This window comes from Astatotilapia calliptera, chromosome 14 (assembly GCF_900246225.1).
Source record: "Astatotilapia calliptera chromosome 14, fAstCal1.2, whole genome shotgun sequence".
Classification (NCBI taxonomy): domain Eukaryota; kingdom Metazoa; phylum Chordata; class Actinopteri; order Cichliformes; family Cichlidae; genus Astatotilapia; species Astatotilapia calliptera.
The window spans coordinates 7,676,601-7,820,779 of NC_039315.1; the positions used below are offsets into that span (position 1 = coordinate 7,676,601).

The 144,179-nt window shown below is 40.1% G+C and overlaps 5 protein-coding genes across 6 annotated transcripts in view; 2 read left to right on the plus strand and 3 right to left on the minus strand.

Moving 5' to 3' along the window:
• Nucleotides 1–2,485: 2,485 nt before the first annotated feature.
• Nucleotides 2,486–4,975, plus strand: lpar6a (lysophosphatidic acid receptor 6a). The gene has a single exon (XM_026193408.1). The coding sequence runs from the start codon at nt 3,300–3,302 to the stop codon at nt 4,353–4,355; it is 1,056 nt and encodes a 351-aa protein (XP_026049193.1). The 5' UTR covers nt 2,486–3,299; the 3' UTR covers nt 4,356–4,975.
• A 12,153-nt stretch (nt 4,976–17,128) lies between these two features.
• nek3 (NIMA related kinase 3) lies at nt 17,129–27,002 on the minus strand. Its single transcript, XM_026193096.1, has 13 exons — nt 26,655–27,002; nt 26,229–26,322; nt 26,019–26,116; nt 25,853–25,936; nt 21,927–21,994; nt 21,759–21,845; nt 19,613–19,667; nt 19,334–19,543; nt 19,023–19,137; nt 18,718–18,885; nt 18,511–18,630; nt 18,299–18,416; nt 17,129–18,081 (listed from the first exon to the last, which is right to left on the minus strand). The coding sequence occupies exons 1-13, from the start codon at nt 26,784–26,786 to the stop codon at nt 18,015–18,017; spliced, it is 1,416 nt and encodes a 471-aa protein (XP_026048881.1). The 5' UTR covers nt 26,787–27,002; the 3' UTR covers nt 17,129–18,014.
• An 11,616-nt stretch (nt 27,003–38,618) lies between these two features.
• LOC113035882 (LHFPL tetraspan subfamily member 6 protein) lies at nt 38,619–86,286 on the minus strand. Its single transcript, XM_026191720.1, has 4 exons — nt 85,945–86,286; nt 84,558–85,069; nt 42,707–42,805; nt 38,619–39,414 (listed from the first exon to the last, which is right to left on the minus strand). Exons 2-4 carry the CDS (start codon nt 84,940–84,942, stop codon nt 39,296–39,298), a joined length of 603 nt encoding a protein of 200 aa, XP_026047505.1. The 5' UTR covers nt 84,943–85,069; nt 85,945–86,286; the 3' UTR covers nt 38,619–39,295.
• A 1,316-nt stretch (nt 86,287–87,602) lies between these two features.
• cog6 (component of oligomeric golgi complex 6) lies at nt 87,603–110,950 on the plus strand. 2 transcript variants are annotated; one of them, XM_026192108.1, is made up of 19 exons: nt 87,603–87,829; nt 88,266–88,409; nt 91,537–91,608; nt 91,786–91,844; nt 98,076–98,187; nt 98,585–98,667; nt 98,895–98,965; nt 99,856–99,949; nt 102,526–102,654; nt 103,635–103,726; nt 103,992–104,056; nt 104,137–104,228; nt 104,618–104,735; nt 105,922–106,053; nt 106,206–106,373; nt 106,874–106,981; nt 108,600–108,653; nt 108,742–108,821; nt 110,430–110,950. In XM_026192108.1, the coding sequence occupies exons 1-19, from the start codon at nt 87,695–87,697 to the stop codon at nt 110,575–110,577; spliced, it is 1,956 nt and encodes a 651-aa protein (XP_026047893.1). In that variant the 5' UTR covers nt 87,603–87,694; the 3' UTR covers nt 110,578–110,950. The 2 variants fall into 2 exon arrangements, with proteins under 2 accessions (XP_026047893.1, XP_026047894.1); XM_026192109.1 differs by lacking the exon at nt 87,603–87,829 and adding an exon at nt 87,881–87,989.
• Nucleotides 110,951–142,100: 31,150 nt separating this feature from the next.
• Nucleotides 142,101–144,179, minus strand: part of foxo1a (forkhead box O1 a) — a 25,418-nt gene continuing 23,339 nt past the window's right edge. Inside the window, exon 3 of the mRNA XM_026193523.1 lies at nt 142,101–144,179. This exon is cut by the window's right edge and continues 2,106 nt beyond it. The gene's annotated coding sequence lies outside the window, so the exon portion shown is untranslated.

The window sequence follows — 144,179 nt, forward strand, 5'->3', positions numbered from 1 at the left end:
CTTGTAGATGGCATCACAGCGTTTGTAAAGTCCCTGTTTCCAGAGAGAGAGTGGAACACAATTAGATGAAAGCCGTTTCACTCTCAGACTAGCCACTCATCAGAATGCGCTCTTGCTGAGACATTAGACATTATTTTCTTTTGGATTGCTCTCTTTTCATCTTGAGGAACTCAGAAACAAAGTTTTGTGGCTTACAAAATGTGTTATTTTAGATATTTTTTAAAGACTTTGAATTAAAACGTGGCCAGGCTTTCTGATTTGGATCATTGTTTTCAATGTATTCTAAAATGATACAGCAATTTAATGATATTTAAACGTCACTGAAGTGAGCCCTAGTCTCTATCTTTTGATTCACACAGACTTTAGGCTTGTGACGTGATGTGATAGACAGTTAAAAAATAAATTCAAGTGGTATTTAATTTTTTTTTTTTTTTTTTTTTTTACAACATGTGGTTGTCATTGCTACTCCTGACCACATTATACAACAACAACACGTGTCATAAAACTGCTTTTATTTGAAGACTTGGCCTTGGGGGTGCCAGACAATTTCCTGGCATTGTGAGAAATTTAACAGTCCAGGGATTTCAGGCGCATGTTTTTGTTTAGTGACCACATACTTGCATGTGAAGAGCTTGTTTTTATGTGCTCCATGGAACAACTTTGAGAGGGAAAGACAATAGTACAGGTTTTTCTATTTTCTCGCACATTGCATGCTAGCCTTGATCATGTTTGCTTTGTGGTAGGCTGACAAAGAGACGCACGCTGAGCCATAAAACAACCTCTTGTTGGACTATTTTTGGTAGCTCTCAAGTCTAAATTAACCATCTTTGGGTTCTGGGTCATGTTTTTGTCAGTAATATCAGGAAAATGTTATGGTAACAGTAACGAGCGAAGTAGGTTATCTTATCTTTGCCTGAGTGTTTTGAATTACAAAGAGTACATCTGGCAGAAAAACAGTTGCTTGATCTCACAGACAAGCATTTGTTTACTGGCAGGAAAACTAACCAGGTACTCAGTTTCCTATTTGACACAGTAGAAGCCAACACAAATAGACTCAAAGGGTTTATAGCATTTGCTCACCACAGGCCTGATCAAGGGGCTGAGAACTCTTTTAACCCTTGTGTGGTGTTCGTATTTTTGTTACTCAGCCAGTGTTCATGGGTCTGGTGGACCCGCTAGAGTTTTGGCTTTCCAAATTAACACTATCAAACAATTTTATGTTAAATTACTCAACAGATGTATACTTCATCCCAATTACAAGACATATGAACAGCAAACATGGTTAATTTTTTCCCTTTACCTTTGTTAGATCACATTTATGAATTAATGTGCTTCTCGTTTTTCTTTTATATAAAATGTTATAAATAAATCAGTTATAATCAAGTGGAGTGAGTGGAAAGACACAACACATTTACACGTGAAAAAATAATTAATTGTTTAATTTTTCTTTTGAAAAAAACTGAACACGGGTCTCACAGACCCGAACACCATACAAGGGTTAAGTTGCCTGAGAACAGTTCTAAACTGCACATTCCCCCGTACTAAGCTACTTCATTCACAACACATACCCCAATGTTTTTTACTGACTGCCAAGGAGAGAGTTACTGCAAAAGGATAGCCAGAATGCCCCAAGAAGAGAAGGTTGTGTCCATGGAGTGACAGGGGCAGGAGAAAAAAAACCTGCTGAACAGAAGGAGAGCTTTCTGTTCGTCCTCATTACTAATGTCGTTTTGAAAATAAAAATCGGTTCTTCAGCAGAAGCTTTAGCTGCCCACACAGGTCGTCACAAACAAGAAGAAGACAGCTGAATTTTCCCATACTTTCTGTCAGATGAGTGGAGACCCTGTGGGGTTTCAGAGAACTTCTCAGGCACTTTTGGCCTCCTGCTGTTATTAACAGCTTAACTAATGAGGGGAAAAATAATAAAATCAAGCCTTTTTAAAATGAAAAAGTATATTAGCAGTAAAGTGTTACAATAACAAAAGTAATAGCTCTTATTAAGCTAAAAAAAAAAAAGTGTTTCCAACATCCCAACTCAATTTCAAAGTAGGTAGTGATGAGAGGAGGTGAAGTGCAGTATTTTTAGCTGTAGACATGTTGTAGCCTATGTTGTACAGCGTGACATATTTTATTATCCAAACATGGAACCCATTTGTAGAAAGCAAATATTTTACCTATTTTTCTTGTCTCAATAGATGAAAATTTTTATGTGCTTTTACAAAAACAAATATTCAGCAATTACAAGCTTAACATTTTACTGAAAAACGGGTCAAGAGAAAAACTTGAACCTTTTCTTTTAAATGTATTTCAGTGATCTGTGTTTCAAATTCTGTGACAGTATTTTAGAGTAACTATGAGCTCATTTTTTAAATTAAGTTTCCTCTCAATGCACTTCTGTTTATGTGGTTGACTGTAAAAGCAGACAAAGGAGTAGGAGGACCAGAGGCAGTGGGAGGAGTTACTACAGCTTCTCTCTCTTCTACCCAAACTGCAAAAAACTGCCGGGTACAAAGGAGTAGTCGAGCCTGAGTGGTGTGATGAGTGGTGAGCAAAAGACCCCGAGGCTGTATGAAGAGGAGTGAGAGAGATACTGGTTGAGCAACTAGGTTAGTAAAACAAAGAAGGGAAAGGAAAGAGAAACTGAGGGCAGACAGAAGACAAAAACACATTGAATTGTCACGCTGAGAGCTCTGCTTGGAAAGAACCATGGTCATTTGTGGTCATGACCATGTGGGAGATGGAAAGCTTATGACGACTTCACTGATTCGGAGCTGAGAAGAACAAAACCACAAGGCTGGGTTTTGACAAAGAACAAGAATCCTGCCATGAGGTCACTTCTCTAATGGACCTGAATGTGGATTTCCCATTTCTCTCTTTGTGGATTGAGCAGCTCGTGATTATTTGGGACCTTGAGAGCAAAAAGGTGGCACATTCATGTGACTGATTTATCTGAGTAAGTAAAGCTAACCCTCTAACTTGTGGGGTGCTGTCTGGCCGAGAGACAGGGCAGGGGGAGGGGAAGACACTCCAGCCTGGATCTCTGTCCTCTGGGAGGGGTCTTTTCAACTGAGGTAACCCCCGAAATAACATCCAGAAAAGGGAGGGAAACATGCAGCAATATGCACCGCTGTGTTGAACAAAAAAAAAAAAGTTGCTCTAATGGATTGAGCATCTCTCAGTACTGAACTGTTCTCTTCTTCATAATTCATTCATGGTCAGTTGATCGTGCTGGAAATACCTTTCCCTGAAGAGCTATTGCATAACAAACACTTCCCATCCCTGCAATCTTAAAACTGATAATGATAATGTACAACAACTCTTCAATATCCAACTCATGCATCAAGAATGATGGGTTCAAATATCCACTATACAGTACGGTCTTCAGCATTGTATTTGTTGTTGGACTTATCACCAACGTTGTGGCCATCTATATATTCTCCTGCTCTCTGAAAATGAGGAATGAGACCACAACCTACATGATAAACTTGGTATTGTCTGACCTTCTGTTTGTCTTCACCCTGCCGCTACGGGTCTTCTATTTCATCAACCAGAACTGGCCTTTTGGAGGGATTCTCTGTAAATTGTCTGTGTCACTTTTCTATACCAACATGTATGGCAGTATTCTCTTCCTCACCTGCATTAGCGTGGACAGGTTTTTGGCCATTGTGCACCCCTTTCGCTCAAGGACGCTCAGGACCAAGCGCAATGCCAAAATAGTATGTGTTGGTGTATGGGTGCTGGTGCTTTCAGGCAGTATCCCCACAGGATTCTTGTTGGATACCACCTCAAATGAAAAAGGAAATGCCACTTACTGCTTTGAGAATTTCTCATCCAAGCAGTGGAAATCATCCCTCTCTAAAGTGGTGATTTTCATAGAGACAGTAGGCTTCCTCATCCCCTTGCTACTCAACGTATTTTGCTCCATCATGGTGTTACAGACTCTGCGCCGTCCCCAAACTATCAGCCGTGGTGGGAACATGAACAAGAAAAAGATCCTGCGTATGATAATCGTGCACCTTACTATTTTCTGTTTTTGTTTCATCCCCTACAATGTAAACCTGGTTTTCTATGCTCTAGTCCGTACTAAAATTTTAGGAGGCTGTTATGAGGAGTCGGTGGTTCGAACCATCTATCCAGTAGCCCTCTGCATTGCTGTATCCAACTGCTGCTTTGATCCCATTGTTTATTACTTCACCTCAGAGACCATTCAGAATAGCTTCAAGAGGAAGTCTCAGACCACTTGTAAATATGACAGCAAGTTCTCTGAGGCTCTGCACTCAGAATCCACCACCAATCTGCAGTGTAGTCTAAGTCATCTAAAAGCTAAAGTCTTTCATGGTGAGTCTTCAGTGTGAAAATGGGGTCGCTACGTCCAGGGTAAAAGATAAAACTCATCCATCCATTAAAAAAAAAGACAGATCTGATTTTTTGTTGTTTTTTTGTTTCGTTGAGCGCTTTATCTGTTTTAGTCTCAGGGCAAATGTCCGGATCTGGTCTTCACAGCCTCTGTTTTGCAGTATTAACATATGAACTTTTTCACAACTGTGGTTTTAATGTTACTACTTTCTAATTTTCATTTCCTGTGGAGTGAAATGTAATTATGTAAAGCACAATTAAAGTCGTCTATGACGTTTAAGGGAAAGTGATCACTGAACAGCAGGACAGTTATGAAACTGACTGCTTCATATGCTTGTGCGTTTGTACATTTCCGTGGTAAGTTGTGGTGCTAACTTTAGACTGTTATCTATTTAATTAACATAAAGGTATATCAAGCTATAAATGTGCAGGGCTTTTTTTTTCTTTAAATGTACAGATAGATCACATAAGCGCCCTGTTGTGTTTGGCTGGTATTTCATGTTTGGACTCGATGTCTTTAATGACCTTAAATGCACTGACTGAGTTCCTCATGCTGCACTCATGCCACAGCAATGAATAAAAGTTATGTAATACCTAAAACAAATGATTGCATCTGAAACTTTTTGTCATTTGAATCAACAACATGCTCTTAATGCTAAAATTTCTGTGGTTTGTATTGTTAAACGTGGCAGCTCCGGAATATACAAATATGTTACTGGCACATTACACGCTTATTTGCATTTAACTGTCGTGACATCGGACTTCCAGTTCCAGTTCCAGTGGTGACTAAAAAGTTAAAAACTGTTGTAGCATCCTGCACCAAGCAAAACAGAGCAAAACCTCTTGTTGCTAAAAATGTTTCGAGGATTAGTCTTGCACGCAAAGAGGTTGTACAATTGTGGAAGCAGAAAGTCTTTTGGAGATCGGTAAAAAGAAGAAGTGTTTTTGTTGCTAACTGACAAAAACATACTCTTAAAATTTGTCACCAAACAACTTGTAAAAGAAATACAAGGAAATGTTGTATTCAGAAGCATTAAGAACATCAAAGCTTGTGTGTGCCAAAATGATCAATGTTTAAACACTGTAAGAGGATCAACAGGGGTTCAACGAATGCCATTTAGGCTTTTTTAAAGTTAAATAGAGATTACATTTTATCATCTTGGAACATTTTATTTTCCTCATCTACAAGGGCACAAAGTGACTATAATACAACCCAGAGGTCTGCCACAGAATCGTGCAATTTGTACAGTGAATCAGGATGTCTTTGTTCAACATGAGATTACATTTCTACCAGCCAGGCAGCATAACAAATAATCGCTCACACATTTGTGTAAATACAAAGCCTGTGAAATATTTTTCACACATGCTCACTCTTGCTGTGAGCAACTGCACCGATGATAAGACATGAGCGAGGAGCACGCACAGCATGTGAGAACAGCCAGCACACAGCCCCCTAACTTTATTGACATAGCCTGAATTCGAAGGTCAGTCGACTGCACTTTATTTATACGCCCCATACCCCATCTCCGCTTTTGAGGCCATGTGACTGAGTCAAGGCCAGGATTAAAAACCTGGGATGTTATGAAGACAAACAAGTATCTACGCAGAAGGCCGTCATCATGAACACATGACCACATGCTTACTGAGCAACATTGTAACAGTCAAAAAACCACAACGGCACGTTATGGATCTGTCACTGTGCGTGACTGTATAAGGTTGTGTAATTAGCTAATGCACTCTAACCATCAGGTTTTCACAGCACTTGATAGACGAAGCAAAGGTCAGCACAGATAGAACAGTGATGTAGGAAGCCATACAGGAAGTAACATATTTAAACCTGATTTAAACGTCTCATATTTTTATAAGCATACATTTTGCACATTGCTTCACACCTTTGTCTTTCTGTATCAGTGACTGATGCAACTTGCCATTTTATTGAAAATTTCTAAGTATGCTGCTTAATCTCATGGGTTGTGTATAAGAAAAAAAGTCAAACGCCGGTGCAAAGTCACTGTGTCAGGGATTAAACCCCTCACATGATCCCAGCAGGATCCTCTCCACAGCAGTTATCTAATCAGCTTGACCTCTCCTTCCCAGCAGGCTGCAGGATGAGAAAACACAGACACGGCACTGCTTGTCAACACAAACTGTTCAGGATTGCTCTGGTAATTTTGCATGGGAGCATTCATCAAAGCATACTGCAGTGTGACCTGTGAGTTTCTTATGCCATTGATGCAAAGATAATGCATCAATAGCAGTACCACTGAGTCTTAGACTGTAACGTGCAAAGAAAGTTTGACAAGTTTTCACATTTACCATAAAGTAGAGATACCATAATGTAAACAAGTAATTTAGGACTAGTGGTATCGTCCAAGGTCATACAAAACAGCAACAATGTTTGGGCTGTTGTACTGCCTGCATCAGGGTCATTACAGTTAATGTCAAACTGCAAGTCTTAGTAGAGACAAAAACGAGTCTGGATCTACACTTTAGCTTTAGGTTCATGTTCCCATGTGAGAAATCCAACTGTTTTTAAAATAATCCTCTGAAGGGGCTGTGTTGATGTTCTCTCAGTCTGTTTTGAGAGTCATTTCTGCTCGGACACCTACAGAGGCTTCACTGTGTGTATGTGTGTGTGTGTGCTTTTTGGGTGGGGTTGTAGTGAGATTTAGGTGAAGTTGTCACATGACAGTGACTAAATGGATGTGAGGAAAGAGGGTCTCTGTTGAGGATCATCAGCCGTTTTCCCCCCTGCATGTCTTACAGGAAACATTTAAAAAGGAAGTCGCTGTCGTGATATGGACACTGCCTGTTGTATCTACTCCAGTTTCCCACAATTCTCTCTGAATCAGCCTCATATACCATATATATCATATTTTATATTTTCAAACTCATCTTGGTTTGCTTTTTTTCTTGGAAAATTGGCATTATCATCATTATAAGAGAAGGTGGGGTGGGCACCAGGCTACTTGTCTTCAAGGCATTTTTCCTGCCTGGGAAGGAGATGGTAATAAAAGCAAAGTTTTAGCTAATGAGTTGCCAGGATGTGGTTTGAAAAAAAGAATGTTACTCATAACTACACAAGAACTTCACTCACTTATCTAAAATCAGAAGCAGCACTTAACTAATAACCAAATGTGGAATGAGTACAGTGTGTGCAGGGAGGCAGGCAAGCAGGCTAAATAACCAGACAGAAATTATCTTCCTTCACTCTCTTGTCACCTTGGACTATAAACAGGCGTTATCAACCCTTGGAGGAGTTCTGTGTCCAAATCAGCTTTTGGTTGAATAATGTCTTGGCAGTAACGTCTTGGGAATGAAACAAAGCATGACCAGCATGTTGATAAAACACTCCCTTCGTCAGGGTACCATGGTGTCTAGCAAAACATGCAGCACAAATAGCATTTGGCTCATTAGGGGAGGAAAGTTCATTCTGGTCTCCCGTATATTTCAGGAATGAAGGCAGGAAATTAAATAGAGACAATTCGACTGGATTTAACTGAAAGCGTGTGCACAAGTCACATCACTGTTCTTGTCTTTAATGACTGCATGAGTCTACCTCTAGGAATGAATACAGCCTGTTGCAGCTTGTTTTGCATTAGTACAGGTGGCAGGAACCCTGATGCAAGATGATTCATGGACAACAAAACTCTATTGCTCAAACTGGGAAAACCATGCCAGGAGTTTTGGGAGAATACGAAAGGGTTAGCAAATTCTGTTACTACATTTCTTTACTTTTTTGTTTCTATGTGTGGGAAGATGCTGGTGGAAGTGTGATGGTCCCTTAAAAAATGTTGAAATACATTAGAAATGAAGCCACAGTTCAATTTCCTGTAAGACCAGAAGCAAGTCCCAGCAGGACAAGAGACATTTTTGGGAAGGGTTAACATTCTGACAAATCCTTGCAAAATCACCTGGAAATTCCTGTAAACATTAAATCACTTGCTTAGACTGGTTGGTGACAGTCAAGTATTTCATAGTTTGGGCTGACAGATTAATATCTTGGACACACCCTACTGCCTCTAAAGCTCAGTAAAGTTTGTCCCTTTCCCATGCAATAAGTGCACATACATGTAAGCTGTAACAAAACATTCAATTTTCAGCCTTTGTGTCTTAAGCCTGATCTAACATGGTGTTACAGTGTCTTTGAGAACGATAAACAAGACATTAACACTGGGTGTGTTCTGCTTGATGGGATAAGTTTGGGTTTCCTTTGCTGGAAGACCTTCCCCTGGTGACTTCTGGGGGCACGGGCAATGTCTGATCAGTCAGTGTAAAGGCATTAATCCCCACCTACAGCTTCTAACCAAAGGAAACTGCTTACTGTTGCAACTGACTATCTTGTGGGAGAAAGTAAAGGTCACTGGGCCATGCCACACACAAGACTGTATGTACTTTTAAAGTGCCCATATAGCAAATAATAATGTGCACTTAAAGACATTCAAAATGATTTCATGTCGTTATTGAATCCTTTTTTTTAACTGTTGCAAACTATAATTTTCTGTTAGAAAAAGCAAAGTTTTCCTAAAGCATTACAATTTTAAAAAATAATAGTAGCTCTGTCCTTTTAAATTCTGTCAGTGAAGTGAAGCAACCTCTGCGGTTCACGAATAAAGCAAGCAATCACATACAAGAAACTTTAGTTCCTCAGCCTACTATTTGAGGAAGGCTCCAAAATGAGTGACTGCACATATGCCCAAATTTAGAGCAGACATAAAACAAATTTTCATTATTCAGGTGGCCTGCTAAGCGACAGGTGCACGCTAACTAGGTATTTAGCTGTCTGCCAGGCTTCACCTCAGCTAATTCATTAGAGTTACTGGCACTAATTAGCAGGTATCTGGAGCACATCTGTGCCATGCATCCATGTATTCTATGGATGCAACTTACTAATCAGCTTGCAAACTTGGCACACTGTACTCTCATTGCAAAACTGGAAGTCTAAGTTAAAAAATAAAAAAAAAACAGCCCACAAACCTGTGGGTGATGTCATTTGTTCATCATGTGCATCTTTCATTTCCTTTAATCTTCTGTATGTATACTTATCAGCACATTATTGAATTTCATAGTACATTCTATAGATTGAACATATATTAGTTTATTTAGCTTTTTGTAGTAACAGGTTTATTTAGTTTGGAACATTTTTTTAAGAAGCATATGGTTACTTTTTTTTTCACAAGTTTGTGAAATTGAGAGCCCTGCTATACACTAACAGCTGTGGTAAGAAGATTGCATGTGCTCATCACTGGTGTGAATGTCCTAATATCTGTGAGCTTTTTAAAAAATAAATTGTTTGTGGTTTGGTGTATGTTGCCCAGGCTCATAGAAAACAGGTCTGGCCTGAATCCGGCATCAAGCTGGCACTGCTGACTGACTGGTGTCATGGCAGGGTGTATGTCAACCAGACGTGGGCCAGGTCTGACAATGATGGCACTATTTATGTTCCTATTTTATTATTTTAGTTAGAAGACTCAAATGCTATGTTGCAATACTATAATGATATGGTAGCCAACGTTTCAAATGCTGCTCCAGTCTGCATGTCAAGAGTGTGAATGTGTATGAATGTAGTTAGGAAGCACTCAGTTTAGAGAAAGTGTGTGATTGGGTGAATATGGCATGTTATATAGAGCACTTTGAGTAATCCGGGAGAGTAAAAAAGCGCTATATAAGAATTCAGCCATTCACTGTCTGAACAGAGTTTCGTCATGTTTATTTTGCACTATTATGTTCCGGCACATGTTGTTATTACATGACTTGATTAAGGTACAAACTAGGCTGACATCTGGGTCCAGAGCTGAAACTGTTCTGGGCCAGCACAGGGCCACCAGTGTGTCTGCAACTGGCCCGTGGCTGCACACAACTTACACATGGCCCACATACCGCAAAGAATGACGGCCCTTTGGTGGCCCAGATCTGGTTTGCCAGAGGTAGTCCACACATGGGCCAGTACAGGACCACCAGTGTGTCTGCAACTGCCCTTGTGCTGGCCCATGTGTGGGCCACCTCTGGCAAACCAGATCTGGGCCACTAAAGGGCCCACATTCTTTGCAGTATGTGGGCCTTTAGTAAGCACATTGTGTGGGCCAGATCTGGGCCATACCAATTTTGTTATGTGGTTCAGTCCATGAGAGGACTCAAAATTCTAAACAGAGCTGCAAAAAGGAGATGATCTGCAAAAGTTTTACTGACCTGAAATCCACCATGAACTTTTACACCTTAGTTCCATTACGCACATGACACTGCTATTATCAATAGCCCTGCAAATACCTCAGTAGGCATTCTCGAAACACATCCCTGTAGCTCATTCCCCAGTACATCCACACATAAAAGCTGACACTGACAGGTCAACTTTGAGGTCACCGTGTTCCACATAAGGAATTTCCCCAGAGCCTCTCAGAGCACACAATACCTTCCCTCTCTTCCTCAGCAGAATTTAGTGTGCTGGAGCCACAGAAAATCACTATCCAATTCCACATTTAGCTGAACTGAATTGCTAAATTTAATTACTAAGAACTGTAACAATTCTTAGTAAGATCCTGTTAGGTTTATTGTTTAAGTGTTGGAGTTATTTTTTTATTTTATTATTATTATTATTTTTAGCAATGATTCATTTGTCATACAAAAACATTTCAAGTTCCCCATCGAATTTAGCATGGAAAGCTTAAAATACAGCTTCCACACCCTTTTTAGCTGCGATCTTGCGGAGACAACAGATATTCTGACTTCAGATTGTGAAAATTAGGCTCATTGATCTTGCTGAGGTTATCGTCATTGCTTCAGAAACATGAGACACAATTAACCTAAGCTAAAAGACAGATGAGACGAAAATAATTCCAGCGGTCACAATAGTGACCTGAAGCATCATAATGCGCACGATCATTTCTGCTTGTTGTACATTTCCACTGCACGAGTAGCCTAGTCTGAGTTTTTCTTTAGCTTCTTCATTGCTGGCTTATATCATTTGAATAAAGTAAATTGTCTATGGAAATGGGTGGAGACTGAAGAAATACACAAGAAAACCTGAAACATTGAAGCATTCTTGTTATGCATCTCAACCACTATTTTTAAGCAAATCCTCACACAGAACAGTACATTCTTATTGTAAAACATTTGCTCTGATGCAAACACTACTCAAGCAATGTGTCACCAAAGTTACATGACTGATAAAAGAGCTTAGCCATTAACTGTCTTTCTTTACCAATTTGTGCAGGAGATTGCACTATTCTAAACTTACATAACACACATTGACACAATCAAAGCAACGAATGTTTCACTTCACACGAAGTGCTTTCATACTTGAATGGATCTGTTTGACACATTAAACCAACTTTAGTTTTTCTTAGCTAACAAAACTTTTATGTGAAAGCCAACCCAAAGCTTATTTAAAGGTAAATGAAAATTGTTACCTATAGTCAGATGAATGCACATTCTTAAGCTAAGCTTAAGATGTTTTAGCTAAAACTGTGTATGTCACCACCAGCTAGCATTATATGGAAATCATTCTGACTTCAGATTCAACTTCAAGCTTTATTAATGTTTCATGAAAAGACTTGTGAACTGTTGGGACAAGATATTTGAATCAGTATGATTTGTGTCTTTGCAGTTCATGAAATGAACAAAAACACTAAATACCAGAGGCTGCAATCTTGCTGATGATGCTGCAATTACTGCTCAGTTTTTTCCCCTTTTAAGCTATCCCTGTGAACTGCAGACTTAACTATGAAGAAAACACAAATATGATTCAAATCCATTGTTGATCACAGTGATTCTATCACTATGATTAATGAGAGTATCTTAGTTGTGTCAGTAATTTGTATAATATTCATTTTTTAAAGTCCAGTAGTGTATGAGAATCTATGGGAATCAGTTGTTTTTCATGCCTGAAGAAATGTTTGTATTTTTCTCATTCATCGAATTCAGTGTCAAACATATAGGTCTGAGGCCCTCTTCACTGTGGGTGTTCACAATGAATCATCTTCACAATTCGGTTAGTCACATGATATAGGCTAAGCAGTGGGTGATACATGCTGCTTCATTCAAGAGATGTAGAGTATGCAAAAACATAAGTGTCACGTTAAGGTCAGTGAGGTGGAAAAAAAAGAGCGTTGTTGAAGGTGTTGTTTCGACAGTGTTTTTTCAACAGTGCTGTTTCCGCAATATCAGAAGTGTTGTTCTTTTTTGTCAAGGGAGACCAGTGCACAAAACAACAGCCACATAATAAACATTATGTATGATTGCAACATGCAACATGCAAATATGTGAGTATTAGGGACACCTTGCTCATAATGGGTCGGCCCCTCTTTTGCCTTCAACAAACCAGTTGGTCTGAGCTTTGTGACACGGACTGTGCTGGAAGCAGTCATCGGAAGATGGGCACACTGTGGTGATCCATAAATGGATGGACATGGTCAGCTTTCGCTCAGGAAGTAGAGCATGTCATCTACAAACTGGGAGGTTGGTGGTTTGATCCTCGGCTGCTTCAGTTTGCATGCCAAATATCCCTAGGCAAGATACTAACACCAAGTTGCTCTCTGATGCATCTGTTGGAGTATGAATGTTAGATAAAAAGCACTTAGAATAAAAAAGTGTTATATATTTTTAGGTAGCATATATATTTGTGTTTATTTTGGACCAGTCTCTCCAAACTCTAATTGGAAAACCACATCATTTTCTAAAATATTCAGAGCAGCCTGTCCGGCCCCAGCAACCATGCCACATTTAAATAACTGAAAATTCAAAATAATTTAAATAACCTTCCTTGCTCATTCAGATGCTAGCTTCAACTTCAGATGGTCATTTAAACCACGTTTACACACCTAAACCTACAGTTCTTCTGCCATATGATTGGCTGGTATAGATGTTCGAATTTAAGAGCGGTTGAACAAACGTGCCTAGCAGTGGCTGATGAGAGGATGAGAGAGGAGACAGCAGAGCCTATGACCTTACTTAAAGGTGGTCCAACTCATCAGGAGTTAACAGGCGTTTAAGTTACGAACAATAGCAGCATTTATAACAACAAATGACTCTCCAACCTGCCTGGAGCCAGCAGTGTCCCACTTCACATAACCCGGGATCCAGATTTAACTGTTCTTGACCTTTTTACTTTGAGCAGCTGATGAATTGTGCAGCTCCATGACAAAGCCCTGCTTGGCTACGCCAGTCTCATATTGTCTGATACATCACTACAAAACACAGGCAAAAGACAATGGAGGGTCACTGCAAAGGGCTTGAAATAATCATAACAATGACAGCTTCCATATTTATAGTTGCAAAGAGACTCCCAACTGCAGCGCCTAAGTGCTTTGTTATTAACAGGAAGAGCGGCTCCCCATGAAGAATAAACAATACTCCTCTTTACTGGGTGAGTCATGACAGAAGGTTTCATGGTCTGCTGCTATGCACTGAGGCTACAAATGTCCACTAGCTATAGCGCAGAAACGTTGCTACATTTATATAAAACAAACAAAGAGTAAAACAGCAAATTATTATTACTGTTTTTGCTCTGATAGTTTGCTCTGAATAAGAAAACTGAGAGAGGAATCTATCAGAAAATGCCTTTCTAAGCATCAGTAGCCAGACTGAGATCACTGGGTCATCTTGCATCTGCACAGCTCTTCCTGAGTGAAACTGGGGGTGTTCAAAAAGGAGGCCACAAAAACAGGGAGACAAAAGGGGAATAAGGGACAGCGGCAGATAGGAAGTCAATTTTTCATCAAGGGTGATGACAGCAGCTGAGGGTCGAAGTGTGGACAATCTCCCAACCAGGCATAATGAAAGGTCTTTTGTGCATCATTTGATAAGAATGGGTGGTACTGGACGATAATGTGTATAATGACACCACACCACACCTTGGGTCATGTGATGAGGCACATTATCAATAACAGGTCAACGATTTGATCTTGGAACTGAAGAAGCTTCTCAAATGAGAGTTAAGAAATATCTTGAAGAAACTTAAAGAAGTCCAGTCGCTTTTCTTGACCATGACCTGGATGACTGACAACCTACACAGACATACGTGCTTCTGGATTATTTGCTATCAGGTCACCCGGATGAGCAGGAAGAAAATCGGTGAGGGAACTCAGATTAGGGCCTGAACAATAGCTAGAAGTGCAGCTTCACTACAGATCCAAGCATATAATGAAAAACCGGAAACAGCACGTTTCAAAGTGAGTACATTAGAATGAGAGCAAGGAAATGCTACATCACTATGCACGCCTCGGTATTTTCTGATGTTTTCATATGTGGTGCTCAGCTTGCGTGCAAGGAACAAACTAGGGCCTTGTGGTTTTGATCATACTTCAACAAAAAAGGTGTCACCAAATGTTCACAAACACACTGCACCAAGGTGGCAGGTTACAAAAGTGATAGGAAATCACTGTAGATAGTTGCCCTTCTCGGTGTATGTTTTAGTCAAACCACTGAGTCACAGCAGCAGACACACTATTTTCACAATGACCTCACAAACCCAATCTTAAGTGCAGGAGTTTTGAACAATTTATTTAAACAGCTTTTTTATTTCTTTTTTTTTTCTGGCACATTTATACAGCAGACATGTCTGTTGGAGACAGCACATACGTCCTTCCTGCAAGAGGAAACCTCTGTTCATGTTCATTTCCTTTTGCACCAGTAGTTAAATGAGGTGGACAAATCAGGTATACCTGGCACTTGCAAACAAACAATGCTTTATTGTTTAGATTTCTTTGAAACTCTGGTTTTAAATGCAACTTTTGTTTTAATATTATAAAAAATTATACTGGCAAGAAACTTTTAAAAAATGAAATAATTTATAAGGAAATTTGAATACAGCAGGTAGAGGACACACTTACATGGCATGAGAAAAGAGACTGCAGTAACTTACAAGTGATTCAATGCAGTGTAGAGAATCATATCTCGTTGCTGCAAAAGTAGGTGCTCTTTTCATTGTTCAAACGTGAACATTTTTTGGGATTGTTTATATCCTTTTGCAGTGTTTCACATATTTCTTGAAGGCTGTTCCTCCTTTTCCCCAGACATTATTTCTTGCTTCAGGGCCTGTGTTAGTCTACCTTCCTCTTTTAAATACTGAATAATAATAATCTGATATGTATGGAAGTTAGGCAAGATACTTGCCCAATTTCACTTTTTTCTTCTTCCTTAAAACCTCTTGTGTGGTATTGGCAGCTTGCACTTGATCATAATCAGGCTCGGATATTTTTGTGGATATCTTTGTGGATATTTTTTTAAAAGACATGATTTAAGATGCAATCTCTGATCTATCCAACACCTTGAATGAATGCCTGTATTATTGCTCCCCTCACGTCCATACTTGACTAACTGGGCTATTATTTCCCTGTGTGAGGCCTGGCCAGGTTCCTGCCAAACATGTTTTTTATTTCCACTGAAGAAAGTTTTGTTTGCTTATAGCAAAGCTCAATTTTCCAGATATGTTTTTCCAAGCAATATTGTACATGTAATTCACTGGTTGTAAATTTTACTTTATGTGCATTACCACTGCTGCACTACTGAGCGGTACATTTACTTCACCTCCTTAGTATTCCTGCAACTTTGCTTCCCCTCTTGACTGATTTCTAGTTAGTCACTGATCTTCGTGCAACCTCTGTCTTTGTGATATCACTCATGTGAGATTAACTGGAAGTCATAGGTTTGCTCACCTTAGTTTCAGTAAACTGAAGTAAACTGAAACTAAGCAAGTGATCATTTGCTGCAAACCTCTGAGTTTCAGTCTGAGTTCAGTCTTTGTACTCATATTGGATGTTCATAAGGAAATACTTATATTATATTTATAGCTATTACTGTTAATCCTAAATTCTCAGAGGTGGCAGAAGTTCAAACAGCCAGTATAAACTCTTTTAGACAAATTCATACACCTCCAACCCCTCAGTTTATAAGACCAATACATAAAGACACTTCCCGGTTCATCAAGGCCAGTGGTGGGAGACCCTTCTATCTGCAGGACACAGACCATGATGAAGTTGCAGCTCTGCTATGATACATCACATTACATGTATCTTTTCCAAACATGCACATCTATGCTATGGAGGTGCTTTTTTTTCTATTTCTAAAAAGCAGGGGGGGGGGGATGAACTGTGAGCACTGGAGAGGGGATTCATTGTGCCCTCATGATAAGGGTTGAGCTTCCTCAGTGAAACACATCGTGGGCAGATATCTGGTAAAAGATACCATGGAGCGCTCATGTCAGCCACTAGGAGTTCTAAGTTACTGAAAGAACTTTAGCAGCTGGATAATCCAGCTCTGGTGTGACTGTTGGTGAATCATTGTGGTTTTGTTGACTCAACGGGCTGTAGTATCCCTATCCTGCTCAGCCCAAACTGTAATGGGCAAGGCTTGGGTTAAGTCTGTCTGTAGCCAAACATGTGGCTGTTCTATTGTCTGGTCCTATTCCGTCAGGCTTCTCATTTGGCAAACCAAATACAGTAACATGTTCCACTTGCTCCTTTGTATTTATAACGTCTTTATGCAGCATGGGGACTCACTGATTTATTTCACTGCCACTGCTAATTAGAAGCTTAATCGCATCTGAAACAATGGTTATCATTTTGTATTTTCTAATTCGTTTTTATTTTTATTTCATTTTTGACTTTTTGTTTTCACTTCAGTTTAGATTTAGTATCCAGAGTGGGTTTGCTCGTTTCAGTTCGGGTTTTGTTTTGTTTGAAAATTGCTTCTTTTTTTTTGGTCAGTGTTAAGATAAGTAGTATTATTGTATGGAGTGCATATGTCAGAGGTAAACTGAGGAAAATCAGCACGGGGATTAAAAAAAAAAACCCTTTATGAAAGCAGTTGACAGACATCTTATAAGAATACAAAATCTCAATAGACAAGTCCATCAAAGCCTCATCAGGGGAACTGATAACAAATTTTACCAAACAAAGAAAGTCTGAAACTAAAGCTATTTTCTACATATTTTCCCATATTTTATTTTATTCTGGTTAGTCTTCTAAGTTCACAAAACCATTTCAGTTATTTTTTTCTTTTCCCATAAGTCTGGTTTTTAATCTTATTTTGTTACCTAAACACATTTTTTCACATCTAATTTTAGTTTTTAGTTTATTTTACCAAACTTTAATTACCCTGATCTGAACCACACGATAGCGTTTCCCATTCCACACAATGGGATCCCAAAGGGATTCCAACTCCACCTAGTGGTACATAAACCAAATAGAGTGCAGGAAGGATGGGCCCTGTAAGCACTCACTAGAAAATGAAAAAACAACAAAGCAGCTGAAAATACCAGATATGTGGTTTGTTTAGTCACAAGAATAAAAGCCATATAACAGCAACAAGATGTTTAGTCTGCTTTTGATATCGCAAAAGAAACAGACTTCAAAAGGTGCAGGCGGGCTCAAATTGGTGCGACTGCATGGAGACATAACCTTTCTGACTCTAATATTTCCTGTTTTCTGAACAAGCCAAACAGAAGCTTCCCAGTGGCCTCAAATTGCAAGGAATGTTTATCACTGCTAACCTGAGGCGAACACAACTTATTAAACAGAGCACACAAAACTTTAAACATCTTTATGTGCACAAGGTTTTCTGACAGCAAGCTGAAAAATAAACACAGTTAAAATTTTAGTGTGTTGTTGCAGCATTTAAAAGTTAACCTTTCCTTTTTTACAGGCTCAGAAGGAAAAAAGGTCTTAGTGTTCCAAAAATATTTTCTCAGCTTCATCCATCCAGTCACATTGAGATTCCTCTTCAAAGTCCCTGCAGTGAGAGGACCAACAAAGTCAACACAATTTAAGAACTATACTTTCATTCAGTATCCTTCCCATTTCAGTCTTTTTCTCACCCTGTTCACATTAAAATCAATTAAAACACTGCTGTAACTATTTCCCTTTATGTCCAGATGCTGTACAACATCATCTAATATGCTCTGCATTAATGCTGGGATATTAAACAACAATATGTCAGGGTTACTTACGTGTCTTCATCATCAGAGCGTGGCTGCAGTCGGTCCTCGTCTATAACCAGCTCTTGTTCGGGCCCATCCGTGTTATCACCCTGAGGATGGGAGAGTGGTCCCAACAGAGGGTCTTCACCTGAACAACACCACAATGATGAACACATTAAAGATTTCAGTTGGGCTATCTACAGCTTATATTGAGATAAGAGTCTGCTCACAGATCAGCAGACCTCTGTTTATTATGAAGGTGCTGGAGGCTTTGCTCAGCTGAGCCTTCTCCAGCAGACTCAGAAGCCTCTCAGGAGGATTCCTTTCCCATCGTCTTCTCTGCCTGCTGTCCTCTGGCTCCCCTGCAACAGAATGCTTTGGTTTGGCATTTCAGTCTCCGCCGCTTATTTTTGCACCTTTCAGGAAATGAAATTCTGCTGCTACCATACCTTCATGAGTAGAACTTGTGAAGGTCCAGCCAGTTGATGTCACGCTGTCAGATGAAACCAGACTGGCATTAGCTAACACCTGCAGCACGGTGTCTGATGGCTCAGTAGACCACTGCTTTCGAGGGGCGGGGTCTCTGCTTTCGAAGCAGCTTTTTGATAAGTCCATACCTGATTTAAAGGGTTATTTAGGACATATTTTGATGACAAACCATACAGTCTTAAGAACAAATTCAGTAATGTAACCCTGCCAGCAGTGCAACAGTAGATCATTTTCTTCAACATAACATTGTTAGCTTTGACTCCACCTTCAGATGTTGATGTTTTTATTAAACTCTTCTCTCCCAGAAGACGAGCCACATTCTTTCCCTCCTCTCTGTTCCATCGACCTGTATGCCTCGCCTGCTCCTCCCTCTCTGAGGCCTGTAAAAGATTCAAAACACCGCCCTGAATCAAATGCACAGCACGAGCTCTGCGGCCATCTGAACAAACAAAGGGTCCACATTGGATTACCACAGCTGGCAAAGTTGCGTAAGAGTTTAAATTCTCATGCTACCATTAGGTCAAAACAGCAAGTGACTGTGATGAATGTGCAGCCCTAAAATCAGGTTCAACATACTGATTTTCCCTGGGAGGGCAGGTGTGTACGCAAGAGTTTAGAAACCCTGTGAGAGGTCAGGATGGTGTGCAGGGACGGTCTGTCTTTCGGGTTTGTCTTGAACATCTGCTTGACCAAGTACTGCAACTCATAAGGAAGATGACTGGGGAGGGGAGGGTATGCACCCCGGCACACCTTAAGAATCAGACTCTTCCAGCTGGATGCCTGGAACTGGACACAGGAGAAAAGCGTGAAGACACAACAAACCACACTGTGCATGAAGTGTGGAGGAGGGAGTACCGGGTGTCGCAGGGTGCAGAGCTCGTACAGGACGCAGCCTAGAGACCACACATCACTGCAGAACACACAAAGGGAGAAATGGTTATTCATTCACACCAGACATTTCATCATGTACTGGCAGAGTCAGAGAGAACTGGTTAACCCATGCATGAGTTACACAATCACTGCTGAGCCCCTTTAGTCAGAGAACTCAAACTAAATCAGAGACTGAAAATAACATGTAAATGTATGCTGTCAGGGAAAAAAAGCCTGCAGAGAGACTCTAAGCCGGGGGTTCTCAAAGTTTTAATGACTTAGTCCCACTTTAAGAAGCCAGAATATGACTTAACTTTTAGTTAGTCTTTGCACTGTCTCTCTACAGAGGATGACAGTGTTTTATGTTGCTATTTCTTCATTTTATTCAGTCACTTTTTGTTCTGGTACATAGTTGTTATTCATGTATTACTCAAGTGAGTGTTACAGTGCTTGATGCTAGCTGTATACGTCAGTGTTAGGAATGCTCAGTCGGCTATGATGGCAAGAACAGAAGAGTTGGGTTTGAAAAGAGATGATCCCTTGGTATCATTCTGCCCTGCTCTATCGTAACACAACATGAAGTGTGGCTGAATGAAATGTGCAGCGGCAGACTCGAGGGCCACTTGAGGGCTAGCACTTGGTGATCCAAGTCCTTTAAGATCTCTGGATATTTTTGTAGTGCAGATTTCACACATACTTTCAATAACTACTGTAGGCATTCCAATGAACTATAATTATCACATACAGTAATTCCGCATATACGCACAAATATGTACACACACTCTGCAGGTGCTCTACTGTCACCATAGTTTGACCAGATTTGGTTCGGGCATGTCCCTTTTTAAAAATAAAAACCACACAGTTGGTTAAACAGATGTATTATTTGTATGTACAGTCACGGCACAAAGTTGATTTTTCAGATTTTCTTTAGATTATTTTTACATGTTTTTTTTTGATATTGTGAATAACACAAGGGTTCTGTGAGATTCAAAACATTTTTATTGGCAAACAAATAAAAATTTAGTATGGGCAGTGACAGCACTGCCAACAATTTTTGCACACAACTGTAGACTACTCTAGCATAGGTTCCTGTTTCTTTTCTCATCGATCTAGTTACTATTAATCCGTATTCACAAATTTTATTCATGTAGAAAACATGCCCAGAAACTCTTGTTAGCACATTTTAGTCAATTCATACACTCACCGGCTATTTTAGTGGGTACATGACGGCCTGCTGAAAACGGGAATCAAAATGGGGAAGAAAGGAGATTTAAATGTAAATGTGGCACGTTAGCGCCAGACAGACTATACTGTATATTTTAAAAACTGCTGATCTGCTGGGATTTTTCTGACACAACTACCTCTGGGTTTACAGAGAATAGTCAGAAAAAAGAGAAAATATCTAGCAAGCATAATTTCCTTGGGTCAGAATGACTTATTGATGCCAGAGGTCAGAGGAGAATGGCCAGACTGCTTTGAGCTGATAGGAAGGCAACAGTAAATCAAATAATCACTTACTACAACCAAAGTATGCTGAACAGGATCTCTGAACGTGCAAAATGTTGAACATGAAAATGCTGCGCCACAGCAGGAGAATAAATACACCGAGTGCCACTCTTGTCAGCAAAAAACAGGAAACCGAGGCCACAATTCACACCAAAATTGAACAACATAGATTAGGAAAATATTGTGCGGTCTTACAAGTCTCAATTTCTGCTGCCACATTTGGATGGCATGATCTGAATCTGGCATGAGCAGCATGAAAACATGCTAATCTCCTGTTCAGCAGCATGCTGAGCAGGAGATTTGCAGCACAGGTGTTCAGTTGGCAAATCTGCAGCAACTGTGTTGCTATAATGTTAATATGGACAAAAACTTTGAGAAACTCTCCACCCTCCTATTGAATTAAAGCAGTTCTGAGGGTAAAAGGGGTTTTAACCCAGTCATAGCAAGCTGTACCTAATGAAGTGGTTGGTGAGTGTATATTTACATTTCTGCTTTTAACATTTCTTGTTACAATGGCACACATTTTCTAAGCACAGACACTGATCTATGGAGAAGAAACATAATTTCATCTTTATATTGTTTAATATAAACCGGAGGATCCAGCCGAACGCTCACAGTAGCATACCTCTTATTGTTGTACGGCTTATTGTCCCAGATTTCTGGTGCCACATAATACGGAGTTCCAACATATGCATGAGCGTAAGCCTTCGAGCTGGAACAAATTTACAATCAAATTTAAAATCGACAAACTCAACATCAACTTTAAAAAGCTGAACAGCATCAGGTTCTTTACCTGTTCAAAATACAGGCTGAGCCAAAGTCTCCAAGCTTGACTGTCCCATTATCGGTCAGGAAAATGTTCTGGGTGAGGATGAAAGATAAGTGATGATTTAACATGACACAAGCTATAAGTACAGCCAATTATGGCAAAATGAGATTATATCACATAGATGGGTTGTAATGTTTCTGATCTGGATCAGCAGTTTCATTTTTGTTCATTTCATTCAACACACAACCAAGCAAAATGATTCCAATTTGGATTCAATTGTGCTTGCCTGACATGAAATTCACTGATCCACACCACCGGGATATACAGCAATGACATTGGAATGTCATTCGGGCTGGAGAAGTGTACTCAGATGGTAACAAAGACTGGGAAGGTAGTCAGAATTGAGGGAATCACACTACCAGATGGCAACACTGCAGACATAGAGGACAGCTACAAGTATCTGGGGATCCCACAGGCAAATGTTTATCCATGAAGAGGCTGCTAGGAAAGCTGCAACCATGAAGTACCCGCAGAGAGTCAGGCAAGTCTTGAGAAATCAGCTGAACAATAAGAACAAGATCCGGGCTATCAACACCTACGCTCCGCCCGTGAGCAGGTACCTTGCTGGGATAATAACCTGGCCAAAGGAGAAGATAGAAGCCACTGACATCAAAACCAGGAAGCTCCCCACCATGCATGGAGGATTCACCCCAAGTCCAGCACCCTGAGGCTATACGCTAAGCGGAAGGAAGGAGGCCGGGGAATGGTGAGTGTCAGTACCACAATCCAGGATGAGACAATGAACATCCACAAATACATCAGGAAGATGGCCCCAACTCACCGCGTGCTCAGTGAATACCAGGCAGCAGAAACCCAAGAAAAGGAGGAAGAAGAGGAACCACCATGGAAGGATAGGCCCCTGCACGGTATGTACCAGAGGCAGATAGAGGAAGTGGCTGACATCGAGAAGTCCTACAAGTGGCTGAACAAAGCTGGACTGAAAGCAGCACAGAGGCACTAATCATGGCAGCACAGGAACAAGCTCTGAGCACAAGATCCATAGAGGCTGGGGTCTATCACACCAGGCAAGACCCCAGGTGCAGGCTGTGTAAAGATGCCTCTGAGACAATCCAGCACATAACAGCAGGGTGCAAGATGCTAGTAGCCTGCTGCAATAGATGTAGGCTGCCAGGGGATTCCCATGATGCATTGAGTTTTTCCTTTCCAGTCACCTTTCTCACTCACTATGTATTAATAGCAGTGTTGGGACTAACGCGTTATTAAGTAACGCGTTACAGTAACTACGTTATTATTGTGGTAACGAGCACGGTAACTAGTTATTATGCCAAAATCAGGAACGCGTTACTCGTTACTGGGATTTAGATAGGGTCGTTACTCGTTACTTCGTGTGGTGGCATCGCGGAGTTTCCACAGATTCAGTAACATTAGCAAGTGGTGGAGGCAGCAGGTGGATGAAGGAAAAGGGACGCAGAAGGAAAAGAGACCCGAGGCGGCCGCCGGTCCGAGTGTGAACTGAACTTCAGGTAAGAAGTTATGACCTGCAGTCTCTCTGGGTCAGATATAAACCAAGCTTAGGTGGAGTTTATTTTCGTTATTCTGACTTTTTCCGTACTGCGTGCTAGCTAGCATGACGGAGTTTCTATACAGCTGGGTGGTGCTATGAAGTTAATGATGTTGAACCTTAATTTGTTCATAAGTTATTAGAGTTGCCAACCGTCCCGTCTGGTATTCAGAGAAAATATTACGCGTTTCTTATTGAGGTGAAAAGGAACAGTTTGTCCCGTAATTCAGCTACAATGAAAAAGGCACAAAGCTGGATTTATTCTGTGTCTTTACGCTGCACAGCTGTCTCTTCTTCTCTCATTCTCCCCCCTCCCTCTCCCGTTTCTACTTCAGTCATGAAAACTGATCAATGATCAGCTGATCGGCTCTCTTGTTTGTTTATCGCCCACTTTGCGCCGAAAGAGGAAACCAGCGGATGTCGCGCTAAACAACAGCAGCACGTTTAAGCTTGATCAGCTGTTGTTAGAATTTATTTAATATTAATTTCTAGTATCAGCTGATGTTTGCTGGAGCCACAGCTGTAAAAAAAAAAGCTGCTGGTCATGATATGGTTTGGTTATCTGGTGAGAGGGAAACATGAAGATGAAACCAGGAGATGTCCTTACTGGATCATCAGAGCTGAGCAGGTGATGGAGAAACAGGTTTACCTTTTAGATGACATGAATGAGTTGAAGGGAAGTTATGAACTGTTTCTGAGAGACAAATAACCCCAGGATCCTTTTTTAGGTAGCTGACAGCTGGTAACTGTGCAGGTGCGGATCTAGCAAAGTGTGGCCAAGGGGGCATGTAGGGCATTAACAGGGAATGGGGGGCACAAAGAAATACTTTTCTTTCTTATTCTCATTTAAAATGTCTAGCTTTTAAAAAATAATTATCTGAATCTTACAACAAACGATTGATAGATTGATGCATATATACCATCAAAACAGTGTACATCACTGTCACAACAGTGTTTGTTTTCATTCAAAGGCTTTATGATTTTTCCTATAATGGTGGGCCAGTTTCTAGTCAAAATGCCCGGGCCAATTTTCTGTCCCAGTCCAGCCCTGTATGCAGCTCATCTGCAGTCTGGTGTTACCTACATCTTCCTATTCAGAAGGCAGAATTTCTGAGTTCTGAGTACAATCGAAAGCACCACGACTGCAGTTTTTGTGTTGGATGTAAAAGGCGCACATGACTCTGTGACGTAGGCTAGAATCATGGCAGCAGTCAATGACAGTCCAGGCGTGGGATTTCTCTCGTGGAAATATGCACGTTATCATATCCTTTCTATTGGTAGGTGGCACAGTGCACTTGTGGCAAGTAAGCAAGCTAGAAGACTGGCAAAGTTATGGAAGAAACACATTAACAAGAGAATTCTGAGTAAAACCAAAGTTACTTTCCCTAGTAACTAGTTACTTTGAAAGTAACGAGTAACTTGAAGTAACTGAGTTACTTTTGAGAGAAGTAACTAGTAATGTAACTAAGTTACTATTTTAAAGTAACTTACCCAACACTGATTAATAGACCTCTCTGCATTGAATCATATCTGTTATTAACCTCTGTCTCTCTTCCACAGCATGTCTTTATCCTGTCTTCCTTCTCTCACCCCAACTGGTCGCAGCAGATGGCCGCCCCTCCCTGAGCCTGGTTCTGCCGGAGGTTTCTTCCTGTTAAAAGGGAGTTTTTCCTTCCCACTGTCGCCAAAGTGCTTGCTCATAGGGGGTCATATGATTGTTGGGTTTTTCTCTGTATCTATGAAGCGCCTTGAGGCGACTTTTGTTGTGATTTGGCGCTATATAAATAAAATTGAATTGAAATTGAATAGTATACAGAAACATCTGTGCCGAATATGGCCTGGAAGTTCCGAGGTCAAAATCAGACACGCCCCCTAGGGCGAGCTAAGATCCTGTGGGACTTCCAGATACAGACGGACAAAATGGCAGTAACATCAGGAAGAAGGAACACAAGAAGCTAGAGAAGTAGCACGGGGTCAGAGAAGAGCTCAAGAAGATGAGAAGGGTGAAGGTAACAGTGGTCCAAGTGGTAATCGGAGGACTAGGTGCAGTGACTCCTAAGCACAGTCACTGTCTATAGGTCTGTTGCATATTTTTTACACACTGGGCTAAAATATGCTGATCATGGATACCTTTTTTAAAGATGTAATTTAGCTGAAATCTGGAATTACAGAGCTGAATTTGTTCAGTAAATGCTACCGAGTGACATGAGTGTTCAAACTGAGAGAACTGAGAGAACAAACATAGGAAATCTGATTCTTCTCTCTATGTTGAAGGCAGGTTTGACCTGAATGAACCAGAAGACACATTCATTAATGTACCCTGAACAAAGTAAAATGCATAAGCTAGAAAACCTAGACGTGACTGTACCTTGGATTTCAGATCTCTGTGCAGAACTCGCTGATCATGGATATGCTTTGCACCTGCGCACATTTCAGCGAACCACTTCAAGATCTGAAAAAAGAATTTAAAAACCCAATGAAACACAAGTAGGGAAGGGTAATTGTGATCATGAGTGCAGGAAGTCAGGACGTACATTATCAACACTGAACTGGTTTGACTTCTGTTGCTTAATCCTCTGGAGCAGATCTCCTCCGCTGCAGTACTCCATAACAATCCACAGGAGTTCATCAGCTAAACAAACACAATCACACATGCTATTTTGAAATCCAAACAATGGTAACTGTATGCTCATAAAAGGTTTGCAATGACTTTTAAAGCGAGTGATATTCGTGTGTACGATTACCCTCGAATGCCTCCCTGAAAGCCACAATATTAGGATGTTTCATTCTGGACAGCAGGATGGCTTCCCTCCTCGAATTCTCCAGTTTGGACTGATTCTATAAAAATGCAAATGCAAACATGATTGTATTCCATACAGCGCGAAACAAAACAAACAAACAAAGGCAGGCTGACAACAAACAGCTTCCATGTCTCAGTGTAAGCAGCAATCTGGCAGGTTATCAGCAAGGCGCAAAAAACGAAACTAAACTCAAATAAAATAAAAAATTTCCATATCCGACCCCAGGCTGCAACATCACGCCTGGAATTCCAACAAGTCTTATTTTACTTGAATGTTTTATAATCATCACAGTTTCGGGGGAAGATTTGAATCAGACTGATCCGTTTGCTCCAAACAGGTGAGGACATTCCCTCCTTTCCTTGCACATACCTTTGGCAGCTGAATCTCCTTCACCACATATTTTTCCTGACTGCTTTTACACCGCACTAACACGGCCCGGCCAAACGAGCCTTCACCGATCACTTTAACAAGTGAGTATTTCTCCATCGATCTTCTCCACATAAAAGACAAAGAGGGAAAGAGAAAGAGCACACTGGGGGAAATAACTACAGCGGGATGAGCCGATGGAGCCGACCCTTCACATCACTGCTTTTTTTAAGCCGCGTGTGATCGTACAGGGATTTTTTTACAATACATACAGAAGAATACCGTCCCAAAAATAACCTCCACCTAGACTAGTGCGGTTTATCTGGCCACTACTTCCTTATTATTATATGACGTAGGGCGAGGCGCCACTGTGCTACCCAGCGTGACCGCTAGATGGCAGAACACAACCTCGAAAACAGACTAATAGTTTCATATGTCGTGCAGTGATATTGTAAAAGCATTGTAACAAATTTAGCAGTAGTTTTTTTTAAATGTAACACTATGCATTTGCTTAAAGTTGTATTATATGGTATTATGATTCTATATTATATTTGTATTTGAGAAAAAATATTTTTAACTAATAAAAAGTGATGTTAATAGCTGAACAGCCATGTAATAATAACTCTTTGAATACCAACACTTGTTTCCTCGACATCATATACACTTCCATGGAAATATTAATTAATTAATTAATCAAATAAAGTGCTGGGACCCAGTTAGGTACTGATAGTGAGGCAGACAGCTTTACTTGTGAATCACAAGCATATTAAGCTGAAGTAAAACACATGTGTGTGCGTGCAGGGTAATGACATGGAAGAAGAGGTCCGCAATGAATTAATGGAAATGAAACGGACTGTCACTATTCATCATAATGAAACGACTGGTTTGATATAATAGTTCTGATCAGGTAACTGAAGTTTTTGAGTTTAACCCCTCAAGCAAGGAAGTCCACCATAAATGATCCTGTTTTTCATTTCTTAGCAAATGCAATACAAAAAAACTGGCAACCAACCAACAAAAATGACTACAAAAACACATTAAATGTTAATAATCATGACTTTGCTCCCCCCCCCTCTTTTTTTTTTTTTTTTTTTTTTAACGAAAACGCTTATTTGAAGGTAGGTAGGTATTTGGGGAGGACAGGGGCCTGTTTACTACTATGTTACATCATCCCTCCTTTTGACAACATGCAGTAAGGCTCTGAGCTGCGGTGGCCAGTTGTGTTCTAGTTTTGAAAGTGAAATCTTTTCCTATTCTTCCTATTTCAGTTTCTCAACAGTTCAAGGGCATGCTTGTGTCATATCTTTTTGTTTCATTATGCATCAAATGATCACAGTGGGTGACGGGTCTGGACTGCAGGCAGGCCAGCTGAGACTTGAAGTCTTTCACCACAGAGACATGCTGCTGTTATATGTGGAGAATGTAATTTGGCATTGCCTTGCTGAAATAAGCAAACCTGTTGCTGAAAATGGTGGAATCGTTTGGCAATAGTGATTTATCATTATGTCACTGCATCCCAGTACCAGGTGGTAGCAAGCTGAATGGGACCTCTCCACTTTGCGTGGGTTTGAGCTGTAGAAGGAAGCCAGAATCACAGACGAGAGGAAAACATGCAAAGTCCAGACAGAAAGACCCCAGCAAGATGGATTCAAACCCAGGACCTTCTTTGCTTTGAGGCAGTAATTCCAAATACAATTAATATTGACAGTAGATATTGGATAGCTTCCACTGCGCAGCTGTCAGTCTTCAGTGTAGTGCTGCCTCAGGATATGAAGCTGTGAAGATTTTTATTATTATTTATTTATTTATTTGAGCGTTTTTGGCATTCGCCTGCAGAGATTTTTTTTTCAGATTCTCTTAATCCTTTAATGATATTATGTGCCACAGATAAGGAATTATTTGCCATTTTCCCATTTCTACTTGATAATATTACAGTCACATTGTTGCATTGTTCCTTACGCTGAATTCACAGGCTGGTGAAGCACCCCCCCTCCTAGCTTTACTTCTAAAAGACTTGACGTCTGTATGATTTTTACACCCAGCCATGTTTCTAATTAACCTTGTTAGTTGTGAGATATTCCACCGGATGTCAGATTCTTTATAAAAAACAATGCAATCCATCATTTTTACTTGTTTACACTCATGTACATAAGCTATAAAAGTCTAAATATAAGATCCTGCCAGTACAGCGTTTTGAAATCAGTCTACAGAGCATCACACCAGCTTAAGCATCCATGTGAGAGTCTGCTAATTAACTTCCATATCAGATGGCAATGAATGAACTGGTGTGTAAATGTGTAAATTGTGCAAGGAAAGAAAGTGTCATTTGTAGCTCAGGAGTTGGAAGTTGAGCACACACCTCTGCTGTGCTTTAATGATCAGCAGAATCCCCCAAACAGCATCTTCTGCGTTTACCATAGAACCACAAATTATTTGTTTCATTACCTTCTGATATGCTTCCCCCTCTTTGGTATTGCTCTGGTTGCACCTATTAGCAAATAGCTGATCCTCCTCAGGAGGAAAATAAAGACAGTTACGAATTATGGTCCGACAGTTTGTTTACAGCTTCTGGATTATGCTGCACAAGCTGTTTGGGGAAATGTGATGGACATTTTCCCTTATTTTGGCACATATAATGATGTCTCATTTAGTCTGGAAAGAAGCCCTGACAAACTCTCAGTAGAGCCTATACTGATAAATGGTTGGGGGACTATATGCAGCATGGAAGAGCTATCTCTTTATGACAAGCTGTTAACTTTGCATTACAGAATTTAAAGGTAAATCAGAAAACCGATGAAGTTCAGCCTCTTGGTGGTGATTTCATCTACTTCCACAGAATAGTGTTTCTCCAATAAAACTAAAAACATGCTTTAAATACAAAGTTTGTTGGCCACCAGAGGACCAAACTGTAAAAGTTTGTTTTTCTCTGACAGAGCTATTTTACATCACATTAAACGTTTGATTTGCGAGGTATTTGCTGATTCTATATGAAGGGCCTTGCTGTAGGCGTTTGTGGTATCAGACCGTATCAGATGCTGTGACTCATCTAATTTGTGCTGCTTCATAATTGATGGACGGCTGGCATGAAGCAGCTGTGGGGCAATAAAAATTAAAAATTAGCTTACAGGTTTCTCAATTCAGGATTTAGGCGCTGTATGATATATGGACAGGATCATGGAGGACATCAAAGTGAAATACAGTCTACAGTGCAATACATTTACATTTCATGTTCTTGAAAGAGAATACAAAAACACAGGCCAAGGAACAAAAATGACAAAGAAAACCTGTATTGATGACCTTCTTTCACTGTAATATATTTTAAGAGAAATTATGTCATGAAATTTAAGCTTCATTTAATTTTTTATGTTTGACATTATAAGTGGAATACACCTTTTGTAACAAAAAAAAAAAACCTTGATGTCTTGCCAATTTAATTTCTAGGAGAAGCTTATAGTATATTGAAAGCCATCAAATGTTCGGTCGTGGGAACAATTTGAAATCCATTGTCAGTGAAGGTGAATGTTTAAGTCCATCAGGGAACCATAAACCTGCATAAGATGTAATATGTAGTGTTTAAATTTAAAAAGAAAAAAAGCAGGGCATGAAATACCGCTGCAATATATTGTAACAACAGTGCATTGCCCAGGTGGCATTAGTATGAGAAAGTTAGGACAGTAGTAATAAATCTTCAAAATGAATGCTCTGAGCAGCTTTGTTTAATAAAAACAGCAAATTATAAGGAGCAAGCATTTTTTTTTAAAAATATTCATTGATATAAGCTACTTCATGGAGGAAATATTAAAGATGATGAGTACAATATCTTCAAACCATTGTTTCATTACCCACAGCTGTAAGCTACTCAGCTGTTCAAACAGAATTGGATTGAATGAATTCAATCCAATGATCAGCCATCAAAGAAGCAAGACTATGATTCAATGCACCGTGTGGGTGATGAAGGGCAGATCTAAAGTTCACCTGAATTATAAAGTCCATTTGAGAGACATAAAGCAACACTTTATCACCGTCCTTTCCCTCAGACCACAGTGCTGTCCTTCAGATAATTATCTGGGATATTTTTCACCTTGCCCCTCTTTCTTGTTACACTGTCCTCAAAGATAATTATCCTTCACATATTTTTGGATTTGAATCCTACTGAGTAAAAAAGGACAGGCTAAACAGTCTAAAGAGAATATATTCATTCACTTACTAAAGCCCCATATTCAAAATCCCACAAAATTAAAGAATAGATCCATTATAAGAAACTATTAATTAAAATACCGATTTCCTAGGTGGTTAATACCAATGCAACATTTTCAGTAGTAACTGCTTAGATGTTGCTGCCATCCAAAGAATCAAAAGAGAAATCTGTGGATGTTTTGTGAAACACTGTGTATCATATTTAAAGGTGAATGGCTAGGAGATTTAAAGAAGCAGTATCTCTTTGGGCACTGAAGGAAAAAAGATACGCCTATGAAGCAGGAAAGGGAAAAATATCTACAAAATAGTATAAAATGACCAAACTAAAGCTATGTAATCTAAAAATTGTACTTCATTACAGAGGTGAGTATATGTGGTGTGGTACTTTCCTTAATGTGCACTCTAATGTTCACATCATCCTGGGTGACATTAGTGGTTGAGAGCTTCTGTGGCAGTTCAAAGAAACTTAACAGCACATTTAAGACATACAGGAAGTGGGGAAAGACATAACAATATCATTATCAGACAACTAAATCACCTAAACAGCTTCAGTGGAATGCCTAGACCTATGTGAGCTCAAGAATGAAAGATAAATGCATTTTTCCCCCCAGAGATAATGAACCAAATATAGCACGGGCCACTTCTGCAAAATGAAAGAAAGTTCATAAAATGTATATAGTAGCGGGATAATGTTCGTAATCAGAGCAGACGTTCAACAAAACAGCATCCAAAAAAGGGAACACGTTTCTGAGTGTGTAAAGAGATAGACGCCAAGATATCGAAGACATCGAGATGAAAAGAAACCATGACTGATTTTCCAGGTTAGCTGGAGAACGAAACAAGGGCTGATTTTTGTCATCCCAAAGCAGTAAGAATTGACACACCTACAAATAAAAACCTCCGAAATATCATGAGAAATATATCATAGACGTCATGGGATTTTGTGCTGCTGGTACACCATGTGCAGTCATGTGATGTTTTGCAGAGGTACTATTCTAGTGCTTATAGACTTTTGCAGTATTTTGGAACATTTACCACACAACCACCAGAATGCCAGAGGAAGTTACCTCATAAACTCAGAGTACCAGCATCAGGGAGCAGTTCCCGGAGGAAAATTTTGCTGCTAACAATAGCTGTTTTCTTTTCCATTCCTCTGGTCTGGTATTTTTCACTGGGAAAGTGTATTATTTTTCACTTGATCTGGAGACAAATATCCAGCTCTAAAGCTTGTTGATTTTTGACTCTCGCTGTCTCTACTAAGTGGAATCAGGTGTGTGAGAAGTGCTAACCAGCTGCAAATCATCTGTAATCTTTCCAGCCTTACGTACGGGTCTCTGACTTCCCTACTTTACCAGACTGTAGACAATCCATCTTCACCAGCCTGAGTCCAGCTACTGATGCCCTCTCATTGTACTTTCCTTGTACGTATTTCCCTCTTCTGACTGCCCCTCTCTTGTCTTTCTCTGGCTGGGCTTGACACCGCTGGGCTCCATTTCCCCTCCCTTGTCCTGCATTGGTAAATCCATAAGCTGCCAACTTCAACCTTTCTTCCTGGCCCCTGGACTCAGTATTAACTTAACATGTGAATAGCTTGCTCTTTATTGCTACACCCTACTTCTTCTTCCTGTATTCTTCATTTTGGTTCTCTGTTCAGCCTTAACAATATCCAAGACCACCTGAAGTAAATCAGTTGCAACAACTTTTCAGGATGAAGTGCTTCATTTATGTATCATATAAAATAGGTTTGCTGCGATTCAAAATAGAATTAAAATGGTAGTACATTTGGAATCCTGTACTCGTGAGCTTTTGGAGACAGACAGAAGAATCAGCATGTTTCTCCTGGGAGGCCTTCTGTGCTGCAGAGGGTTGATAGCAGAGTTGATTACGCCAAACAATACCTCGGTGTTGTGACAATTTAGATAGGAGCTCAGAGAACGCTCCTCATACATCTTCTCTGCATATATCTCGTATTGCAGTATAGGTTCTCTATATGGCCCTGAAAATATTTGCACTTTTTTGGATGCTGTGTTTGTAAGGAGTTGTGTTTTTTGAGTAACAAGAAGACATTAATGATGGATTTTTCCTTTTTGATTTTCTAGTGCAACAGAACTCTGTTCAGCCTTTAATGAAAACTGTGCCATTTCTGCAAGCTTTGGGAAGCTCTCTGTGTTTTCTTTTTTCTTTTTCCTTTGAGACAGTGCCTAGAGATATGGTTTCAGATCTCTGGAAAATGTGTGAGGCAGTAACTTTTGGTATTTAGGAATTATCTATAAAGTTATTGTACCCAGGTTTCACCCAAGTTTGGAAATAGGCTGCTGCTAGTTTCCTAGTTTGAGTTTTGACTGAAGTGTCTTAAAAGGCAATGGCAAGTGCACACAAGGAAGACATCTGTCTGAGGATACCAATGCTTTTTCACTAATGCTCTTTTACTCCCATCCCTCAGAGCCGGTCTCCTCTTACTAGGAAATAATTTGGATGAACTTGTGAAATGAAGTTATGAAGAGGAGAAGTGAGGCAATGTGGAAGCCATCTGAGATTTGGGTGTTTTTCTCATCATGAGAAATTGGAATGTTATTGATGAAGAGCTGCAGACATACAGCCCACAGGTTTATTTTATTACTAATGTCTGGGGAAAAAAATAGACAGATTTGGTATGTCTATTTATAAGAAAATAGAAACCAGTGACTGAAAATTCCAAGTAGGTGCGAGGTGCAACATGGTAAAATCTACAGAGAGCAACAGCAAAGCTGTCTTCTGCCCTGTGTGATATTAGTGCTCATACTAAAGCTTCACTCATAATCTCACCTGTGGCAAATATACAATCACCAATTAGCCTAGCCCTCCTAACTGCATGTCTTTGGACTGTGGAAGGGAGCTGGAGTACCCAGACAGAACATGCAGACTTCACACACACAGAAAGGCCCCGGCCAGATGGTGGATTTGAACCCAGGACCTTCTTGCTGTGATGCGACAGTGCTAACTACCACCCCACTGTGCTGCCCTAAATAGTAAAGCTGATATATAAAAACTGTATCACCACTATTCTGCATATAGATCATCCTTATCTGTCTGATACTTTATAATCACATTTTAATTAACTCTATGCACACCCATGTTAAGCCCATTTAGGTGATTTAAGTAGTTCCGGCTCATTAGAGGTCTTAAAAAGACAAGATATCTCTCTCAGAGAGTAAAACTTTGCACGTGGAATCAATTCGGAATGTTACAATAGGAAAGGCAACAGAAAAATATTGTTTGCACTAGCTCACAATCATCTATCACCCCCAAGTCTAAATCTCATACTTCTGCAACTACATCTTCTTTTTGTTCTCAGTACCGCTGGCCTTACAAAGTGTGTAATATGTATTCTCTAAGACATACCAATTTGTCATAACATGACCTTGCAGCTGTAGCACAGAGGACTGTGGGTCAGACTGACCAAAGAGTGTACTCACTCACTTACATACTGCAAAATGCTACCAAATGCAGTACAAGTTTAAGGTTAAGCTTTATTTGTCGCACACAGTATAGTCACGTATGTACCTAACTGACTGTGCATGAGGAAAAAAAGAAAGAAACAACCAACATAAACAATAAACCAAAATAAACAACAGTGCAATCATAAGAGACGTCAATGACTGAATATTGGTGTAGTGGGGGAGGAGCTTAAGTCTCTGTCTCATTTAACAGTCTAATGGTCTGAGCTAGATGCTCCTCCTGTTCCTCTGTCTTGGTCACCAGTAGACCATAGCGTCTCCCTGATAACAACAGAGAATACAATCTGTTGTTGGGAGTTGGGGTTCCCAGCAATCCTCTTGGCTCTTGTTCTACATTGTTGATGCCTTTCAGACTTGAGGGGAGTGGCCTTGATTGTTTTATCAGCTGAGTAACCCGCCTTCCTGAGGGCCAAGCGGTCCTGTTGGGTAAAGCTTCCCATCCAGGTGATGATACTTCAGCTACCACAAGTTCCTGAGTCGGAGGAGTACAGGCCAAGGTAACTCAGTTTAGTGAGTGACCCCAAAGGGACTATTGTGTTAAATGCTGAGCCATAATCAATAACTAGCAAGCTTAATATAAGCCTCTCACCTGGTGGCCAAGTGGGTGGGGTGGAGTGGAGTAGAGGGGAGTGAGTTGGGTAAGGCTTCATTTGTACAGCTACTGGGGTTCTGTGCAAATTGTAGAGGGTCAAGAAGGATGTGATGACGATTTTTGTTTTGTTTTTTTGCTATAGTTCATTGACATACTGTGAATGTTCGCCTAGATATTATATTAGATATTATATTAGATATATTCTAATTATGCCAGATGCCTCATTTTCTTCACCTGTGTCACATGCTTATGTGTTTGCTATTCTTAGCAGGGATTTGACAGAATGATGTAAGGAAGAGATGTAGGGATGAAGGACCCAAAGCTGCCAAACGGGAAAGCTTTGGTTACACAGCGTCAATCTTAAGTGATGTCGTCAAGCTATGATGTGCTGCGCAGCTGGATCACCTGTCAAACCGAATGGTACATCCACAGAAAAAAACCCAGAACTCCTTCTCCAAAAGGCCAATAAAGTCCAAGAGGTATTTATTCATTTAAAAGGTAAACCATGTTGGAAAACACACATGGGTGTGTGCGTGTGGTCTCTGGAAGGTAAACAGAGGTGCTAATAATATAGAGCAGACATTTTTCCTTGATCAAATATACTCTCTCTGTATGGGCTTTACCTTTTTACTAAGTTCAAACAAACTGCTAATTTTGAAACCCCGCTAACCAGAGCCTCCATATATCCCTGAGGGTGAACCAGCGAACCCTGGGCTGTAATCCCTCTATCCCTGTCTGTGAGCTTTGAGTAACAGCCTCTGATCCGCTTTGCTGATGTGGTTTGTCTGGTCTATGTTTTCATGAATTCCCTTTACTTCCCTGCCCATATTAACATGGTAATTGTCAGATCTCTAAAAGAAGACATACACAGCTAATTGGCACTTCCTTTAAGTAGAGCAGGGACTTGTGAATCACAGTAGGAAACAAAGAACGGAAAAAATGTGGGTGGGATTTTATTTGAAATTAATAAGATGGAGTAACTTCAAAGTTAGTTTACATTCTAGTTAATGTGATCCACCTGTGTAGCTGTGTTTGATGTTGTGTGGGATGCACGTTAGTATTGAAGTTGGTTGTGTAGTTTTTATTTATGCCGCTGCCAGTACATTTAAATATTCCACTACAAAATAACTGCTCTGGGGGGGAAAGTGAGGGTGACACTCTGCTATCTTTCTATACAGGCTCTCCAGATATCCTGCAGCATTATCCATTATGCAATATCTTTATGGAGATTGGTGTTATAGAAGCACAAAACCTTTTTTAAACATGGTTGCTCTTAAGGGCAGCAATTATCTTGCCCAAAAGTGCTGATGGAAAAAAATTAATAATTAGAAAGAACTAATTGATGTTGATGTATCTATCTGGCAGATTAAGTTCAACTCTCTCAAGGTTATTTAGGACTCTCTTTCTTAAATAATTACCATGGCACTGGGAGCTCAAAACATTAGGAAAACATCTTTGCTGTTACGACAATACAGAAATGTGCTCTTCTTAAGTTTCAGTGTGTTAAGCTCTCAGGGGCGTTGTAATCCTCCTAAAATGCTGCAGTTTTAACTGCCTCTAATTTAAGCAACATTCACTACGTTGCCTTTGTTGATTTCTCCTGATGTTGTTTTTCATCTCTTAAAGGTAAAAGGAAAAGCAATTTGGAAATAGACAGTTTGCCTTAGGGTTCTTTTGGATCCAGTCCACGTAGTCTTTCTTTGTTTTTGTTTATATTAAGTTTACTTAGGCTGACCTTTAAAATATTAAAAATAAATACCCCTTTTTTTGCCTTCAAGACTGCCTTGGTACAGATTTGAAAAGGTGCTGGAAACATTCCTCAGGGATTCTGGTCCATATTGACATGATGGCATCACATAATTATAGACAGTGGAATTTAAGGATGCTCAGTTCATCTTGAGGAGCCGACACAAAATCTCCTAAATCGTTACATCACCACGGCCAGTCTGAACCAGTGAAGCAAGTTAGGATGAATCCGTGCTTCTATGGTTTAGCTAATCCAAACTTCCATATGTCCAAGGAGAAACGATGACTCATCAGACTAAGTAATGATTTTTCTATATTCTGTTGTCCAATTTTGTTGAGCCAGTGCAAACTGGAGCCATAGTTATCTCTTCTTAGCTGATAGGAGTGGCAGCTGGTGTGGTCTTCTGTTGCTGTAGCGCATCAGATTCAATGATGCCACATTCAAAATCACCTTAAATTGCTTTTTTTCTGATGCTCAGTTGAACTTTGAGATGTTGTCTCATTCATACCTAAAAGCACTGAGTTGTTGCCATGTGATTAGCCGATTAGATTTTTGCAATAGCAAACAATTGACGAGGTTTACCTAATAAAGTGGGCTGGTAAGTGTATACTACTACAGTTGTGGTGATGTGATCCTGCTAGTAATGATTGTATTGTTTTTTGAGTACACGACTTCATAGTTCATCATTTGTATTTGGTCTTTAAAGCTTTGGCTAACTTGAATTTGTTTGTTGACTCCATTGGGGTTTTAAATCATCACCCTCGCTTATAAAAAACAAACTTCTGCTATCTAATCTTATTTTTAGCTCTCTTCCAGCATAAATTAGGTGTCTATAAATCTGTTTGTGATTCTTAGAGCACAAAAAATATGTACAGCTCAAGGTGAACATCAGCACCAGTCAGTCTAAATTCACGTCAGTTACGTCAGTTGTAATATGTCTTCATTCAGGAGCTGATGCGAGCAACTGAATTTCTCAGCCACCACTCATTTATCATGTTTTAAGACAATCAGCCTCTTACTTGTTACAAGATCTCAGATTGAATGGTACACCCTGTCAGTCTGAGATTCGGGTGCAGATATAAAAGAGGGAATGCTCCAACGTGACCCCAATGTGTCTGCGTCTGCTGATGAGGCATCTGGTTGACTCTCTGTAACAATCACTGCTGATATCAATCAGCACAGGAGATCAGAGAGAGGGAGAGAGCAGAATGCAGAGGAGCCATACTAATATATTAAACAGAGCAAGTACTGAGAGGGATATTTCTCCAGTGGGGATGGGGGGGGGGGGGCGTTGCCATTATCTGGGTGATGTTGAGAAATGTGAGAAAATGGGCATGCTAATAAGGGCTAAAACACATCGAGAACAGCTGCATTGTAAATGAGCTGACTTTGTGCACTTGAGCTCGGATGTGGTGTTTGTTAATCAAAGAAAGAAAAACAGAGAACAAATGGCTAAAAATAGTAACTGGAAAAGCTGTGTTCAGCTCGCACCTCTAATGACACGCATGCAGCGGCGGTAATTGCTAAGAAAAGGTTGCCATTATTGTTATTCACACTGTGAAGGCAGGGTGAGGAGCTACGAGATAACCCCTGACATTAAACTGATGGCCCGACGGACGCAGAGCGCCTCAATTTCCCAGGGTATGATTGCATCTCAGGCTTTGTCTGGAAGACTCTGAAGCTTTTAAGCTGAGAAGCCTGATCAAAAGGCAAATACTCTGACTAGAGGTTACTAAATTTACTTCATCAATAAGGTGGAAAAATTAAATTCACAGCACTGCCCATCCTTATCCTCTTTGTCGATCAGAAAAAAAATGACTCCCACATGTAGCGAACACTATCAAGATCAAGAAGTCATGGGAAAAAAGCTTTTTAGGAATGCACGACTGTTCGTTTTTGCTCCGGGGCGTCGACTCAAAGAAGACTTGAAAAACCAGACTTCCAATAAACATTTATTTACAAAACAAACATAATGGCAAAGAATAATTTGAGGGTGAATACAAAACGTGATAAAATGATAAAATACGTTACCATACACAATGTATATCTTATGAATGTGTTAAATAAACTATGCTTTGATTTTTTTTGGGGTCTGAATCGAGGAAGCAGGCAGCCAGTGTCGGATTGCTTTACATTATAGGGATTATTGCATTTCTGTTTGTGTTTAAGGCAAGAATGAGTGATGAAGAGGAGACCGCAAACACTTCACGTAACAATGAGGCAATATTACTTCTGTTCATCACAGGGCGCACTATCACATAAACATTAAAGACCAAAGAAGAGGAAGACAAAAGAAAAAAGAGAGGGAGAATACACTTTTCATTAAAGAAATAGTTATGTAACAATCTTACAAACAGGATTGGTCCATACATTTTTCATTTAAGAACAGCTTTTAAGAGAAGTACCACTTTTCAAAGCCATGTGTGTGTGCTGCATTATGAAACAGTCCCTGCAGTTGTCAGATGAGTAGTGTCCCATGATGTGCAGAGCACCATAATGACTTGATGTCTTTGGTGCCTGATGTGCTGTACTGGTGTGAGTGCACAGAGTCCTCTCCCTTTTGTCGTACCGCCCGAGGTCTCCGCCTGTCCCTGTCTCTCTGATGCTCTCTTCAGTAAGGGTACTGCTTTTGCTTCTTCCCTGCGAAACAGGACAGCCAGGTGCACAGCAGCATAGCACCCGCCGCTCCTGCCCCTGTGCAGTAATACGCCCAGCCGATCTGACAGGAACCTGCAGAGGATGAAAAAAGAAAAGGTCTTTTCACCCTCTAGAAAAACATTGTAACAGATTCAAATTAATCTGGGCAAATAGGTCTTTAGCCAGTAAGACAGTCGCTTGATTTTAATGGAGAACGACACAGCTTACTCTGTATGTATAGCCCTTTTTAGGAAAACTGCCTAAAAATCTCACATCACTTCTGCTATGAAGGGGAACTCGAATATTTACTCCACTCAGATCAACTACACTGTAAAATTGGACCTAACAGCTCACCCATGCTTTGAATGATAATTGAGCATTACGCTATGCAAAACACACCGAACCATTCAGACGTTAGTTTGAAACGCCCAATCATTTTGTTTGAGATATATCACGAGAACTCCGCACCGCGCCTTTGATCTTGCCCTAGATCTAACATTAACGTGTTAATGTTAATCACAGAGAATGGTGGCAACTACTTAACATCTCTGCTCAGGCTACTATGTTCCCATCTTCTTGTGAAATACAGCTAGCACTGTTGAGAAAATATGCACAAAACAGAGCCCCAATTCATGTGCAAACAGTCTGCTATGTGGGAGATGAACAATTAGAGACTTGGAGAAACGCAGAAATGGAGTCTCTGGAAATTACAGTGATGCAACAAAATGCTGAAATGCAAATAAAACCTAAACCATTAAGTGCCTCCTTTAGACACACCTTGCATAATCATCAGAGGTAATTATATGCATTATGAAATAGGATACAGTGGTTGAGTTTCTTTTGAAAGTGTTGAAAATACTTATTTCCCTTTTTCTGTGGCATTAACAAAAAGTACATCCCCTCTTCTTAAATGTGACTGTAGCTTATCTATTCATTCAAATTAACGACAAGGGTATTTTCCACTTGCAAAACATATCCCATCAAAGGAATCACTCGGATCCTTCATGCTTTGCTTCTTTGGACTCAGGTATGGAAATGAACACGTACGCAGTTAATGCCTCCTGCAGAGGCATTCAGAGTTTTCAAGCACTGACTACAGCCTTCGTGGCTAATTAATGAGAGATGAATTAATGAAGGACTGCTTCAGATGTGGTGAAAGCATCATTCGTCGTCACCATCTTATCATAGTGTTGACATAAATGAGACGAACCTTGAGTCGCCAGTTGCTCTGAACAAAACTTTCAACCAAAAGCACTTGTTAACACAAACGTATATGTGCCTGTTCCTCCACAGAGGAAATAAAATGAAAACTGCGAATTCAACATAATTACCTCTGATAGCATGTGGTGATGTGTTCTTGAAATTTAAAAGGGAGAAATCTGTTTGAATTATGTGGTTTAAGAGTAGATGCTGCTAGAATGGCAGAATCGGTGTGAATCCATAATTCATGTGACAGAAAACTGGATTAAAAATCACAGTTAATGTTTGCTGATGGTGTTCCTAATACATCTGGCTGCTTAGCATTTATTAACTTGCAACTCTTAACTTCATATTAGCAACATTTGCATTTTTTTTTCTTGTGGCAACAGTTGGAGAGGACAGTGAAGCTGTTTGGTTTTCCATTAATCTGTTCAGAGTATCATCTCAGCAGCGACAGAGCACATCTTCATGAAATGGGATACAAGTACTACAACCTGCGGCTATTTTGCCCATTTCCAGTCGGAAAATTGATTAGGATGAATAAGCAAATAAACAGTGGTTATTTATTTTTTTTACATTTTATTATTTATTTATAATCTGTGTGAGTGCTTCTTCATATTCTGCATTTGCAAAAAGAAAAAAAAAAACCACATGTAGCCTGTGTGCTGAATTACATTTTAATGTTTGCATCCACTGAAATGTGCATCATACGTCTGTTGCCCGGCACCTTCTTTGACCTGTATGCTGAACGGTAGCATGCAGCATAGATAATCCAGTCCCCTTAGTTATTTTAAATCCCACCTAAAAAAGCAAAGAAAAAGTAGTGCATGGGCAGATTTGTTTGCTTTCACGACTAAGAAATTAGCATTAGCAGAAATTTCCCCCAAAAAGTCTATCTTGAAGATTGATTACTGTATGTCGCTGAAGGAAGAAAGACATCTGAAAGCAAACCAAACTGCACGTTAATCAAAATGAAATTTAAACGGATCTGTTTTCCACTGACTTTTTTCATTTATAGTCAAACTTGATCACTTTTAATTTGTGTGAACCCAGGTAGAAGCTTTAGAGCTAGCAGGCCTATAAATGCTAATAAGTATTTCTTCCCTCCACTATTTGTTTTGTTTTATTGGTAATAAGATTTAGTAAAGATACACATTTTTCTTCTTTCCTTTAAACCTGTAATGAAATGTAAAAAGTAGAATGATTGTAGTGAAGAGGATAGAAAAAATCTCATAAACTGAAGAATATTCACATGGGAGTAGGCTTTAATTACCAATATCTATAGTGATAATGATAATCTGTGTCCCCTTTATTATGCAGGTCAAATGTTTTGTGCAGCTCCATACAGATTCTTTTAATTCAAAAATCTGTTTTTATAGGTTTCCCATCCCTAGACTAGTGGTTCTCTGGTGCTCTTTTCCCTACGGCACGCTTTGATTCCGGACAAAAATATAAGAGCTGAATTTTCTCGAGGTTGATTTTGAGTATTCATGGTCCACACTCAGTGTTTTTAGTGAACCCCACTAAGCATTCAGATCAAGTCAAGATCCAAGCATGTGGGTGACGAATATCAAAATGGGCTGGGATGCTTCCAGGGATCCTCAGAGAGGATGAGCCTTTTAATTTTAATCCAGTGACATTAAAAAAAATCTCCATGTATTCTTGTGTTGAGTGTTAATAATATTAATCCAAGTTCCCAATAAAATATTTTACATCCAGTGAAAAACCAAACACTCTTTGATTAGTATCAAATAAAGGAGCAGCCGCAGTATGAAAAGCTTTTCCACCTCCCTAGTGTCTGATAAAGTAGCATATTACTGTCTGTGAGATAGTCCTGATAATACCAGCTGCATGCAGAGCACAAATCAAAGTATTGCTTATTCTCGGCACACATTTAAAGCTATAAAACATTTTGGAAATGGACAGCTACTGGATCTTCTGCTGTTAATTTTTTCCAAATGCATTAATCAAAACAACAAGAAATCACATCTTTTTTGACTACCAGAGAGAGACAAAAGGCAGCATGTCAACACATAAAGACAAACATCGGTCGTCTGTTTCACGTTTTCTGCGATTCGTCTGTTTTTGGGAATAAAAGATCCAGCGAGCACGGCACAAATTTATGAACCATCTGTGTGTAATTAAAGCCTCTGTGTGTGATGGATCTCCCTTGCAGACATCTTACCTAGTTGAAACTGGCTTGAGCTGTTGTTGCAGGTTTGCTGTACTTCCTCGCTGTCCCATCCCAGTGGATAGAGTGCGCAGCCCGATCCTATGAGCAGACCTGAGAACGAGATGAAGAGCAGGACAGTCGGGTCATGTGACGAGGGAATAGCACTAAAGACCGATCACCGGGGGTTCAAAAATATCACAAAACGTAGCAGCAGGCTGCAAAGACACCGTTTACGAGATAAAACCTGCAGCAAGGACAAACTCATCATCAAGGTGCTCGCTCAGCTCCTTGACGAAGGCCAGCATTGTTTTTAGGAAACCTCGCCTCTCCGGGTTTTTTTTTATAATTTAAGAATCTTTTAAGCGCTGTGAATAAAAATGCAAAGCGCCATGTGTTTTCTTATTTGTTCCATCCAGATATCAAGCAAGGTTTAATTAATTTTAACCTCAGGTTTTGTGCGGATTCTTCCTCATTATTTGGTCAATGATTTAATTAAAATGATCAAAAAGAGACAATGAGCTGTTGCTCTACAGGCATACGTGTGACCTCACCTCTGTGGTTCTTCCTTCTCCTTATCCGCAGCTTCTCATTCTTGTTCTTCCTATTATGTTTTAGCACATATCACCAGAGAGGCAGCACTCACCGCGTCCATCAGTTCTACCTCTGAACTAAGCCTCGCAATCCTTTGGTACATGACACGGGCTGTGATTTTACTACTCTATCACATTTATACAGCAACAAAACAAAGCACCACAGCCATGTAGCTCATAAAACTGAAACAAATGAATGAGAACATATGCAAATAACTTGGCAATTTCTCACTGAGGCAACAGTGAAAAAAACAAGCATTTTTGGTACACAATAATTACTGTAAAACTCTGGAAAATCCTTGAGGGACTTCTTTATGTCAGTGATTAAAGAGACTTATGATTATGCCTAAAGCTGCGCACAGAGACAAGAGCAAAATCTAGTCAAGGCCATTACATTAAGGATTAATATCCTCAATATTTGCCTGCAGCCAGGTCTTGACAAGTTATTCCCTGGATGTCAAGGCCTGTCTCTTAAAATTACCCTGTGGGGGCCCCTGGTAGGTGGCTCTGCCATCACATTAGCTTAATCCCCTCAGATGTGTCTGCTCTGCTATCAGTTATGGGATGTGATGATGGCAGCAGAGGGAGAGACGGGAAGAAAGCGCTGCCTTCCAACCTGATTACCCCTGCCATCCAGGTCTGCCTTATTACATCTAGGCCAGATAACAAGCAGGAATTAGTCCACATGTTAATGAGGATGGGCTAGACAAACTGGCTAACATCTGAGGAGGAGTAGGTAGAGTGAAAGAGACATCTGTGTTGTCCCTGGTCACAGCCAAAAGGACAAACGAAAACGGGCTGTCTCAAATCAATTGGGTGAAACTCTGGCATGTTGATGAGAATGAGGGGATAGCAAAAGGCTCTGACCATGTCTGTGTCATTACAGCTCAGGATCAGAGGGGATCCAGGGATTTTAATACATAACAACTGAGCTGTTTCTCCCTCAAACCCTTAAGAAAACTTCAGACGAACTCCTCCTTCAGACCTAAAAATACTACCTTTAGCCCGTGCACTGCAGCAAAAGCGAAACAGGAGCATTTGATGTAAATCCCTATTCAAGCAACCACTATGGATACCTGATGAGTCTAAAAACCCACTATTTTAAAAGGTGCAAAAATGTATTTAGGAGGAAGGGTGCATTCACGCAGCCATTAAATTTTCTCGGTTACATAATGTTACTCGGTATGTTTTGATTCAAATTTGTAATAGCAAAGACTGTAAAGCATGCCAGCATGATAATGTATTCATGATTAATATTTAACATAATTTAAAATTCTCTTTCAAGTGTTGTGTAATGCAGAGATAGAGCAGCATGTAATCAAACTGAATTTCCTTGCAGCAAAATGAGAGGAGGTAAAAAAAAGAAAAAAAGAGCAAAAAAAAAAACGACTTTATTTCCCAGAGATGTTATTATTCTATCCAGTGAGGTATAATATTTCCATTTGAAAAATCAAACTTGATGGCAATTCTCAATCATACTTTGGTTAACACGTTTGCTAAAACGATCAAAACCATAAAGTTGCTCAGTTCTGCAGCAGGCACCAAACAGAGTAGAATGGGAAAAGAAAGACTTCATTGCATAGTTTCCACATCAGGTCAGATTATGATGATGACAGTGAATGCTGGAAATTGCTCCAAGACTACGGGCGGGAGGGGAATTATTGCCACAACAAAGACTGGAGCTGAGGTTCATTGTGTAAGCGCCTAAAATCAAAGGTTTCCATGTGAAATGTCACTGTTGGCTGTTGTTTTTTGGAAGTAAACTCCCAGAGTCTGCAACGCTGCAGTGGGTGAAATCAATGTGAGCGCTCACATGTTACCGTAACACTATTAAGACAGTTACCGTGGGAGCAGATGAACAAAAAATATGGGCACACTGCTAAGGTGTAAATATGAGGTCCCACGTTTCTCTTTTGGCTTTTATTTATTTGATTTCTTCATTTTTTTTCCTCACGATGGCTAATTCCATCAAATCCCATCCTCCACACTCCACACTGGTTATTGAAAACCAGAGGTAGGGGGGCTGTTGACTGGGATGTAGGAAAAAGATTACTGAGAAAGAAAAAACCCCAAAAACATTCTTTCACATAATGTTCATGAGCCAAGCTGTTAGAAAGAAGTGTGCTGTTGTGAGAGGCAGCTACCTCAGGCTCTCCTTCTGCATGCACGCTGTTATAGTCAGATACTTCTCATCCTTCTTATTATCCCGTCCTAAGCTAACACTGCTACACCCCGATCTGCACAAACACACAGTTGGGGATTTGTGTCAGTTAGCGTGTGGTTGTCAGCTATAGATATGCTTCTCGACCTTTTGTGCCTTTCCAAGTGAGATTGAAGATTTCCTTTATTGCGACTGTTCTTGAATGTTTCAAGATGTTCTCACATTTTGTGACCTAAATCGAATGTCCTGAGTCCTGGTGTGAAACCTACTCAAGTTACAGACACACGACGGTCACAAGCACTAAAGCTAATTAACCATAAACAGCATTTTACTGCATGGAACTTCACATTCTCTTTGCTGCAAAACAGATTCTCTGAAAGAATTTAAAAGTCTTGAATTACGAGTCGTTTCGTTTCATTGAGGTCTTTGAGGTATTTCAGAGCTTTTCCCAAAGCACAGAAAGGAAATCGTCTCTTTCAGACAACATGAACAGCAGATGGTCTCATGATGAAATCGTTGCAGGACTCCGCTATAAGCTGTCATGAGAATAGTTAGTGGAATAAACCACAAGTCTGTCACAGAGCCTTTGCTGCAGCTAGATGACACTCTGAGACTGACAGAAAGGATGACAAATATGAGAAATATACAACAACAGCTTGCATCGACACACAGAGGCAGGCAGAGGAGTTATCACACCTAATACCCCCCCAAAATAAACTGACCCGCTGAAATGTCTGTGCGATCAAATCTGCCTCTAAAGCAAAGAATTAGTGAACATAAAAGTTCCATTACAGATACGAACTATTCTGTAGCCTGTCACTTTAATAACCTCTCTGATTTCCTCCTGTAGCTTTCAGCATGTGGAGCAGATTTCTCTTCACAGATGGGGTGATGGTGACAGGAGGTTATGTCAGAGAGAGCTTTTGTGCATGCACTCCTTATGAACATTGTAACCACTGCGAGGGTTTTTAGTGTAATGTTATGATTAAACTATAATGGTCCATATATGCTATGCCTGATGGTTGTACAGCATTTATCTCTATTGATGAATATTCTACCACATTATGTAGAATATATGTTGATGGTCTTTGTGTTTCTTTACTGTCTCTATAGATACTTTCTCAAACTAGTCCACTTGATTTTTATACTGTGTTCAGCTGGTATTACTGTAATAGGGGTCCAAGCAGCAGAGCTGTTGGATAAGCCCTAGTATTCCTGCATTGGTGTCTTCTTTCTTCTTTTAACATTTAACGCTCTCTTGAGTGCCACCCATAGGTCAAAGTCGGAGGTGTGATTATAAGCATAACTATGGAAGCCCGTTTCCGCCACTAAAAAGAAAAAAGTACCCATAACTTGAAATTTCGACTTATTAACTCAAAATTTTGAGAAAAGTCACTTGAAATTTCGAGTTAGCGCTGCCAATCAGTAATCTATGTGAATGACAATGACATGAAATGCCTTTCCCTAACAGCCACACTTTGAACATAATGATATCAAATTGTCATGGCAACTGTGCCCGGCTGAACTACTAAGTCCACTAGTCGTTGCTTGAGCCCATTGAAAAGTTTTGCACTGATCTGCATGCATGCTTTTTTAAGATTCAGTTTTATCTACTGCTCCAGTGCAACTGAAGTCAAATGAACTGTACTGAAAAGCCAAATTTGTTACTTAGTGAGCTTGTTTTTTTTTTTTTTTTTTACTATTTCAGCACTCCTCTAAGCTGTCATGATAGGGTAGTTAGTGGAATTCACCAGAATGCTGTTGCAGAGGCAAGGCAGGAACTCATAATCTTTAGAAATCTGCCAGCACCATCATCCACAGACCCCGTGTGTGCTTTCCACAGAGGTGATTAAGGATCCAAAGAGCTAGCTTTCTTTAGTAACATCAATCATGACCTCAGGTCAAATTTAAAGATTCCCCTTAGCTTTCCGGGAGATCAGGAGAGGTTCAAGTGTGTCTCTATCTTGGAGGTATGTTTGTTTGCCTTACTGCATTTCGCCAGCAACCACTGTTTGTAGAGCGTGCCCCCCCCCATTTTTGAAGTTTTGTTTCAGTTGCTTTGGCAGCCAGCTGATGCTTTATAAGCTTCAGGGGTGGATGAGGCGAAGAAGAGGAGGAAAGGGCTGGATAGTGAGTGCAGTGCAGAATATATGAGGCCAGGCAACTTATTCATGATCGAGTTTCAATTGATCTCCGTGTGGTCATTATCGGAATGACTATGTCAGGGCTAATAGCTTGTCTGAAAGGCTCTTCTATGAACTTGAAAGAGTTGGGTTAAATAGATTTAACCAAATACAATCAGCCTCACATATCAGTGTACAATCCAGAAAATCTGCTCTAATATAGTGATCTTTCTTCTGCCTCTGCTTGCCTCAGATTTCATCATCACAGTTGAGCACTTTTTTCAAATCAAATTATTGCCTGCCTAAAAAGCATACAGAGAAGTGTTTTATTCCATCACGGCTAAGCCATTGTTCCCCATCTTTTTTTCTCTGTCAATGCTTTTTTACCTGAATGAAAAACTGCCCCCTTTTCATATCCCCCCACATTCTCTGATTCAGGCAGTGCTGATGCCTTTTGTCAAGCTTTCTTGCTCTCTGTCAAGACCCAAGGAATTTCTTTACCCTCTTTCATGCCCCGAGACAATACCATTCAAGGTTATCATTCAAGAGGCCAAAAAGGGCAGGGGGAAAAAATGCAGAGGCTAAAGCTGGAGAGAATTTTTGTGGCCAGGGAATTGGAGTGTGGATGTGCCTGAGTGAGCTGGCTTAATGTAAGACAGTCCCTTTTGGGCTTGGAAGATCATCCAAAAGAAGTAGGAAAATGTAAGAGCAACCACACCTGGGAAGACAGTCTTGTTCTTCTATTAATATACCCTTTGCTCAGCATATGTGTTAAGACTTTTACTTACCAGAAACATGCCAAAGATGGATAAAAACTACACGATCAATAAACTGCTTCATTACTCCAGGAAATGCATGAAACGTGACTCTAGCCACATTGTCATTCTCTCCGTGTTTATCTTCCAGAGCTATAATGAAAAGCACCAGGGGTTCACAGTGTCATATCAGCCTAAAGAGGCCAGTGTGACTAATCTGTTCACAGACCCGTCCCTGCATGTCGAGGCATGAATTCTCTTTCATTTAAAAAACAAGACAAACAATAACATGTAACGTTTCCCTGCCTGCTTTTTAAAAAAAATCTTATTTTGATTGGCTCTGTCATTCAAGTTGGACTGGCTTAGTCGTTCTAGCAGGGCTTACTCCTGTGTGAGCATTTTTGCTGGAAAAGTTGGGGAATTTTTTGTGAGTGAGAAAGGGATCTGGAGTTTCACTTGAAAGGAGCAGTGAGATGGTTAGATGGAGGAAAAGGGAGGTGCAGAGACAGGAGGGATTTAAATAGGGTATGTGAAGTATGTGATATTTGATGTGCACAGTGAAGCATATAAATATTTGCTGCTGCTGCAAGTGACTGGCATTTGGCTGCAGCTGACTGTTAGTCTTCTGATTGGTTTTCCGTGGCTCAAGAGTTGGGAGTTCGCCTTGTAATCGGAAGGTTGCCGGTTTGAGCCCCGGCTTGGACAGTCTCGGTCGTTGTGTCCTTGGGCAAGACACTTCACCCGTTGCCTACTGGTGGCGCCAGTGTCCGGCAGCCTCGCCTCTGTCAGTGCGCCCCAGGGTGGCTGTGGCTACAATGTAGCTTGCCATCACCAGTGTGTGAATGTGTGTGTGAATGGGTGGATGACTGGATATGTCCTTAGGGACTAGTAAAGCGCTATATAAAATACAGGCCATTTACCATTAAAAAGTATCAAGTATTTTTAGTTTATTCATGTTATTTTGTTAAGTAGCTACCTCTGCGATCCTGCCACATACAGGGCAGCTGGAAAAGACATAGTGGGAAAGATGCTTTTCCTGTTCTTTTTAAGGTGTTTTCATACTTGTACTGTTGAGTCTGTGGAAACTGAAATCTGGTTTTCTTTCCCCTTGGTACAGTCCATTTGTGCAGATGTTAACACAGCAATCACACTCAAGTACAGTGTGATCCGATCTTGATCTGACCCAGCTACCAAACTGTGCATGGTACGGTTTGAGCAACATGTCTTCCACATAGCCACATATGCTTTGCATTCTGGGATGTGGCTGATTACCATAGACATGCAGGAGTAAATTCTCCCTGTTATCCACTAGTTACGAACATGGCACCTTCTTCCTATATTTACTTTTGTTCTCCCTGCTCCAGACACATGTGGCCAATAAGTGGATTGAGGGCTCTCGCATGGTTTGTAGCGACACATTTTTGATTCCCTTGGTGTTTCCTGTTTGCTAGAAAAAGCCACAACTTTACAAACTCATAATTCAGACCAGAGTAAACGAACTACAGGTGAAAAAACATCCTTACTTGGTACCCAGGGGCTGGACCATGGCCAACTTCCAAGCAGAACTTCATATTCATTTAAACTACACACAATTACCTCTGTTATTTGCACAGTTATTGTTAAAATTACAAGTTTAAAAACCACACCCTTTCTGACATCCCTACATCCATCATATTACATCATATCCTGACAGTCTGTTAGACACACCAAGGACTCTATAACTGCACCCTCTCAGCCTGGCAGGCCTTTTGTGTCCCTGCCATTATACTGAAAACAAAGAAAACAGAACCATCAAGATGGTTGATGCATTAGTGTAGTTGAATTTAAGTTAACCTAATTCATTGAATCCTTTCAGCAGAATATTAGTACTACAGTTTTAGTTTGATCTGTAATTGCATTTATTTGTCTTTATGTATAAGGAAAAACCCACTGAACCAACCACCCACTCAACAAGCTACAAATTCTAAGAAATAAGCCTTTGGAACGACTTTTCGCATCCCAAGTGTCGATGTGCACGCTGCATCACATGTGCTGTGAGCCAACGCAACCGCCTTCACTGCAGTTTTTTTTCTATTATGTCATTATTATGCTGACAAAATCTGCCCAGAACGACATGCAAAGTATTGCCAAAGTACGGCAGATGGCGTCTTCTGCCATGATGAAACTGACAGACAGACTCACGAGGTGAAAACAGTACCTGCCACACTGTCACAGCTAATAATAAACTGAATAAATTTGTTGCCTACTGCGTGATGGTTGACTACACACAGAAACTCTGCTAGTCCGCAGCTTCTGTTTAGTTTCATGTTTCTCCATGATTTGCTTCACAATTTGAATATCAAACACAGGAAACTCTATTACTGACCCGGTCGGTGAGATCAGAGCACTGTGACAAACACAGTCTGACTATTCATTCAGAGTGTGACCATCATCTCCATGACGCACCCACCTCATCTTCTCTTTGGTATTTGCTTCCGGCCCACAAAAAAGGTCAAACTGATAGAAACACTCACACACCCACATTATTATTTCATGCTCATATGATGTCTGTGTGGTTTTACTTTTATGTCATCCTGCAAACCTACATGTTTTTTCATGTATTCTCTCATTGTTTGGCTTATTTGCCTTTTGTCTGTCGAACATCAGTTGCCCTCCAGGAATGACTTTAAAGTAAGCTGAACAAAAGTGAATTAGAGTGTTTTAAATATCCATCAACAACCCTTATGCCGTTTAGTGGCTAATCAAATTAACATTTTGTCAACTGTATCTTGATTTAGCAAGTCAATTTAGTAAGTTCCTTACATTGTCAGAGATATATAGTATATGAGACGATCTTACAGAGTTTAGTTGACGAAATTTGGACTATGCTTTAGGATAATTTTGTCATTAGTAGGCGTGACAAATATTTTCTACAAGCAGAACTTAGGGCAGAGATAAACCCGTGGTAGTTAAAAAGTACTTATAAGTTAGGGCTGTGGAAAAACTTGAGTAAATCAAAAACTTTAATGACTAATGACTTTAATGATTGATGTAATCAGTTTCGATGACCAAAAATAAGTCAGAAATGATGAACAGCAGGTCTAGTTTGCCTGTGCCCCTCTGCTGTTAACTCAGTCTCATTTCTCTCCTGGTCCACCCATCAGTCAACATCACTGGCCCTGGGCGGAAAGAGCAGTTTGTGTTTTATTGATGTGTTTCAGTGCTTTTGCTAAAGGCGTTCTGTCAAGAGCTGGCCTTATCTAATCACACCATTCATTTGTCACACAGTTTCCTACTACAACCAGTAATTAATAAAAACACCAATTACACAACAAAATGAACTTCTGCTTCATCGGGCGTGATCAAAACCTCTCTCGGTCTGCTAGCCCAGGAGAACAACACGGTGCAGAAAATGTGCACAAGCTGAAAATGGGCTGTGCTAAATACGTAGCAAGTAACTTTCAAAAGAGAACATCCTGTGGATGCGTGCGGAGAATGAGCTTTTCACACAAGGGCGTAGATATTTTCTGTATGTCTCACCCTTTCCACTGACAAACCCATGGCTCTCTGCAAGCGTAACAATGTCTCCTCTGATCTCATACTGCAAATTGGATATCATTCCCCCTCCTTTTGGCTAAGATGAGAGTGCAAGTAGGAGGTATGGAAAAAGAAAGAAAGAAAAGAATTTCAGCAGCATCCAAGAGAAATTTCTCCTTTTTATTTTCCAAATGCTACTCATTTAGTTTTCCTTAAATGCAATGCATACTTTAACCTTTCTCTTAAATGTAGTCACCTCTGTGCTAAAGCTAGTGTGTAAAATCCTGAAAATTATATTCATATTGTATATCTTAGAAACCCTACCATTCCTGGATCACTTGACTTCTACTGTTATCAATTTGCTGCCTTATTCCCCCCCCCCCCCCAAACAAAGTCCAAAGAAAGATTAGCTTTTGAGCTATCTAGCAATATTTTAATGACTTATTATCACTATGAAGCTTGGTGGCAGGGTGGTGACAGTAAGCTACTTTGCTTGCACATGACACAGATGGAATCAAAGACAACTCTCAGGCTATTCTGGGCAACAGTTTTTCAGCCCTCTTTCAAATCAATTTTCAGTAATTAAAAGAAAGACGAAGAATGTGCTAAATAACATGCATCTATGGCAAAGTGTTGAAGAAATGATCTGCATGGCAGCCTGGAATCTCTGTAAGTCATAGCTTTTCCATCAAGAGTCAAATGAAGAAGAAAATGTATGTTGAGCACAACAGAGCCAAAGGCGATGAAAATCCTCCTCAGGGTAGGATCTACTTTATAGGGTCCTGTGTAGCTGTTTTAACTGGGTCATATCTGATGTGTCGAGTAGCTCCCTCCTCCCACTGACAGAGCCTTACAGAAAAGCATAATGGTGTGCCATGTGTCCGAAAGCCGGCATATACCTACAGCACTGCGTTCCTTTCTTAATTACCCTTTATAATGAGCAAAAAGCATGCTAGCACAAGGCCTTCTAGGGAGAGGCAAATGAAAGACATTGCAATCTACGCTGTAATATTCATGTTAATAGCATCCAAATATGCAATGAATGTTTTAGTATCCTCCATGCAGACACTGCCAGATATCAAAATGCCTTTGACAGTACTGGGTCTCATCATGTGAGCTGCTCCATACCGCAAACACAAAGAGCCTCCTTTCAAAAGACAATGCAACGCTTCAGGGATCAAGGAAAAACTGACTCCCAATGCCAAGTGTAGCTACAAAGTACTCCACAGCCTGTGTTTAAAATCCCGGCCCACTACATTCACGCTGCCTTCTGGGACACACACCAGGCTAGCTCACCACCAGGGATTTAGTTGGATTGAGTTTAAGCAGCCTTACTCTGCTCTCTAAAATCAAATATTCCCTAAACTAACAGGTCACTCTCGCTTCCAGGGTTTCATTGTGTGGGTGTGATGTGAAAACCATTCAGCAAGAGCGGGCTCTCTTAGGACCTGGGGCCAATTCTAAAGCCTTGAACATGTGTATGGATATCACCAGAACATAGATAACATATACATATATATATATAAAAATGTAGTAAACAATTTCTGAAGGTAAATAAGGCTTTATACTGAGAAAAGAAAAAATGTTTCATAACTACATACTGTCTCTTAATGTCTATTTTCAGTCCGCATGCTAAGCTAAGCTAACTATGAGATGATGGAAGTTTTGCATTTCCCATCCCCACATACTAACAACTTCAAAAGTCAAACATTTTTTTTAGTGTCTTACTTATTTACAACCACCCATCCATTCTCTTCTGCTTATCCAATTCAGATCACATGTGGAAATTACTTTTAAAAGAAATAACTTCTTATGCATTAATGGTGAATGGTTATATGATAAAGCTCGAGTGGCTCCTCTTTCATGTTCTGCCGTACTGTTGACATTTAAGAGCCCTTGAGGAAGAGAATAGCAGAAATGAGAGCACATTATGCAACATGTCAAGTAGTCTGTGAGCAATACAAAAGGGCAAATGGAGAGCCAGAGATCAGATTATATGTGCTCATATAATCATGTGTGCTCATGACATTTTGTATGATACTGAATTGGTATTGTGATCCTATAATCTTATAATATCTGGTTTATCCTGTCCACTCAAGGATGAAAAGCTTTCTGCCACAGTGACTTTACAGATTGAAACCAAACAGATGTCAAGAAAAGGCTACTGGTTCTATTTCAGGTGAAGTTTTACCATTACAATACTTTATATTGCTATGCCATCCATGACAGTGCAGTAAGTACTGAGGTAAAATGAAGCTAATGCTCTTACATTGTAGGAGACTGTGCTGATGAAATTATAGCTTCCTTGTGAACTCTTGTATTTTGGGCAGTGCTGTTAGACTCACAAATGATATAATATCATCTGAAAAAAGTCCAGTTTCTCGACACTGAGTAGTTGGAAAAGCGACATCACAGAGAAACTTGTTTGAGTCACTTTGGTCTTAAAATCTCAGATGCGGTAAAGCATGATGAAATATACAGAGCCCCTGAAGTCGTTTCCAAAACTAGTGATTATTTTTTTCCTTCTTCATTAGACTACTAGCTAAATGTGATGACTTAATTCCTGTTTTGACATGCACTTAAATTCCATGTTCATCTTGATAAACAGTTTCTAATTTGTCAGTTAAGCCCTTAGGCAGAATAAATCAAAAACATTTAAGGTAAAGAAATAAAAGCGTCTGGATGAGAATGAACTCCGACAAATTAAAACCCAAAGGGTTGGGCGATAGCGGGTGGACTGAAAATGAAGCACTTTATATGGGTAATTATAGAAAATACAGACAACAACCACAAATATGTGAAATGGCATTGCTTTGCTTAGTGCCGCATACATTTAGGAAAAAGCGAAAAGCCACACTCTAACGCAGGATGATAAATGGATAGGTTATTTATCATATTTTTAAAGGAAAATGAAAAGGTGGTATACTGGTCAAGTTTGTTTTTACTATGCCCCAGACAATAAAGACCTAACACCTCTATTACACTTGTGCCTCCCACAACCATATGGCTTCAATCTGCAGCAGGCATTCATGCCATAAGAGCAGTGGATCATATGAATCCACACATTATAGCAAGGCCACAAGGACGAATGAAAATCAATAGTTCCCTGGGACTTTCCAATACTGCCTTTCACTGAGGAAATATATATATATATATATATATATATATATATATATATATATATATATATATATATATGCGCAGTAAGATGTGGGAACAATGGTCTTTAAGCATGGTTGGTTTGCTCCACTACTCATGGTGTTTTTAATTTTCCACTATCCCACTGCCTTCTGCTTAATTAACTCTGGACTAACAGCAGTGTATGCCTGGGTATCGTATAACTTGGCAGACAGACCTCTCAGTTTCTCTTAAAGAAACAACATTAGGAAGACAATGCAAAGCAAAGCTAGACTTCAATTTCTCAAAATTCGTTATTTCTAACTCACTTAAATGGTTTCACAACACCTTGAAATTTAATAGTAAAGTCTAAGATTGTAGTTAAAACAAACAAAAAAGCCTGTGGATGCATAAAAAAAAAAATCAATTTTGACCAAAGTGAACAAACTTGGACTCGACTGAAGGAATGAAATGCAAAAATTCAGTCAGCTGCCACTTCACATATACATTAAATTGAACTAAATTACTAAATACATTTAGTAAGATTAAAGTTTCAGTTCCACAAATGTTCCACAATAGAAGTGAAGCACAATGACATGGCATCCAGAAGTAATAGAAGTACAGGACAGATTGCTACTCACAGTGTTAAATTACAGTTGGAAAGCGTTAAATTACACCAATATCTCAAATTGTGAATACAATTATCAGCAATCTTTCTGAATTATATATATATTATATTAAGTTACTTTCCAACCCATGGTGTATTAGTTCTGTACAAACAGAGTTATAAAATTCCATTTTTTAAGATCCATCTGTATTCATGAACATGAACCAGTGTCTTCAGAAGCTTAAATTGGAAGATAAAACTCGGGTCCGCTACACTGATGATGTATTAGAGAGCTGCTTTGTGGAATAAAACTATGAAATTTCACAGCAAAATTAACTTTGCGTCATTATAAAGCTCTCAGCGATGAGGCTCTCGCCTCCATAATGTCATGCATCCACAAAGGCTCACTGTCAATAGAACTCGGGTCACAAAACATCCCCTGATTGATTCAGTCTGAGTGTCTTTGGATCAAAGAGGGGCTTGTTCCTACTCACAAATTATGACTGATTTGTCCTAGATCATAGGTTACTGCATGTGCACAGTCATCATTTTCTTTTTTTTGTCTTGAATGTTTATTACTGTAACCCTGTTATGGCAGCTTGACTGTGACTGAATAGGCTGCTAAGGGCTGTTGAGAATGTACCACAGGACATTTCAGAGCTAGTCACTCTGATTGATTGAGCCATAAAGAGTTTGTCCATGGGGTTAACAGGACCCGGACAAAAGATTAAGAGTCTGTTGAGTGTTGATTAATGGTCGAGGATATAACCTCTGGCCAGTGGTGCTGAAAGATTTATATAAACAGGGTCTCAGCAGCAAAATATTTTACACACACTGAATTGGAGTAATCTAAAGTTGGCGAGAACAAAACAATTACAGGATATCCGCAGGACATGAGCTAAATCAAAACAGAATTGTCACAACTCTGTAATCGGACAAACAAGTGTATTATTAACTGACAGAAGAGGTAGAACAAAAGCAAGCTAGGAAATAGGATGAACCATAAAATAGAACTGAAATGGAACAGCCTCACTTTCATTTTTCGTTTTCTAAGTGAGAAGGAATGTGATGACGGGGGGAGAAAAATTTCCTCTGCATATTTATACAGGACGTTGTCTGTGTCAAGCCCTGCCCCACCCCCTGGACTTGGACTGCCTGATTAGCATTCAGAGAATTCATTAAGACACAATCGCTGGTCTATGGGAACATGGGAATTCTTGATGGAGGAGAGGTTGAGTTCAGCCCGCTGGGTAACTTACTACAGAGAAAAACACCCCATCCCCCCAAACCTGAAGGTCACCACGTCCTTACTCTGCTACTGATCTGATGGATCAGAGACACACAGCCAATGCGGAGGAGGGGGATTGTCTTAAGATCTTTATTTGCACACGCTCTGTTGTTTCCAGCATCCGAAAAATGTGCACTAACTCTGCCTGAGAAAAAGGCATGACTAAACGCTAGTCTGACTTTTGCCTTGACTACCCCCAAAGGCAATCTCCCACAGTCCATCAGTTCCATGTTATAAAAGTGTTTCCCTTGTAAGCTATAAAAAAAAATATAAATAAAATCTGACTTTTATGCTCGCACACCATCCATCCTTCAAAGTTTTACCCCCACCCCAATTTCCCCAACTATTAAAATCAATGTAAAGATGAATGAACCGCAGAAACCAAGGGGACATTGGGTAGACAAATTCTTCCGGCTGCGCCAATGGGTCATACATTAGGAAGGCGAGCTTTGGTTGCAACCCAGTGATGAATCATTCCTCAGGGAAGTACTACACACTTCAGCCCGTTTAATAAAAAACACCAAAAAAAGTGTCCCGCATGAAAGCTTCACAATAATAAATCACAAGCGATGCATGCAGCGACGCTGCACAAATCCAGCAGTTTGGCTTTGGTCTCCGCTCACTGCTGGACTGTCATTCTGCTATTTCTTTCATCCCGCTGTGGTTGCTTTGATTTGCAGCACAAATATGAATCTTTTTGTCATTACCTCCTTCCTCAGAAAATGATTTCAAATTATAAAGGAATTATCCAGCAGAGGGACAAATACTTCCCTGGGGTTTAATATCACAATTTATGCTTAAGTGTTTCTCTTGAAGTGGTCTCTTGATGGCTGATTAAATTTTAAGCATGCATTAGTTTTAAGGGTTTCACAGTAAAATTAATTACCAGTATACCAGTATGGGGGGTAAAACGAAGAACTGTTGTAAAAGTCCACAACAAATACCCCTAAGAGACATTTGTGCCACATCCTCAAGCCTCCTTCTTTGCTTTTTTTTACCACTACATGGAAGAAAGACTTTGATCATCCACTGCATCTCACTCAGAAAAAGAAGATGAAAACAGAGTCGGGGCATAAGAGTTGGGGTTTTTCACACGAGGGAATGCAGAGCGGTAGGAAAATGAGGTGAACAGCAGCCACAAAAAGAGAGCAGAAAACCTCCAGCAGCTGCAGCACCCTCGACAGGAAACTAAGCTGCTGAAGCAAGTGTCAAACAAAACAAATTGCTTAAACCCCTGTGACACGTTGCGAGGTCTCATGACAAGAGTGGAAATTAAGTTGCCACAGACAGAGAATGCCAAGACTAGATCACCAATATGAAGAATAATGCTGACTCTGATGGCAGTGGTGAGGTGTGTGCATTAGTGTGCTTACGAGGTATCGCTTCACACATGAGAATTAATTCATAAATCACTAGACATGTGGCTCCTTTGTCCAACAAGGGATTGGAATTCTTTTATGCACCATGTTCTGTTTTTTGTAATGGAGCCAAAGCTAAAATAGACTTCCTCTCAGCAGGGACTAGAGTATTCTGTCTCAAAAGATCCCTTCTTCTCTCAGAACCCAGGCATGGCTGACACGAATGTGACAGCACGAGTGAGTCAACATACCCAGGCAGTGCACTTTCATTTAGGAAGGAGGGAGCGCTTCAAAGTTCAGCTTATGGAGTAAAGAAAGAATAAAGAACAATGAAGAGCAGTATGTGCTGGCTAAAAAGGCACTTTGAGATGGAGAGAAACTGAAATGGCAGCAACAAAAGAAACAATTTATACATTCGAGTTCATGTCAAGAAGAAGAGAAAAAGTATTTAATGCCCCTCAGGTGACTCATTTATTATTACAGCCGTAATTCACTTTTTGTAGATGAGGTTTGGTTTTCAGTGTTCTTCACTATGTTCATCGTCCGTGGCGAATCCCTTCATGGAAAAACTTTGCTGAACTACAGAGTCTATAGAAAGGCAAAGGGTAAGAATGAGCCATTACTCACACTAGAGCTAAAAAGGCACAAATGCAAGAAGACGTAAAAAAATACCAAGGTTGATGTATGGGATATATTTCAGTGAAAACTGCAACAAAGAAATGAGTGTGTTCCCATGAGTGTGTGTGACTAAGATCAGGAGCATGTTGCAAAGGTTTAAGGTACCCATTACTGCTGAGTATAGCAGCAATGGGATTAGTGGTACCCGGAGGGCACAGATGGCACCGAAATCCTCCGAGCCGTTCTGAAAAGGTCACACAAAATACAGGAGAGACCCCCCCCCCACCTACTCACCCAACCATTCACTGCTGCTAACAGATTCCTCGGGCAGGATTGTGCTCGGGCTTTTAGTCTCTCATCAATCCTCTGAATGCTCCACAATCATTCTTTTCAAGTGCGGAACAGAGGCAGGAACAGAAATGCCTTTAAAATGTCAAACGACAACAGACCTGAGTTGCAGTGTCATTGATGATATCGTGGCGAGGGCTGAATTCAATGAGAAACATGTGGCACTATAGAGGAAAACAGGTTTATCAAAGCTCTTTTGTTGAAATGTTTAATAAGACATGAAATGCAAGAAAGAAAGGACAGACGCAGAGAGATGTATAAAAAGAAATCAGTTCCAATAAATACGAATTGAGCTGATGGGCAGCTTTTAATCCCATTTGAAGGGCATTTTTGACCCCTTCATTTCTCATTTTCTCATTCATTTGTCTCTGTCATGGTGAATGTAGTCATGTTAGGTCTGCAGAAAGGAGGTTTGCATTCCTCCTCTGTTGTGCATTTCCTGCCACCATACGGCTGCACTGTCCCCAGGTGCCGGCTTGTTCGCCAGGACCATATGGCAAGGCCAGCAAAGCAGGTAGTGAGCTCCAAGACCCTACCAGTGTCACCAGTTTTCATGTTTTCTCCAAAAATACAAATATAGAATAATGAGTTAAAATATACAGACTAAGACATATGGACCACACCATGGCACGGATGTGATGTGGCTTCCAACATTAAACCTCACGAAAGTAAGGAAGGTAAGAACCTCTGTAAATCACTACAATTTATTTGATACCTTAGCACTAAGGCTGGGTTTCAATTATTGATTTTCCGATTAAAATCAATTTTAGCTTGAATAACGCGATTTCGACAGAGATGGGCAGTAAGGTTTGGAGTCTTCTCTCACCCCCGTTCTCTGCGGCCTGCTGGAGCGGGGGGGCTAGGAGGAGTTGGCCGTCCGACTGCGGTCTGGAGTGTGGGGCCTCCCTGCTGCTGCGGAGTCGGGGCGGTCTGCCTCTCCCCACCGCAGGGAAAAGGGTAACACCACCTGGGTCTGGGTGCAGTTCCCCCCTCCAGGGGCAAGGGTACCTAGACCCGGTTCGTAGAGTACGCTTGGGGAGTGTGATCGTGTGTACAGCGTCTCTTTATGTCTGTCTCCACGTTGGTTGAGTGTGGAGTAAGTGCATATGAGAGCATGAGGGGGGGAATGGATGTTTGTATCTGTGTGTGCCTGTATGTCTGTGTCTATATGTCAGGTTGGGTATCAGACGCCACCTCTCTGGGACATCTCAGGCCCTCCAAGGTTTGGAGGCCTATCTCCACCCACCACCACTTCCCCTGCCAGTGGCAGACTGCCTCAGGTGTCGGTGCATTGGTGGTTCTTTGTGTCTGGGGGTGGGCGTCCGGGTACACACCGGCTCACTCCTTGGCGGCCGCTTATCGGGGCCTGGAACCTGGGGCTCGCTCGGGCCACTTCGGAGGTGGGGTGCCCCCGGCCTCTCGGCCTGGGGCTCGGTCACTCAGGCACAGCTGGCGGCCGGCGGAGCTCACGGGCGCGTCACTGCAACTCCCCCTGGCTTCTGCTCCGCGGCTGCTGAGTGAGCCCTCATCTGGGGCTCTCCTCAGCTCTTACTGGGACAGTGGCGCGGCTGCCCCTCTGTTGGTCTTCCTTGGTCTCTTGTGTTCTGGGGGCCTCTGGATGTCTGGAGTTTTGATCTCCTCCATACCTGCTTCATACCCTGGAGGACGGGGCTGTGGCTCCCCACACTCCCTAGCAGATCGTTACATGGAGAAACCTTTGGAATGCAAGCATGCTGATCCACACAGGTATGCACACAGGTGTACACACGGGTATTCACAGACGCGGACTACAGCTTTCTTGGCTGCTGCCTCAAAGCACATTGTGCGCTGTCTATCTTGCGTGCTGCACAATATCGTTTATTACTTAGTATCTACTGATATTTACTGCTAGCTAGTTTATTGTGATGGTGCCGTTTTTTTTATTATGTTGCTCTTTGTTGTTTGCTTTCTCTTCTGTTTTTTTTCTCCATACAGGTGACCCAGGTGTTTTTTTTTTTTGTTGTTGTTGTTTGTTTGTTTTGTTTTTTTCTTTCTTCCCCCCCTTCTCACCGTCTCTTCTCCCCTTTGGTTTTCTTTCTCTCCCTCTCTTTCTTTCATTCTTTCTCCCTGTCCTATCCCCCAGTCATGTCTGTCCCGTTTGTAGGAACTGAAAATAAAATAAATTCATAATTATAATAAAGGTCAATCAAATGGACCAATATGGCAAGGCCATGATGATCCACTTAGTAAAATAAATCCGCTTGGCATCTTTCTTTGCCTTAAGACAACAATTCTGATGGCTAAAGATCCAAACGGGACACAAAAAGAAAAAAAAGAAAAGAGATGGGCAGTAACGCATTACTTGTAACGCGTTACTGTAATCTGATTACTTTTTCAAGTAATGAGTAAAGTAAGGGATTACTATTGCAAAAACGGTAATTAGATTACCGTTACTTTCCCGTAGGAACGCTGCGTTACTGCGTTACTAAAACCGTGATTTTTTGCGAGAATGTCTCATGACAGTGACGTAAGCGAGTGCACCGTTAGTGACAACAGCTGTGTGCAGATCAACAATGGATCACATATCGATTGTGGGAGAGAGTATGAGCGTGCAGCGTTTAAAGCGTGGAAGTACTGACCTTACTTTGAGTTTGATTCCATAAAAAGTGACAAAAACATTAGTGTCCGTTGTGCGTGGGAAGAAAACTTCTTTTTGCAGCGAAAAAAACCCCTAAACTTCCGAGCAAGCACTGAGTGCGCAACGACGTAATGGGAAATTCACAGAGAAACTCGCGGATTCTTCCACTGACCGCTGCGGCACACCTGCACCAGGGTAAACCTCCGCCTACCGCAGTCCTGCTTTGCAGGTGAAAATAGAGCAACAGGACCGCTGAGTCTTTGACTTTATTTATTTTCTGCTGTGTTTTACTTGCATCTGTTTGAAAGAGTGAGTGTAAACACAAAAAATATTTTATTTTATGTGCTGGAATGTGTAGAAAATAGGTTTAAATGTTAAACTAATTTATTCAAGTCAGAATGTTGCATATAATAAAATTTTTGATTGATGCATAAAGTTAAAAGATTAAAACTGATAAAACAAGTTTATATAAAGAGACTTTTCCATTTGATTACATTTTGTATGATGGATTATGTAGAAAAAGTAGAATTGGGCTGAAAGATCTATCGCTTTCTCACCTCTTCAGGTTGTAAATCGTGTTTTTAAAAAGTAACTAAGTAACTAAGTAATTAATTACTTTTGAAAATAAGTAATCAGTAAAGTAACGGGATTACTTTTTGGGGGAAGTAATCAGTAATTAGTTACTGATTACTTTTTTCAAGTAACTTGACCAACACTGGATATCGATTCATTAAATCCTGAATCACTTTTTAAATATAAATGTATTTGCCAGAATCTCAGGTTAAAGCTTTCGTTTCAACAACCACCAAACAGCTAAAACAGCAAACGAGAGCAGATAAACGGATTCAACACAAAGCGTGGACCCAACGCAACAGAATCTGTAAGATGTTGAAAGCCGACACCTCACAGATTCTGATGCAGCAGGTTTTGTCACTATCTGACCAAAATTGACTGAAAAGAAGATCAAAACTACGCTTCACATTTGATAAATATCGTCATTAATTCCCTCTTACCTTTGCTGTTTTGCTTCCACCATGATAAAAACCACACTTCCTCCACAGCCCTCTCTCTCTCTCTCTCTCTCTCTCTCCTCTCAGTGCACTTCAAGAACATTTTCCAATCTCAAATATCAGTTTTCTGTCTTGTCTTATTACGCACCAGTCTATTGTTGTGTACAGCGCTGTCAGCCGCTGTTTTTTTTAATTAAAAAATGACCTGAGACAAGAAAGCCCAATTTCTGCTGTTCAAAACCGAAGAAATGTAAACTTTTTAAAACTATACCAAACTGCAAAATGCTTAGCTGTGTCTCTAATAAAACCTCTGTAACTTTGCTCTGCTTGACTTCAGTTTTTGATCTACTGCAGAATATTTTTAAGGCAGTTATCTGCTACAAAAAGCCAGGCCAGGAAAATCTCCTTCATGTGTTTCTGTGCTTTATCCTTAGTTACTTTGGCACAAAGGCGCCTGCTGTGATGCTTACACCTGATAAATGATCAGAATTATAATATTTCTGACTGTCTGAGGCAAAATTTCCCCAATTCGATTCAGTTCTAATCAAATCGGGACCTTGTGAATCGGAATCAAATCGATTATAGAAATCAGTGACGATACCCAGCTCTACTTAGCACAGACAATTTAAACGAAACTTTCTAAAATGATCCTAAGAAATGCGCGGTACTGTGCAAGAGTCCTCATTTCTTCTGACTTTCTTATAAGTAGTCCTGAGCAATAGCCTTCCAGACTTTCTAAAGGTCTTTTCAAGTTTTTTCTTTCGACATTACCTGCTTTTTTGCTTATTTTTAGTCTGGTACCTGACTATTTTCAAAGAAGTATTTGTTTTGTTTTTAAACCACTTCTCACTGACCTATGACTCATTCAAGTATAAAAAGGCAACTAACTCATAAGACCCTGATAAGCCAAAGATGTGTCTACACATAACAGGTCATTTAAACTCAATATAAAAACAATTCTTAATTGTAACTTTAGGGACTTTGTTACTAGCAGCCTGTCACAAAAAATGCCAAATATTATTTTTGCATCGACAATGTGATTCCCAAAGAGCTATTAGCATTTGGTATATCTTGGAATACTGTGTAATGTGTCCTTTAACAACTTTTGGGGAAACTGGACAAGTGGAGGGCAAAAGAATAAGAATCACAGCTAAAAAACTATCTAGAGCAGATGAACAGTATCTGAAAGACATGTGCTCAAAAAACAGGGAAAAATCCAACAAAGACCTGACACAGGAGCTGAGAGACTCATGTGGCTCTTCAGTTAATCTTCTGTTCACCAAAGCCTCATTAGAAATGGTCTAAATGGAATGCAGGCTGCCAGGGGGAAAAGGCTAAAGTATGCTAAATTACACATGAACTGAACTGAAAATCAGTGGCAGCAGGTGAGTGATGAGTCCAAACTTAAAATGTTTTGTTAAAATGATCACCAGTATGTACAGAATTGGGGCTTCTCATAATTGATGGAATTATGAATGCAGAAAAGTACCATCGTATTTTGATGGAACATGCAGTGCCATCTGGAAAGCATCTGATTGGCAAAAGCTTCTTTTTTTTTTTTTTTACCATTAAAATGATCCCAAAAACGCTGCCAATGTAGTAAAAGCATACCTGGATAGAAACACACAAAGGGACAGCCCACAGTCCAAACCTCAACATTACTGAAGCAGTGTGGGATCATGTTGACAAAGAATAGAAGAAAAGGCAACAACATCCAAAGAAGAGCTCCAAGAACCCCAGAGAATTATTTCTAAAGACTACTTAAGGAAATTACAAGAACGATTGCCTTTCAGGTTGGGTTGAAGAATACAACAACAACAACAACTTTATTTATATAGCACATTTAAGACCGAAGGTGCACCAAAGTGCTTCATAAAAAGGTTATAACATAACAGATATATGACCATAACAGAGTACAAATAAGCTAACAAATGAGAAATACTGGTTAAACAAAAATACAGATTAAATAAGAAATAGTAGAGTAGAGTAGAGTATTCATAAATATTACGTGGTACATCAATAGAAGATAAATAGGGGTGGCCATACCAAGATTTGTACAAACTACCTTATACCTTATGTACTGTATACACTGCATACACTTTTTATGCATTTTTCCACATTTCAATAAATGGCTACACCTATTCTCCTTATATAAAAAAATGAGGACTGGATCGAGACTTTTGCACGGCACTATATGCATCTTTTCATTCATTTCATACCAATTAAGTATCGGGGCAGCTTAGTAAAGTGAGATCATAAATCAGGTCTTACTTAAAGGCAAAACAAATAAGGGACTGCAGCTGCCTCTCTCGTGTCTGACCAGTTTTTGTGGGTAATTTATGAAAAGTGCTGACAAAAACTGCCGCATATTTTTCCAGTTGAAGATGGAAATCTGATTGAAAGATTAACGACAGCCAAATGAGTGGTATTTTCATCCAGTCAAGGGCAGGAAGACTATATAATGTAACATGAGTGAAGGAGAGATCTGTCAGTCAAGTATTCTGCAGCTTGGTTGAAATTCTTGCCAGGCCACAACGAGCAAAGTGAAACTTGCGGCTTGGCAGTGCGACCAGACCATTTATTCCAAAGGACAGAAATTACAAGGTGCGGTGCAAAAGTATTTTGGTCAGTACATATTGAACTGCTCGACTAAAACTCTTTTTGCACTTCACCCTGGCAACACAACACATACACTTGTCCGTCAGCTCCTTAGCTTAGAAGTTTGGGAGGAGCACCAACATCAGACATCCCCGGTTAACATTTTCCACCGGTTGTGTTTTGTCTGAAAAACAACCAACAGTGTAAGAATGAAACCATCTTGTGGAAGGAAGTGTGAACCCACCTCTGGAGAGAAATCTTCAAACCAATTTACCCAACCCTGGTGGCCAGATGGGAAGGCGGAATATGCGTTATGATATGAAGACGAAACATTTGGACTCTGCGATTACACGTCATGCATTAAATGGTGTTACACCTCACATCTAAGGAAATATAACTGTTGGTTAAGTTGTTTTAGTGATGACAAAAGACAAAAACTAATAAAAACGATCAAAGGCAGGATGGAATTTGACGTTCCAATTAGTAATCTGTTCACATGAGAGCCTCTCATGGAGCTCTACAGATCGCAGGAGCCTACAGTAGATTAAATGCATTATGTAGCAACTCATATCTGTGTCAAGACGCAAGGAGTGATAGAGAATCAGCACCAGCCCTGACATCTGTGACTGATTACAACTTGTAATGTTCCAGTGATAAATGTGTGAACAAGAGGCGGTGATGAATATAACACTGTTCCCCAAGGAAGAGGGACCTTTCATTACATGTCTTATTACTGTCTCTTCCTACTGATGGCTTAATTGATCCTTATGGGCCAACAAACAACCCCCTCCTCCATCCATCCACAGAATATGATACTCAATGCAAGGAGAAAAAAAAAACCCCAACCACAGTAGCTTTTAACCCAACAAGCCCCTTTGTTCATCATTCAATTACAGCGCTTTAAGGCAGTGAGCCTCGTGTAATATTGAGTAGTTGCTAGACCATAAAGGTGAATGCAGCATTTTATCGCATACTTTAATTTATATTGGCCATAACTTATTTTTCTCCAGAACAGAAACCATGGAAATAGTGCCACTGGTCTGATTGGCATGTCCTACTGCCAGAGCTTCCTCTGCTGTGGTGCGTGCTAAACTGAGCGCCTTCATGGATGAATTCAGAGGAGAAATGCAAAGCATGGAAGAATAGCGCTCCTTTCTGCCCACAGAGGTTGACCATGGCCATATGCTGCAGCTTATTATTCTGCCGTCTTCCATTGTATTTATAGCAAGGGGAACTTGATTTAGATCTGCTCCATGTGGTGATTTGCTGTAGGGATGGGTGCCACATCTTCCGCTCTTCTATATAATCTCCCCTTTCTCTGCTTACTGGCCTTTATTTAAAGATAGTAAGTGAGATAGCAGTGCATCGTTTTTCTCGCTCCGTCTTTCTTTGACACCAGCTGCTGCTGTGCACTTTATGATGCTGGTTGGGAGAAAATGGGAAGGGGGGGGGATAAAAAAGAATCCCTCCCACTTTCTCTGGTGGTATGCAAAGATTCCACAGGCGGCCTCCAGAGCCCCTATCCTTCCACAACCCTCCCCCAGCCTCGGCTTCCATCAACCTTCAGTGGCCTCTGAAAGAGCGGGGTAAAGAGTGGAGGTAACAGAGCTGGGGTCTAAGGCAAAGAAGAGGAACAAGCGTATTAAAAAACAGCTTCACAGTTGACGTCAACGGCTGCATCATATATAGATGTGCAGCAGGGTTTCCAAGGATTTGTTCCCACAAAGGTAACAAGTGTGGGTGGCAATTTCTTTCATATAAATACACTCTTTGGAAATGTAGGGCAGGATAGCCAAGCTGCCAAAACACGATTTTGTGATCTAATGAAGTCTTCATATAGGCGCTGTCGATAAAAAAAAATAGACTAGTGAAATAAAATTCTGTCCGTTTCTGACCATTTTTGCAGGACAGGCACGAGCCCATTTCAACTGTAATTACATTTTAGAGGAGATCATAATACCTCCTAATGGGAGGGAAAGTCATTACAATGGACAACTGGTAATGTGATCGTCTACCCATGACTGACACTCAATTCAAATCTTTCTTTAAATGCCCTTATTTCATTACCCTCTAATGTATTCTTTACTCAGTGTGCCGGTGCAGAGAGAAGTGGGAGAGATGAGGGAAGGGACGGTTAAAGATGAGCTTCTATCTCAAATGCCTCATTTCATGGTTATTTTTCTGCTGAAAAAAGTTCAAACTGGGGAAATTCTAATCTGATAATCAGTATCTGGCTGGTGCTGAAACAGGCAGCTTGTCTCCTTTGCCTCACTGTTAAGCCATCACGTTTACTAAAGCTGTATTTGACTTCCACTTGAAAGGAACAAACAGTGAGCTCGGCCTGTAGCAGCTTTGTCAGGGGCAACATGTCATTCATTTTGCCACAATTGCAAGACTTTCTGAGTGTACTTGCCAGAGTAAACAACTTACCATAAGGCTGACCGTCTGTCTTCAGCAGAAGGCAAGAACTATAACATTGTGCTCTGCACAGTTGGAACAAAAAACAGCAGCAAGGCTGTGTTCAGTTCTATTTCTTTTAAGAAAAATCGGAAATTGTTCACGGTAAGCTGTTTGTAGTTAAGAGAAGGAACAAAATGTTTAAGAATTTAAGAAAATTAACCGTGCAAAATGACTGTGCAAAATGTTTCATCTGCTGTTTTCTAAAGATGTAGAGTCACATAGTGCTGCTATAACAGGCTGTAAAAGCCTCTGGCTACGATCCAATGGGTGCATTCTGTGACAATACACACAATGCACCTATTGGACTGTAGTTTAGTGTGCATTGTGCGGAAGAAAACATAAACAAACAAGCACACAAATGACTTGCAAACAGTTCTTTGTCTTCCTAGAATCTTTGTGTAATGGAGAGCAAACACGGATGGGGAACATCTTTGGATGTTTCTGCACCATCTGCAAGTGTTTGCATAACTGGAAGACTGATTGTTTGCTCTAACCTGTCAATATGGTGATGCCAGGACTGAAATATACAGGAAGAAAATTTTAAAAATACATATATATATTCAACATTGTTTGAGCAAACATGTATGTGTGATGTGTGAGCAGCTTCCAAAACAAACAGAAGACAAACATGACAACAGGAAACTGCACAAAGAGCACAGCTAGTGAAATTTCCCATGCTATTCGCTCATCATCACCTCAGTGTGATGCAGTATCACACCGGCTTGTTTCCTCTGAAGAAGCTGGAGGGGATGGCCCTTTTCTGCGCAGGGAGAGAGGACAATCTTCACTTATTTTCAAAAGCTCACCGACACGTGGGAAGATACGGGCCACTGCTTCAGTGACCACCTGGAGACCAGATGAAGGCTCCGGGGTTTAGCATCCCTTGCATATGCAAGCGCAACAGGATAGGCATGAGGATGGTCTCACGCCTGTAGCCTGTCTTGAAGACGAATGAAGCGGTGGTGCTGGGCCTTGGGGCCTCACTGTGGGTACCTCACTGTTGGGCTGGTAGATTAGGTCTGGATCGCACTTGACATGCCACGGGAGAAAACAATTGGATGGAGGGGAAAGAGAGGGGAGAGGTTTCTCTACTACAAAGTGGAGCAGCTACCGTGTGATTATGTCCTTGTTTATAAAGATATTATAAAAGGTATATTTAATCCTTGCAAGTCAAGTAACCGATCGTTTAATAAACAAGATCTGAAATACATTTATTAGATAAAACTATTAGCTTTTAAATCGAATTTTCTCTGGTTAATATCAGTGTGAATGGAATATACTTAAGTAATGGCTGTTGAACAAAACAAAAAGCCTTACCTATGTTAAGCTTTCATTTGTGCTGTTTAGGCCATTAGAAATAATAATAATAATAGATTGCCTTTCTAAGTGTTTTATATTATCATTGGAGAGACCACATTAGCAGCCACTCAAGTGACAGCAGCCTATTTTCCCCTGCTCATTTCGCCACCCCCACCTACTACTCCTTCCCTGGAGATATATAGCCAGCCATATACATGCCAATGAATCACACTCCTGCTCTGCACACACAAGTTGCCCTTGGTTAGGTGTTACTTATCAAGCTCAAGGTCTAACACTGGGGTAATTATCACAAAGAGCTGAGCCATGGGAGCATGTTAGACGATGATATGTTTAGCTAAGGTGTAAGGAGGGGGGGGGGGGGGGGCTCTTTAATTGCCAGGCACAGACTGTAAGATCAATCATTTGTTGGATTTTTAAGACAAGAGACAAAAGAGGAAGGTCAATGGCTGAATGTGACAGAGAGATAATGCTTCACGTGAAGAATGCGGAGCGAGATGTCTGCAAAGCCACTGAAAGAAACAATGTAGAACAAATGAGAGTAAACAGTGAGGCAACAAATGCTCCATAATTACCTCAAGTATCAAATAGTGGTGTGCCTGTTGTTCATGAGAGGATGAAGATCTCTTTTCAGAGATCAATAAGTCCTACAGAAGCCTGGGCCTCTGGTGGAGTCTCCACCCTCCTCTCTTCCCACAATTCCCACTAGCTCCGTGTTTAACTGCCCACAGGGCTAGTTTAGGGGAGGAGGGCGAACTCGAAACAACAATGCTTAGAGCTAGGACACTAGTGAGCTTCCAGCTGGCAGATCCAAGCTTTGATCATGATTACAGATTACTGTGGTTCAGGGCAGGTGTCTTCCTGAGTAAGCGACACCCTGCTGAGGGCCCATCAATAAGCAGTGGGAAGAAAGACTGTTTGAATGGTATGCCTCAACAACTACAAAACCTTTCAACCACTGATACTGCTGTACAAGCTGGCTACTTTAAAATGTTTTGTTGCCTTCTAAGAAAGAGGATGCTTGTGAAAACCCAGGGTACCTTATGGGTAGATTTCAAAAAGGAAACTCTTTTTTTCTATGAAGGAAATCACAAACTTTTGCCCAAAGGAGTCTATAAAAACCACACCCAAGTTACTCTGTCCCATTTATGTATCTGTTTGTCAAAGCACACAGATTTTTACTTTGCGGTCCACGGCAGTTGCTGTTTGAAGCTTGTATTTTAGCATACGCGTTTTTCTTTAAGCTGAATGTGCATACCACCTCCAAGCACCAGTTGTTAGAAACCAGCCAACGACTGCACAACAAAAAGTGCTCAGCTCATCTCGAGCGTTTCACTTTCAATGTCTTGGAGAAGCTGAGGATCGACCTGTAACCATATATTTGCCAACTGTCTATAGTGTAAGCTTTCCTTTGTGCTGAAAGTGTGCAGAAATGTCAAGAAGTGAGAGACAAACACCAGCACATGAAAGCCTCAAACCCATGGGAATGCAATCTTTTAAAGCAAAAAGCTCCTTGATTTCTTTAGAAACCTTGTAATGTCACATTGTTTGTTTCTACACTTATCCCTCTTATTAAAATATATATTTTAAACCCTGCATTCACTGTAAAAACCTATTAATGATTCAGTCAGTTAGTTATTGAGTACACAGTGAAACCCTTTATGTTGTTTTTAAGTTAATTAATTAAGCAAAATGTCAAGTAACAGTTTTCATATTAGCAAACATGATGCCAGAGTAAACAGCAGGATTTTCACTACCGGTAGAAGACCTGGGTGCGGCACCTTAGCATTTTTTTTCATGGCGCCAAAGCTAAATGAACAGAAAAAAATATGTTAAGACATGTTTTGCTGTTATTTATCAAGTCAAATGCTTCTGTGCTTTCATTTGCTGTACCAAAGTATTACCATATGAAGGAGTTAGGCATGCTATCCACAGACACACAGCAACAATGGTGAACTAAGGATTAAACAATACTCATGACTAACATGTTTGATTTTTCTGATGATTTCAGGAGAGGTCATTACAGTATCATAATTCTGGTGTTTATATTACTGATATTCAAATTTATTTAGGATATTCAGATATATATTTTTCAAATTTCCTTTTGAAAGTCTGAATATTATGAAAGCTCATTGCTTTTAAAGGTACTTGTATTTTGTATTGTACCACTGACATAAAATGACCATAAAGTTATAACATTGTCGTTGTATTATTTTATTAATATTATGTAATCTAAACAAAAGTATTTACTATATCAGGCATCTTTTTTTTTAACTATATTAACTGAACCACATCCAACAATTCTATCAACATCAAAATACACACAAGTAAAAGTCCACTGCATAATTTACAACATCTTCAACAAAGCAGTATGTGAGCCACCCGATTTTAATCAAGAGGTGCAGCTCTTGGTGCGCAATCTAATCCAAAAGTCACTCTAACCATACAGGAAGCACCTGCCAAGATACATAATAAAAATCCTACTCAAATCCTCGAGGACATTTCCAGCGCAGATGAGCTGCAAGTGAGTCCACATGCTTTTCAGCTGTTTCTCTACTTTCACTGCCAGGCAAAGTGATGTCTAGCTCATTTCTAAGTACACTGCCCAAGAAAGTGGAGGCTAAATGATTGCAGAGCACCAGACACATCGGAGGCTAGAGAAGAAGATGCAGAGATAATAACGGACATTTACCGCCTAAAACCCAGCGGGGTATTGCAGGGTCTCTGTGCACTGCACAGCTGTCTCTGCTTTTATTGCTATTTTGTGCACGCAGCCTTTGTCAGTTTACCAGCTATCTTACCGAATAACCTTGATGTTAGTGCTGTATGTGGCTGATGTTCAGTGTAAATACTGAATGACCGATGTCAAACTCACCTTTCTCTGTAATAGCCATCAGTGCCGCCTCACTTTGGAGAGGTTATGCAGTTATAGAGGCAGAAAAAAACAATTTAAGGCAACATATCTTTCATGAACAAGCTGACTGAGAAAGAAAGATGTCAGTATAGCTTGAAAGCAAACATCAGATATCAAGCTGGCAATCAAAACGGTACAACCTACGCTTTGTCCAACTACTCTCTGACTGACAGTCTGCACAGTGTTATCAGCAGGCCGGAGCACCTCTGACTTCTCAGCTCCTATTATCTCTCTTTTGCACATGACGAGCCATTCAGCTTCCATCATGAGTATGACTGAGTGCTCTGTTTGTGGAAAAAAAACCCACCCACACTCTGGCCAGCCACTTACTCTGTGGTTATCTTCCAGTGTCAGATGGGGAGGCACATCATGGTCAGACTAAAACATGTTGAGCAGAACAGCTTTGGAACATTTTAATATTTGATCGAGCAGCTCTCAAAGAAAGTCAGTCAGAATTGTCTTTAATCTTTGTAGTTTTACCCTGGAATAATCACATCCAATGCATGCTTTGTAAACGAGCCAAATTCAATTTAAGATGCTCGACTAAGAAAGCCATATCTTTAGCTTTCTCGCATTTATGTGGTCTGGCTAAAAGACAGGAGGCAGGAAGAGGAGCTGCCCTGAGGGGAATGCCAACAAAGGACTGGCATTAAGTAGCACTATCAGGACAGTCACGATAGTGACATGTTCTATAATATTCAAGTCTTAGCTGGCGGTGCACGAGATAAGTAGATTTGAGTGATATCTCTGGCAGTGGAGCAATACGGTTCAGCTCCCAAGGGCTTGGCTCCAAATATATAATCACTCCATAATTACAAATCCTCCATTCTGCTTCACCTTAACAGGTGACACCCTTGTTTTTAGCGCTTTGTTAAAAGCTTTCTGGTTTCCTTCCAATTTGCCCATGTAATGGTGACTAAATGGTAGAGACTGACTACAGGGTGTGGAGTCTGTAATGAGGTTTACGTATACACTACTACACAACAGCCTGGAGTTGCCCTGAAATGATGAGACCATCTGAGGGCCTGACATTCTCCCTCCTTTGGCTGCACCAAGTTATAAACAGAATCAGCGGCAAAGGCGAATCCTGGTGCAAACCAAACCCCACTGAAAATGAGTCATACATATATAATCTCATTTATGAGAACCAAGCTCTCATTGTTTTTGTGCAGGGACCAAATGGCCCATTACAACTGAGAGAGCATACTTCTCCCATACTGGCTTCTCCTATCTTCTCATAGGGGATCATCTGATTGTTGAGGTTTTCTCTGTACTATTCCAGTACGGAGGCAACTATTATTGTGATATGGCACCGAACTTCCCTAAAATCCAAAAAATCATGTTCCTGTAAACTGGCTGGTTGCACAAACTCCCACGCACCCTTGAATATCCTCGATCGATGAACTCTAGCTGAGTGTGAAACAGTTGAGATGAAAATTAGCATGTGTGAGGACAAAAGGGTGGAGTGCCCACTCCAGGTAGGGAATGAGTTGTTGCCTCAAGTGGAGGAGTTCAAGTATCTTTGAGTCTTGCTTACGAGTCAGGGAAAAAAAGGGAGCGGGTAATTGACTGACAGCTTCGTGCAGCATCTGCAGTGTTGCAGAATGCTGTACCCCTCTGTTGTAATACGAAAAGATCTGAATGTAGAAGCAAAGCTGTTGCGTTACCCATCGATCTACATTCCTACCCCTATCTTTGTCCATGAGCTCTGTGCAGTGACCAAACTAAACAAGTTCACCGATACAAGTGAGTTTCCTTCACAGAGTTTTTGGGCTCTCCCTTAGAGATAGCATGAAGAGCTTAGTGATTTAGGAGGGGCTCAGAGCTGCAACTCCTCCACATCAAAAGGAGGCAGTTATGGTTGTTCGGCAATCTGATTAGGATGCTTCTCGGATGCCTCTTGGTTAAGGTGTTTTGGGCACGTTTAACTGGAAGGCGGCCCTAGGGCAGACTGAATGATTATGCCCCTTGGCTTGGGAATTTATATGTATAACATTTGCAAAATAATGTGAAGTAGTTGGATAGAATAGCCCAGACACTTACAGAAAAAAAGATGATACAATTATGTCCTTAGAAATGATTTGAAATGATTACTTCATCTTGTGAGGCTTTATTTAAAATGACAGTCACACACAAAGCAGAAAAATGATGGTGGTCAGTGTTTCCATTATCTTGTAGCTATTCACTGAAGATTGGTGTTTTCATTATGGTGGCTAGTCTATAAAGCCTGAGAATAACACATAGTTAATCATTTCGACTGATCCACACCATCTCCCGCTAGAGACATCAACTCGTGTGCTTGTTCAAGCATTAGCTGGACTATGTGGGCTCAGTCCCAGTGTGGTTCTAAATCAAACCCATGAAAACTCTCTCATGTTGTGACGTAACTTGAGCCAGGTCGCCATTGCCGTGGACCTTGGTGTAGATGGGCTGTTGGGCCTGGGATCAAAACACAGGGGAGTCAGAATGGGTGAGATCCAGAATTAGAGCAGACAGCAAAGTCAAAGAGTACCTTTGTTCCCAAACTCCCTTTGAAAAGGAGCAGAACTCTCAGCTTTCAGTTTTTTTAATCCAAGTATTTTGTGACATTTTGCTTTTTGTTCAACATAAAAGAACAAACAAAAAGAATGCACACGGGTGAAAGAAGAAGAATGTGAAAACAAAAAAAAAAAATGATTTGAGTAACAGTAATACAGGGCATGAACATAGCAGCAGAGGAGGTGGAGCCCACATGCAGGACACACTGTCTTGCTAATGTTCTCAACTCTTATAACAGGTGAGGAAAGTGATAAGGTATCATGACTAATATCAGTATTCCCCACCAACCTCAAGGCTGTTTGTACACTGCACCTGACCCAACTTGTCACAACAAGTCCTTGATTTAGCTTCCAATATGAGTTTATCTTTTATAAGAACCTTTCCTTTGTGACACTTTGTGTAAAAGCTGCCAAACCCCAGACGGCTCTTCTGCAGAGCTGTTTTCCATAACAATCCTATATATGGTCACCTCCTGCTGATCTTCATAAACATATACAAATATGGGTAGAGGAGTATTCTGTCCCCTTTATAGCCTCTTCAAACTCTCTCAGAGATGGAAGCTTACTTTGTGCATTCCAGAGACACTGTGTTATGCTTTCAGAGGCTTATTTTGAACCGAGTGGCTCAAAATACAACCAGCCACTATGTCGTATGGTAAACTGAATGGGCGTCCCAGCTTGGGGTCTCTTATTTCAGTCTGCTTTCACAGCCTTTGTCTGCTCGCGGTTAGAATAACTGCCTGAATTCAAGCTTTTTCATGCTGGGCTTTGTTTATGCCTTGCTGTTGTTGCAGTTTCTTTCTCTCTTCTAGGTTCACCTGAAGGCCAGTCAACAAGGTGCCATTTAGCTGTTGAGGCTTGACAACAATCTGCCCAAAGAGGGTAAAAATAGACTTTGAGCGCTGAACGGACTGTAAGCTGGATGGTGGTGGTGTAACTTAACCTGTTTATCTAGCAGACCCCCAACCACTACAAGACTCCGGGGATTTAGACAAATGTTGACCCTCTCTTTCCTCTTTCCCCACTCTTCTCTTCCTATCTCTGTCTTTCCTCTGGTTCTGCACCCCCTGCTGCTGTGGAAACCAGATCAAGTAATGGGAAAATCCCACCCAACTGCTGCTGACCAGCTGGAATGAGAGTCTGGGAAGTAAAGGAAAACTACTTCCACCAAAACACTCAAACCTCAGCAGTCAACACAAGTACAGCCACAGGCCACAAATTGAAGATTATTCTTCAGCTTGTGTCAGCCTTTTAAAAACTGAGGCATGCACACTTTTTCCCTGAGACATAATTTCATGCGGCACAATTACATGGTTGTCATTTTATGATAATGATGGGAGTGACATTTTGCTTATTACTACACCAAGGTGCTTTGGTGATTTTTTCCTGCTTCCAAAAAAAAAAAAAAAAAAAAAGAAAGAAAGAAAAGGAAAAGCCTACACAGCACATTTGACTTATATCGAACACTAAACACACAAACACTCTGTGCAGAGTGTGTATTGGAAAAATCCCTGGATAAATGTGAATTTTAACACAGATAGTATAAAAAAAACTGTGAAATTAGTGCAATTTTAACACTTTCTCTTGTGCAGCACAAGTAACTAATAAAAGCCCTTCAACTTAAAATTATACTGGGGACGGTTAGTGGGCAGAATATATTTACCCCAAATTCCCACCATTCCTTAAGGCAGACAGCAGAGGCAGGCCTAGGACTCAGCAGACAGGACATTACTAAACTCAGTCACATGCAGAGTTATCTACAGACACCCACCAGAAAATAAAAGCATACAAAAAGCAACCTTTCATGCTAAAAAATTTAAAAAAAAAGAGTCCAATTCACACATGCAACTACAGTCACCATGTCATTAGGTGACATGGTGCACAGGTGACCTCTGTCCTTCTCTGATCTGATCTTCAGCTGCCTTATATGTCATCTTCACCTGTCTTCACATGTGTTTGAGTGACCCACTGAAGTACAGGGTCTGTCCCAGAGCTGTACACTGACCCTGATCTAATTCACCCAGAGACAGTGCTTACACTCTTCCACAAACTGACGGCTCCGGCTTGCCATGCAGCGCTTAATGCTATTTCTGGCCTTTCAGTGATAAAAAAAATGGGAAACGCTTGGGTTCCCTAAGTCAAATTAAATGAGACATCTACAAGTCAAAGGAGGGAATTACTCACTCTGAAATGAATCTTCGCATTGGCTCTTTGAATACGCAAATTTGAAATTTAATGCAGATCCAGTTTGATGGAAAACACACAATTTAGTCATATTTCTTAAGCAAAAATACACTTCTCAGTATTCCTAGCTGCCTTTTTAGTTGTAGAATCATCTCAATACATTGAGCATATATTCTATTTTCTCACCGGCCTGCTATTTGACCTACGCAGCAGCACAAAAGAAGCACTGACCTCACATTCCTCTCACTTGGAAGAACAGGGTATAATTAACTGTAGTGTTAAAGGCATGGTGCCTCTGAGACTGTAAAACAGGGTATGAATACAGAGCAAACTATTTTATCCCATAGGGCTGAGAGCCAATCCATACAATCTATACTTATTCATTTATTCAGCCAACTCATGGCCTCGGTCTCCCTCGGAAGCGTCTAACGGGTCAAATGTGGGCTTTTCGTCCTCTTCATCTCCAATTAGACATAGCATGTGGTGATCCAGGTATGTGTTGATGTTTTTCTCTTTGCATTGTCTGCTATTTGTGTTTCTGTTTAAAAGAGTTTACTTTTGTGCCTCCCACTTCAGTATTGCTCACTGTGAGCAAAGACCTGGACGCTGACATCATGCATGCCCTCCACAATGTGTCATCAGTGATACAGAGGAGTGGAGCCTCTACCATCTGTGAAGCATCTGTTTAAGCACTGATTCACCCATTCATGCATACAGTATTCACTGTTTTAGTTGTCAGTGGCAAGGATCTGAGATGTGTTAACAATTACTTTTCTGTGTACTTTGCCCTTTCTCTGAAAACAGAGGAGAAGGTCCCAGAAAATAAACTTTTGATGGTCTAGGACAACAAGTAACAAATATTACACAGTCTGTGTAAACAGGAAATAAAGACGCAAAGTTTCACAACTCGAGGAAGGCAGTGTTAGTAGGTCAATCCACCACTTTGGCCCAGGATGAATAATGGATGGTAACATCATCAAGTGTCATTATTAAGATAAAGCTCTAATTTGTTCAATACCAGAAAACCACATACTGTAACTAATGGCATTTCCATCAGCTCTGGCTGTTAACACACTAAACTACTATGATGAACACTGCACTCTGATTAAGTTAAGTGTTGATTAATAAATTACTCAGTCTATAAAATGCCAGAAAAAGGTTAGGAAATATTGATGTTGATGTGGGCAAGGGTCAAATGAAATGTTTTGTGTAGGCAACAGTGAGGAACAACTACCGCTGTGAGTGGCTGGATAATCTCTGACGTTTCACTTGCTAAATTCCTAAATTAACAATGGATAATTGCTTGACTACCAAAATTGTTGTTGATTTTTTTCTGTAACTCAGCTAATCATTTAATCAACTTATAGTTTAATTGCTAGGAAATTCATTTCCCCAAATCACCAATTCCCTTCCACTCTCAAGCTGCTAGTTGTCTGTTATTACAGCTGCTTCAAAGTCAGACACGAATGCAGACACAGTTATGTTCCCCGCGACAAAAAACAATCTGATATGAAGCACGCCTGCAACTACAGCAGAGAAAACAATGACTTAACAGAGGAATAGACTGAAATAACCCTTCTGTCTGTGCTTTAGTTCCCCAGACTTCCTGTTTGACAAAACCAAATCCCTGTTGATGCTGAGCTTTCCGCTCTTTTCTTTTTTTGTTTTTGCCTCACTCTTTTCTCTTCTAACATTTGTTCACTCTTTCTGTCTTTCTGGCTTGGACCAGGTCCACTATTCGGGTCACTGGTTACTGGCCCAATCCATTTTTTTCATGCTTGTAGCCAACAGCAATGTACAGTGCCGCTGTGAGGAGTAGGAGGAGGCACTCGTGAGAAAGGGATGGAGAAAAAGAGGGGATGGACACAGATGGGTGGACACAAAGTAGATATAGGGGAAAGGTGAAACAGGCGTGATATAGAGAGTTAAAGACTGAGAGCACTGGAAATAATACTGAAGTACCCCCAAATTGAATGGCAGAAAACAAGTTCAGAGAGTGGAGGGTGAATGAAAAAGACAGACCTGAACCCTCCAGACAATAGACTGCCTGTAGTTCACATGCTACATTTCACTGCTCTTTGACTCCAAACACTCTTACGCTGGTATTAGTGGAGCTTTGAGGCAACAGTGCACTGTGAAAATAGCTGCCGGGCTAAATGAGTGTATTACAGTGTAAGAGTGGTCTTTACTTTAGGTGATCAATCAACCCAGAGGTAGAGACTTCCACTTTATAACCATTAGAGGCCTGAAACATAAGCAGTGAAGAGCAAGACACAGTTCTAAACATCATTACACTAGACTCTTGTCCACAGTGAAAAGTCCTGGCTCCCTCCTCTTAAACATATGCTTTCTCATTAATTTTTTCCAGTGCTTACATGACAGATGAGACACTGCAGTCCATCATCATCAAATCAGACTGGCAGGCCTATGAGGAGGGAGGAATACAGATAGGCTTTGGAAGTAAAAAGGATAACAGTGCATGTCAGGAAATATTTAAATATTGCCCAACCCCCTCCCCTGGAAATGTCTTGTGATCTGACACCATTTACACATGACTGTCAAGAGACACTGTTCCAGACAGAATATTTCCCGGGAAATGCGAGCCCCTCGTGCTAAGCCTCCCTCATATGGATGCGATTTCATTTTGTTGAACCTCTCGAAAATGAGTGCTGGTGGCGAGAGGGGAGTGGAAGCACGCATTCTGGGACTGGGTGGGATCCAGCTGGCAAGAACTCACAAAGCAGCCACAAGGACAAAGCTCCTGGCTGTGCTGGTATGGCTCCAAAACAGGACAACACAAGGCTGTGCCAAATAGCCCTTGGCAAAATTATGAAAGCCATGAAGGCTGCCCATCTGTAATTTATTTACATGTCTTTAAATTTATCACTCATGTCCATGCCCTCCATATACCCTTTGAGCTACACAGGCAGTGCAGACAGAGATGGTAGTAAATGTCATCCAGCCTCGCCAACACACGAGCGGGATACCGTATTAACATGTTATATGTGACAGGTGGGTCACTTCTGTGGAAATGACAGAGCTACTCAAGAAAGTGAGTGAGACAGATCGAGTTGAGTGCATTTGATGTGCTGCTTCATATTCTTCACTGACCGACATTCCACAGCAGTGCGGCCAAAAAGAGTCGCTGGCACAGAGGTTCAAACAGAGCCAATCAACCAGAAAACGAAATGGAGAAGCTATCCTGAAAAGCAACATGGCCAATTATTTGATATCACAGATCAACTGCAGCTTCAGTGGAGGCTGGTGTGGGAAGTATTCAACCAGGACGGTCAACACGTCTGTGCAAACTGCAGAGGCAAGAGTCAACGTGTCGCATGGTTTCCCTCATAAGCACGTCCTTCTGCTAAAACAAACCGGACTAATAAGGTTTCACCAACTTTTGCTATATTCTGTTTGTACTTTCAGTCTATTTGAAGCTTTAGTCTTTTCTTCAGTTCTGCTTTGAAGAAATAAAAAAAAACCCATAAAGAATAAAAATAAAGCTTTGCAAACACTCAAAGGCTAAAACATGTCACATAAAATTGCAAGTTTATCATCTCAGTCTGGAAGACCTCACAGGGCAGCGAGGGAACAGTGATGCATTTGAAAAGCCACATTTTTCTGATCTAATTTCATCAAAGAGCTGTCAGAAGCCCGGGCTAACATTTAATGTAATAGACATTAAATGTCTCTAATCAATAATAAATGCTTTTAGCCCATCCCACAGTGATAGCATTGGATTTTCTCCCTCAAACTGTGAAGAGTTCTTCATGGAACAATGACAGATAAAAAAATGAGACTTTATAGATTCCCTGCTGACCACAACTTTCCCTTATAGTAGTGAAAACGCTGCGCTGAGCTATTTCTTGTTTTATATCCCAGGAGACTGTACACCTCAAAGGTCTGCACCCCCTCTGAAACTGTAGCAGTACAAATGAAGTCCCCTATTTCCACCAAACACACTGCCCTGAGAAAGTCCCTGAAAAAGGACAAGCAGAACCTGTCATGCATTATATTGTTTGTCTTGTTGTTTCACCTTCAATTTTAGGACAGAGCAGCTCCCCACACTCTCAATAAAATATAGCTTATACCCACTGGCCTTGAGTTGCTATATCTGCTGACATTTTTATCAGCAGTTATAATGACTTCAATCCAGCTGACATTTTCTGCAGGTCGAGGCAATATATCGAGAGATCGCAGGTTATGTTTTGGAACAATGCTTTACCACTGTCACTTTAGCACTTTTTGTTTTTTTATCAACAACTTTTTTATTTGATTGAGTGCCTTAAAATGAAGATATGGCATAGTTTTCTGTCATATAAATGCAGTTCCAGTTATTAACTTGAACTGCAACAAACTGCTATGCTTTGGTCTTAACAATATGTCGGAACTAATACCTTTAAAATAATTACACTTCTTCAAAATCCCCTTTACTGAGCAACAAAGAAATGATAGGAAAGATCATTTTGTATTTTCTTCTTTTACAAGCAACAACAATACTAATCAAGCCTTTGTTATTTCTGAACAAATGTATAACGCCAAGTATTTTCATCAGGTGTGATTAAAAATAGGTTGCTTTCCTCTACTTTGGCATCTCAGCATTGTTTTCCTGCCTATTTTGTAAAATGGTTTTTAGGCTTTTAAGCTATGGTGCAGTTTGGCATCTGGGTATGTCACAAGGTTATTAATCCCTTAAGGCCAGTCACACACACTGCTTGACTTAGTCTGTCTCAGACAAGGTTTTGAGATCTGGACAAAATCCTGATATCGTACCCAATTCAGAGCACATGGCGGAGACTGAAACCTCCAACTTCAATCTGGGCTGAGAGGCAGCCCGAGGCAGGGATTGTGTGCTTTCAGACATCAGTAGATTTTAAACATATTTGAAGTTTTTCAGCGCACAGTCTGCATTGCCTTTGAATGGCACATAGAGTAAGCAAGGCAACATATAAATACAGAGTGACTTTGTTAAAAAAAAAAAAAAGTCAATGTTGCAGCCACAAGCTCCAGGCTATTATCAATTATATCCAATATTTACTGATGCTTGGGCAGAGCAGTTATCCAGTCATAGGACTTGTGATTGTTAGTCATTAAGAATTGATACAATACAAAATATCCAAACAAAATTAAATTAAAAACATAAAAACACAACTTATTGTTAGTTTATTTTAGTATGGGGGAAACAGAAAACATTTAAAAGGTACAGAAGATGTTTAAATCATAGCTTTAAAATAGCTTTCTTCCTGCTGTGTCTAGCTCCACTTGAAGCATGCAAAAAAGACAAGGCAAGGCTCTGCGGGGGGGGGGAACAAAATCCCCAACAACAAAATCCGAGTCAAGAATCTTAATGTTTGAATCTGTTGTCTGGGCCACAGTCGGTTTAAGTCCCCAACGCTGTATAAGACAAGACGCTACAGTGAACGCAGTGGTTTGGTGCAAGTACAGGATTTATGAACCAGAGCAGTCTCCTGCTCTCATACTTTGACTCCAGCTCTGTTTCCTAGAGGAAATCTGGGCCTCAGCCATTAGCAATTAACAAGCTCTGGAACAACCTTGCCTGTAGTGAGCTGGGAATAAAACGCTGTTATAAGAGGTAAACAACAACACTAGAAACAATAACAGCCATTGTCAAAAGTCTTTCTCTCCAACTAATGAGATAAAGAACTGATTTCTTTCAACTCTAATCCGTTTCATCAGAATGAGATGAATTACAGGAAGATGTAAAGTGGATGGGCTACTCGTGCCTTCTCAGAGGTCCTGGCCTCTCTGGCAAGATGCTCTTCATTAATCAGAATGGCACCGGTATCAGAGAGCGGACCATTAGGCTCACTTCACTTTCGCTGCTTCACAAACTGTCCTTGCTCTGGCTAATCACTGATATTTGATTACACTTTTCGGCACCTTCTGCAGCTGTTCTGCTGCAGATCTTTATTTCTCAGCCAGGTTCTCAGTTAATGAGAAGTGAATGCTCGGTGTTTCAGTCATCAGGTATTTTCCGTCCTCTCTCTCTCCCTCTCAACTTCCCCTCCCTGCCTGGATATTTCAACACTTTGTTAGCGATAAAAGACAATACATGGTGCAGCCCACTGAGTTTCCCCAGTTGTGTCACTTCCAATTAGCCCTTCTGAGACATCTCTGCCCTTTGGCTCACCAGTATTCGAGTTAAAAAAGATCTGATCTTCGTTGTATTGCGTGCTGCCTTGCTTCACTCTCCCACTGTCTAAATTCATGCATGTCTGGATTTGTGAGTCTATGAAAGAGAGAAATCGCAAGAAAGACAGACGGGGAATTTTTAATCCTATAACCAGAAATAGCAGCTTGCTGTAAGGCTCCACGTATGGGGCTGCTGTGAACTTAAAAGGAGCTTTCCTTGTATAAAGGTACACATTTCTGAATAAAGCAGCAAGCCTTCACCTTAATCATCTTCCATATTATACATCATTAATACCGATGTTCTTAAGTAGCTAAGCTTTTTAGAACTGGGACATGGCATGTTGTGGTGGCCCTCTGTAGATTTATCCCTCAGGAAAAAACCTGGCAGCTCTGTCAAATCTGCCCGCAACCTGCTTCTATGTCACATCACTTTTTGAAGCCAAAGTGAAGTGGTGGGGATTGTAAACAGCAGAGTGGTGAGCCACAGTATGTGAGCAAACGTTTTTGAGCTAATGAGAGGACTGGAACGCCGCAGCTTCTTAAACTAGGGCAGAGAAACTCGCAGTTTCAGTGGAAGACTTCCCTCAGACCTCACGTCCCGGGAGTACACATGTGCAAAACCAACAGCACAAACAAACAAAACTGGTGCTGTGCGAAACAGTGTCCACTTAGCGGAATCAAACAAACAGCCAACAACAGGACGTTTTCAGGGCCAACGTTGCAGTGAGGACGGGACTCTGTCTTTACAAAAAACAGTGCCGGAGGTTTCATTTAAACTTTAGGGGCACAGAAGAGAAAGTGTGGGTATAATTTCAAACGTCAAACTACAAAAAGAAGACATAAAATTGATACCAAATGTTGACTTCACAGAAACAAGCACGGGAAAAACAACTGATCATAGTAAAATAAAGGAAAGTATATTAAAATCCACATTTTCATTATATAATTGATTCAGCATATTCACACACCTCCTCTAATTGGACCAAAGCTGTACATGGCCAAAAGGCACTCAGAATTCATGTGATGATGTTAATATTTCAGTTTTTGCCACTTTTTGACACATTTTTACAAAAAATCAGTTCAATTCCAAACCGCAATGAGTAGATAGTGGGTAACTTTTACTATATTAAATGTAAGTAAGTATTAAGACCAAGATATCGGGGATGGTTTTTCGTTTCCTATGCAACGAGTATCGGAGGAAGTAACAGCTTAACTGGACTGAATGCAGGTTTGCTGGCCAAGAAAAGTATTGAGATTTCTATACTGCCTTGTTTCCTCGCTGATGCGCCTGCAAATGGGTTTGAGCCAAATCTGACGAGAAGTTAATTAAAGGCATTACATCCTTCATAATCTCTATAAACATCTACATCTCAGGAGTTTACAGAGGCTCTTTAAACCATCTTTCAATAGAAAGCAAACCGTAACAAATGAGTGATCTGTTCACTTTTCATAACTGCAGTCAGAGCTTCTGCGTTGCATGCCAGCAGTCACAGCCCAGTGAGCACATTGTAGAGTTGGGCTCAGAGTTGGCTGCAGGTACGAGCATGCACAAACGCACACAGACGAACACACACACGCATATAAATACTCACCACCAACAAACTGAATACCGCCAGCCACGCGACCGATTGTACGTGAGATGAGGTCAGAGATGCAGCAGCCCATGAGAGCTGTGAGCGCCACCAGCAGGAGGAGGCCACATCCCACGCCTGTCACCACAGTACAGATCCTCCATTCAAGACTCGGGATGCCGTGGAAGGAGGCGTACCTCCCACACTGCTCCAGCATCACCGTGGTCTGGCTCTCTTCATCCCTCACTGGGTAGGAGCAGCGACGGAAAGTGCCAAAGGACACTGGCTTGTCCATCTGTATTCCCAGCAGCCAATAGGGCATGAAGAAGCCAACACAGGAAGCAGCAGCGCACAGCAGGGACAGCAGGGCCCAGATAACACCCGTACATGTCAGACTAGACGCCATGGTAAACAGTCTGCAAATGGTTCACACTGAACTAACAGCAGTTATATGAGCAGTTGCTATGTTGTGGGAAGTCTTGCAGTGAGCATTTAACACTAGCAGCCTTCACCTCCTCAGTGACTCCGGGTTCCTGTCAAGAGGAAGAGAAACATCCAAACTGAGCACTGACCAGACAAATCATCTGTGTGAACAAGTTGCTGACTTTGACATGTGACCCTGAAAACAAGAAATGTGTTCCCCGATCTTTATAAATGGATCACTAACACAAGCAGAGGAAAAGAATCACAGACAGGAGAAAAATCAGGGGAATAAAGACCTTCAATTATGACATCATCAGGCAGTTATTCTCTAATCAGGTCTTTTGCATGATTGTTAATTAGTAAGAAGTGTTTTTAAAAGTCCTCAGCTAAACTGGGAACTTAGTAGAATAGACTAAAGTAGACTAAAATGACACATTTCTGAATTGTGATTTAAATAGATTTAAGATCTAAGAGGAAAAACAGTTACCGATCATATTCATTTAGTCAATAATTAATCCAAGTTTGATGAACTAAAGGCTGGCTTATTCTCCATCTCACTTATTACTCTTGGGCTTCTTTGTTTATTACATATAGGAATTCATTGAAGATATATATATATATAATAAGAAAGTAAATATGAATGCTAATTAGTACATCCTATAATTGGAACAACTGGGATAACTCAGAATAACTCAAATTTAGTTTGATATTTAAAATAGAGCTAATCCCTATAATAAACTTTAAACTTAAGCTACAAACAGTATTATATCGTAACTGACTATGACCCATACTCACAAAATCAGTAGAATTTGGATGCTTAGTACAGGAAACATAGTTCAAGTGTCTTCATGAGCCGTCACTTCTAGAACATAGTGATTTTTTGCTAGGGGTGACCTTAAGGAACACATTATCGCAGTGCCTACACTATCGGAATGAAAAGAATGAAAACAGGGCAAACACAGGGGGAAAGCAGAGGAAAGCTTACATGTTGGGAGACCTCCGAAATTAGGTGCGCTCGGTGTGCACTGAGAGCTTGTTTCCATCTGCAGACTCCAGCTGTGTTGGATCTTAAAGCAAACTTTTCTTCAGACGAGGGAAAAATGCAGAAGAAATGCGTTCGGTCCTGGAATGTAAATCCAAAAAGTGACTGCAGAATTGGCTCATGAATCACTTCGTGCTCGTCAATATATGTAACTGAAAGGATGATCAATTATTTACTCCTGTGCGGGCGCACAAATGTGCGGTGCAGTCTGACTTAACTCCCGTTTCCACATTCCTCCTCCTCGGAGAGAGAGAGAGAGCGAGCGAGCGAGCGAGGGAGGGCTGGATGGGGGCGGGTCCATAAAACACTCTCAGGAGGCGACCATCAATCACACAAATCCCCACCCAGGGGCTGGACTCGCCGCTACTATCGCTCCTACAGGCTCCTGGTGCATTCACTGACCCTTTGAAAATGATGCACGTTCTCGTACTAAATCCTTCGGGATGCTCAAGATAACGAAAAGCTGTCAGTGACTTTCATGTTAAAATGTTTACCACATCTAGCTTTGCATTTGGTTAGGTAACCTCAAATTCAGGTAAATTAATTCAATATTGACTGACATTGTATGTCAGTATTTGCACTGGACATCCTTAAGGGAGAGTTTAAGGAGCATTGCACATGTATAACTGTTTGTGTGTGTGTGTGTGTGTATATATATATATATATATATATATATATATATATGTGTGTGTGTGTGTGTGTGTGTGTGTGTGTGTGTGTGTGTGTGTGTGTGTGTATTACACTCTTTTTCATAGAATTATGGTGTACATATTTTTTCGTAATGCAATTTGCACTACTGCCTATAGTGTCAGTCTCACTATTATTGTTTTTTTTTTAATCTAGCTGAATTCGGATATTTGTGATGCATCTTTCATTTAAGACAAACCTGAGAGTTGGCTGCACCTTTCTAAAAACTCTACCTGGAAGTTTGTCTTTCTTTGAAAGTTTGTGTTAGATATTTCAAGCAAATCTTTTATTATTTTCCTTTGGTTTAAACTCCTTGGAGTTTTTACCCACTATCTTAATTGCATAAAACCAAGGAAGTGCCTAGTGCAGTTGAGCAAAAGTGGGTTATTCAACATTTTCAGATTAGTAACAATGTCTTGTGTTTGCTTTTTTCATTTATTCATTTCTGATTCGAGTTCATGCTTGAATTTTAAAGAGTGCAATATTGCCAGAAGCATTTAAATGCAGCTTTGCTCCCTGTGAATTGTGTGAAGGCAGCTAGATGGAGGAAGTTATTCAGCCTGTCGTTAACAGGCTATAATTCTTTACATTATTGTGTCATCCTTCATATGTGTTAACGTTAATGTGACACAGATATGACTGACGACACAAGAAACTGGAAATAATGAAGCCTCTTGGGCCTACTCTATTCTTTGTAAAAGTAAATATGACCATTTCATTCAGGGCTTGTCCCGCACTTGCAGTAATTTCGAGGACATAGCAGTCAATTAACAAAAACAAGTTTATTTAAATAGTTTAGCTAAAGCCTCTATAGTAGTTTAAAGGCACGGGAGAGTAAAATGGGTATATAAACTTTCAAAGCCTCTATTTTAATTCCGCATTATTGCCAATATTGAGCTCACACGATGGAACGTTGTATCGTTTCTAGTCAGGAATCCAGACGGACGTTTATTTCAAACGGACCACAACATCTTTCCCAAAGTTGACGTGGAAGTGTTTGTGTACAATGGCTGATACTAAAGTAGAAATTTCAGCTGACAGCTCGACTGCAGCACAAAATGCAAATGCGGCTTCACAGCCGAACAATCCTCTGTCGAGGAAGCTTAATAAGATATTAGAAACCAGACTTGACAACGACAAGGTAAGTCGGAAGACGTTAGCTTCTTGCTTTTTGGCTAACTAGCTGAATGTAGCAACGAAATAAGTCGTGTTTAAATCGGCCGTTCATTATTATTAGAATGATTTTTCGAAGTTAATCTTTCCAGGTGGCAGTTGATCATCTCTGACTCTATCAAAGCTCGGTAATAACATTGGTCAGATCTTTAGCTGTCCAAGACTTAGCTTTTTGCTGCATCCATTCACTCTTGTTATCCCACCACAAAGTGCTTGTTATTTAGCTCAAATAAAAGGAAACATACACTTCAAGTGTGAAAATGCAGGCCACAAAACTATTTCCACATTTTATGTTCATTTTGAGATATGTGGATTTGCCAGCTAAAGCAGCTGATAGCTTGGGACATTACAGTTGTCACAACACTGCAGCTGACAGTAATGGTTTTGTTGCTTTGTACTTCCAGGAGATGCTTGAGGCTCTGAAGGCGCTGTCGGTGTTCTTCACTGAAAACAGTTTACGCACCAGGAGAAATCTTCGCGGGGATATAGAGAGGCGAAGTCTGGCGATCAACGAGGAGTTTGCGCGAATATTTAAAGGAGTAAAAGAGGTGATATGGAGTTTATTATAATTGATGAGCTCTCAAGGCTGTGGGATCATAGCCAGAAAAATGTATAAAATATATATGCAGTAACTGAGGTGGGTTGGGAATTTCCACAATGAGCAAATAAATCTGTTAATTTTTAACTTTATTTTATAAAAACAGTAAATATTAGGACTTTTTATTTCTAAAGAAAACAGTATTTCAGGGAGTGAAATTAGAGAGAGTGATTTATTAAGACTTCTACTACTTCCAAACAATTTATCTGGGCATTCATAGTCTTTTAATACTAGATATTTTGTTCTGATGAAGAATGAGTCATTACTTTTATGTAGTTCTGTGTGCCAATGTCATTTCAAAACTAATTCATTAATGCTTTTAAAGTTGCTTCTGTGGAGAAAAATGCCATCATTCAATCATAGACATCTCTTCCCTTCATTCTAAGCCCTTACTAGCAGGCAATTACAGGTATGTTCATACTTCAAATGCACCAAAAGTAATTTATAGTTAGTTTTTGTTCTCGTACTAAGGAAGCACTGATCCAGTTTTTTCCATTTCTGATACAAGGCTATGGTAGCGCTGAGAAATTAAAAATGCACTGTGACTTAAAAAAATATAACAATGATGATAGTAGTAATAATAATAATAATAATAATAATAATAATAATAATAATAACCTTGGTTAGACTGAGAGGCTGAGTGCATTAATAAGGTCTTAGAAGCAGGGATAAGCAGGGATCTGTCCATGTAGAGCTTTATATCTTAATAACAGAATTTTAAAGTGGATTCTAAATATCTCTGGAAGCCAGTAAAGGGATCCAAGAATAGGTGTAATATGTGACCACCTCCTACATTTTGTTAGCAGCCTTGCTCCTTGTGTTGTGCCCCAGTTGGAGACGAGTTAATGAGGACCAAGAGATGCACGTGAAAAGTGCATTAGAATAATCAAGGCAGAAGAAAATTAAAGTTAAAGATGATTGAATGACAGTGAAGGATTGATTTTCACAATATTGTGTTACCAGCATCAGGATGAAGGAAGTTTGAAATGTAAAAACACTGCAAGAGCACAGACAACAAATAAAAGCTCACAAAACATGCAACAGAACACACAGACACAATGAGGATGATTTAGAGGAGACAATAACGTGAGAGAACAGCTGCAGTAAACAGCTAACAGCAAATATACATCTACAGTATTATATGACTTATTATTTATTGCCTTTCCTGTTTTTCTCTCTCACAACACTGACAGATCCCCTGCTTATTTTAGGCGTGTCTCAGTAGAGTCTGTTGCATCTTTCAGTTTCTGTCACTTCAGTAGCTTTATGATGTTGTCTTTACTTCATGTTATTATCTCCCTTAAATAACTTCTGTTGCAGTTAAGGGAGCTTTGGTTTTATTCAATTTTTTATTATTTATAAGATTTTTTTTTTTTACTTTTGTTTTTCTTCAGTTGTATATTTTGTGTGCTTTTTCAGCATTTATTCAATTAACGGATGTTTTTACCAGTGGGTTTGACCTCTCAGGCCACAAATACAATACGCTGAGAAGGTACAGTACAATACTGATACCGTGGTATCAAAATCAAGTACTGATCCACTACAGTTGTTGTTTCAATAAACTGCATTACTTATTCTGAGGAGAGAAGAGAACTGGGAATCATTTCATCTTTTGTTTAAAGCAACAGCATATCCTACTGTAGAATAAATGTAAATGTTAAATGTAGAATGTAAATACTTTCAAGAATATAACTTTACAGAGTTGGTATTTGCTGGTAAATGATGAACTGGTAGAAGGAAAAAATGCATTCATGTTATTTTGTAAATTTAGTTGCACAAGTCTCATTTAGGGTAAGTTTAAAGTCGTCACTGCATGTGGCCAAATGGCCATTCATGGTCATCCTGGTTTCTCCGTTCCCTGCTCTTAGTCACACTATGGGTGCATCACCTCACATACACACACAACATGCTGAGTGGAGCTAAGAAAATACAGATGCGGTAAACATAACAAGATTAGGAGTGAGCGTGCCTTGAGGGCAGCCATTCCCCAACTTCAGACCACTGTGGCCCACTTTGATATGTGAAAACTGTCCATGCAGTCAAACTTGTAGTCACATCTCTGAATACCACACAAATTTAATGTAATTATTTGCATGACTTTTGGAGCCAATCCTGAAGAATTTTATTTTATAGTCCCATACAATGATTGGACCAAAAGGACTATAATCTGATTTACCCTTTATCCTATAGAAGTAAGTCAGGTAACATTTGAAAAGGCTCAGCTTTCAAAATTGTGTGTTTCAATCTGTTTAAAGTTATCAAATTGCGTAAGGAAAAAAAATAATTTCAGTTGACTAATTTTTTTATTTTTTATTTTTTTTAATGAGTTGATTGTAACTGATGGGCGCAACTACCATACCTTCACACCCCATCAATAGGCCCTAGCACATACTTGGGGAATTTCTGTATTAGGGAAAGCATGCTGGATGTTGTCAGTTATGTCAACTCATTTGACCACAGTTAACGGTTAAAGCTTTTGCAAACATACAGAGAAAAGCTTTTAGCATCACAGATGTGAAAAGGCTCCAAACTTCTCACCTTTTGATGTGAGCTTCCTCCCTGCTATGTTGGCTCTCCCATTAGAAACTGGTGCACTGCAGCTGATTTGTGGTGCTGTAAACTAAGAACTGAATTAAATGCATTGGCCTTTTAAATCAGCTGTTGTCACAACACCAGATCAAGCATTTTGAGTAAGGATCAGGCTGCTATCCAATCCAAATATCACATTAGTACATTCCTTAATCGAAAGCTGATATCCAAGATCTGTCCTACAGATACTTTATCTCTTTTTATGCAACTCACTAGATCTTGTGCAAAAAGACTAGTTATTGGGCGAGTCACTGATCTAGAGTTCAGAGCCCAGATGACTTGCAGAAATCTAGTGCTCCATCTAATAAAATAAAAATATGCTTACAATTTGGATATTTCTTTATCCAAAACACAAAAATGTGTGGTCTGGACTCTGGACCAGCTTTAGAAATATTCTCACGGCACACTGTAGTACTACTTGTGTTTGGTTTTTGAATGTGATCAGAGGTGCATCAGTGCTGGTGTAACTGATTTCACATGATCTGTAGGAGCTTGAAAGTGTTCACGAGGATGTCCAGGCGATGAGCACATGTTGTGAAGAAATGACCAATAGATTAAAGGTACGTTAATTAGCTCCATATGTTTCAAAATTCTCCCGTAAGTTTAAAAAACATGACCTAGTTTATTCTTATTGGCTTGATGGCGTGTATCAAAAATATGACTAAAGTGATTATAGAGTTTATTTTGGGAATATAGTTATTGTAAACTGTCTTTTAAACATAATCCCTCTTCTACAGGCTGCAAAAGAGCAAACACAGGACCTCATAGTGAAAACCAACAAGCTGCAAGGAGAAAAGTGAGTAAATTTGGATGTGTGTGGAGATCAGCTTGTAACTTGATGTATATTTATGTTTTTAAAAAAGGATACAGGTGAAGAATCAATTGTGAATTGTCCTTAAGAATAAACAAAAGGAAATAGACAGTTCAGTTGGATGCCTATAATTTGTACTTAATGGCTGACTGACAATCTTAATATCTTTTATCACATTAATGGATGGAATAACTTGCGTATACTTAAGTGCACTGATGCACTTAAGTAAAGTTCTGCAGCAGGAAAAAGATTGGTTGACTTTGAAAGTTATTGAACTTTATTTTTATTTTTTACTTTATTGTTATTTGAAAGTTTATTGGACCCAGTTTGTTTGGAAAAATAGATCATGCAGTATAGGATAGCACTTTCTTGTTTTCCCATATTTGCCTCGTACTGTTAGCTGCCAAAGAGGACTTCTCCATTTAACTGGAACATGTTTTAAAAAAATGCAAGTGTAGTAGTAATACTATTCTGATTGTTTACAATATAAGATGGTCAGCAAAAGAGGAGCAGACCATAAAAGGCCATAAAAATAAAACTAATACAGAATCCTACAAATTCAGGCCAGTTATGCTTATTACTTATTTAACACTTACTTTAAATGACTAAAGTAAAAGTTAAAATATCTCTTAATTCAGCTGACTTTACACATAAATGCTTTATAAATCTTTAACACCTCTATACCACCTCTGCAAAAACCAATGTTCTCATTTATTCATTGACACACACCATTGGGGGCAATGAGAATCAAATCTGGACAACTACCATCTGTCTTCCAGCTGTCCTACTTACTCCAGTGTTACAGCTTCGATATCCACAAGTATGTGGGGCTCAGCTTAGTCTTGAGTTGCTTGGTGATTTATACTGCAGTGAATACTACTGCAAGTCATCAAGGTGGGCTCCAGTAGTGGCGTGTGAACAGGTGCAATCCCAGTTTTAGATACAAAGGAAGTACAAGGTTATCACTGAAAGTTGTCTGACCATCACTCATTTAGGTGATAGTGTTACACGTGAACATGAACTGTACTTCTGCATCAGATCTACATTGTAACTTGCACCATAGCCGGAACCCTATTTTAACCCTACGCTGTAACCTTCTGCGACATGCATCTTTCCGAGAAAGATGTCGGGTCGAAAACATAGCAAAGCGACTTGTATGGTGCAGAAGTTTGCGGTGTAGTTATGAAAGGAGTTTCTGGTTACTGTGTAAGTTGGGATAAATATTTCCCACAGAAGTCAAAATCAAGCTTAAATTGTGTGCTTTAGTAAGTCAGCTTTTTAAAGTTCTGGCTGCACTTAAAAACCTTACTGCACAAGACAGTAAGGTGATTTGATGTTACTGATACCTATGATATGTTACTGCATTTTTAACTGTACTTTGAATATAACTGTAAAATAATTAACAGTTAAGATTCAGAAGAACAAGACAATATTAATAATCCTTACAGTCTTCTCTACATGTAAATGTAAGTCTCAAAATCAAGGGTTTGTGGGGGTTTTCCTGTGCACTCTCAGATCTAATTGAAGCCAGACTCTTACTGGAGAGCAGCCGTCAGTACATTCCTGCGTGGGTGTGTGTACATTAAGATTTGCTGACAGCACATATTAACGTCTATCAGATATGCAGATCCAGTACAGCTCATGATACCGAGTCAAACTGTAGACACGCAGTGTATATTGGGTACTCTCTTACAGCTCTTGGAATACTGATGGATATTTTTTGGTTGAAAGCCTTCCAATAATTTTTTATCTAGGTTTCATTAATCTGAATTTGGCCACAAGAGTGCTGGCAGCAATGCAAAAATAAAATGTCCCCCCCTCCCAACATCCTGTTGGCTGATGGCTGACAATTCGGGTGGGGTTCATTAACATTTGTGCCAGATGTGACCTCCGCGCTCAGTGACCTTGCCAGTTGACATGGAGGCAGGGGTAGAGATAATGTAGATTCCTGGCAAAAGACATTGCTGACAGCTGTGATGTACTGCGGCAATTCCATGCTCCACTGGCACAGCTTCAGGACCTCCTAGACAAAAAGGTGACATGGGAGCAGTGGCAGCAAGATTGAAGAGGAAGGAGATGAGTTCCGAGACTGAGAGCAATGAAAGACACCGGTGGGGATAAAGCCAACAGTGAGCGTGTGCAGGCAATTTTTTTTAAAAAACAATGTGTCGCTTTGTGCAGTGGGTCCTGTTGAAGGTGAACAGTCAGAGGTTTTACAAGAATGCCCTTCTGAGTGGCCTCTTGCCTTGTCTTCTTCTTTGCGTAGCAGTCCCGTGGGACCTGCTGTCTGTCTGTGTGACATTTTCATTTGCAGAACCGCAATGCCCCCACAACGAGATTGGACAGTTTGTGAACGCTGGGCTATGACCTTGTCTTTAGCAATTTTGTCCCAGAAGAGTTGCCAAGGGAAGTGTGCAGTCAGGCTGTCTTTCTTCACCCACCCACCACTCAGCTCACTGCACCACCCCACTCCAGTCTTCTTGGTCCGATCTATTTCAGGTCACACAACCCTCTGCAGTCCTGAGACACTTCTTCTTTTTTTTTTATGTTTTGTCCTGTTGACACTTATTATAGCAGTGCTGCATTTGCCGCACAATCCCCCATGTTTTGCTTACAGGGCAGCTCTACTGAGAGAGTGTAATCGTTTTCAAAGGCCTGCAGATGCTCCAAAATTGTATTTACTTGGCCGAGGAGGCCTATCCTCTACTGTTTGCCGTCTTATCTGCCGGTGGCACTGTGTCATTTGTCAACACTAATGAAATGGAAGGCAACAGCAGATCACTTACAGTGTGCAGAAGCAAAGGTGGGAGCATAGAGCTCCTTTGTTTCGAGCTGGTTCTGTTCAAAGATGCTGTCAGCAAGAGCACATTAGGTTGATATGTTGTGTGCTGTTCCGTAATGAAATGTAATGTTACCCACCTGTACTGCTTTGTGTGATCATTGGGTTAGTGTGACATGTCATGGTGTTGAACAAGTTTAGACGTCTCACAAACAGATGTTTCCGTGTAACCGCATGAGCCAGAGCTGAAGGGTATGAACTGTTGGAGCTGTTTACTGAGATGCTCGTAGTTGGCTGCCTACATGGCTAAGATTTACCTGCATTTCCGTTGTGGCAGAAACTCATTTGCCACATTAATTCCGTGAGCATGTGATGAATGATCAAATATGGATCCCTGAGAATAAATGTTCTCAGTACGACGTCGGGGCAGGTCATTAATAAATACAAGAGTGCTGAAACCCCTTAGAGAACAATCAGGGACATCAATAACAACCCGTGTAAAATGACACTTGAGCGTTATTAAGACTCAGCTTGCTGCTAATGAGGACATGGCTGTGAGTATGCCTTTATGCTTTCTGATGTAACTGCATGCTCTCTCTGATCGCTGGCACATGGCTAACAGCTTTGGGAGTGCCAAATTTCTCTGCAATTCTTTGAAATGGCCCCTGATAGATGCTAATGCATAATCGACCTACATGCTTCTGAACTCGTGTGAGACTATTGGACATTTGCTTATTAAGGAGAGGTGTTGCACTAGTTCTTTTCTTTTTTTTATGCATATGCTTATCAGTCATTTTTCAATTTAAGCAATATTGCAATTCTTTTTAAACAAGTCACCTTACATAAGAGCAAATGGAATTGGTAAACGGTGCTCTGCAATCAGGCTGTCAGTTTTTATAAACTTGGTGCCAAGCTCATAGCGCTTGGCACTGTGAGGTAATTAAGAAGGTACTGACAAGGCTGTTTATGAGCTTGAGCAGTGTTATATTGCTTAAACAATTTTCATGCTTGAAGAGACTAAATCAATTGGCCTTATTGGGAAATCTGAGCACACACAGAGACACCAGCAAAGACACAGGCTGTGACTTGTTTTGATCTCGTCACATGACCCAGCTCTAATTCAATTTTGCACGTGTTGGATATTGTTAAGATCAAAGGTAAAATATTGACTTAATTTTCCTTTGAACCACTAACCCATAGTCTCTTGTCATACTTACAGTGTGCTGTTTCCGATTCACTCAAGTACTGTGCCTCTCTCTGGTATTCAGTAATTGCAGTCTTGCGAAGAATGTGTCATGTTCTGACAGCACTGTAGAAAATGATCCTCCTGCTCCACTGTTCCTTTGCTCTTGTTTGGTGTGTAAGAGAGCTCCCACAATCCCCCTCTTTTCACCTTGTACAGCCTCTTTGTTGTGATTTACATCCTGGAGGAACGGGTCTGTCACTCCTGGCTCGGATGTGAGGGGGCATTTCTTATCTTCTAAAGGTGAATCTGATGATGCGGGAGCAAAGTTTTTTTTTGTGCTGCTGCTAACATGTCTGTCAAGTTTGGCGTTTCCACACGGCGAAGACGAATTAAGGATGCGAAACAACGGGGTACGAGTTAGGATGAACCGCATTATGTCGTATTTTATTTAGAATGGGAAGTTGAGTAAATAATAAGTAGTGGTTCACCCATAATAACTGAAAATAAACACGTAAGCTTCATTGTTCCCTTTCAGAAATTGCTAATGATTTTTCTTTTTGTTGTTGTTGTACATCCGTGCGTTTGTCTTTTTATTCCCTCTCTCCCATTGTGAAGATAATAACTCAAGTACCTTAAATGATAGAAATTCCATGTTTATACCACAGTATCTGACTGTAGAACAGATGATCCAATTAGATTTTTGTCAAAGCCTGCTGCATAAATTTGCATATTAGTGATAAAATCGTTTTTCTTCAGACAGCCATTGCTCCTCACCCTAAACGAGTTTACAGATTTTGAATTAACAGTGAGTGTGTTTGTGTGAGGACCAGCATGTTCACATGGAAATGGTTTCTCTCTGTTTAGTTAATGACCTTGTTAGCATAGCTTGTTATTTTGGTGCGATATCAGTGTTTGAGTGTCTCTTGTTTTAATTTGTTATCTCGCAGTAATGTGATGTTTTTTTTTCACTTACTCCTGCCAATTTTCATTCCATTTCTCTCTCTTTGCCTTTGGAGTTCAGTGCATTCTCTTCTCGCAGGTACTTCTTATGCAAAACATATAAGTTTGTTCTTTTACTTTACCTAAATATTGTACTGTTAGGTGTTTCTAACAGGCTAAAGAGCTGCTTTGGACAATCCACTAGTGAAAACCTGAAACACAAAAGGCCAGTTTATGTAGGGGGTGCTCTGCTTTATCGCTGAAAAAGTAAAAAAAAAAAACCTAAACTTTTTACAGTCACCACTTACAATTTTGATGTCGACAGGTAGCTGTAATGAAGCCAGCTTTTAAAGTATGCAATCCAAGCGTGCCGTTGGATCTGTTGTGTGCTGCAGCAAAATCTCAATAAAGATTTTGCTTGAGGTCCTACAGTGTGTTTGAGCCTTGGCAAGTTCTACAGAGAAATACTGAATTACTAGTTTCTGTAACAGTTTTACAACCCTTTACTTTCAGCCGGCTGAGCACTAGTAATGGCCATGTGAGACACAACTGTCAGATAATGTTGAGTTCTTCTGTTCTACCCAAGTAACCCAGTTATTTACTGATCTTTCTGCACTTTTGCCAAAGAGAGAGACTATAGAGGAGTTGGCTCACACGGAGATGAAGGGAGGACACGTTGCTGTTCCGCTATCCCGTGACAGAGTTCCCCATTTGAACAGGGTGGTTTCCATGGTCACTACTGTGTTAAGACACTTATTGTCACACTGATAGCCATCGCTCTGCAGTCATTGGTGACAAAACCTGGTCGGTATCTGGCTCTGTGCTTTCTTTGTGTCTCTTCTCTTACTCTGATATTCAAGCTGCTTCACATGATGCCTGTGTCCCACCCTGCTTTTACTCTGTTTTCTCTGTTTGTGTGTGTGTGTGTGTGTGTGTGAAGAGTGTGATTGCCATCTGCTGCAGGATTTTGATCATTGCACCCTGTTGACAGCTTGCCCCCTTCTTTGTTAAATGAAGGCATATAAGGTAGTTTTTCACACCTTTTTATTTGTGCAGTAAGGAAACACAAGGGGCCGTAACAAAATGCTGTGATAACACTCTTTGATGAAAGACTGAAGAAAACAAATTTTTTTTTCTATGACAAAAATCCACAAGGGTTTTATAGAAAGACATAAAACATCATGATGATAAGCAAATACCCTGCTGAACAGAAACTAAAATAGAAGTGCATCATAAGGATAAGAAAAGGTTTTATTACAGTGCAGCTGTGACAAGTCAAGGAAATGAACAACATTTATCTCTTTCCATTCAGTCAGCGTCTGGAGGTGAGGGCTCAGGTTGCTCAGGCATTCCTCACCAAGTTCCAGCTATCTAATGAGGAGATGGCGACACTGCGAGGGTCTCGAGATGGACCCATTACTGAGGTAAATCTCTACTGTCATGAACAATGAATTAGAAGAAGTGACAAATCTTATGTTTTGCAGGGGAAGGATTAGGAGACTATATTTTATCTTTAATTTTTTTGACTTGTCTTCGGTGATCATCTTTCTACTCGAGGCTATACTACCTGCATACTCCATGAAATCTATAGTAAGATGTGAACAGTACTACAATTTCTTAGCAAGTAAATGTTCAATGCTATATTTTCCATCCCTTTATACATTATATCAAGAACTGAATGCAAATACAAAAAGAAAACTGCTTTATTGATCAAATGCACTTTATGTTTTTTACTGAGTACCCAGAATATCAGATTGTTTTTGCAGTTCTGCTAGCATTATTGCTCAGATTACATAATTTGTGTGTTGTTTATTTTGCCAGGATTTCTTCAAAGCTCTCAACCGAGTGAAGCACATCCATGAAGATGTGAAAATCCTCCTGCGAACTAACCAGCAAACTGCAGGGTAAGATCCACATTTCACTGTGTAACTGCCTTTGCCTCCACTTTCACTGAAATAAAAGAATGTCACTTACAGTAATTTAATCTTTGTTATATTCATCTCTATTAAATTTAATAATTTAAGTGGAAGAATTACCAGTAAAGTGTATTCACATCACTGTTATGCTTCTGACATTATGCAGCAAGTCTCGAGTGTTTAATGTGTGGTCTTGGCTTGCATGCTTCTTCTAGGTTAGAGATCATGGAGCAGATGGCAGTGTTACAGGAGACCTCATATGAGCAGCTCTACCGCTGGGCTCAAAGTGAGTGCAGAGTAGAAATACATAAAAGGCATGTGCATGTTCTGAAAAGACAAAGAAAAGTATGATTTTTTTATTGCTTTTGATCATGATGTGTTCTTTTTGGTTTCGCATTTAAACAGAAAACTTTGCTCTTTCAAGTGTGAGTAACTGCGTGTATTGGATACATTTAAGGATACATGTGACTCATATCCTGTCTGTCTTTGCAAAAGAATGCCAGACTACAATATTTTCCGCAGCTTAGCCATGTGTTTTGTCACTGATGTCAAATGGATTGGAAATAAACTGTTTAGGTCACAGTAACTTCATTTGTGTCTTCATGAAATTACAAAATGTAGAGCGTCGGCTAAATTATGAGCTGCTCTACGCACGCTTGTTTTGCTGTGGTTTAGACCTGCCAAAAGCCTGAAATACAGAGATTTGTCAAGTAATAGTTTGTTAACTGTGAAGTGACACTAGGTTAGAACGTTGTTTGGTCGTTTTTGAATTATGTATTTTGGGGAAACCTCTTTTTTGTCAGTTGTTTAAGACTGAGAAACAAATTTTACTTGCAGATACAATTGCAGATTTATCTGTGTTTCCAGCTTGAGTTGAGATTGACAACAGTGGATTGTGTGTTTTGCCACAATCTGGAAGCTTGGCTGTGTGCTTGTACTGTGTGAAACACAAGCAGAGTCACCAAATTCAGGGGAAAGAAGAAGAAGAAGAAGAAGGAAAATAGAAAATTTGTTTTCTTCTTCTTCTTTGATTTGCTGTCCCCAGCAGGGTCGCCATGATCCACAACATTTAGCAACAAGGAGTAGAGCATAACTCTCAAGACTTCTGTTGTTAAAATCATCAGATTATGCTCCAGTGGAAGTATTTCTTGTTTTATTTTGTTTCTTTCACCATAGATGAATGCAGGGGACTGACCCAGGAGACGTGTGATATCAGCCCCGTCTTAACTCAAGCCATGGAAGCCTTACAGGACCGACCTGTTCTTTACAAGTAACATATAATCACACACATTAACAGAAGCATGTCTCTGTGTTTGTCTTTCTCTTTGTGTCAGCATGTCTTAAAGTCCTGAACCACAGGATCATATTGTGGCTAAAACATTATTTTGGATTTCATAGTAATAATAGTAAGATAGGCCACAAAATACATCTACAAACTTTCACTACAAATCCATGTTAACTTCAAAATTATGTAGGGTTTTTTTCACAGTGACTATATTGCACTGTGTTATTGTCTTCTTCTGGCAGTCAGTGGTGAATAGTGAGAACTAAGGGCATTGTTGTCACTGTGGTCTTGGAAAGAGAAGCAAAAAGCGTCTAAGTTATAAAATGACGGCCTGGCACAACCGAATGTTGCCCTCGTGCAGCCTGTAGGACAGGAGAGGGGAGGTCTGCTAAAAGGGAAAAAACAATCCCTCTTATTATAAAAATAGTCTCAAAATAAATAGTCTTAAATATATGTCTGCAAATTTCTGAAAAATCCTCTATAAGTAGTATAAATTCAAAGGTTGTATTTTGAATTTCCAAATCTACATCACTCATAGTTTTTATAAGGAGTATTAAAAAAAAAAAAGGAAATCACTTTCCTTTGCACTCAGTTTTCCTCTCCAAAGTTCATTGTGTGTGTTTTTTAAAGTCAACACAAACAGTATAATGTACTGTGTAAGCAGTCTTTCTTTCTTTCATTGCTGATTGTTATCTGCATCATTCCCCCTGCAGTCTACAGAAATCAGTGTAACATCTTTACCATTTTCTTTCTTATAAGCCAAAGAGAAATAGTCATTAGTCTTGTTTTTTTGTTGTTGTTTTGTTTTGTACAATTACAAATGTTTCCAATTCAGTTCAATTTTATTTATATAAAGCCAAATCATACTAAGAGTTGCTACAAGGCACTTGTAAGGTAAAGACCCTATGATAATACAGAGAAAACCCCCTATAAGCAAGCCCTTGGCCACAGCGGGAAGGAAAAACTTCTATTTAACAGCAGAAGCAGGGAGGGAATCTGAAAAGTAGAGAGGGACTTTTGATTGTAATGGGGGATTTATTCTTCTGTGTCAAATCTATGCTGTTAGTAAGTGTTAACCACAAAACTCTTTCTAACGAAGACATATCCTACACCTTAACCCGATGTGCCCTGCCTGGAAATGCAACTACACGTTCCACTGAGGTAGCCCACAACTATTGCGAATGACCTATTAAGTACTGTCTGTGTATTTCTTGGAACTTTTTTGCTCCAGTTATTGAATTTATCAGTGAGAGAATAATAATCATTCAATATAAGGAGTTATAGTCAAAGCCTCAACATAAGTAGAGGCTAAGACAGAGATTTCAGCATATTTGTGGAGGGAGATTGCTGAATGCCAGAATGTGCAAAGAAATATCAAAGCTACAAACTCAAGGGGCAAATATGTTTGCCTCTGCGGAAAAAAACCCCAACATAGAGCGGAGATCCAGGAGGGGAAAAAAGTCCCGACCTTCTCTTTGTTTGTATTGTGGCTGACACCAGATTCAAAACACTGGGACGTGACCACGAAGTAATTAACACATAAAACTCCACGCAAAAGCACAAATGCTTTTAACAGTGTTGCCACTTATGTAGGTTATGTTGTAGGCTCTACAAAGATTGACCGCATTAGTCTAAATCCACAGTAAGTCTGTAAATACAACTTGGACACGCATAAATATTGATGCTTTGACTGAAGCAACAGAATGAATGCAGAGGTAATGCTCTGTGTGCTCAAAATTAGCCAAATGCATTCAAATGTATAAAGGTGTGCTACGGGTCAAACATTTTCTAATTGATAAAATTTTCATCGCGTATCAGGCTAATTCATTTTGGTCACTGTCTCGCACAGTTGTGTTATTGAAGCAAATCCACTCAAACCAAAGCTAGGACTTGACACGTTAATTCCAAATTAAACGTGTTAAATTGAAAAGGCTAAGGAACAAAAAAAAATTAATTGCCCAGTGTTTTGGACCATGTGAGTCAATAACATTGAAACATGTTACTCACAGAAAGAGGAAAAGCTTAAGGGCTGAATCAACATGTGTTTTAAACCAGTGAATATCAGTATCTGCAAATAATTTATACCTTCTAGTACAGGAGAAGGTCATTCGTCCTGACAGAGAACAAATATTTGCTCATAGATTTTCCGAGGCATACCGTGAGATTAACAAGACAAGTGAAAGTTTCACACGTTTTTTTTCTTTTTTGCTTTGGTTGTTTTTGTGGCAGACCTCTCCCGTCTGTCCCGCTTTCTCGGAAATGCACCTGTCTCTGCACCCACAAAGTTTCCAAGGTCAAGCTCTGGCTGTGGATGTTGAGGCTTAGAGAGAAGATATGAGAATTTTTGGAATCTTAAGTCAGCGCTATCTTCTGTTTAGTCTGTCACAGAGCCTGACACTGCATGGTCTTCAGAATAACCTTAAACTCTTTCGTTCTGGAAAAGCTCCCTTCATTGTTGACCTTACCGGCTGACCACACTGCAGCCTGCACAACAGTACAGCTGCTTGTTTCACATCACATTTGGTTGTTAATTATTGCTTTGTTTCCTTTTGTTTTGTAAGGTACACTCTGGATGAGTTTGGCACTGCACGCAGGTGTGCCGTTGTTCGAGGTTTTATCGACGCCCTCACCCGTGGTGGGCCAGGAGGAACTCCCCGGCCTATAGAGATGCATTCACATGACCCTTTGAGGTACAACTCCCCTCACACTGTAATTTTACTTTAGGTTCTCAAACTGCATTTAAGAGCTGAATACTGCTTTTTCCTATCTTAAAAAAAGAGCTTATTTTCTTATAAGTATGATCATTTTTAAGTTATCAGGTCTGTGGTAGGTCTTTTATAGTTTAGGGAGTCTTCCCTTTAAGTCAGGAATATCTAAGTCTGCACATCTCAAAAGACACATGGCTGTTTGTCTTTAATTCTTTGATGTTGTTGCATAAATAATAGATCAATTTTTAAAAAATCAGAAGAAAAATTGCAGAATCTTGAACAACTATTACTTATGAAAATTCAGTTTTTGATGATATGATAAGGATAGCTTCTCTAATAAATTATTCAGTAGAACTTTAATAAACAGACACATACAAGCCTCACACTGTATATCAAGAAATGCTCTACAGTTCTTCAGAAGCACAATCATGCCTTTAAAATATTTAGGCTATAAATATTCTAGAGCATAAATCAATCACAGTTTGTTCCTTACTTCTTCGAATTTGGACTCTTAAAACCCAATTCAGGAAGATATTAAATGTCTATTGAATAACAGGATCTGAGTGTACCCGTGTTTCCTGTTGTACCACACACTCCATCTTCCCCCTTCCTCCTCTGCCCAGGAGCCAAATGGGAGATTTTCTCAGAACACCAGCCATGTTTGGAACACAAAATCACCTCCACTTTATAGGAAGCACCAACAGTTCTGAGAACATCAAGTTCTTTCTCACCTCCTTATGTCCTCGATCACACATTCGCAGTCACACAAACATACACTATAATAATAATTTAAGCTTAGCTTTCCTGTTTTTTACCATTATGTAACACTAAAATTCACGCTGTGTGTTTTTTGGCTGAGGGGAGTGAAACGCGATGGCCCACTGTTGTAGCTGTGACCACAGTATGGAAAGATTAGCCTTGGCTCGGTCCATTGTTGACATGCTGTTTTGTCACCCTTTCAGGTATGTTGGGGATATGCTGGCCTGGCTGCACCAAGCCACTGCCTCAGAGAAAGAGCATCTGGAAGCTCTGCTGAAACAAGTCACTCTGCAAGGTAATGACAAATTATACAATGCACAGTTAAATTCCCATCATCCAGTTCAGGTTTCTGTCCTAAGGCTAATATGGTTGTATGATGCCATTTAAATATAATTCAATATAAATAAGTCATATAAATCGTCTATTCACTAACTATGTTGTAGTTAAGGAATGATGTATTTTTTCTCAGTTGTATATTTATGAATCCAGTGATTACATATACAGTGATCTCAAATGCTAATGTATTTTTTTTATGTCTTTGGGCCTTTTGCTTGCATTAGGCGTGGAGGATAACATGCAGGAAGTGGTTGGACACATTACAGAAGGAGTCTGCAGGCCGCTAAAAGTGAGAAATCACATCAAACTACTGGACGGCTGTTTGTGCATCACTATTTGACTGATTTACTCACTGTTAATGTTCCTCAGGTTCGGATAGAACAAGTCATAGTAGCAGAGCCAGGCGCTGTCCTTCTTTACAAGCTGTCCAACTTGCTCAAGTTCTACCACCACACCATCAGGTATTTAAAGTTTTGGTCCAAATAACTCAGCAGCAACCGCAGAGCTAAAATGAAAGGTTGATTAATCAGCAACAAAAACCTGAAAAACATCAATTTCAATAATGAAATAATCAATGAACTCATTGTATAGAACAAAGAATTCTGTGGCTTTTTCGACTGGTTTTTGCAAACTGTGGAGTTAGTCTCTTTTCTATTTTATTTTCTATTAGTCATTACAGTAACTTTCAGGTTTCACGCCTTTGGTTGGACAAAAGATGCTACTTTAAGCTTTTAAAGTGTGAGATTTCAGGTTTTTTTCTGCTCAAGAATGGCAAACAAAAGGTAATTGATCATGCAAACATACACTGATTGTGGCTGTCTGTTTATCTCTCTATTTGGTCTTTGTCCAGCTCAATCATTGGAACCAGTGTGGCCTCCTTGCTCATCACTATTGAGGAAATGCACTCACTCAGCAAAAAGATGTTCTTCAACAGTCTAAGCCTTCATGCAAGCAGACTCATGGACAAGGTAGCATAATCCACAGTATTGTTTTTCTTCACACATTTGTGGGGAAGTGGCGGTTTAAAAAAAATCACTAGTGCAGACATAATAATAGAGAATACAACACTTGTAGTGTAATTTAGAAAAGGTGTCACCATATTGTCTGTCCAGCAGAGAGCACTCTGTCTTAGTTATGTACCATATGCTCTTGTGTTACACATTTACTATACAAGCAAAAGGTCCCTGGTTCAATCCCATGAGGACACAAAGAGCGTTCCTTTGAGGTAGCTTTTCTAGTAACAGATCTTCGTCAAAAGTTGTAAACTAGTTTGTAAAATACTGTGTTAGAGAGTTTCTAAATAGTCATCACTTTTCTTTTTGTTATAGCTTCAGTTTGCTATTTGTCTATGATTATAAGAAATGTCTGGTGAAATGTCAGTATTTATTTCTTTTTTTGTCCCCTAAAAAAGATCATCGGTCTCAAAAAGCCAGTATCGGTTAGCCTCTTTACGACATCTTAACTAAAGAAAGAGATAAAAGTTCACAATGTTCTTTCATAAAAATGCTTAAATGACAGTGTAGTGAAGTTTAGTATTGCACCATGTGGAAACACTTTGTATATTTCAGCTCTACATCTAAACCCTCAAACACAACAAGGCTATTTCTGAACCACTTATGCTTGTAAACAATTTCGGCCTGCTGGCCGCATCATCAAAATGGCGCTAGCTGCCAAGAAACACCAGACTTGTCACCATTTAGTCAAATTGCCATCCAAATATACCTCAGCACGAGCAGTAGCTCTTCCACATTACATGCTGGCTGTGTCCCGATCGATAGCAGTTACAAGAATTATTGCTGTAGCTTGCTGTTAATCAAATTGAAGGCCCTCAGGGTTTTGGTGTCAATTCCACCTAATGCCAGGAACACAGCTTTCTCATAATTTGCTCTATTAGTTGGACAAAGGTGGCCATGCTCAGTTCTACATTGTGTGTCCAGAGGCCAATAAAATCAAAACCCTCTTCATTAAAAAAAACAGCTCAACCGACTGAGGATCAGTGTGATAGCAGGTTGTAGCATTGTGTGCAGTGTAGTTGGTTGACAACTTGCCTGTGTGGAGGATATATCCTGCACACAACTAACCATTGCGATTGCCATTTTGGTTGTTTTTCTACTTCGCTTACATCTTGTCTTATGGCGCCGTCTGCCTGAGCAGGTGGAGCTACCACCTGCAGACCTGGGACCTACAGCCTCCCTCACTCAGACCCTCACCCTTCTCAGGGAGGTGTTGGCCTCCCACGACTCCTCAGTAGTTCCTCTGGATGCTCGTCAGGCTGACTTTGCTCAGGTAAATACATGTTTTTGGATTTAAAAAAATGTATTCCCTAAACTAACCTCCCTTTATTGTTGTCTATTGTAATATTTGTTTCCATCTATTAATTTAGAAAAGGTGCTATTTAACTCAGTGATTAAGGCTTTGTCTTACTTTTTCTCTCCCAGGTTCTTTCTTGCATATTGGACCCCCTCCTACAGTTGTGTACTGTGTCAGCCAGTAACCTTGGCACAGCTGACATGGCTACATATATGGTCAACTCACTGTATGTCATGAAGACCACATTGGCCCTCTTTGAATTTACAGACAAGAGGCTTGAGATGCTCGAGTTCCAGGTCTGTTCCAGTTGTAAACATACATAAATAATTAGTGAATTAGACATTCTTTTTCTCATTTTACGTAGCTGTATTTGATGAATAAGTAAACACCGTGACTCTAATAACAATGATTAAGAACCATATGCCGGTATGGAACAAGACTTATTGAATCACAAGTCTCTGTTATTCCACATTACTGCATCTGTATTGTTCATTATTAATAGCTGATAATTATTCCCATCCTTTTCATTACAATCCGCAGAGGCCAAATCTTTCACTAAAGAGATCTAATTTGCTGTCTCATAAAAGGGTGTGCATCGTGCATTGTTGTTCACGCTCCAATAGTCCATCTACCCCTTTTATTTTTAGCACTTTTTTTGTGTAATTGAACACCACAAGAGCTCCAGTAGAAGCTTCATTATCAACAGCACAGTGATTCTCTATTAATCACAAGTACCATTTATTCACAATGCACGCTTGGACTTGATTTTGAAGCCACTCTCTCCCACATTTTTCAGATCGAGGCTCACCTGGACACTCTGATCAACGAGCAGGCATCCTACGTGCTGACCAGAGCCGGACTAAGTTATATCTACAACTGTGTCCAGCAGCACAGTGCTGAACAGGTCTCACACAGAGCACTTAAACACATGTTCACATGTGCTCACTTATGAGTTTATAGAACTGGATTTTTTTTCTGTCATTTCTCTTGTTAGACACGCTAATGGTCCTCCTTTTTTTTTCTCTTTTTTTTTTAACAGTATACAGACTCCCGCAGTATTGTTTGCACTACCGCTTTGAGACACATTTACAGGCTTTACTATTGCTATGGTTACATGACCAGTTTCTTTGTTAGGGCATAATAGCATGTCCATCAGATTTTTCAGATGAAGGCAACAGAGAAGGGCAGATCTTATCAGCTTGTATTTAAAAATGGGTTCTCCAGTAGTGTCCTGTGCAGATAGGAGCTGATGAGCCTTCCACCCTCTTTATGACACATTTTGCCACTGGACTGACTAAGACCCATAGTTGTGGTTTAGCATGCAAGCTTTGACTCTGGGTCATGTCAGGACATACCACACCCTGCTGCTGCAGTTCAACACAGAGGTCAATCATAAACTGTGATCTTCTGCAGACTATTTCTCTGCCCGGGTGGCCTGTCTTGTTTTTTTTTTTGTTTTTTGTTTTTTTGTGGTTGTCTTTTTAAAAAGATTAAATCACGCCTTTTGCACTTGATTCCAGCCCAACTGTTTAACTCCTTAATACTTTGTGTTGTGCTGTATTTTGGGTTTTTTTTATGATGCATTAAATTTCAGAAACAACAAAACAAAACTATGATTTTAAATGAGGCTTTTCACAGAGCTTGTTGCTAGCAGATGACTTTGTAGGTTCATAGTATGTCTGTTAATGTATCCATATCCCTATAAAACGACTCTTTTGCTTTGAACCTTGCACTGCTTTCTATTTGCTGGTTTTAATGTTGGCAATTTAGGCGCTTAAGCTTGACTTAATGTTACCATTCTGGATAATCAGTGGCAGCTAATTGCCTCAAAGGTATCTGCTGTTGTGTGCACACAGTCAGGCATTTATTTACTCAGTGTAGTTAACGTCAGGATTTAGGAAGGGCATTTCTCTTTTTCACAAATCGAGGCGTGCATTTCTGATTTCAGTAATTTTGCAAAGATGAACTACACTGACGAGTATTTTCCTAATTCTGTGTCTTATAGGTCAATTAGAGGTTGGGTACTGATTTAAAATAGTGTCTTTGTAAATTTCAGATTGTAAATCATCTAAACCACATATAATTAAATCAGGAATAGCTCCAACTAACCCGGTTAGGCCTTTTAAAAGGACAAGAAAGGAAGTGTCATGCACTGATGCATATTTACATTTATAGATGCTGAGATAAAGATGACATTTTATCATGATATAGCACTTAGATCATATCGTCTAGCCCTAATGTAAATCATCTTTCCAGCCAGCTCTCTAGGGGTCAGCTCAGCCATGCACAATTACGATTACCTTTTTGTAAGCATTTTAAGTTTTGGCCAGAAGAGCAGGTTATAGCTGCTGCTCAAGACAGCATAGACGGTACACAAAGAAACCTTTTTGGCACTGCATGCAGACATGAATAAATGGAGACCCTCCACTGCCTTACCTTTGTTCAGTTCTTTACATTGTTGCTGCTCGAGCGCTGTAACCTGAAGGTGGATTCTGAACTGACAGTTGCTTTTCTTTTCTTAGGGTGCTCTGTCCCTCCTCCCCGGCATGGACAGCTCTTCTGTGAAGGCGGCAATGGTGAGTTATGCTAAATGTGTTAATAAAGCTAAGGCCCATGCAGATACCTGATTCATGATGCCTGCTGTTACCCTTCGCATGCAAACAGGTCCAGTTTGATCGGTACTTGTCGTCCCCTGACACGCTTGTGATGCCGCAGCTCAACTTCCTGCTAAGTGCAGCCATCAAGTGAGTTTCTGTCCCTAATGTTGATAGGTGTTTCTCTGTTCACACAGAGAACAGCATACATGCAATATTCAGGCCTCAAATTAAATGTTTACCCAAATCACCTGGTGTAATAACAGAGTGGAGAGCGTTGTTCTGACTGAATAAAAATAGAACCGGTGCATCGACCTAATTATGTTCAACATTCATCACTTACTCAGATGTAATATGATCATTACTGCATTCTAAACAAAACACTCGAATAAATTTACAGAGAGTTTGGATACTAAATTGCTGAAGCCACCAACACATCAAGAGCACGGTGGGCAGGACTGGCTGTATTTGTCTTACTGATCAGAAAAAGCACATGCTTTTAGCTCAATGCAGCTGCTACATTGGAGGGCTCTTTCTATGAGTTACGTTTACTGGAAAGTGCAGCAGGCTTGAGGAGCACTCTGTACCTCAGGTTAATGTTCTCTATTAATGGACATGGAGGACTGATGGGCAGGACGCCATTAATTAGCTTCTGGTCCATTTCTCACCCTCGCTCGTTCCCTGAAATCATCCCTCCTCTTTGTCTTTCTCCCGCTCTCCCCGCTATCACTCACGTCCGCTCCTCTGCTCACCTAAACACATATAAACAGCCGCCTGCACTCTGAAAAATGCTCCTGGAGCCCACAAATAATGGGAATGTGATTTTAGACTCCTTTCGCTTCACTTTTTGTTTTTCTTTCTTAGTGCACTTGGTTTGGAGTGTGTGGTGTTACACTCAGCACTGTGCCACCTCGTTCTCTGCGGGCCAATTAAAAATATGGATTCTCAAGAGCGTGAGTGGGATACAACCAAGGTGCTCCCACTGTGTCCCCGAGTCCTCTCACCAGGCTCTTCAGCCCAGTTGTTCTATCCTCTCTTTCTATTGCACTGCAAATAAAATGGTCACCTAATGTTTCTTGGACAACACTGAAGCAAATCCTGTCTGTAGAGAAAGAAGTCGCAACTAAAATAAAATGTAGTAATGTTCCTTTTATGTTATTGTCCAATTATAATTAGTTCCTCAAAATATATGAAGATAATGTCTTTCACAGTATCGTAAACACCAACATACTAACAAATAGAACAAAATGGCTTTATTATAATACAAGCACAGTTGTCAGAAATTGTTGCCAATTGTTGTTTTGTTTTGTTTGTTTTTTAAGTTGGCTACATTTTAGAGCTTTAGAACTTTAGATGAATAGTGGCGCCAGATCTTAATTGCATAATTATGACGTCTGTAAAATTGGGACAGAAATCGGAGAAAGAGATTAAAAGTCCCTCATGTGAGCGGTATTTTCTTTGCCAAGTCAGTATGTGTTGTTGTGGCAGTCACCTGATTCTTGTGCCTTAATGCTGTAACGTGCGTCCATAGATGGCAGTGTGCACCACACACTGTTGTTCTTTGTTTTGGTACAGTAGTGGCAGCACACATTGGTCACATGAAAAGACACATCTCATTCAAGGCTGACTTTATTCAGCTCTTGATCAGTGATTAATTGCAACATGCCTTCACTTGCCCGATTAAGAAAAGCTTAAAAAGCCAATTTGATACTGCAACATTGACGGTTTGGTTTTCACGAGTTGTATTTGTTTGTGCAGGGAGCAGATTTTCCGCCAGTCGACAGAATTGGTTTGCCGAGCCTACGGGGAGGTTTACACAGCTCTGACCAGCCCAGCTAATGCCTACAACGACCCAGAAAACCTGGTGCCCAGATCCCCTCAGCAGGTTCAGACCTTGCTGTCATGAGAGACACTTTTGTGCCACTTTGTTGATCTCAAATACACCAGGCGAAGCACAGGCCCAGCAAAGGTCAACCCGCAGGGTATTTAAAGAGCCGTGTAAGTTGTAGAGTGTAATAACATCAAAGTATATAAAAGTAGGAGTAAAGGTGGGGTACTTTCTGGGAAATGTGGGGTGTGGTCACTGACCTCAGAGAGAGACAGGACCTGTATATAGAGAGCATTATATGTATATGCTGTATGATGTTTTCACTTTCACTGGGGCTTTCTATCTGTTTTCACCCTGTGTGCTCTTTGGGTTCTATAAGTGTATCTATAAAGTATCTGTACTGAAAATATTGAACATTATATTAAACAAAATAAAAAATAATTTAACAGACTTGTCCAATTTGTTTCTTCACTATACTGACAGGGAAAAACTAAACAGCATTGCAAGGGGGAACCTCAGAAACTCCAACAAAGGCCATGTTTATTTCAATCGCAGGTGTGTGAAGTTGTGGGTTTAACACAGAATTTATTTTTTATAGGTGCAGTTGGCTTCCATGCAGTCCTTAATATGAGTTCAGTGAGACTGAATGTAGTTGCTGACCCAACATTTGATCTTGTCATCTTCTTCACACACCCAGAGCAATAATTTGTCTATACATTTACATATAAAACTGGACTGACTTTCAGCCCAAGGTGCAGTATAACTTCACCTCATTTGTAGGCATACACCTCTAAATTAAAGTTACACTATATGGGCAAACGTATTAGGTCACACATCATTGAATTTAATAATGCTTTGGGATTGTTTTTTCTGGAGTTGTCTTGGGTCTTTTAGCTCCAAGGAAATCTTACTGAGACATTTTGGACAATTCTATGCTTTCAATTTTGTGAACAGTTTGGGGAAGGCCCTTTTGTGTTCCAGCACGACTGTGCCCCAGCGGATAAAGGTTCATAAAAGCATGGTTGGATGAGTTTGGTGTTTAAGAACAGACTGGCCCACACAGAACACTAACCTCAAACTCAATGAGCACCTTTGGGATGAACCGGAATGGAGATTTGATGAAAATTCCCATAGACACACTCCATGCAAGCTGCAGTAGCTTTAAAGGTGAACCAACTCCATAAAAATGCGAGTGGGTTTAGAATGAGATGTCATAAAATGTTGTGTAGGTGGCCAATACCTTTCTCAGTATAATGTAGAAATAAAAGGCTTACTGGGTTTTGGTTTGACACAGAGAATATTTAACTTTTTGAACAAAGGATTTCTCTGTTGATAAAACCCAAGGATTAAGGAATACGGTTGGCCAGACTTATGCAAGTGAAAAGAGTTGTCCTTAAGTTAACTTCAGTCTTAGTTATTTATAAACGCATGCACAGCACAGTTGATCTTTGTAGTATTTTTAGTCTCTTGCCACAGTAAACTTCACGGCTGGCGACGTCATATAATATCACATCGCCAAAACGTTGACTCCGCCCAGCAAAAATAATCTCCACAATCGATTGTGCCTGTGGTCTGAGAGGGAGCATTTCATTTCTGCTATCTGACATCAGGGTTCATGGCAACAAGCCTGATCTTGGCAGCACTGCCAGCACTGAGTCCCAGGATTTCCCCAGTCACCGGATGTTACTCAGATATCATTGGCCAGGACATTGAGTACTGGGAATAAATGGAATACCACAAAGTTCAGCATCTGGACAGCGTTTTTAAGTCCTTTTAAATAGCCCAGTTCTCTGTTCCAGTTCAACAGAAAGCTGGGTTCTTGAGTGTTTTTACACAGCAGTCTTTGGCAGAAAGTGCGCTGATGTTTGAGATGCAGGGTTATTGAATAACAAATCGCTGTTTGTGTGTGGCAATACACTGAGTGCTTGCCTTCGCTTACTTACCTGCAGATAAGTTGTATGTGAATATATGTGGGCCTGCACAGTTCAGCATGTGAGAGCTTTGCCCTTCCAAAGGCTGTATTAATGAGAAAGCAGATGTGAGAGCTACAGGGTTCCTACACAGGATAGAAAAGGATGACATTTCGTTTTAGTGATTTCTAGGTCTGGGTAAGCATGGGAAATAAAAGTACTATTGAGAAATATTTGTTTTCAGACCCATTCTCCTGTTCTGTTTTGTAAAATGTAAAATTCAGAATTCCCAAAAATGAAGAGACCATGTAAGCAGGACAATTCATGGCGAGATGTTGTCTGTGAGAAAGCTTGGTGGTGGAGAAAGCAAGGCAAGAGTGGCATAGTTGGTAAAATAGCTCTGGCCCATGTACAGCTGGAGTTGGAAAGATGGCCGTGCTCACTGCAGTTTTTACAGAAAGTGAATTCACAAGGCTCAACAGACACTATTAAATCAACCAGATTTTTAAAACTTTTTTTTTTTATTGTTATTCGTAAGGGCGTAAAAATATGTGTTAAATAATAAGCATTGAATATCAGGTAGTGCAAGCATAGGTGAAAAAATTTGCTGTTTTTACAATTTCCCAGCCTTCTCCGGTTTGGGAGATGGTTGATCTGCATGATCTACACTACCTAGAACTGCAATCGTGTGGCAATAACATACTCACATTTACTTGCATAATAAACCTGAAAGTTTTATTTTATGCTGTGTCCAAAAATCTACAGAGAAATCTGGAAATTTGAGAGTGAAAATGTAATGGAAAGTTGTGTGGAAACACCTGGAAATAAATGAGTCAGCACTTAGAGGCAGGGAGCAGTAAGTCCGGTGGAAGGCATTCATCTCATCACTGGCAGCAGATACCAAGCTTTTGCTAGTTGAAGCGTAACACATAAAAGAATCTGGGTTAAAGGACAATATGGAGTTTTTGTTTTTTCTTCCTCATGCTCCAGTGACTGGCAACAAACAACAGACATCAGGTGACCAGTTGTATATTGCCTCAGGAGGAACTTTGAGAGGAAAATGAGAAATTCAAGCTGCTGTGGAAATCCTTCTGCAAATCTGTGCTCTAAATTTTGTCACTTCCTTATTAGGAACTGACTTACCTTTCTCAACCAAGGCTTAGTAAATAGTGGAAGTGAGAGTTGTCACGGTGTCGTGATGTTGTTCTAATGCACTGTATTTAGGAAAAAAACTATTAAGTTATTACAGGATAAAGTGGGGATAAATGCTGTTTACAAAATCTTACTTCCTGCCTTTTTCTTCAGAAAACTAAATGCACAGCATGATTTGCTTTATTAACAAAATACAGTACTGGATGTATGAGAACATACCTCACCTATAGCTAAATGTCAAGTAACTCTTAATGGCTTTATTTTTTCACCCATTTCCTTATTAGCAAGAACAAGCAGACTCGTAAAATTTCTCATATATCCTGTCAAACATGCAGAAGAGATTTGAACATGAGATTTCAACTTTCATGTTGACTAATATCTTTGCAAGGTGAAACAACGGTGGATGTGGCTGTATTCATGTTTTTAATTTTCACATAAAATAAAACCAAATATTACAGATTAATAAAGTCTTGTGTTAGAAACGCTCCAGATGATTTTTTTGGAAACCGAGGCAATGTTCAGTCAAGCAGACGAATCAGTAAGCCAGAACAATTAAAACCACCTACATAATATATAAGTGGAAGCCAGGTTCCTACATGTTTTGGAGGGGGCTTTTGTTGTCATGTTTGGAGGAATTGTGTTTCTAATGAGGGGGCAACTACACCAAAGTTTCTTTTTTTATGTGTGTTTTCTTTTTTATTGTCGTAGTGAGCTCCCTATTAGCAAGATAGTCCCTCCAAAAACACAGCAACAACAACAGTTAAATAATAAATCAATACCACTTCCATACATAAGCTTTTCATTCAATTTTCTAACCTTTAGGCAGAAAATGCTAGGTCAGCTGTCACAGCAGTTAACCTCCATTACGCACGGATTATGTCCATACTTTTTTACCTCATATAGAGTCTTTAATTTGGAACATACTAAACTTTGGAGGAGAAAAAAGGCATGGCTCAGACAAGACACTTTCTACTGTCTTTTTGAAAAGACAACATAGCACCCAGCTGGAAGCTGTTAGGAGATCAGGGATGAAGTGATGGACTTTGCAACACTACCGAGCTAGCACACAACAGTGTTAATGAATTATCTGTTCAGGCACCTTTTTTCCCAGACTGACCTGTACACAGTTGCATCATGTCCTGTGCACCTGTTAAATAGTAAATGCAAACTGGCTGCAGAAAGGGAGCATTTTTTTCCTTTTTTTAAAATCCAGAAATCTAAATTATCAGTAATATAGTTTAACATAAGTAGTACTTGGAAAATGCTTTGTTTCTGGATTCCCTCCCATCGGCCAAATTCTTGGTTTGAATTGAGCCTCTCACCCCTCACCTCATATTAAGCTCATTTGACTGAAGACATAAATTATGTAACATGCTCTCCGAGCATTGTTCCCTCGCTACTTCAAGCCCAGGGTATGATCACCATCTTATTATGAAGCTTAACTATGCCCTCCCTCATATTAGTGCTACTCGTAATTATTTCTCTACTTTGCTTTTGTAATTTTGAGAGGTTACCTTGTGTCAAACTTCTCTCTCACTCACTGTTTGGAGGCTATTATGTAATTTGTCTATTAGCACAGGAAGGGGAACACTGTGAAGTACTGACCTGAAACGCGAGTGCACAGTAATTAATTTTCTCTTCTGATTGTCTGCTGTTCCCATTACCCTAATCAGCATTTCATTCACTACACTCAACATAACACGGCGTCAGGAACTTCAAAACTACCTCAGAAGTCTGCGTTTGCAACTTGTGATTTTGACACACAAGGCACGGTTATTAATGCGCATCCATCTGGCTATTGCTATTGACAGGCATGCTCCCTAGCTGACCAGATGCATGTCCAGGTGGCCTGATAAACAAAGCATATCAGAGACGCTAACAGCACAGTGTTTGGATAGTTGTGGGATGAGAGGAGAGCGCAGAGCTGACTGGCTTGCTCCATCCAAAGATTAGCCAATGATGGAGCTGCTTTTGCCCTCGCACTGTTAGAAAAGGTTGGACCCCCTGATGGTGCCCCAGAATGCTTGTACAGTATTGCGTGTGGCTGAGATACTTCATTGTGTAAGCTTTCCCTCCCAGCAGAAACATGTTTGCTTTAGCCGGCATGAACACTTTGTACAGACTCCTGATCTGAACATAAGCATGGGCAGTGATTTCCAAATTGTGTCACTAATGACCAGATTTTTCCTGTGTTGTTGTTGGATTTTAGTCACTCATGCTGTTTTTTTCCTCTCCACGAACAAAGAACATTTTGCAAAATTATGCACGATACAATAGCTAAGCTCTTCTTTTTTTAAACTTTGGTGATGCATTTATTTATTTAATGTATTTTTATATACCTGAATTTTATATGAATTAAGTAACTGATGTGCTGAAGAACAGCAGAAGCTTTTTTGCCAAACTTTGTCAAGATCACCAGGTTTGCCACCAACATACGACCAACTCTGTGGACTTGAGAGACAGACAGACCTATTCACACGCACAGAATAGAGAACAAGAACATGTAACAAATTTAGCATGACTAATGTTTCGATGAGTAATCCAACATGCTGTCAATCATTACTCACACCGAGAACAGTGTCTTTGCTCTCATTGGTCCACAGGCAGCCGTGCTGTGCGCTTTGTCAAAGCACAGTCCCGTGACTCCCATCCTAAGGCAAAGAATTGGGCCAAGCTGTGCTCGTGTGTGTGTGTGTGTGTGTGTGTGTGTGTGTGTGTGTGTGTGTGTGTGTGTGTGTGTGTGTGTGTGTGTGTGTGTGTGTGTGTGTGTGCAGAAGAGGGGAAAAAAAGTAGTGATTATATGAACAGGGGTTGTTCTTGTCACTGGGGTGACGGCTACAGACCAAATCAACCTAAATTCATGTGTTCCCGCTCAGGAACTGTAAACAAACAGGGCTGCAAGGACAGGCTGGAGCTGCGTTACATGCGACTGTTTTGACGCCTGGGCGGTAATGCAGCACCGTGAGGCTTTTATCCAGTGACAAGTGGCAACATCCTCATTGGTGACCCAAGCTTCCACGCTTCTTGCGTGGAAGCTTGAAGCATCTGTATCTTATTACGGATCGGTTACACACACATTTAGTAAACAACACCAACAGCTGGTTGCTTGTATGTCACATTTGCTGAATTTTCATTTGCTTTATTCTTGTGTTTTTTAGAATTAACCCACTTAATTCTCAAAGGTTACTTATGTATAGAACCACTTGCCAAATTATTTAATTTCTTGTGATCTAAATTGTCTGCCTAGAGCGGACTGAGCGCCTCACTGAATGATAAATGCTACAGTACTGCTGAAGGGAAAGGAAATGAAACTCTCGAAGAGATGAGTAAATTTCCCATTAATCCCATCGTTTTCTGTTAAGAGGAAGATGTTTTAGCTTCTCCTGGCTTTGCCCCTGATGTTCCTCATTCAGGTTCTTCTTAATGTATTGCTAAATTTTTTCTTTTCCTGATTGCCTAAAACCAAAATCTGTTATTTACAGTTGGATTTGTGCACTGTAACTTTTAGTCACGCTTGCACACCAGTTTATAGTGTAGCTTTGCATTAGCCTTCATGCTTTCCAGGAAGAAAATGAATTTTAGAAATAAAGTATTGCTTCATTTTTTCAGAAAAGGATCACAAGGAGCAGTGACACAGCTGTAATGTGGTTGCGGCGGGGGGGTGGTTGTGCACAAGCAGCAGTAGAGGTCTAAGAGGGAAAGAACAGAGCTCCAGTTACTGAGTAACCCCGAGCAGCAGTCCCATGCTCACCTTTCCCCTAATAGCCCTTCACCTTTCGAACCACGTGAAATGAGCCTGCATGCTGACTCCCCATAGTGTGCACACACACGCACGCACAGCTCACTCAATAAGAAAGCTAAACCGGTGAGAGCGTCACAGCAGAACATGAAAACACTAGAGCATTAGGCAGTAGTTTTCCTTGACAGAAGAACACACAAAATAGCTTGAAGGTGGAGTGCATTATTTTTGCTGCCATATAACATAAAATGACCAGAGTGTACTGTAATGTGTCTTAATTTGGCTGTTGGTCAGCACTAATGACTCATCGCTTGCCACACTGTGCTGACATTTCTGTTTTAAAGCTCATGTTCACACACTTTAGTGTGCTGAAAACACCAAGCTGTTAGGTGCCATTAGGGCCACACTCAACTGACTGTCACATCACCTATAGTCAACTGTTTTTTTTTCTATGTACAGTACTATGCAAAAGTCTTTATGTTTTGCTGGGAAAATGGGAAATAGGTGCAGTTATTGAAACATTCGCTATCACACATGAAAAATAAATCACAGAAAACAAAAACAAGATTGGCAGTCAATATTTGGTATGACCGCATTTGTTCTTTAACGCAGCCTGAACTCTCTCAGGGAAGCTTTCTTGTAATTTCTTTAAGTATTCCTCAGGAATAGTTCTCCAGGGTTCTTGAAGGTCATTCAAAGCTCTTCTTTGGATGTTGACCGCTCTTTTTTCAATTCTGTGTCAAGATGATCCTGCACTGCTTTAATAATGTTGCGGTCTGGACTGTGGGGAGGCCAGTTGATGACTGGCAATGCTCCACTGTGTGTTTTTTGATCCAGGTATGCTTTTACTGCGTTGGCAGTGTGTTTGGTATCATTGTCATGCTGGAAAGGAAGTAGTTGTTAATGACGCCTTCCATATGATATTGCATGGCGGATCAAAATATCACTGTACTTCTGAATTTGTAATTCCATCAAATTGGACAAGATCCCCAACACCACCAGCTGAAATGCAGATCCAAACCATAAAAATCCACCACTCTGGTTTATAGATGGCTGTCGATACTATTGCACCTTTCTTCTTATCTTTTGATGACAGTTTGAAACATAAATTTCAGAAATTTGAACCAAAGCTTTGGATTAATCACTCCCTAACACGGCTTTTTCTAAGGCTTTAGTGAAAAGGAGGTGGATCAACTGAATGCCCAGATGCACCTCTACTGTCATGTGTCAGGTATTTGTAGATTTTTTTCCCCATTACTTTCAGACTGTTTCAGATACCGTTTATCTGAGTTTTGGTCCTGTAGTGTGATATTTGTTCTCTACTTGTACAGTTTAAGGACACGCATACTGCATGTTATCCCAAGATATTCCAAGTTTTCATTTAATATTTCTTGGAAAATTACCTTGTTGGTGGAAAAACTGTAAAAAGTTTTTATACTAAGCAATGTGTAGACACAACACTAGTTCATCCCTTGATTAGGGATGAACTAGTGTTAGGTTAGGTGCTGTTTTTCATGCTCGAATGATTTGTAAGCCTGTGTTTAGTGGTTTCGCAAAAAACAAAAAAAACATTCCTCTGAAAATGATCAGATAAAAGGATTGGACTGAAAATGGGTAAATAAAAAAGCAGCCAATGTCTAACGAAAAACTTTATAAAGACCTGAAGCTTAGTCTTAGTCTTTAGCCAATTGCTCAGGACAACTTAGAAATAATTACACAAAAGTCTGCCTCCATGGAAACAAATTATAAATTTGAAACGAGATCAAGGGCATCTTTTGAATGCATGAAGAGATGCATCCGTTGGTGTATGTCAGTGTTACATCTTTCAACATTCCAGCTCCAGGCACTTCTGTTTTCAGCTTTGGATCCAGCTTTATACTGACAGAGTGCTATATGTCACAGAGGTCACAAAACATTACAACTATGAGTGTTCACAACCCAGATGACGTGCCAATGTGTCATAAAACTATGTTGTTTTCTGTTTCTAATTAATTTTCTAATGACCTAACTCTTTTAATTTGAACTGAAGCTTACTTTACTTTTGTTATTAATTAGTCACTGAGGCCCATCCCGACACATCTGAAATTTGAGGAACACACACAACAGTTGAAAATGACTGGATGAAACAATGTGTGGGAATGTGTGTCAGCAGAAAGCCACTCCTTCTCATTGTAGTGGCTGAATGACTAAGATGTCGATGGAAAGTATTAGTCACTAGACCTACAACTCACAACAATAATATTTAGTATGAACTCGAAGTTGTCTGCGAAGGTAGATTGGTGATTAGTGGCTTTATACGCAGACTGGGAGTGGCTGTGACAAAACTGCTAGCCTGACATCATTAATCCATCCCAACCCACACACTCTCTACGCTAGACTGGTAAGGGAGGTGCTGGCCGAAAGACAGGCTAGTAATTCAGTCCAGGGTAAGGAACAGAACCAGAAAGATCCAGATTGGCCACACGGAAATCTTTGGTGTTGGGTAACTGGGAGCTTTTGTGATGTTTTACAGGGGGGGGGGGGGAGGAGTATACATTCTCAGAGACTGATTTCTGCAAAGTCATTACATGCATGGTTTGAATTTCTGAATGAGTCAAAAAGAGCTGGTGTTAAAGAACAAAACAAAAAAGACCCCAATAGAAACATGTGAAATGTACTTTTATTGGTATTATGTTAGTAGTAATATCATTTTTAGGTACACCTATTCAACTGTCTGTTAACACAAATATCTAATCAGCCCATAACATGGTATGCTTGTTGGTGCCTTATAGACTAGTCTGACTATTTACTGGGATTTTTCCAAAGAACCATCTCTACAGTTTAAAGAGAATGGTCTGAAAAAGACAAAATATCCAGTAAGTGGCATTTCACAGTTTGAAAATCGATTGTTTATGTCAGAAGTCAGATGAGAATGTCTAGACAGCTTTGACCTGACAGGATGGCAACAGTAACTAAAAGCATGGGTCAGTCCTTCCTCGTATCAGTGGTTAAGGCTGGTGGTCTGATGATGTGGGTGTGTGGGGACATTAGTACCAGCTGAGCCTGGTTTAGATGCCACAGCCTCCCTGACTATTGTTGCTCACAATGTCCATTCCTTTATGACCACAGTGTATTCATCTTCTGATAGCTGCTCATGCCACAAAGTTCAAATCATCTTAGGCTGGTTCCTTGCACATCAAAATTTGGCCTCCATAGTCACTCAAGCCAATAAAGCACTTTTGGGATGTGGTGGAACGGGAGATCATGGATGTGCAGCTGACTAATCTGCTGCAACTGAATGATGCTATCATACCAACATGCACCAGAATCTCTGAGCAATCTTTTCAGCACCTGGTTAATCTATGCCACGAAGAAATAAGGCAGTTCTGAAGGCAAAAGGGAATGCGACCCAGCACTAGCAAGGTGTACCTAATGAAGTGGCCTGTGAATGTATTTCGGCCAATAAAGTTTCCAAAAATCTCCATCTCTGTCAATCAAGCAGATGAGTCATGTGCTGTTTTTTATGGAAAACGGTAACTATGTTTTTGCAGCAATATGATGGAAATCAGACGTCTGAATGGCATGACTTATTATAGCCCAAGCAAATTTAGGGGAAAAAACATGCACAGTCAGACTGTGAAATCAGTGCATTTCTATCCAAAACTTCAATAGCCTTGTGGAAGTTGTAAGGTCCTTAAAACTTTTATTATTAAGTACAAAATCACTATATAGAATTTGAACACATAAAAACATTTCATTGGTAGTGAGACATTCTTTCTAATATTAGTTAAGAAAGGAAACACACAAGCTGGCATAAATGCAAACGCATCATTTGACAGTGACGACTTTAATTAGTAGGGATAAATTCATAGGAATGTGTCCTAAGAATAGCATCGACCAATCAAAAAACCCAACAGAGACCCATAAACTGGACTCTAAATGATAGTAAACTGTGAAGCTGTGAATGTAATGATATTAGGGAGACACAAAGCAGGTAAGAAAAAGAAGCTGGGAAATTTCCTACTGACTAAGACTAAGAAAAGACAAAGACTTTAAAAAAAGAGGAAAATAGCTGAAAGATAAAGACTTACACTTTCTCTGACGTGTTGATCTTCTCTCTGTCATCAATACCAAGAATAAGGCAAAAAACGAGCTTATAGGGATTTTTTCTTTTTTTAATTAACAAGCATTGTGGTCAACATTGATTCAGATTTCTCTTTGCGAGAAAAGAGCAGTAATAAATACCCAGCACTCATGACACATGCGCTCGTGACAGCAAACAGAAAGCAAAATATGTATACCTTTTGTCTGGTTTAAAAAAATGAGGAAGGAAAGTCTTGACTTGTCTTTTCTTTTGAATCTCTTTTTTAAAAATAACGTTTTCACGGCTTTAATGTTAGATGCGCACAAAGTATCTATGGTGTACACATAAAACTGAGTAATCATTCAAATTTACAAATCTGGCGTGAATCACTGCTGTATTGAGGTTGAAGCTCAAGTTCATGGTGTTGACTCAGAAAATGAATCATGGAACCTGCAGCGGGTCCAGATCATCTGAGCAGCTGTCCCAACAAGCTGGCTGCTGGGGCCAGATCGGGCCCTGTTTTCACAACGGCGGCAGTGAGTGGGGGTGGGGGGGAAGGGGGGGGGGGGTCACTTTCATATCATGGAAGCAAATCAAGTCTGTACAGAGAAAACAAGCTTTGGTATTTAACCTGAGAGCACAGAAGCAAAGAAAGGGTGTTATTATTGAATGACTGACTTGGTGGGTAAACTCTCCAGCCATTTCCTCCCATTCATACACCAAAAGGTCTTGACTTTCTCTTAAATGATATCTTGGCTCCAACCTACGAAATTCTCCGGATTGATCAAGAAGTAGGAAACTGTGTTTGACTTGAAATAGGAAATCGCAGTAGGAAGTCAGATAAAATGAAAGAATGGAGGATCAAACTGTCACGAAGCACTATTTTGTATGTCTTGCAGTGTGATTTATGTGGATTTTTGCTGTTCTGGTCTTTGTCGGGGCCCAACATCTGTTTTGGCATAATGCCAAATTATTACAAACATCTGTTTTCAAAGGTTTTGACATACAAGGCTTTGTTGGTTCAGATTAAGGTTATTCTTGTACCCCTAGGTAGATTTAGTTTGCAGTGGAGTCATTACTACTCACTGACATTTTTTCAAAACAACACAAGCTTTGGCTCACCAATCAGCCTGCTTAAGTTATCTGTTGTTGACGGTCGAGTATCTAAGACATGGCATCAAGAAAAAGGACAAACCATACTCAGTATATGTTAAAATCATAGTTCTGTCAATGTGAAAATGATGATGGTCTATAATTTTTGCACAAGGCTTCAAAGTTCAGTTTGATTTCCAACAGATTCCACATACTGCACATATACTGACCTCATATGAGACTATTTTCTAAAATCATTAAGAAAAAATTAATTGCTTTTCAATATTTTTAACTGAAGATAGAACTTATTACACCGTTCAGCAACATTGTGGTGCTCACCTGTTCTGCTGTGCATAACAGGTGAACAATGCTCATTCTCAAACTAAGCAAAACTGCACCATATATGTCAGCCTGAAAGTTAGTTTCTAATTGCACTTTTTTTGCTCAACATGAAAGAAAAAATTGTTTTGAGGGTATAAATTATGGTTGTCGTGGAAACAGTGTGTGATTTTTAGCTTGGCGTGCTCAGACGTGGGTGGCCCAAACATGTGAGTCAGCGAAATAGACCACTCACAATGCATCTGCTGTCACGATATGAGAGATTGTGAACTCTATGTATTTTTTTATTCCCTGATGGGAGGCCATATGGTCGAGCCTCTTTTTCGGGTGGTGCATCCTTCAAAATTACTTTGCTTGGTTTGGGTTTCTCTAGGTTCATCTCAAAGACGAGCAAACACCCAGTGAAATGAATCATAAAAAGGCATGTGCACTTACATTATACACAGTAAGGCTCGAGTTTTGGTAGTAAGAAAGAACAGTAGGTGAGTATTGCAGCTATATAAATCATCTATAATGTGTCCTTTATGACAGCAGTTCAATACTGGAATCCCAGTACAAAAAGATTTTCCTTTCCTTCATTTCCTCTCAATAGGCTTTTGATAGTTGATTTATTGACCATAACCTTGGACTGACCCAACCAATGGGAGCTGATTACCCTCTTTTCAGCTCAGCTGTTAACTTCTAGATAACAGAAAGTGAAAACAAAACTGAGTATAGAAAACATTTAACCTCAAGTGCATGGGTCATTTTCAAAAATTTACATTTACATGCTTTCAGTCACATGAGTCCTTTAACTTAAATAAGGTAGACCAAGCCTGACACTAATATCAGCTTGCTTGTAATCTTTTGAGATCCTACAATTAACAAATGTGAATACAGCATATTTTTTGTCATTTATAAAAAAAACTTTTTTTTAAAAAATTTAGACAAAAACAAATACATGAAATTCAGATTTTTTTTCTTTCTGTAGACTCATGTTTATAGTGTTTTAGCAGAAGTGTCTAAGTACTGGGGGCTATTTCAGCTCACTGGGATGAGCAGGGGACCATATTCCATGAGGCTGAGAGCAGCCAGCCCAGGTTCAAATCTGACCCGCAACCCTTTGCCGCATACCTCTCTCTCTCTCGCCCTCTGCTTTCCTGTCACTCATCACTGTACCCTATTTAATAAAGGCCGAAAAATGTTTTTTAAAAGACAAGTGTCTCAGTGCCTACCACATCAATAACCCAAGATCTTTACTGCAGATGCCCACTGTGTCGGAATCCCAAAGACTAATGACCTTCAGATGAATCAGCTGATTGCCTACGACCAAGCACTAGGCAACAGTGGGAAGGAAAAACTCCTTTTTAACAAGAAGAAACCTCCAACAGAACCAGACTGAGCTAACCGCCACAACTGGTTGTGGGTGAAAGTGAAAGACAAGCGGGCAGAGAGCTACAGGAGAAAAGGAGTGGGAGACAGAGTTTAATAACTGCTAATGACTAAAAATGGTGTATAAACATACAGAGATTCAAAACTGTGAGTGAAGAAGAAACATACTTCACACACTTTCAATCACCTAGTGATTGCACAGGTTGCCTGGTAGGAAACAACCTATCTCCAAACAATTCCAATCTAACTCAGGTTAACAGTGAAGACTTGCTACTTGTAATCTAATATAATCTAATTTATGAACACAGATAGATCGCTAACACATTGCAGACAATGAAGGTCAGTCTAACCCAGGGGTGTTCAACTCCAGGCCTCAGTCCTGCAGGTTTTAGATATCACCCTGGGTCAACACACCTGAATCAAATGACTAGTTCATTACCAGGCCTCGGGAGAACTTGTTGAGGAGGTAATTTAGCCATTTAAATCAGCTGTGTTGGATCAAGGACACATCTAAAACCTGCAGGACACCGGCCCTTGAGGCCTGGAGACACCCCTGGTCTAACCTAATGAGGATAGCCCATCTGGGATAATGCTTTGTACTAGGGGACTCAATTCAACTGCTTGCCAACTGGTTATATTCTGGTTATATAATATATATCCTGCAACGGCTACAGCGCCATTGTGTAGGAATTTTTGAATGATGTTGGATTCTGACTCTGTAAGTAGTTAAGTAGTACTAAGTTAATTTGTAATGTAAAGTTAATCTGTAATGCAAAACGCAACAGATTGCAAAATTGCATCTTTGCAATTTTGGCCAATTTCTCACAGATTGCAAGTAATTGCCACCTTTATGACATTCACCTGCAAACTAACAGCACACTGACTCTGCATTATTTTTTTTCTTTATTACTGTCTTTACACAAAGTCACTTTGAAGATGGTAAGACAACACTGCATCAATGAGGTGCAATAGCAAATGATAATATCGTATTTATATTGATGAATATAAATGAAGGATGGACTGAAGAGGTGGACAGCTAGACGTGGGTATCCCACAGGCCAACGGGAACCATGAAAAAGATCAACCACAGCCAAAAACATCCAAACGACAGGTGCTGACAAGCCAGCTGAACTTCAGTTTTTCAATTCAGTTCCATTCAATTGTATTTCTGTAATGCCAAATCAAAACAACAGTTGCCTCAAGGCGCTTACAATAGAAATAGAATCCAAGCCATCAATACATGTGCACTACGAGATATCAAAGTCTCCAGCTGAAATAATAAGCTGGCCACAGAACAAGATATCTGCCCCTGAGAAATGTCAAGACATGAAGACTCCTCACAATGAGGTCACAGTGATGTCCACCCGAAATCCAGCACCCTGAGGCTCTAGGAGCAACGGAAATAGGCAGGGGTGAAGATTAGTAAGCGTCAGAGCCAGGATGAAACACAAAGCATCTGCAAATACATCAGATGACCCACTGAGATGAAGTATGCGTCAAGCAGCTGAAGACAGACACTACAGGAAGAGGAACTATCATAAATGACCAAGCTCCTACATGGGATATACCACTGACACATAAAGCAATGGCTGACATCATTAAATCCTACCAGTGCCTTGAAACGGCCGACTCAAAGAACAGCACAGAGGTACTGACCATGGCAGCACAAAAACAGGCCCTGAGCACCAAACCAAGTGGCTGGAATAGTGTGACTTCCAGTTCCAGCATCATCTGTTCAGCCAGTCAGACATGCAGGTGAGAAATTATTTGAAAAATCATATCAATAAACTACGCAGGGTGTGTAAAAGTTTCGAATGCCTGTTCCAAAGATAAGAAACTTCAATTAGAAACCTCAAGCGACGAAAATATTTATCATGAATAATAAATTTTCTGTTACTTCAAATCTCAATCAAAGAAATGCACTGATTTAAAGAATGTGCAGGAAATACAATCCTGTTGGAAGGCCCATTATCTCCTAGTCGGTAAAAATCTCAGGACACTAATGAGCTCAGGGAGTCAAAAAGGTAGCTGTAGCCTTCCACCTGCTCCCTGGCACAGGCACCCATGGGAGCAGGTTTGGATCAAGCCTTGCATGAAGCTCTCTAGTCTCAGGAGATGTTCCGCTATACAGAAAACCTTGTCCAGACTTGCCAGCTTGCAGTCGAAGTGACTCCCACAGTACAAGTCAGGCCTGTTTTCCTCTGCTTAGCCTGGAGCCTTGTAGGGGATAATTAGCAAACTTTCAAATGTGTATAACATTGGCTTAACTGTAACAACTGAGCCACTGCTTTGATATATGTGATCTTGTGCAGGATAGAATATGTGTAAAACCAGTCCAGCATCTTTTTTCACAACATTATTACACAACTTTTGAGGTCCTCAGTTGGATTTTGTCAGTGAAAATCCAACTGAATTGAATACAGTGAGTTCGAATCCGGATGGGATTTAAAAAAGGAAGGAAAGTTGAGATGGCTCGGTTGGATGTATAAGTGCAGTCACTTTGGTAGAATGTATGTATATTTTTTCATTATCCACTGAGTCTGCAGTTGACTGGGTTGGTGGACTATTTTAGTCTTGTTTGATTGTTTGTTTTTTATAATAAAGTGTCACTTTTATTTTTTTATAAGGCTGTCCTATTGTATAAAGGTAAATATGAAACTGTAATTGATGTAAAATGTGAAAAAAAAAAAAATCCCAACAGCAAAGAATAGCTTTTCTCCACACCTTCAAAATCCACCTGATGATATAAATCATGGTATTGCTTCCTAGGACACGGCCTACAGGGACTGACAATGTCGGGCATGCATTGTATAATATTACCTCAAAAATGAGAGCTGTTCCTCGTTTTTGTGTGGCCGCGATACACCGGGGCTGTGAGCATCAGCTGGGAAAACAAGCTGAGGCTGATAACAGATCAGGCCCACATTCCACATTCCTTGCTCTGCCCTGCTGAGGGACACAACAGCCCACCAATTCTCACACACATGGTGATACCTGTAAGCATGAGAGTAAGTGTGAGGCCTGCAGAGGTGCAAGGTCGGCAGCATCTTACAAAACTCCTGCGCTTTGATTACGTATCTTATTTCACGGCTAAGTTGCGCACGGCCGTGTGAATGTCTCTTTGAGAGAAGAAAACAAAAACATGGTATCTTACTCACTTTGTTTGGGGAGAGTTTAGGCAAGTCTGTTGTCAACAATGTGAGGAATGGTTTGGAGCTGTACGGTCCAGGTGCTGACAGACCTCCCTCAATGCTGAGCAGACTTTTTGGATCCATGCTGTGCAGGCCTGGCTGGGCTCGGCTGGACGACTGAGTACAGGTTGCCCAGCAGGCTGTGTTGTCTCAGCCTTCAGCCGTGGATGATAGATGGAGCTGGAAAGGCTCCCAGAGAGGGGGTGAACATGTGTGGCAAGCCGTGGCAGGTGGCGAGCGCTGACTTGACAGCAATTAAATGTACAAATCTTTGATTAAGCTCATGGGAAGGCAGTCATTAGCGACACTGAATTGACTCTCGCACACATGCAATTCTCTCTTTCCCTCAAAATGTACACACAGGAACATTTTTCTGTTTGCGTAACAATAATAAAGATATGTGAGTAGGTCTGATAGCACTCATACACTGTTGGGAGACAAATGAAAGTAAAAACCCAAACCCTTGAGCCCTACACTGAGTGAATCAAGTGGTTCTGCTACAGTATTTTTCGGACGATAAGGTGCGTCGGATTATAAGGCACATTGAGCGAAACAAAACAGTCAGATAAGTCAAACTTTACTCAGCTCATTCTTCTTGCTTCCTCCACTTCTGTACCATTGATTATGTTGAATTCTCTCACAGCTGCTCTATTTCCGTGTTGTTGCAGTATATTAATGACTAATTTCGTATTGTGGATGGATTATCTCAGTTGTTCTCCTGACTGAATTTTGGTCCGTTTACAGCATCCTGCAATGCGATTGTATTTGTCCCTAACCATCGGGAACCCTCATGTTAACTTTAATCGAGTGGAAAAAAGTTAGCATTCATCCTACAGCTTCACTGTGTTTATGTTATGCTACACATCATTATATACCAGCTAGTCCAACTTCAGTAACCCTACAAACATCACTGCTGTTTAGTTTTCTGTCTTCATTTATGTTGGAAGTGATAGCAGAGCTGTACGTTTTAATTTGTTTTAGAAATCTCTCAGTCAAATCATGTTTAGTTGGAAACTAGCGAGCTAATTCCCTGCTAACTTCTAACTCTGTTAAATTTAATAAATTCTGTTTTCATGGATGCATGGATGTAAAACTTAATTGTTACACCTGGTAAAGCAGCAACTCTGATCATTTTATTAAAGATGACAGAATTTAGACAGTTTTTAACTCTTAGTGATGCTGCAGTGTTTGTTTGACTTTGGGACCTGAAGCGGACGGAGTCTTGGACCCAGATTACTTCGCTAGGCTAATGATCCAACAGTCCATTAAGCGGTGCGGCTTCGTAGCTTATCAAAGTCATACTAAAACATTTTTTGACAGTTTTGAGCGCGGTGTACCACATAAAATCGGTTCAAGGTCAGTAAGCACAACCGGGAATTCATACATAAGGCGCGCTGTCAATCTGAGAAAATTAAAGGATTTTAAGTGCTAAGGTGCAGAAAATACGGTGTGCTGTTGTGGGTCTTTTGGGGGGAGAATTTGAGTCCTTTTCTCCCCTTAGAGGGAAGGGTAGCACAAATCAAACTTTATCCCAGAAAACATATCTGTCCTGATATGAGTGGTCTCTCCCAGGATCACAATACCCGCATTTCTGTTTTGTAATTTAAAATTTTAGTTTAAAAATATTTGGAATCACAATTAAAATACAACTAAAATAAAACATATTTCTGGTGCTTCTTTTTAACAGGTACATTTTATATTGCATTTTTGAAACTGATGCAGCAGTCATCACTGTTGCATCATAGCATGAATCCAGGTGGCTGGGCCCTTTGTTTGGAATTATATTATATCCTCCCTGTACAGTTGTGGGTCCTCTCTGATTATTCTCTGACTTCCTCCCACAGCCTAAGGACATGCATAACTTAGGGTAATTGGCAATTCTAAAATGGCTATAGGTGTGAATGTGAGCATGAATGTTTATCTGTTTCTCTGTGTTAGCACTGTGATAGAGTGGCAACCTGCCTGGGGTGTATACCACCTTTTGCACCATGCCAGCTAGGATGGATGGATGCTTAAACTGAACAAAAAAAATGCTTTTCTAATGGCAGCACCAACACTGCTTGTCCTGTCCTTGCTAAACAACGGTGCAAAAACCTGTTTTGTGCATTATTTCTCACATTTATTGGATATAAATGTTATACCACTCAAGCACTCAACTCAAAAGCACAGCACATTAAATGGAAGTGGACCAATGAGTACTCTCCATAGCCTGCCCCCTTGAAATATGCAGTATATATAAGGTCAAGTAAGTGTGTTTGTATGTATTTGTGTTAACATCATTGGTTTTCTAATGTGGCTGCAATCCAGTCTCCATTTTCATTCTCCTTTACCACGTTTAAACTGAAAGGTAAAGAAGAAAATATTAAATGGGATTATTTTGCCTTGTCTATCAACTGATTTGAGGTTATATGTTGAAAAGCCACAATAAATACAACATGGTCAATTCCCCTTTAGTATATAGAGCATATAATACCAAACCAAACCCACATAAGGAACCTTTCACACTGAAGACAAAGCTTCACCTTTACATACAGTGTAGCACACCTAACAACACCCTTTAGAGTTGCCACTGTCTTCCTGAGGGACTCAAGAGTGGTAATTGCTATCCTCTTCCCAGCTCACTAATGAGAGAAAAGCCATTCCTTATACCCAGGCTACCACCAGCACCAGCATGTCTCATGTTGTATGTCCAATAACCCCACTGTCTAGGAAAATGAGGAAAGCTTATAGCTTAAAACCTGACAGCTCTCTTGTGAATGTGCTCTCAACTCAGAGCGAAGTAAAAGTTTTAAAAACTTATTATGTACCTTAGTGTACAAAAACACACTTTTTTATTTGCGGCCAATATACAGGATTTTGCATTTAGACTTTATAAAATACATAATTTTATACTGTCAATGATCCCATCTGTTCAGGAACTGAAAGAAATATTTCCATCTCCCCTAAAAATAAGTGGCTCCACAATTTATTTAATAAGTATTTTGGTTTTTGAAGTGCTGTAAAACAGAACTCTTTTTCTTTAGCGGCTGTTTGGTGTGCTGCTCTGCTCCTTTCATGGGAGCCTGTCACCGTGGAGATGTGGAGGTGCTCCCACCCTGCCAGATCCAGGAGAAACTGCAGCACATCCCACTGGACCAAATCCATCCTGAGAATTACACCAGTTCATCTTCATGATGAGTTAATCAAAGGTGTAGAGCTTAATGTGACACATGGTAGTTATGCTTCTCCTGATGCAAATTTCAGAAAGTCACAAAAACACCACAATAAAAGCATTGAAACAAACAGCTGGGGATAGTTTATGAGTAAACTAACTTACCATCAACAAATCCTGTACATTTTTTGTTATTCATGACATCAAGCAAATAGAGGCAGAATCTAAATTTGAATTTCTAAGAAATTTGTACCAAAACCTGGACTCAAATAATCGTTAAAAATAACAATGAATGTTTACATAAATACAGTGGGGCAAAAAAGTATTTAGTCAGCCACCGATTGTGCAAGTTCCCCCACCTAAAATGACAACAGAGGTCAGTAATTTGCACCAGAGGTACACTTCAACTGTGAGAGACAGAATGTGAAAAAAAAATCCATAAATCCACATGATAGGATTTGTAAAGAATTTATTCGTAAATCAGGGTGGAAAATAAGTATTTGGTCAATAACAAAAATACAACTCAATACTTTGTAACATAACCTTTGTTGGCAATAACAGAGGTCAAACGTTTACTATAGGTCTTTACCAGGTTTGCACACACAGTAGCTGGTATTTTGGCCCATTCCTCCATGCAGATCTTCTCGAGAGCAGTGCTGTTTTGGGGCTGTCGCCGAGCAACACGGACTTTCAACTCCCGCCACAGATTTTCTATGGGGTTGAGGTCTGGAGACTGGCTAGGCCATTCCAGGACTTTCAAATGCTTCTTACGGAGCCACTCCTTTGTTGCCCGGGCGGTGTGTTTTGGATCATTGTCATGTTGGAAGACCCAGCCTCATTTCATCTTCAAAGTTCTCACTGATGGAAGGAGGTTTTGGCTCAAAATCTCACGATACATTGCCCCATTCATTCTGTCCTTAACACGGATCAGTCGTCCTGTCCCCTTGGCAGAAAAACAGCCCCATAGTATGATGTTTCCACCCCCATGCTTCACAGTAGGTATGGTGTTCTTGGGATGCAACTCAGTATTCGTCTTCCTCCAAACACGACGAGTTGAGTTTATACCAAAAAGTTCTACTTTGGTTTCATCTGACCACATGACATTCTCCCAATCCTCTGCTGTATCATCCATGTGCTCTCTGGCAAACTTCAGACGGGCCTGGACATGCACTGGCTTCAGTAGCGGAACACGTCTGGCACTGCGGGATTTGATTCCCTGCCGTTGTAGTGTGTTACTGATGGTGACCTTTGTTACTTTGGTCCCAGCTCTCTGCAGGTCATTCACCAGGTCCCCCCGTGTGGTTCTGGGATCTTTGCTCACCGTTCTCATGATCATTTTGACCCCACGGGATGAGATCTTGCGTGGAGCCCCAGATCGAGGGAGATTATCGGTGGACTTGTATGTCTTCCATTTTCTGATGATTGCTCCCACAGTTGATTTTTTCACACCAAGCTGCTTGCCTATTGTAGATTCACTCTTCCCAGTCTGGTGCAGGTCTACAATACTTTTCCTGGTGTCCTTCGAAAGCTCTTTGGTCTTGGCCATGGCGGAGTTTGGAGTCTGACTGTTTGAGGCTGTGGACAGGTGTCTTTTATACAGATGATGAGGAGTTCAAACAGGTGCCATTCATACAGGTAACGAGTGGGGGACAGAAAAGCTTCTTACAGAAGACGTTACAGGTCTGTGAGAGCCAGAGATTTTCCTTGTTTGAGGTGACCAAATACTTATTTTCCACCCTAATTTACGAATAAATTCTTTACAAATCCTACCATGTGAATTCATGGATTTTTTTTTCACATTCTGTCTCTCACAGTTGAAGTGTACCTCTGGTGCAAATTACTGACCTCTGTCATCATTTTAGGTGGGGGAACTTGCACAATCGGTGGCTGACTAAATACTTTTTTGCCCCACTGTAATTTACAGATGTCCAACATTCATTATCAAAAAGAACATGCTAAACCCCCATGAATGGATCCATAAATGCTCGCTTTAGGTTTTGTGTTTATTCTGAAAGCTTTTATTAGATATGTTGGTTTGCAGAAAGAAGAAACGTACAAAACTCTAAATCAGCCTCTTGATAAAGCTGTTTCCAATTTCAGTAGTGAAACATGAGTTAGGTTATCACTTTGAAGAAGCTATAAACATAAAAACAATGTGGAGACAAAATGGCAAACTCAAACTTGACCTTCATATTTATAAATGTACACAAAGTAATTGTGCAATCTACAGATACTCTCAGCTGTACCAAACTCTACACTTGTTTTAAACTATGTGGTCTGCTGCATAGCTCTTATTTTTATTGTTTCACACACACTGCTCTTAGTGTCATTTTTGGCAGTGATTTTCAGATAAATAGCACTGCAATATTTCATAGTGAATAAAGTTTTAATTCAAACAATTGAATCAAAATTTGCTTAACATGAATTTTGGTTGTTTAAAAAACAAAAGACTTTGTTTAATAAGACTGTTAAGAATCCACTTAAATGCTACACCAGCTTTTCATCTGTATATAAATTTACCATTAGAAAGAAGGTGTTATAGTTCACAGAACATGAAATAGCATTAGCTCAGGTTCTTTAATTTCCTTTTAAGGGCTTCTGGTTGTAGATTGACATGGCTCAGCGGCTGGTTCTGGTACTCGGGATGTATTTCGCCCTTGTGTCTTTTAAAACTTTCTGCATCCAATCTGTCCAGCTCCAAAACAGCATAAAGCTACAAATATGTAAGCCAACATTTATGAATTAGCAACAACTGAAAAACAAACCAAATAAATAAATACCTCTCTTTAATACTGTATCTATTATTGTGCGATCTGCCTTGAGGCGACTTTTGTTGTGATTTGGCGCTTTATAAATAAAATTGAATTGAATTGGACACAGTAAAAAACAATGATTAATGGAGCTTAAAGTGATATTCAAATTACATTATATTTATCTGTTATTTATAATAATAGCCAATTGCTTCAGGAAAATTGCTACCTGTGTTAAACCGATAATGAGAGTGCTTTATTTGGTTGCTGACAATCAAATAATGAGCTGATGAAACATAAACAAGGATTTCAAAAGACATATTTGTGGTTAAAACTTTTCGGTGGTATTTTTGTTTTGGTTGGATGTTGCTGTCAGACCATATCACGCCATTATATTAAGAAAGACCATGTCAAGCAATCAATAGCCTTTCCTGGGTCTTGTTTCATTTCCCCATGTTTTTGTGCTCCTCCCCTCTTCTAAGAATACGCTGGCTGGCCTAATCACAGGAACCGACCCAGGCTAGAGGTGCATGCCTTTGCACATGGCAGCACAAATTAAAATGTCTCCTGCCACCCGCCTCTCTAATTCCCTGGCACTATGCCCTGGCCTGTCCCACGAATTACAACCAGACCTCGATATGCTGGAGCCAGCATGGGGCAGGCCTGCTTATTGACATGAGCTCCTCCCTGAACTCTCTAAGTCAATAACTGAGTATCTCAGAACACACAGAACGCCTGCCACAGAGGGCTAACCTTGTAACACTGTTAGAGGCAATAGCAAAAGGACTTGGATAGGAGTTGCTTTTTTTGTCTCTTATTTACATGAAACTACAAGTTAATACCACAACATGTGTTACAATGAGCAAGAATGAGACCTTATGAGGTATACTGTGTGGTTGTTCACAGTTCTAAAGAGTGACTCTTGGTCAGATTAATTATTTTTTCTTCTCCCCTGTGTAATAACCAGATAAGTATAAAGATCGCTCAGTTAATGAAATGTGTCTCTAATGCTCAAAGAAATGCTTCAAATGATCTGACTCAGTCATAGATGTTGCTATATTTGGTCAAACCAAAAACCAGACTTTGAAAGGAGAATAGGAGAGAACAATGGTGCGCTATAGGTAGCAATACTTGAATCATAATTGTAAAAGGGTCCATTAAAGCATAAGTAAAAGTCTGGAAATCTTATTAGTAATCTCCAAATGATGGCAATAATGGAATAAGAAAATTGGTTGAAGTATAATAACAGGAAGTCAGAGAGCAGCGAGTGAAAAAATTCAATGTAAAAAAACGATACATATATTCCACATATTTAAGACGCAACAGAGCCTTTGAATATTTGGACTTAATTGAAAACATTCTGTTTCCGTGTTTACACAAATGCACTTTTATAGCCTTTTATGCACATAAAGCTTTCAAAAATAAAGATTTGCATTTTACATTTTCAGATGAAAGACGATGGGGAGGTTACAGTCTGAGCCTACATAACTGATAACTTGAAATGTAAATGCAAAAGCGGTTACCACAACAAAGCTGCGGCATGAAAGAAAAATACTTTTGGTTGCTCGAAAGATTTTTAAAAATAGTTTTGGAAAAAAATGCTGTAAATTTGGAAAAAGACGGGTTTGGCTCCCATTTCTTTTGCTTTGATCTCTGCTGCATGTATCACTACTTTTTCTAGCGCTTATTGTTTTTCCATGTGGTTACGTCCTCACCACTAGAAGGATGAAGAAATTAGTCCAAAAAGCAGAAACTCAAAATATGCTCTTTCTGCAAGGCAGTATTGACAATACAGTAATCTAAATTTCTGAAATTTAATGGAAAGGGATTATACAAAATAAATCGATGAAGCCTGTGGACAAAGGGACAGCTCAGAGGCCCAACTGTCATCCTGAAACCCAAAACCTCACTATGATGTTGTTGATCGTATCATCAGAGAGCAATCACAAAACTTGAGTGTAACAAGCATGAGATAAATCCTGTGGTTGGAACACAGAGAAAGACTGCTTCCACCTGCAACTCAGCGCCAGATTTTTCCAAACACACATGCTGCTTTGTTAGGATCAGCAATCGGTGTTTGTCAGCCACGCTGAGTGCTGTTGATGGTGTTGTTTTCAAATGTCCTGCTGATACTAGGTTCTCGCCCACACGTACCCTGGATGCATATTATTAGGTCAGGGCTCAGGTAAACGATATGTTCCTAGATAAAACGTAAACAAGCCTGAAACACTTTATGACACGCACGAGTAAAGGGGACACTGAATCAAATGCGCTAATGAATAACTGCATCGCTAACTGAATGAGAAACTGCAGGTTCAGGATACATTGTCCTATCCCGTGCCATTGAAACTCATGACTTATGGCAAAGTAACACACTTGTTCCTGCGCTCGTACACTGAAGACAACTCTTTTATTAATAAAATCTGAGATTATGAAACAACAAGTTTAAAAGTGGTATAATCCTCTAGCTAGATTGACCAGTTAACATCTGTTAGGATGAAAATCTCGCTCACTTACAAGAGAAAACCAGAGAATCATAACTGATAGATGAGAGCAGTCTGGAGCAGATGTGCTGCATCCACAAGAACTAGCAGATGATCTTTGTGGCTTCACTGGAATGAAGTTATGACTTGCAAGTTGGTGCTATTATTCCAAAACAATAAAAATGTACTATGCCGAAAACTGCAACCAAGAAAAATACAGTTACAGCATCCTGTGGTTTTTATATTTTAAGCTGTGTAGAGATACAAAGCCCTGATCTGTCTGTAACACTGAGGATTTGTTTCTTTGATATAAAATACATTTGAACAAATTATTTTCATTGTGTGACAGACCTCATACTGGTGGAATAAGGAAGTACAGGAAAGTATTCAAAGGAAAAGGTTATAAAAGAAAAAGCGGGATGGTTAAGAAGATGAAGAAAGTAGACAGGAGTGCTGGGAGGCCAGCTGTATGACAAAGAGAGACATAGCAAAGGCAAATGAAAAGTGAATTGTATGTGAGACTGGACACTAAGGAAGGAGACGAGGACTTGTGTTGATTGGTGTAGAGATCAAACTAGAAAGGATGTGCAGCAGTTAAGGATGATTAATGATATAGAGGAAATGTGCTAAGGAGTGAGCAGAGTGTGTTGAGAAAGTTGAAGGAGTTCTTGATGAATGAATACAATGAAAAAGAGGAGGAAAAATGGAGGAAAGTGAATTAAGAAGTGCAGTTGATTAGAAAGGATAAAGTGAGGGCACCTATGAACCAGAAGAAGAGTGGAAAGACAGCTAATCCAAAGGGATACCTGTGGAGGTGTGGAGAGAGGACAGATTTCTTTTCTTTTCTTTTTCTAAATCAAATTGTTTAACAGAATCTTGCGTGGATGCCTGAGAAATGAGCCATACCATGAGGCTATGGTTAAGAAGAGAGGTGACAATTAGTGAGAAGCAAAATGACTTCTTGAGAAAGAGCACTAGAATTGCAATGTTTGCTTGGAGAGTGGGAAGAGTATATGGAAGATCAGACAGAACTGCACTGTGTCATTGTGGATTTAGAGAAACCATACGATAGAGGTGCTAAGAGAGGAGATGTGGTACTATATGAGGAAGTCAGGAGTGGCAGAGATGTATGTGAGGCTGATGCAGAATGCATGGGGACAATGAGACAGCGGTGAAGTGTGTGGTAGAAGTGACAGATGGTTTCAAGGTGGGGTTGGGATTAAATCAGTCCCTTCTAGTTTGCAGTGCTGATGGAGAGGAAGAGGAAGGTAGAATGGAAGTCAGTAGGCACAAGATAGAATACATGTGTGTGACTAAGAGGTAGGCACACGTAACAACGAAGCTGCAATGCGTAGAGATAGTGAAGGTAGATGAGTCTAAATACCAATGTTCAGTCATCTCCACTTCTATTGGTGCACAATAGAAGTGGAGACGAAGAGCTCAGGCAGAAGGAAAAGAGGAAGACCTTTAAGGAATCACGAGATGAAGACCAAAATGAAGAAGAAGATGTCTGGAGTTTTGCCTGGTTTCTTTGCCTGCAAATGTTAAAAAGGAACTATTCTAAAGTGCTTTGTAATGTCTTTCTGTCTGCTAAATGTCAGAAATGTTTCTTTTTGCATATTTTTTCTATTTTCATGTAACTTATTTTCTCCTTTCTGTAGATGTTTTACTCCGTGTATTTTGTCTCTTTTCTCTTTCTCTTTCTTCTTCTTCTTCATATTATTGCAACTTTGCCATAGAAACTTTCATGTTTACATCCTGTGTGCCTTTCAAGACTTTGTTTATTCTTGAGCGTGCCGGTGTGTGACTCTCTTACTATCATTCTGGAGGAAATACCATGAGTCGCGTGCCAGTCACAGCTAACCACAAACCCAAGCTGGGTGGAGAGGGGCATTTTTCATGTAAATCATGGAATATGTCTGTGGGCGAGCCATTGCAGGCTGAGTGAACAGCCACAAATAGACTCCCATTGCATGTAGTAACAGCTTTGAGCAACACAAAGAGAGACTGTAGTAACCATTGCCTGTGGTATAGCTGGGAAGAAGGGCTCGTATTGTTTCTGTGCATTGCAGGGTTAGTCATAAGATACAGTACTGTGCAAAAGTCTTGATTCACCCCTCATTTCTTTATACCTTGCTTCCAAAAAGGCCAGCTTTTCTTGTCATTTTTAAACTGGTCTTGGGCAATAGTTTCCAGTAATTTTAAAGTTCTTTCAAAGTTTTTCTTTGGAAGTTGGCCGTGTTTTCGCTCATTATCAGTCCAGTCCCCGTACCTGACCATATTCAGAGGAATATTTTTACATGTTTCTTAAGCCACTTAAATATGAGTCATTGAAGCATAAAAATGCCCTTAACTCAATGGTTGACTGTTTGTCTGCACACAACAGGCAACTTAACAGACATACTTGTAATTTTCCTAGTAAAATGTTAAGAACTGAGGATTGGCTCAAGACTTTTGCACAGTGCTGTATTACCAGACAAACCAGAAGCAAATGTTTAAAATTTTCACTTAAGGCTGTTACTCCCAGCACCTGCAAGACTGAAAACATGACCAAAAACACACCATATTTGAGATGTTAGTGGGCCGGCTCTGACACATGTTGGCCTTCAACAAAACACTTCCAGACTGTTCTGTCTAGCGCCCACGCTCCAGATTTCATACATCATTTGCTATAAGTAGAACTCCCCAGAATATATATCTAGCACTGCCATAATAGACACTAAAATAGAGTATGAGGTGGAAAATAATGTCAGAGGTGTTTAGCGAGGTCTTCATGAGCAAGAATATGTGACAGTACAAAGGCGCAGGGAGCAAAGACTGATGTGGAATGTAACTAACCTGGAAGCTGAAGTCATATGGGCTTAATCGGTTCCAGCGATGCATAAATTACAAAGGAGGACCAGCGATGGTCAGCAGCACGGGCAGAAACTGTAAAGATAAAAAGAGAAGGAGAAAAGAAAGCAGCATGCGTGTGTGTCATTCGTGTTGGGTATCTTATCGGTGCTGATGGAAGGGTCAAGTCAGGACACAAATCACCCCCCAGGCTGCTGTCTCTTCTCAACTTACCCAGCAGTTAAGCTACATCTGTTTCTCCTTTACTCTCTGCGTCTCCCTGTCTTTCTTTCTCAGCCTCTCTTCGCACTCATGGAAGTGTGCTTTTTTTTATAATAGTGATTTTTATGGGCCCCAAAGTACAGCTGCTTTGATACAGTTCGATGTGATGAAGTGCAAAGGAATACAACTAGTGATGTAATTGATGCCATGCACAGGTTTTTTCAGTCAAAGATGGAAAAAGTGGCAGCTGTATCATGTACCTTGGGAGGTAAGTTTTATTTGGCTAAAGGTTAGAATAGAATAGCATTTAAACAAACCACAGAATCGTTTTTGGTCACCAAGACAACACTAACAACAAAGTTTCTTGCCCTTACCAAGGAAACATTTGGAACAAACCAAAGACAGCCAGATGGGGTCAAAGAGAACAGAAAGAAGATCTGGGCTAGCTAGAAGGAATTTAAACTAACAATAAGGACAGATGGGAAATCAAAGAAAAATAAAGGAAAATGTTTAATTTTACAGGCTTTGTGGATTTAAAAACAATAATAACATGATAGATAAACTGTAATAAAGGTTAAAATGAGTCATTATTATGGGTGTGGCTGCTTTAACTGACAGTTAGATGCTGTCATAGGTGGCTGGGCTGCTATATCTATCTCTGAGATCACATGGGCCTACCAGTGGACACTTAGAACAACAAGTGTGCCTTGGTTGTAAATTTCGGTGAAAATAATGTGTAACTTTACAACTGCTCGATAAGTTCTCAACATGTAGGAGACAGGCTCAGCTGATACTGGTGGCCCATGGGTCTGTCATCCACACTGGCACTTCACTAGTTACATGCCCCTTTGCTCAATGTGCTCTGTGCCCAGAGTCTCTCTGAGACTCATTTGTATCACCTACTGAGCCCTAAGGACAAACCTCTAATATACAGTCACACGCACACTTGCGTGTTCAGGCTTGATAGCCGGAAAGGATAAGCATGATAAATGAAAGACGATACAGCCTTGTTGTTAGTAGTGTTTTGTGTTTCTTCTATATCCGGTTTGATCAGTGCATACCACACACTTAACACACCGTATCGCATTAATAGAATTGTAAAATAGTACAAAATTATAAATGTCAGTGTCTGAAAGCACAAACAAGGACATTGTTAATGTAAAGGTATCACAAGGTGGCTTCGATAAAAGGTTGCATGTCGGCTGTGGTATTTTTGTTGTGAGAGTCTTATGACTGCAAATCTCACAACCCTGCTATATAATAACAGCTCAGTTTTAACAGTACAGTTTCTTTTAAATACATTCATAAGCCCTTCAAGTCTTCAAGTTAAAACTGGGGCTCAATGAAATACTGAGTGGAAACTGCAGGGGAATTCAAAATCATGCACAGTAATAGGAATGAACTCAATGACATTTTACTACGTCCTCACACTACATCTGTGTCCTGACATTGCCCCAACTATTTAACCACATTTTGTCTTCTGGCACCCAGGGGAACATAAGGATCACATATGCCTTTGGCAGACGTCCACACCCACATTCTTCAGCTATGTGCTCACAGGCATTCTCTTTCTCTCATCTCCCTCCCACTTTGCTCTGACACCAAAAACTTGGCCCACATTGGTTTACACTGTAAAGAAATGCAAACACTTTTTTTCCTGGACACAGGGGGAGTGACATTTAGAGAGCCACTTCATCTGTTAAGTTTAGTTCCAGTTCTTCCTGACATGTGTCTTTTGTAAACCAACATTTTGCTAGCTGATTATGTAGGTGATGATGGTTATTGCACAGAAATTTTCATTAGTGTTAAATTCAATGTTTTATTTACAATTTAGAGCCAAAGACAGTAAGGGCAGAGAGGCTGTGCAGTTTTCTTTCTGGGGTGACTGGGTTCAGTGGTAGGGGGTGCATGGTGTGGAATGTGGCTGTAAGAAAAAGCCAGGAGGAACCATTATAGGGAAGAAATGAGACGCCAGAACTGGGAGTGCAGCACAAGATGAGTAGAGATTTTTAATCTTAGTTATAAAAGTCTCTGCGTATGGCATCAATCTTCTCTTCTGAGGGTCTTTTATCTTCCTTTGGCAATGTGTAGGCAGTTTTTAAGTCTGATCGTTTGTCATTATTGCACATAGATGCATTGGGAAATGCAACTCTTATTTTCACATTTTCATCTGTAGTTTTTGCCATCTGAGTTTCCTCACCAGGGATCCATTCATCCATCCACCTGGCATATTACTAGAAAATCACCTAAATTATATAAAAAAAAAACAGTCTTGTGGGGTCAAATGTATAATTCTGAGCTTTATTGAGCATGAGGTTTTCGAGTTGTTTAAGCTTATTTAACCAAGAAACATTGACAGTTTGTGTGAATGTTTAGCGTGCATGCTCATGACCAAAAGTCCAAGATTCTGATATAAAAATTCTGCTTCGTGCATTATCATTTTCAGCCATGTGAAAAAAAGTTTTTGCAGGGCCCTACACAGTCCTGTAAAAAATGAAGTGTTTCCATAGCAATTGCAATGGCAGCTTGTATCATCTATAACTTCTCTATAAAAGCAGACGTTTGAATTCAAATGTGTTTTAACACAATGCCACAATCTTCCCAGGAGCGGACATCCTATCAAATTTACAATCAGACAATGTAATGCTCCAAGAATTTCCAAAATACTTAAGAGCTACATCTCAGCATCCGTAAGGCTGAGTCATCATGGTAATGTTCATGACGCCACGTTTTGAAAATGACTGAATAAGTATGGCTTGTTTGCAAGGGTTACAAGGAGAAAGCTTTGCAACGTTGCATCTGAACAAACCACAACACTTTTGGAACGATGGAACAACCAAAGCAGAGATGTGTGGCCATAATGCACAGCACCATGTTTTCAGAACAAACAAATTTTAGGCACAGTAGTGGATGGGGTAACGATTTGGTCCCCCTAGTGAACCTAGGCATGGTGCAGTCATCGAGTCGACCATGAAATAGTCTAAGTATTCTTGAGTCAAATGTGAGGCCATCCCTCCGACATCTAAAGCTTGGCCGAAATTGGGTCAGACCTCAACCCGACTTTAGCGCTGCACCGAGTTCTCAGGAGAGCTGGGCATAAACAAATGCCTGCAAACCTCAATGAACTGAAGTAATGTTGTGAAGAAGAGTGGTCCAAAATCCCCCCACAGTGATTTGAGAAACCGGTAAAGCGTCTAAAAGCATCTGGATATTGGGGTGTACGTTGTTTTTCGTGGGACTGTAAAGAGTTGCATGAAGACTCTCTTATATGAATATATATTGACGAATAACAAATATGACACATCCTTTACACATAAGTACATTTATTTAGGTTTTAATACATTAATATTGAACATGTTACATATTTGTATTGATTGCATATCACACAGCACAATTCCAATTTATTCCTGTATACCTGCTCAAGGTAAATGTAACAGATTTTCATTTAAAATATGTAATAGGAACTCTTCCTCTTGTTATGAGGAGCCCTTAGTTATTAAATATACAAGTGAAAGTGCAATATCTGAATTGGTCCAGGATCTGCATTTTGAGCAGGACTTCTCTAATGAATAAATATTGTGTGTTTCATTTTAAAAATGCGATAAATCTTTGACATTTTTTTTTCATTAATTTGCTTTTTGATGCCATTTTCTAAAAACTGTAGCTGAATACAATAAAAACAACATTGTCAGTTTACAAAAGCTTAACATATCAATCACTGCATTTTCTATTTTCTAAATAAACTTCATTTTTTTCCCCATAGACTATCTGAAACATAGAGTCTTGACAACACCATAACATCTCACAGCACTATGTTACAATAAAATATCTCTGTTAAAAGTTCAAAGAAAAGGAAAATAGAACAATAGCAACATAAAATTAAAGAATACAATGCATAGATTAAATCATTTAAAAATGTAAAGATATAATTTACTTAGTACAACTCTTTAACTTTTAGAGTGAACCTATGTGGATTCATTACAGTTTATCCTGACTTGAGTGACCGGCACAAATATATATATGTTTATATATATATATATATATATATATATAGTTCTGAACATATAACATGATAAAAATGCTAAATATATCACTTTGACTTCAAAGGCAAATTTGGCTATAGTACATTATGGCATGTTTGGATAAGAAAAGGCAACACCTGGCAATAAAGCCCAAAAGCAGCTTCTATATTGGCTCCTCTGCCTTTTGAAATGTTAAGCATTTAATTTGACTCTACATAAACTTGCTTACTCCCTGGCTTCAAAAAAGAAAAGAAAAAAATCTACGTCACTGGAGTCGGATCATTTGCTGGTTTGGAGTTTGCAGGTTTTCATTTCAACCAGAGAAAACTTTAAACTAATTCAAGAACCTTCACTTGTGGCTGAAGGTAAATTCATTAGCGACACAGGATCGCCTGCTGCTGTGTGCGGTTTCTCCATCATAACATCAAGACTAATGTAAATAGGTGACTTTCAGTTTTTGCCTTTGTCTCTCTGCCACCTAACCAGTCAATTTTATGAGAACCAATTATGTTTACAGATATAATCTTGAGTATTACTTTTGATTCTGCTTAATAAAAGTCAACGACGGGCTGAAAAGTTTGTCGCTAGAACAGCAACGACTGGGAAACGACCGTTTGAAAATGCAAATATACAAGCTGAGATAAAGAATCAGACACGTAACACTTAGTGGCAGTTTGCTTGGAAAACGAACAATAATTTAAAACAGACCTGTTACGGAAATGATAATTTGCGCTATCAAGTCACGTGATACCATAATATCAAATGTTTAGAAGGACACGATGATATGTAGAGGTAGGAGGGGCAGTGAAAGCAGTAAGGCTGTTCCTACTGACAGCATGAGAGGGCTCTTTTGGACGCTGTGCTATCTAAATCAGTCACTGTAACCTTTTAAGACACAGAAGAAAATACAAAAAAGTTGTGAAACTGAGCAGGGCACAGGCTGGTTACTGGCGGCATCTTCTGCAGGTGTTATGCAGCCTTGGTGTGAAAACAACAGTAGCGCTGAGAATATCTTTTATCCAAACCGTCTTGACCTCGTAACATTCACAGCGCCGAAAAGTGTTCAGGAAACCATAACAATAACAATTTACAGTCACTTATTTCTTCCCGACTTCTAAAGAAAAGTCAAAGTAGGAAACTGACAAGAAAGAGTTCACCGTTCTTCAAGACTGCTGGATTTGAGTATCGTATGGACCGTAGACATTTACAATATAAAACCCTTCAAGCCTGCAGTCTAAATTTACTTTGTTAGGCACAATAAATAGGCCCCTGTGGTATTAAGGTTCAGAGTGACGAATGACCCAGAACAATTCTCATGTCTGAGTGCAGGTTATGCACCAGCATAAATCTCTATTAACCACAA

Bases quoted from the DNA above. Each gene is read 5' to 3' on its own strand.
- lpar6a (XM_026193408.1), top strand. From the start codon at position 3,300: ATGATAATGTACAACAACTCTTCAATATCCAACTCATGCATCAAGAAT.
- nek3 (XM_026193096.1), bottom strand. From the start codon at position 26,786: ATGTGGAGAAGATCGATGGAGAAATACTCACTTGTTAAAGTGATCGGT. The intron at 21,846-21,926 runs GTAAAGAACCTG...AATTTGTTCCAG, and splicing joins TCAGCCTGTATTTTGAACAG to CTCGAAGGCTTACGCTCATG. The intron at 19,668-21,758 runs GTATGCTACTGT...TGTGTTCTGCAG, and splicing joins AAGCCGTACAACAATAAGAG to TGATGTGTGGTCTCTAGGCT.
- LOC113035882 (XM_026191720.1), bottom strand. From the start codon at position 84,942: ATGGCGTCTAGTCTGACATGTACGGGTGTTATCTGGGCCCTGCTGTCC. The intron at 42,806-84,557 runs GTGAGTATTTAT...TCTCGTTCTCAG, and splicing joins CGGTATTCAGTTTGTTGGTG to GTCTGCTCATAGGATCGGGC. The intron at 39,415-42,706 runs GTAAGATGTCTG...CATCCTCTGCAG, and splicing joins CTCAAGCCAGTTTCAACTAG to GTTCCTGTCAGATCGGCTGG.
- cog6 (XM_026192108.1), top strand. From the start codon at position 87,695: ATGGCTGATACTAAAGTAGAAATTTCAGCTGACAGCTCGACTGCAGCA. The intron at 91,609-91,785 runs GTACGTTAATTA...CCTCTTCTACAG, and splicing joins AAATGACCAATAGATTAAAG to GCTGCAAAAGAGCAAACACA. The intron at 104,229-104,617 runs GTATTTAAAGTT...GTCTTTGTCCAG, and splicing joins TTCTACCACCACACCATCAG to CTCAATCATTGGAACCAGTG.